Here is a 144,179-nt window from a genome sequence, read left to right as displayed (position 1 = left end):
ACAGTAATTTGACTCTATAGTGAGAAAATTGCTCACCAAAATGGGGTGAATTATCTCTTCCCCAAATACGAAGGCTCCAGTTCAATACTGTACTGGAAGTGATTATTTACCAAACGTCATTCTGATCCTTTGAAGTTAATCCAATTCACATGGTTAAAATGTGTATATCTAGTGACTATTTACATTGGTTAATACCACTTTTTTCATGTTTAAACTTATATTTAAAATATTTGTGTCAGTGGGTTTGTGTAGCTGCTGTTTTACAACCACTGGACATATGCGTATTAAAAAATTTTAAATGTCAATAATTAGGTAGGTTTTTTTTCCTGATACTTTTGAAATGAAGTCATGCACGAGACAGTAAAAGTTAACAATTGCTAAATTGACAGAAATTTAAAAAAAAACAACATAGAAAATGAGAAAAGGTCTTCCATAGAAAATGTCTGCTTACTAGTTCCTCTATAAAATTTGCTAGTTTCAAGTGTCAATTGTATTAATGGAGAGAGCAATTTGAAGTTGTAATCAGGATTAAGCCCCCTTAAAACTCTTCATTTTTCTTTTCCATTTGATGACAATTTTCTGTAATTAATATCAGTCCTTTTTCACATCACAACTGCCTTGATATTACAAGTAGAACATTGTGCTATGGCTTTAGGTAAGGGGTAAATTAAGAACAGATGAATTCTTAATAGCAGTCTTCTCTCACAAAATGTTCAAGATTATAAAACAATGTAAGGAAATAATTATTGAGGATGTGAAACTGTATAAGAGAAAATTCCTCTTAAAAATGTTTGGTGAATTTTCTTAAATTCCATTATCTTTAGTTCATCCACACCTATGTATTTACATGGGCATACCAAATGATCTAGAAAATGAAATATATAGGAATTATGTACCTGTCAATTTACACATGAATATATATTTATTTTAATATTAGAAATAAGATTAAAAGGGACAGTGCATATCAACTGAATTTTAATCTTTTAGATAAGGTTATGAGTCATGAACATGTAAAATTACCTCTAGTTTGTATAAGTACAATGAACTCAGAAAATTTTAAGTTTTTTTGTTTTTGTGCTTATAGAAAATAAAAGGATGAAAACTTATACATTAAATTATTGCTAAACTAAGATCATGGCATCCAGTCCCATCACTTCATGGAAATTAGATGGGGAAGAAGTGGAAACAGTGTCAGATTTTATTTTCTTGGGCTTCAAAATCACTGCAGATGGTGATTGCAGCCATGAAATTAAAATACGTTTACTCCTTGGAAGGAAAGTTATGACCAACCTAGATAGCATGTTCAAAAGCAGAGACATTACTTTGCCAACAAAGGTCCGTCTAGTCAAGGCCATGGTTTTTCCAGTGGTCATGCATGGATGTGAGAGTTGGACTGTGAAGAAAGCTGAGCTCTGAAGAATTGATGCTTTTGCACTGTGGTGTTGGAGAAGACTCTTGAGAGTCCCTTGGACTGCAAGGAGATCCAACCAGTCCATTCTGAAGGAGATCAGTCCTGGGTGTTCTTTGGAAGGACTGATGCTAAAGCTGAAAGTCCAGTACTTTGGCCACCTCATGCGAAGAGTTGACTCATTGGAAAAGACTCTGATGCTGGGAGGGACTGGGGGCAGAAGTAGAAGGGGACGACAGAGGATGAGATGGCTGGATGGCATCACTGACTCGATGGACGTGAGTCTGAGTAAACTCCGGGAGTTGGTGATGGACAGGGAGGCCTACTGCTGCTGCTGCTAAGTCGCTTCAGTCGTGTCCGACTCTGTGCGACCCCATAGACGACAGCCCACCAGGCTCTCCCGTCCCCTGGGATTCTTCAGGCAAGAATACTGGAGTGAGTTGCCATTTCCTTCTCCATTGCATGAAAGTGAAAAGTGAAAGTGAAGCTGCTCAGTCGCGACCCCATGTACTGCAGCCTACCAGGCTCCTCCGTCCATGGGATTTTCCAGGCAAGATTACTGGAGTGGGTTGCCATTGCCTTCTCCACAGGGAGGCCTGGTGTGCTGCAATTCATGGGGTCGCAAAGAGTCAGACACGACTGAACAGCTGAACTGAAATGAATGGTTATGTCCCATCAGACTATAGGGTAAAAAACCATGTTCATGCATATTGATTTTTTTCCTTTTACTCATTAACAGCTTATTTTTTATTTCTGTATAATACACATATTTCTCTATTGTTTTTAACGTAATAGATACATTCAAAATAGACTGGTGTGACAATTCATATGTGGGTAACAGCTTTGACCACTTTCAGAGACACAAAAGAATAAATATATGAATTTTAAATTAGACAATTCTTTTTACTCCTTTATCTAAAATCAAATAGCTATTTATTCTAAAGGTTTTGAATGGATCTAAAAAGGTCTTCATTCTGGGAATTGTAAATCTTGCCTTTAATGCATAAATGAAATTAAAGTATTTATAAATCAACTATAACTAAAATAAAAAAGAATGATACAAAGTGATCGAAGGTGTGGTGATGCAAATAATTAAAAAAAATTAATTCTAATTAGCCAGAGTATGAATATCCTGTCTCTCAGTTTTCTTTCAGCAAAATGGGGATATTAACCCTTATCACTGACCCAGTCAATATCAGACACATTTACAGAATAATTAAAACTTAGGGTAATAATGTTGCATTTCAAAAAGTACCTCCTGGAACAGAGTAACGAAATACATAATGGAATGATGCTCTTTCTGGAAAATTCAGTTTTTCTTATTGTGTTAATACAAAATAAAGGTATTTTTAAAGAAAGAAAGAAAAAAAAAACTTAAAAGCCTTTCTATAAAAATAAACTCTCGCCCCTCATACAGACAGTAACTTCCCAGCTCTCACACTTAAAATTTAATAATCCCTAAAATATGACTTCTCATTATATTCATTAAATAAGAATAATCAACATAAGGACCAAGGTATGACTTAGTTATTTCATCATAGTTCCCAAATAAATTTTTCCTTGCATGGTAACAAATTTTTAGAAAATTAGCATTCACATGAGCAGAGTAAATCTTTTACTAACTGAAGTTATATAACCCTTTTGGAAGTGACAGTGCTGAATCGTTATCTAAAACTGTGCTTTTTTTTTTTAATTGTTTTTTGTTGTCATCTGATCTTGAGCAAAACTTGCAAGACTATATTTTAAATTTTTGTCTTACCAACATTATGAAAATCCTGCCAAGCTTTTTGTTTAAAGTATAAAATGATTCTAAGTTTTGGGTTTTGAGAATTCCTGAGTGGCCGCGAGAGGAAAAAAATTCTGAAAGTTTTAGGCTTGTAAAAAGTTGAAAGTTATGTGGTACTTATATTTAGAGCAGACTCAGTTGAACAGTTTCGGGTTACTGAATGAGCTTAGTAGAATAACAAAATATTGCTACTACAGAAATAAGTTACTCTGTCACTAGGGATTGCCAGAAGAATCTACTTACATTTGAAAAAAATATCAAAGAAATGAAACTCAGAATTGAAGCAAAAACTGGCCAAAAAAAAAAAAAATTGCTCCATGAAAAAGGTGAGAGGAAATAATTTAACTTTGCTTTATTTTTTTAGTTATAAATACATATATAAAGTATTTATATAAAGTTTATAAAAGATCTTTTTCAGTTCAAATGAAGCCTATTTTAGGCAGTGAGAACCATCGTGTGGAGTGAGCTAAATATTGGAACTGAATTCCAACGGATTTTTTTCTACTTAAGTGGTATTTAGTAAGATTTTTTTAAAGCATCAAGCATACTATTATTATATGCAAAGCTTCATTGAATAAATGTTAAATCTTCTGTATAAATCAAGTATGAATAAAATGCTTGTACATTCAGTTATACATTGTGTGTGTGTGTTCAGTCATGTCTGACTCTTTGCGGGTTACTCTTTGTAACCTGCCAGGCTCCTCTGTCCATAGAATTTCCCAGGCAGGAATACTGGAATGGGTTGCCATTGCCTTTCCCAGGGGATTTTCCCAACCCAAGGATCGAAGCAGTGTCTCCTGCATTGGCAGGTGGATTCTTTACCACTAGAGTCACCTGGGAAACCCGTTATACATTACCTTTTAAAAATAATTTCAAAGACCAAAATTTAAATTTTAAGTCTTTACATTTAGGGTTCTGATATAGAGTCAAAAATCATAAAGGTCACATGTCCAACTTATCAATTTCTCAATATTTTTGACTCTAAGTGCATTTCCAGTGACCATAAGCTTTATTACCGAGTAAGTGCTGTTAAAGCTGTTACAGTTTTGTATACTGATATACTCATGTTTTATGAAAGAAATATTTACATGTCTATGTTTACCTACTTACAGAGAAAGATTTCTGAGTTGGGAGCAAGCGATTTCAAGGAGATTGGAGTTGATAAAGGCGACTGATCTATCATTCACATCCATACGTGCATATTTTGTCTTATGTTTCTTTCAAGATACCATTTTGATATTTGCACTGCTTTGTGACCATATTCACAATAATCATTTAGAGATTATTTCCACATTTAACGGTTTTAGTATTCATAATTAGTGCTTTTGTATGACAGATTTCCCTTATGAGCTCTTTACATTTCTTGCTATCTTAATTGAGTAAATGTATTAGTTTGTCAGGACTCCTAGAGCAAAGTAACACATACTGGGTATTTTAAACAACAGAAATATATTGCCTTACATTTCTGGAGGCTAGGAGTTTGAGATCAAATGTTGACAGGGTTGGTTCCTTTTGAGATTGATGAAGGATGTGTTGTATGTTTCTCTCCCACCTGGCAATCTAGTGTTCCTGGGTTCCTGCTGCATTACTCCAATCCCTGCCCTCATCTTCACATGATATTCTTCCCTTGAGTGTGTATATGTTTGTATATCCAAATTCCCCTTTTTATAAAGACACCAGTCATATTGGACTAGGGCCTGCATCACTCCAGTATGACTTCATCTTAATTAACTACATCAGTAATGGTCACATTACCAAATGAGGTCACATTCGGAGACACTGCATTTAGGACTTCAACACATGAGTTTTGAAGGTGACACAAACCATGTTCACATAACAGTTAGTATATCGTTAATAAAAAAATACTATTGGTGGAGTAACATGAGTAATATGTTTTCTAGTCTTTTTGTAACTGAGAATGTTTTTTAGTCCCTTTTGTGTACAAACAATATTTTTGCTAACTATAAAATTTTTTAATCATTCTTTGGACAAAAGAAATTGGAGAATATACCCCAAGATCAGGTTTTGAAACAAGATTGATTGTATTTTCTTTGTGAACAATTTTTATTCTTGACCACCATATATTTCAAGGCATTTTTTTTTTATCACAGATATTGCAAATTTACTTGCCATACAGTAAACCAATTTAATTTTCAAAATCTGATAGTATTAGTTAAGATGTGGGTTTTGCCATTGAAAAATATGACAATAGTTCACAAGAGCTTGACTCATAACAATTTATTTCTTGTTTAATTCTCTTTCTTTAAAAGATCCTCTATGTTCAAGACTTTCCTCCATGAAGTCATCAGGGCCCCATGTTTGCTCTACCTTGATGCTAGTCACCCTCAATATCTAGCTTTCATCTTCTGGTCTGAAATGCTTATTCCAATTGCTGCCAACTTATGCCCACTCCAACTACAGAAGGAAGAAATGCAAAGACATGGTTACTTGTGTTAAGGGCACTGACTAGAAGTTGTACACATAGCTTTGGCTCCTATGCTATGGAACAGAAATTAGACACATAGCCACACTCAACTTCAGGCAAACTGGAGAAATGTAGTATTTCTATGGGGAGCCGAGTGCTCAACTAAAAATTCTATTAATGTAGAAGAAAACAATATATAAAGGGACAGATAGTAGGCACTGCTATAGTTTACACTTTCCTTCTCCTAAATATCCATTTGTAAATGTCTTTTCATGCACTTGAATATACTTGCCTTTTTTTTTTTCCGGAGAATAACCCTCAGTATTTCATCCACCCCAGTGTTCCATCCAGTTAGTGTGTCCTACTCAAATTCTAGGATCTCTGGAAAATGTGTAGTCCTAATTGTTAGATCTGAATCTGCCTTATCATAGCCCAGCATCTTCTAAATTACAAGACATGTTATCTATCTCTTTCTAGTCACCCCGCATAACCCGTATGGAATATAATAAGAACATATCAACAACAGATCTTACAATGACTGTAGCAAAGGGATGTTGGCTACTCCAGGTCACCCAGGGATGCTGCCCCATTGCAAAGGGTGATGGTTTCCATGCTAAGGAAGCAGACGTGCATGTTGGTTTTTCAGTCTACCACCAGCCAGAGCTTCAAGGAGTTGTTAACTGTGATCCCCTCCAACACCTTATCAGGCTCTGTCTGCCACATGCACATTCTGGCTCATCTGGAGATTCTGGCTGATACATCATGGCCTCCTCTACATTGGAGTGAGTAGAATATTTCTCAATGTGATGGTTTCTGGAGAGAAGCTTCTCAATCACATTTTGATAGTCTTCCAGTGTTGTTCCCTGAGTCATACACATGGAAAATAAATAAATTTTAGGTGTTTTTTGTGTGTGTGTGTGTGTGTGTGTGTGTGTACCTGCTCCTCCACTACTCTGGTGTCCATGGGTTGGAAGTAAGACATAATGATCAGGAAGTCCTCAACATTGACCTCCTGGGCCAGGTCACTGACCCCCTTGCACACTCTCATGTGATCAAAGAAGTCAGATGGCTATTTGGATCATATTTTGTCAAGCTCCAATTCTGGGACTTTGTTGAAGTTCTCTTTAGGAATGGTTAAACCATCCCTAAGTTTCTTAAGTTCAGCTTCTTAAACTCAGCTTCTTAAAGCTCCATTGGAACTGTTGAGAAGCCTGTCTAGTCCATTAGCTCCTGCACCTTTTTGGGTTGGAGGTGGATGGAGCCCATGGTGTTATTGGCAGGGGCTGTGGGTAATGAATTTCTTGCAGGGTGAGAACTGGCATTGACTCTGCAACACCTGGTTAGGCCTTGGATCTAAGCGTGAGGATGCCAGGGATGGGTATGAGCCACAGATCAAGCATCTTAGGCAAAGAAAAAATAGTCATACAAAGAGGAAATAAAGAAGTAAAACTGTCACTATTTGCAGATGTTATAATATTTCTATTGAAAATCCTAAATATTCCACCAAAAATCTGTTAGAACTAACAAACAAATTAAGTAAAGTTGTAGAATACAAAGTCAATATAAAAAGCTCTTGTGTTTCTACATAATAACAAGACTATCAGAAGGAAATTAATAAAAACAATCTCACAACTGCACCCTCAAAAATAAAATACCTAGAAATATATTTATCCAAGGAAATGAAAGACCTGCACAATGATAAATATAAGATATTGATGAAAGAAATTGATGAATTATCATTGTGGAAATAACCATATGACTCAAAGCACAAAAGACCCCAAAAGTCAAAGCAATCTTGAGAAAGAACAAAGCTAGAAGTATCACATTTCCTGATTTTAAACTCTATTACAAAGCTATAGTAAACAAAACAGCATGGTATTAGCATAAAAACAGACACACAGGTTGATGGAAAAAAAAAGAGAGCTTAGAAATAAATCCACTCATATATGTTCAAATTATTTATCACAAATAAGAGATTAATATGCAAAGTACATGAAGAACTCATACAACTTCATGAATGGCACAATAATAAAGAATCCACTTGCCAGTGCAGATTGATGCAAGAGATACGGGTTCAATCCCTGAGTTGAGAAGATCCTCTGGAGTAGAAATGGCCTGCTCCAATATTCTCGTCTGGAAAATGCCATGGGCAGAGGAGCTTGGAGGACTACAATCCACAGGGTCAAAAAGAGTTAGACGCAACTGAGCACACACAAATACACACATCCAAGATACATAAAGAACTCATAAAAATTGATATCAAAACAAAAACAAATATCAAAAGAAAAAAATCTGAAACACCAAAAAGCAATCTGATTAAAAAATGGACAGAGGATCTGAATAAACATTTTTCTAAAGGAGAACTACAGATATATGGCCAATGGTACACAAGAATGTGCTGAATATCACTAATTATTAAGGAAATGCAAATCAAAATCACATTGAGATACACCTCACATCTGCTAAGATGGCTGTTATCAAAAAGACAGAAATAACAAGTATTGGTGAGAATATGGAGAAAAGGAAACCATTATGCACTATTTGAGAGAATGTAAATTGGTGCAGCCAGTAAGGAAAACAGTATCAGTTCAGTTCAGTCGCTCAGTCGTGTCCGACTCTTTGCAACCCCATGAATCACAGCACGCCAGGCCTCCCTGTCTGTCACCATCTCCCAGAGTTCACTCAAACTCACGTCCATCGAGTTGGTGATGCCATCCAGGCATCTCATCCTCTGTCGTCCCCTTCTCCTCCTGCCCCCAATCCCTCCCAGCATCAGAGTCTTTTCCAATGAGTCAACTCTTCACATGACATGGCAAAATTACTGGAGTTTCAGCTTTAGCATCATTCCTTCCAAAGAACACCCAGGGCTGATCTCCTTTAGAATGGACTGGTTGGATCTCCTTGTAGTCCAAGGGATTCTCAAGAGTCTTCTCCAACACCACAGTTCAAAATAGAGGTTCTTAAAAAAATTTAAATAGAAATATCCTATAATCTAGCAACTTTACTTCTGGTATTTATGTGAAGGAAAAAAAACACTAATTCAGAAAGATATATGCACACCAGTATACATTGTAGTATTATTCACAATAGCCGAGAATGAATAAAGATATTGTAGTATACACACACACACACACTCACACATATGTAATTCAGTCATTAAAAAGAGAAGGAAATCTTGCCTTTTGTGACAACAAGGATAAACTTTAAGGGTATTATTATAAGTAAATTTAGTCAGAGAAAGACAAATAGCATATGACCTCACTTACAAATGAAATCTGAAACAGATAAACAAACCAAAATAAAAAACAAAACTGAATTCACAGAGAATATATTGGTGGTTAACGGAGGTGGGGTGTGGGGAGTAAATAAAATGGGTGAAGGTTGTCAAATGTACAAACTTCCAGTTATAAAATCAATAAGTACTGTGCATGTAATGTACAGCATAGTGACTGTAGTTAATAACATTCTATTATGTATTTGAAAGTTACTAAGAGAGTTGTTCTCATCACAAGAAAAATATCTGTAAAGTGATGGATTTTAACTATATTTATTGTGATGATCATTTCTCAACATGTGCAAATATCAAATTGGTATATTATACACTTGAAACTAATATAATATTATTCATTTTATTTTATCTGGTAAAATATTATTCTCTTTTACTTGGGAAGTGAAGCCCAAGGTCATACAGTTGAAAAACAGATTACACTTTTTCAAACATTTCAACCATCAAATATCTGTGGTTACTTTAAGCCAGGAAGAGCTAGGTAAATATTTCCTGTCCCACAGTAGGGAAGAAAATGGCAGAGGTGTAGGAGGTGACATTGTAGTACCTTACAGTTTTTTTCTGATACAAACCAGTTTCTCCAAAAAGCTGTCCAGCTGGATAATTTTGAACTTTCCTCAGGGAATCTCCTAGGGGTGCTCTCCAAATGTGGCTGTTTGTGTATGGCCCTGGACTTTCTTGTACACCGGATATTCAGGAAAGCTGAAAAAGTCAAGATATAACAGGGATTCCCTGAGGGTACTGATGATGAGAGAACCATTTCTAGAAGAGACGACTGTTATTCTTGACAGCAGCCTTACAGGGAGCAGCAGAAGGCCTCTAGGAGTCAACACCAGTGAGACTTGAGGCCAGAAATACAACTGCCATGTATATAAGTGAGAGTACTATGGCTCTCATGGTGAGAAGTGCAGACTTCATTTCGTCAGTCTTCTCTGTTTCCAAATGTTGTAGGAAGGGGTGTGGTATTAGATGCTCAGAAGATAGCTTTAATAAATTAGTGTGTTCACATTTAAGTGATTTTTTCACTCCATGATGGGGTATGCTGGGAGAGGGAACTGGATGAATAGAAAAATGAAAGTGGCAAAAGAAAACTGGAAAATCAGTTTTTCATTTTTTTATTTTTAATTTTATTATTATTATTATTTTGGTGGTTTTTGCCATACATTCACATGAATCAGCCATGGGTATACATGTGTTCCCCATCCTGACCCTCCCTCTCACCTCCCGCCCCATCCCAACCTTCAGGGTCATCCCAGTGCATCATCCCCTTGAGCACCCTGCCTCATGCATTGAACCTGGATTGGAGAAAAACAGTTTTTTAAAAGAAGCATTTGTTTATTTTTGGCTGCGAGTCTAAGTTGCAGCATGCAGGGTCTTCACTGTGTCACTCAGAGTCTTTAACTGTGGAGCACAAACTCTTCAGCTGTGGCACGTGGACTACACTTCGGGGTGCGTGGGCTTAGTTGCTCCATGGCATGTAGGGTCTTTCCCAACCAGACATCAAACCCAGGTTTCCTGCATTTGAAGGTGGCTTCTTAACCACTGGACCACCAAGAATGTCCCTGTTTTTTTTTTTGTAATTGTTTTACCCCAAAGTGAGGACAGCCTACCTACTATATCTCCTCCTTTGAAATCAATATATGGCGTTGCGCTTCACAACGTTATAGTATATCAGTGCAAGTTATGAAAAGATGATAGAATGCCTTCTTTTTTAGGCAAGTCATGTCATTTTATTTACTCATTTTATACGACATTCTTCATGTTTTACCTTATTGAAAAGTGAAAGTGAAGTCGCTTAGTCGTGTCCAACTCTTTGCCTCCCCATGGACTGTAGCCTACCAGGCTCCTCCATACATGGGATTTTCAAAGCAAAAGTACTGGAGTGGGTTGCCATTTCCTTCTCCAGGAGATCTTCCCAACCCAGGGATCCAACCCAAGTCTCCCGCATTGTAAGCAGACACTTTTACTGTCTGAGCCACCAGGGAGGCAATGAAATAACACTACCTTCCATGGAAACTCAACTTAATATGTTGCGAAGAATACTGGATATGAATTGGGAGATTAGTCATAGTCATTTGAATCTTAAAGGAGTGTAAAATATTTTTAAATTTTATTCATTTATTCATAAACCAGACATTTATTGAGAAGTTAGTCTGTATCAGTCATTTAGGCAGATAATGACCTAAGAAAAAATGTTTATGCCTTCAAAGAGCATATAGTTTATTAGAAAAGAATGTTTAAACAGTTTCAGAATAATAAAACCAACATTAAAATAAAAATACTGTACTGTACTAAACAGGTACCTCAATGAGAGAACATTCAATTCTTTCCTGGAGTGGAAGGACTCAGAAAAATTGTATAGGGATGACACATTACAACAAACAACTTAGAATGCCAATTAAAAAAAATAGTTTAAGTAAGTGGGATTGTTCTTTAAAATATGAGAAATATAAATAAAATAGGTCTATAAACTATTTATGATTTAAAATATCCAACGTTTCTTCTAAATATTTAGAGAATGTCTAAATAATGGTAGAAGTGAATTAGTCTCTCAGTCATGTCTGACTCTTTGCAACCCCATGAACTGTATGTAGCCCACCACACTCCTCCGTCCATAGAATTCTTCAAGCAAGAATACTGGAATGGGTAGCCATTCCCTTCTCCAGCAAATCTTCCTGACCCAGGGATCAAAACTGAGTCTCTTGTATTGCAGGTAGATTCTTTACCATCTGAGCCACCAGGGAAGCCTAAATCATGGTACTAAATTAAACTGAATAAGAAAATGTGTTCAATTTGAAGGGCTAAAGTGTGCAAGTTCATAAGGTTTAAAAAATTTTAGGCATAAGGGAAAGCTGTTTCATAATGAAGGCAGATGAGCAAATGTTTACTGATGTTATTCCATTGACTTCTGATATTCCATCAATTTTGTTAACATATTAGCATTTAGTCCTATGTTGGCTCATTTAATCTTTTCTTTTAGTTGTTTAAATTTTTTTTCTTTTTTTTATTTATATAATTTTGAGTATGTTAAGTATTATTTTCTATATTTATCCTGTTTTAATTTTATAAATATTTTTTTTTGGCTATGTAGACTAACATCATAAGCAGGTTTCAGAATTATATTTTCTTAGATGACTTGGAGGCTTCCCTAATGGCTCAGACAATAAAGAATCTGCCCACAGTGTGGGAGAACCCTGCAATATGCGAGACACAAGTTCAACCCCTGGGTCGGGAAGATCTGGAGGAGGAAATGTCAACCCACTTCAGTATTCTTGCCTGGAGAATCCCATGGACAGAGGACAGTCCATGGGGTCACAGAAAGTTGGACAGGACTAAGCAACTAACACCTGGGGGGGCTTCCCAGGTGGCACCAGCACCTGCCTGTGCAGGAGACATAAGTGATGTGGCTTCCACCCCTGTGTCTGGAAGATCCCCTAGACGAAGACATGGCAACCCACTGCAGTATTCTCTGCGAAATTGCATGGGCATAGGAGATAGAAAGGCTACAATCCACGGAGTCTCAAAGAGTCCGATGCAATTGAAACAACTTAGCATGCACAGGTAACTTGGATTGTGTTCAGTAACATGGACAGTATCTCTGCATTCTGTTTTCTTTATTTCAGTAGTCAGAAGTTTTATTTAATATCAAAACTTACATTGGAAATTGATGAATAAATTTTAAATTCCTTTATTTATTTATTTATTTTCTGTTTTATATTGTTGATACTGAAACGGGATACCCTGGTGGCTCAGACAGTAAAAAATATTCCTGCAATACAGAAGACCTGGGTTTGATCCCTGTGCTGGGAATATACCTGAAGAAGGAAATAGAAACCCACTCCAGTATTCTTGCCCTGAGAATTCCATGTACAGAGAAGCCTGGCAGGCTGTGGTCCATGGGGTCGCAGAGTATACATGATTAAGGGACTTACACTTTTATTTCAATAGACAAAACATTCTTATTAAATTTTAGTGTTATCTGGAAGTGTAATATTCTAAAGTACTACCTTATTTATTAAATTAGGAAGTTTAATAGTGTATATTAATGATATTCAATAGATTTTAAGTAATAACTTGAATAGATATGTCCCATTTACTTTTAGGATTTCTTTTTTCACATTTGGATATATATGTATTGCATATGTATTTCCCTGGTTGCTCAGTGGTAAAGAATCTATCTGCAGTGGTGGAGTTTCAGGAAACTTAAATTCGATCCGTGGGTGGGAAGATCCCCTGGAGGAGGAGAAGGCAATCCAACCAGTATTCTTGCCTTGAAAATACCATGGACAGAGGAGCTGGTGGGCTACAGTCCATGGGGTTGCAAAGAATCAAACAGGACTGAGCACAATACACATGAGACATGTAGAAATACAGAAATAAATATATAGAGAGACATAGTGTTGATGGAAAATGGGATCTCTGGAAAAACTTTTTACTTTTTTTTCTCTTAGTGAGGACAATTTGACTCATACACCACTGTTTGATTCAACCAAAAATTTTTCCAGAATTTTATCATATGCATTTATTTCAACAGGTCTCTAATTTGAAAAGTATACTGGGAAAAACAGAGTAAAAAATAAAATTTAGATATCCTTGATTTAAAACAGAATGTAAAATTTTGTAGTTCAATTCCCATTCTAATTCCATATGATGGTAGTAAAACCTAATTAAGTTTAAAATCATATTCTACACCTCCATTTACCACATTTGGGTAACAGTTGCACTGTTTACTCACACTGCCCCCAAACTTCAGGAAATTCCCCCCAGAAAGTCATTCAGAACTGACATGGTGCCAACTTAAAAAAAAAAACAACACTATTAAACATTAATTTTTGTGCCTCATTAATTTTTAGATGCTACAGAAAAACATGTCACTTTTCCCACCAAAAAGAACTTGCAATGTGATTAGGGAAATAAGACTGAGAAGATCAATAAAGTCAAAAGGATTAGGTCGTAATCATTTTCAAAGTTTTACTTGTACTTCTATATAGCAAGAGCAAAATACTAATACCAAGTCATATACTACAAGTATTAAATACGCCTGTGAAGAGGTTGTGGAATTTACACTTCGGCCTTGCATTTCCAAAGACAGGGCGGTAATGTTCATCAGTGCATAGTTGGGAATCCTGTGTTTCTCAGAACGTCATCTGTCCTACAGACAAAACATATGAGACACCAACTGTCTGAGATCATTTTCAAACTTGGATAAGTCATAGATCCAGTGACCATAAAACCCAGTGCAAGAATTACATACCTTGAGGACCAGTCAGTTGAGAAACCACTCACACAACCAAAAATCAGGAAGAACTTGATACGTCTTCATCACAGTGAAGGAGGATTGGAAGTCAGAGCCAAAGGGAAAGATTTATACATTTGGTTTGTGGAAAAGTTTTCTAAATTTCATCACAAACTGTCCAATTTATCTTCTGGTATTTATGCTAAAAGTAAATAAAGTAAAGGAAGGCTTTGTTATAGTTTTTCATAAAAAAGACAGTGAAGAATTTTATAATCTCTGATTTTGTAGAAATGCTATAAACCGTAAAAATGAGACGGGAAAGGGACAGAGAGTGGAAGATACAATAAATGGTACAGTTTTCTCTTATGTTATAATAAGCAATCATTTTATAATCAAGAATCACAAAGAAATGTTAAAAGTATTAATTCAAGATATACATTTATATTTATATATATATTTAAGGACATTAAATAATCTTATTAAATAAAGTAATATAGTTGAAGTCATGTAGGGGTATTATAAGCATATACTCGTATCTGGCTCACTTCTCCTTCTTGGTATGTACAAGGAGTACTGACTGCTTCCTAAGACTTGTTTTATGGTCAAAGGGATATCAGCAGAAGTAACTGCTGTCACTTCTGGCTGACATGCTGAATTCCTGTTCCTCTGTACTCCCCTCTCCTGCAGATGGACATGAAGCATTGTGATGAGAAGTAGGGGACACAAGATCAAAGCAGCCTAGGATCCTGAGCTGCCATTTGAAGAATAGCTGCTCTGGAGGGAACTTTATGCATTTGGAGAATAACTGCACCAGAGGGTACCCAGGCTGTACGGTACTTTTTGCAAGAAATAAACTTTGTTGTGATAAGTCACTGAAATGTTGTGTTCTTTTTACTCAGTATAATCTAGTCTTATCTGATTGACCCAAAATAAGTGGTTGGGACAGAGTAAAAGAAGAAAGTATAGATTTAGGTAACAAATATACTGTCTAAAGATTTAAATAACTAAGTATACTGCTAAAAGTAATACCTATGAAGAAAACCTCTGAAAAATGTATAAATTTTCAAAATGGTGAGGAAAAAGCCCCACAAACATGCATAAAAGAAAACAAACACTATTTATATAGTGACACATTTTTAAAAAGTAGTGGGAAAAAATAAATTATATTTTAACCAAACATGTAAATCATTTAAATAAATATAAATGGGCTTAAATTAGCCATTTAAAGGAAAAAGTTTTATTAGAACCAAAGATAAAACCTAGTAATACACTGAATACAAAAATACAAAAATTACAAAATAACCCAGAAAAGCCAAATATAGAAAATATGGATGTAGCCTGGAGAAGGAAATGGCAACCAACTCCTGTATTCTTGCCCGAAAAATCCCACGGACAGAGAAGCCTGGAGGGCTACAGTCCATGGGGTCACAAAGTCGGACACGACTGAGCGACTACACACATGGATCTAGCCAGCCCAAGAAAATGCAAAAAAAAAAAAAAAAAAAAAAATGGGATTAGCAATATTGAATCAGAAACAGAAACACGTTTTAATTGAAAACTCTTATTTTTTACAATTAACTGAAACTAATAAAAATTTAAGACAATTAAATATGCTGACTATAAAATACTATTAATATACACATCATTTTTAAGTTCTGTACACTAATAATAGAAAATATTCTTTTAAAAATTGCTACGAACTTCCAAATTTGCTCGTACTTAGTGTCACAAAACACTTCAATAAACTTTGAAAACTCAAATTATTGTATACTATACCCTCTGATTTAAGAGAGCACAAAACTATAAAAAGTACACTCTTGCATTTAAAAACAGTATGCATGTGTGTATATATACACATTTAAGGGCTTCCCAGGTGGCTCAATGGGTAAAAGAATCTGCCTGCAATGCAGGAAACACAAGACTTGGGTTTGATCCCGGGGTTTGGAAGATCCCCTGGAGGAAGGGCATGGCAACTTACTCCAGTATTCTTGCCTGCAGAATTCCCGTGGACAGAGGAGCCTGGAGGGCTACAGTCCATGGGGTCACGAGGCGTAGGACACAACTGTTGCAACTTAACACACATACACATATAAACATATATTTAACTTTATTAAGATGTATTTTAAAGAGCAAAAAATCAAACCATTTCAAGCTTACAATTCAATTTTTTTATTGGCAGTTTCAGTGATCACTGTAAGTCAGTTTTAGTGTTTTTGCTGCTGCTGCTGCTAAGTCGTGTCCGACTCTGTGCGACCCCATAGACGGCGACCCACCAGGCTCCCCCGTCCCTGGGATTCTCCAGGCAAGAACACTGGAGTGGGTTGCCATTTCCTTCTCCAATGCATGAAAGGTAAAAGTGAAAGTGAATTTGCTCTGTCATGTCCGACTCTTCGCGACCCCATGGTCTGCAGCCTACCAGGCTCCTCCGTCCATGGGATTTTCCAGGCAAGAGTACTGGAGTGGGGTGCCACTGCCTTCTCCATTAGTGTTTTTACATGTCCCCAAAAGATTCCTCATGCTCATGTAAATTGCAACCCCTTTCCCACCCCTATTCCCACCTCTAGTCCCCGACATCCACTAATCTACTTTCTGTTTGTGTAAAGTTGCTTTTGTTGGATATTGTATATAACTGGAACCATATAACGTGTTGTGTCTCTTATGTCTAGATTCTCATAGTTAGAATGAGGTATCCTGATATTAATCCATGAGACAGCGTGGCCCAGAGTTTCTTCCTTTTTACTGCTGAGTACTATGCCTCTTGAGAAATTTGTATGCAGGACAGGAAGCAACAGTTAGAACTGGACATGGAACAACAGACTGGTTCCAAATAGGAAAAGGAGTACGTCAAGGCTGTATATTGTCACCCTGTTTATTTAACTTATATGCAGAGTACATCATGAGAAACATTGGGCTGGAAGAAGCACAAGCTGGAATCAAGATTGCCAGGAGAAATATCAATAACCTCAGATATGCAGATGACACCACCCTTATGGCAGAAAGTCAAGAGAAACTAAGAAGCCTCTTGATGAAAGTGAAAGTGGAGAGTGAAAAAGTTGGCTTAAAGCTCAACATTCATAAAATGAAAATCATGGCTTCTTGTCCCATCACTTCATGGGAAATAGATGGGGAAACAGTGGAAACAGTGTCAGACTTTATTTTTCTGGGCTCCAAAATCACTGCAGATGGTGACTGCAGCCATGAAATTAAAAGACACTTACTCCTTGGAAGGAAAGTTATGACCAACCTAGATAGCATATTGAAAAGCAGAGACACTACTTTGCAACAAAGATTCGTCTAGTCAAGGCTATGGTTTTTCCTGTGGTCATGTATGGATGTGAGAGTTGGACTGTGAAGAAGGCTGAGCGCCAAAGAATTGATGCTTTTGAACTGTGATGTTGGAGAAGACTCTTGAGAGTCCCTTGGACTGCAAGGAGATCCAACCAGTCCATTCTGAAGGAGATCAGTCCTGGGATTTCTTTGGAAGGAATGATGCTAAAGCTGAAACTCCAGTACTTTGGCCACCTCATGCGAAGAGTTGACTCATTGGAAAAGACTCTGATGCTGGGAGCGATTGAGGGCAGGAGGAGAAGGGGATGACAGAGGATGAGATGGCTGGATGGCATCACTGACTCGATGGACGTGAGTCTGAGTGAACTCCGGGAGTTGGTGATGGACAGGGAGGCCTGGCATGCTGCAATTCATGGGGTCGGAAAGAGTCGGACATGACTGAGCGACTGAACTGAACTGATTCTATTGTATGGATATTCCACACTTTATTTATTTATTTATCAATTGATGGACATTTAGGTTATTTCCATTTTTTAGTTATTGTGAATAATGCTGCTGTGAATATTCATGTGCAAGTCTTTGTGTGGACATGTTTTTTTATATAACCTGGTTATAGACTTAAGTGTGTTAGACTCTACAGTAATTTATAAGAAACTTTCAAACTGCTTTCCAAAGTAGCTGTACCATCTCATTTTCTCCCATAAATTGTATGAAATTTCTCCACATTGTCACCACTGTTAGTTATTGTTAGTCTTATTTTGTATAGCTGATCTAGTGGATATAAAATATTTCATGTGGTTTTAATTTATATTTCTCTAATTATGAACTTGTACTTATGAATTCTGATGTGTTTTTTTCAAGGCCACCAAGCAATTAGCTTAATCCTGACACCATCTATCTGGAGATAGCATGAGATTGCACAGGTAAAGGGTTAAGTAATATAAGACTGCCCCCTACCCCACTCAAATGCACAAATTTCAGAGACCAAACGCACGCTGGATTGCTCCTTGTGCTTCTGACCAAACAGCTATAGATAAGAGGGTCCCATAACTTTCTTCTTGTGATTTGTCATTCAGTTGTATCACCCTCTTTATGACCCTTTGGACTGTAGCCCACCAGGCTCCTCTGTCCATGGAATTTTTAAGGCAAGAATACTGGAGTGGTTGCCATTTCCTTCTCCAGGGGAACTTCCTAACCCAGAGATCGAATGCGTACCTCCTGTGTCTCCTGATTTGCATGTAGGCATATTCTTTATTCACTCAGCCTTGGGTTCTGTTAAAATGTTACAGTAGTTCACAGGATTTAGAGAAACATTTTACATATGATTATTTTATAAAAGTATATAGCTTAGGACTTTGTGGGAGGAGTTTCATTGAAAGCTCTCAAAATCCTGTCCTTTTCAGGTGTCTAAGATGGCTTCATTATATTGGTATGGTTGATTAGCAAGACCTTCTAGAACTAACATCTAATTAAGATGTCTTTTTCATCAGAGGAGACTGGAATGCAAAAGTAGGATATCAAGACATACCTGGAGTAACAGGCAAGTTTGGATTTGGAGTACAAAATGAAGCAGTGCAAAGACTAACAGAGCTTTGCCAAGAGAAAACACTGGTCATAGCAAACACCCTCTTCCAATAACACAAGAGATGACTCTACACATGGACATCACCAGATGTTCAATACTGAAATCAGATTGATTATATTCTTTGCAGCTAATATATGGTCAGCAAAAATACTGACTGTGGCTCAGATCATGAACTTCTTATTGCCAAATTTAGACTGAAACTGAAAAAAAGTAGGGAAAACCACTAGACCATTCAGGTGTGATTTAAATCAAATCCCTTATGATTATACAGTGGAAGTGACAAAGAGATTCAAGGGATTAGATCTGATAGTGTATGTGATGAACTATGGACTGAGGTTCATAACATTGTACAGGAGGCAGTGATCGAAACCATCCCCAAGAAATGCAAAAAGCAAAATGGTTATCTGAGGACGTCTTACAAATAGCTGAGAAATGAAGAGAAGTGAAAGGCAAAAGAGAAAAGGAAAGATATGACCATCTGAATGTAGAGTTCCAAAGAAGGGCAAGGAGAGATAAGAAAGTCTTCCTAAATAATCATTGCAAAGAAATAGAGAAAAACAATAGAATGAGAAAGGATAGAGATCTCTTCTAGAAAATTAGAGATACCAAGGGAATATTTCATGAAAAGATGGGCACAATAAAGGACAGAAACAGTATAGACCTAACAGAAGCAGAAGATATTAAGAAGAGGTGGCAAGAATACACAGAAGAACCATACAAAACAGATCTTCAATTCAGTTCAGTCGTTCAGTCGTGTCCGACTTTTTGCAACCCCATGAATTGCAGCACACCAGGCCTCCCTGTCCATCACCAACTCCTGGAGTTCACTCAGACTCATGTCCATCGAGTCAGTGATGCCATCCAGCCATCTCATCCTCTGTCGTCCCCTTCTCCTCCTGCCCTCAATCCCTCCCAGCATCAGAGTCTTTTCCAATGAGTCAACTCTTCACATGAGGTGGCCAAAGTACTGGAGTTTCAGCTTTAGCATCATTCCTTCCAAAGAAATCCCAGGACTGATCTCCTTCAGAATGGACTGGTTGGATCTCCTTGCAGTCCAAGGGACTCTCAAGAGTCTTCTCCAACACCACAGTTCAAAAGCATCAATTCTTCGGCGCTCAGCCGTCTTTACAGTCCAATTCTCACATCCATACATGACCATGGGAAAAACCATAGCCTTGACTAGACGAACCTTTGTTGCAAAGTAATGTCTCTGCTTTTCAATATGCTATCTAGGTTGGTCATAACTTTCCTTCCAAGGAGTAAGCGTATTTTAATTTCATGGCTGCAGTCACCATCTGCAGTGATTTTGGAGCCCCCAAAAATAAAGTCTGACACTGTTTCCACTGTTTCCCTATCTATTTCCCATGAAGTGATGGGACCGGATGCCATGATCTTCGTTTTATGAATGTTGAGCTTTAAGCCAACTTTTTCACTCTCCTCTTTCACTTTCATCAAGAGGCTTTTTAGTTCCTCTTGACTTTCTGCCATAAGGGTGGTGTCATCTGCATATCTGAGGTTATTGATATTTCTCCTGGCAATCTTGATTCCAGCTTGTGCTTCTTCCAGCCCAATGTTTCTCATGATGTACACTGCATATGAGTTAAATAAGTAGGGTGACAATATACAGCCTTGACGTACTCCTTTTCCTATTTGGAACCAGTCTGTTGTTCCATGTCCAGTTCTAACTGTTGCTTCCTGACCTGCATATAGGTTTTTCAAGAGGCAGATCAAGTGGTCTGGTATTCCCATCTCTTTCAGAATTTTCCACAGTTTATTGTGATCCACACAGTCAAAGGCTTTTAAAAAAAAGATCTCAATTAAGATCATTAAAAAAGATATTAATGACCCATTAATCATGATGGTGTGAACAGTCACCTAATGCCAGACTACCTGGAATATGAAGTCAAGTGAGCCTTAGGAAGCATCACTACAAACAAAGGTACTATAGATGAGGGAATGCAGCTGAGTTATTTCAAATCCTAAAAGATGATGCTGTGAAAATTCTGCACTCAATACAACAGCAAATTTGGAAAACTCAACAGTGGCCACAGGACTGGAAAAGGTCAATTTTCATTCCAATCACAAAAATAATGCCAAAGAATTCAAATTACTGCACAATTGCACTCATCTCATACACCAGCAAAATAATGCTCAAAATTTTCCAAGCTAGGCTTCAACAGTACATGAACTGAGAACTCTAGATGTTCAAGCTGCATTTAAAAAGGCAGAGGACCCATATTTTAAATTCCCATCATCTGTTGGATCATAGAAAAAGCAAGAGAGTTCCAGAAAAACATCCACTTCTGCTTCATTGACTATGCTAAAGCCTTTGAGTGTGTGAATATCAAGAAACTGTGGAAAATTCTTCAAGAGATGGGCATACCATACCACCTTACCTGCCTTCTAAGAAAACTGTATGCAGGTCAAGAAGCAACAGTTAGAACTGGACATGGAACAAAAGACAGGTTCCAAATTGGGAAAGGAGTATGTCAAGGCTGTATATTGTCACCCTGCTTATTTAACTTACATGCAGAGTACACTATGTGAAATGCTGGGCTGGATGAAGTACAAGTTGGAATCAAGATTGCCAGCAGAAATATCAATAACCTCAGATATTTAGATGACACCACCCTTATTGCAGAAAGTGAAGAGGAACTAAAGAACTTCTTGATGAAAGTGAAAGAGGAGAGTGAAAATCTGGCTTAAAACTCAAGATTCAAAAAATGAAAATCATGGCTTCTTGTCCCATCACTTCATGGCAAATAGATGGGGAAACAATGGAAACAGTGACAGACTTTCTTTTTTTTTGAGCTCCGAAATCACTGCAGATGGTGACTTCAGCCATGAAATTAAAAGATGCTTGCTTCTTGGAAGAAAAGTTAGGAGCATCTAGACAGCATATTAAAAAGCAGAGACATTACTTTGCTGACAAAGGTCCGTCTAGTCAAAGCTATGATTTTTCTAGTAGTCATTTATGAATGTGAGAGTTGGACCATAAGGAAAGCTGAGCACTAAAGAATTGATGCTTTTGAACTGTGGTGTTGGAGAAGACTCTTGAGAGTCCCTTGGACAACAAGGAGTTCCAACCAGTCCATCCTAAAGGAAATCAGTCCTAAATATTTGTTGGAAGCACTGATTCTCAAACTGAAGCTCCAATACTTTGACCACCTGATGCAAAAAGCTGACTCATTGGAAAAGACCCTTTTGCTGGGAAAGATTGAAGGCAGGAGAAGGGGACAACAGAGGATGAGATGGTTGGATGGCATTACTGACTAGATAGACATGAGTTTGAGCAAGGTCCAGGAGTTGGTGATAGACAGGGAGCCCTGGTGTGCTGCAGTCCATGGGGTCACAAAGAGTCAGACATGACTGTATGACTAAACTGAAATGACTGATGGTTGATTAAGTCATTGCCCTTGGTGACGGAACTCGATTTCCACCCTTTTCCCTTCCCCAGAGGTGAGGGGCTGGTGGGATGGGACTGAAAGACCAACCAACTAAACACAGAATGGTCTCCCTTGGCAACCAGATCTCACCCTCTGTTACCTAGGGGCTCTCCAAAGTCACCTCACTAACATAACAAAAGAAGCCCTTAATGTTTTCCTTGCTTAGGGAATTCTAAAAGTTTTAGAAGCTCTGGGCCAGGAACTGGAGAAAGACCAAATCTGTATTTCTTATTATAAACCACAGGACTACATTATTTGGGTTTCCAGGTGGTGCTAGTGGTAAAGAACCCACCTGCCAATGCAAAATGCTCAAAAAATGCAAGATGGATCCCTGGGTCAGGAAGATCCCCTGGAGGAGGGCTTAGCAAGCCACTCCAGCATTCTGGCCTGGAGAATCTCATGGACAGACAAGCCAGGCAAGCTATGATCCATAGCGTCTCAAAGAGTGGGACACGACTGTTGTGACTTAGCATGCATGAATACTGTCCATTTCTACATCTTTGGTAAAATGTCTATTAAAATCTTTTGCTCATTTTATATACATATATATATATATATATATAGTCTTGAATATTATATAGTATAAAAGATAAAGTATTATGTATACATTACATACAATGTTACATATAGGTATATATTATGTTTAACAATTATATGTAAATAATGCATAGAAAATAATTAAAATCTTTTTATCAATTAATGAAATAAAACTAAAGCTTTTGGGAAGAAAACTGATGACCTAACATATTTAGTTAATGGAAAACAAAAAGTGAAAAACAGGTGAGTTAATCATTCAACTCAACAAATTTGAAATTACAAAAATTCACATAAGAAAAACTGAAAATAAACTATAAATATACAGAAATAAATGAATTATGATAAATAAATTAATAAACAAATGACCTATCTTGGGGGAAAATTAAGAAAATATATGTCATATTCTAAATCAAACAAGGAAGATCGACATCACACACATATATGACATACAGACTAATAACAGAATAATCACAGATATAGGGGATGTTAACTAAATCACAAGAGACTAATTTTCTCCATTCTATGCCTATGCATTTACAAACTTAAATTATATGTACATATATATGTGTGTGTGTATGTGTGTGTATGCATCTTTTTAAAAATTTTTTTTTAGGAAAGTGTAAAATGCCACCACCAATCACAGAACAGACAGATAGTCTGAACTGAGTAATGTGAACTACAAAACAGATTTGCCAAAGCGATATACTAAAAAAAAAAACAAAAAACCAGACTGTTTCCCAGAGCAGTTCATTAAAAAACAGTTAATTCTAAGCTATTTAAAATCCTTTGAAGCACAAAAAGAGCTTCCAAATCTTTTTTACCAAGGTGGAAAGTATTAACACAGAACAGTAATAAAAATATATATATATAATCTATCTTCTACATAGCCCCTACACTTTCAAAAAGATGAAGAAAAATAAAGGGAACTCCAAACTAATCTCACCCATGACACCCATTTACAGAAATATTAAATAAAACCTACCAAATATTACCCAGAAGCATGGGTAATATTACCCAGTCTTAATTACCCATTAAGACTGAGACTTATTCCATGTATGTACCTATTCTGTTATCTCCTTGAACTTGACTGCTTTAGCACCAACATCTGCAACATTAAAGCATCTAAACAATATTTGGTAACATTCGATGCTTTTTTATTTGTGCTCACAGAGTGCCTAATGTCCAGGTAACTCTTAGGTGACTTGAATCATTGTTATTCTTTATAAATGACTTCATAGTGGATGACTCATTCTCCATTTCTTCTTTAAAAACTCAGAAATGTCCAAGTGTCCTATTTTCCTTTGCATTCTATTCTATATTTCATCTCAGATTTGTTTTGTATTTGTGTGAAGGGGCAGAGGTTTCCCTGGAGCATAATTAATTGTTAGGGCTTTCATTTGTACACTATTTACTTTAGTATGCAACTTCAGTATTTAACTAATTAGATATATAGCAGTAGTTTTGCATTAAATGCAATGTATACATTGATAGTTTTGCATTCAAAATAAACAAAACACCAATATAATATTTAAATGCAACATTTTCAAATTTTAAGAATAAGCAAACCAAAAAGGCCAATTATTAAACTAGTACACCTAGAGTAGTGATTAACAACTTTCTGCATCTCTCTTTGTTCCCCCCTCTCTTATATCAGTCTCTTATGTTTATCCATCTCTCTTTCTATAAAGCTATTATCTAACCATTTCCTTGAAATTCCTTAAAGTTCTACTCTCACAGAAGTCCTAAAAAGGCTTTTAGGATAAGCTGTACATTCAGATTCTTTTCTGAGGGCAATAGACATCATCTGATTATCTTACTAATGGAGGTAAATGTCTATCTTGATTGGGAGAAAAATACCACAGCCTTGTATCAAAGTGTATCATGGTATAATAAGAAATGAGTATAATGCATGGCTTTTATCTGCATTTTCTCTTCTTATTGAAAGAAGGAATGAGACTAGAATAGGTGCTGCAGAAGGCCATTAAAAATAAGGTTGTTCGCTCTGGGTCTTGCCTGGACTGGCATAAAGACACTGGGATAAGATGGGAACCAAGGTGTTGGGAAAGCACCTCATTAAAGATAGGCTGCCCAGAGAGAGCAGAAGGAATACTACGGCTTGAGAGCAGGGCAGTAGCAAGTCCAGACATACAGGGATTCATACACCTGAAGTCTGGAACAGTCAAACCAGCTTGAGGCCATCTATCGCCATAGTGGTTAGCAGCTGCAGGGGCTGTTTGAACCCTAGATTCCTGGAGAGAGTACAATACCAGAGTGACTACATCACAGAGCTTCTGACCCTGAGATCCAGTAAGTAAATGTTCATAAAGCAAGGATCAAGAGGTTTGGTTCTCCCTGGGCACTTGGCTCTGAGGGTGAACAGGCATTCATTAGAGAGATAAGACTCAAGTTTGAGAGATAGGTCTTAAGCATTAGCAAGAGCATATCTGAGGCTTCCTAAAGTAAAACAGCAGGCCACCCACCAGAGTGGAGAGGGCTCAGAGAAGGCACAGCTGTGGCTGTCATAGAACGATTGGACCAAGGAAAATTTTATTATAAATGAGGCTGTCTCTAAGAAAAGCAAAATTTACTGGGTGTGATAGTGTTAAACACTCATCCTTCCTATTCAATGTACAATGCAGCTTGCTTTTGACTAAAGACTTGAGTAACATTCTGTTCCTAGTATATCTAAAGAACAAGTATGCAAATTTTAAATTTTATGTTTTAAAAAATTAAAAAAAAAACTTGAGAGCTAGGAAGGATTGTCAAGATAATATATTCTATCACATACCCACAAAATCCATTTCCAAATGAGAAATGTGACACTCAGGGAGATTCTATAACTTGCCTAGAGTCATGAGTGGTAGTGAAATAATTAATAATCATATTGCTGATTCCTAGCACAAACTTAGCTTCATTATGCAATATGGAATGCTGCTAATAGAAAATAAACTTGCTAAATAAAATTTCTACTTTATTCCACTTTTCAAAACATCAACAAAAACAACTAATGGTTTGCTACTTACAGGAACACAGGTTTTTTTGTGTTTTTAATAAAAATCCTTATAGATATAACTCATAGGTACTGGCACATTCTATATAGGTGTATAAAAATATATAATGTCACTATACATACACTGCATATATAGAGATATACTATCTAAATATATATCTATCCATCCAGATATATATAGACAGATATATATATAGCTTTATATATAAACAAATATATGGATATATATATGTATATGTACAGTTTTCATTGAAGATGTAATTTCAAGTTGTGAAACAGACTTCCCTGGTGTCTCAGAAGGTAAAGCATCTTGCTTACAATGCGGGAGACCTGGGTTCTATCCCTGGGTTGGGAAGATCCTCTGGAGAAGGAAATGGCAACCCACTCTAGTACTCTTGCCTGGAAAATCCCACGGACAGAGTAGCATGGTGGGCTATCAACTGAAGAGTAGAATCTGTGTGTGTTTAGTCACTTCAGTGGGTCTGACTTTTTGTGATCCTATGGACTGTAGCCTGACAGGCTCCTCTCTCCATGGGATTCTCCAGGCAAGAATACTGGAGTGGGTTGCTGTTCCCTTGTCCAGGGGATGTTCCCAACCCAGGGATCAAACCTGGATGTCCTATATTGCAGGCAGATTCTTTATTATCTCAGTCACCAGGGAAGCCCTTTTGTTTGCATGTTTTATCACTAAGTTATGTCCGACTCTTTTGTGACCTCATGGACTGTAGCCCACCAGGCTTCTCTGTCCATGAGGATTATCCAGGCAAGAATACTGGAGTGGGTTTCCTTGCCCTCCTACAGGGGATCTTCCGGATCCAGAGGTCAAACCAACATTGCTTTATATTTCCTGCATTGGCAAGCAAGTTCTTTACCACCAGCACCACCCGGGAAAGGAAGATAGAAAACACTGCCTCAGAAGGTGCCGTATTGGCATGTGGATTGTTTTGAGTGACAGGCAATCAAGATAGAGCAGATTTAAAAAAAAACTTTTTTGCCTTCACCTTAACTACCTAAAATAATTTAAATAAAGGGTCTGTTCTAGGAAGAAACTATCACCAGAGATAACTATGACGAGTATGGGTTACATGTGATAAGCTGGGGGTGCTCAGCAGGGTCTGTTCAAACTCCTCTCTGTCCCATTGTCTCTGCTTGGCATGGAAAACACTTGTTTGCCAAACATTTGCTCTTTCCATCTTGCTGTGATTTGTCATCATTTGAGGACCTAGACCCCTACCTTCTTCTCCTTAGTTAAGGATGACATACTTGCCTGTGTGCTCAATATAAGTCTCAATTGCCTGAGTGCCTGAGAACCTCTTATGTCTATGGGAGGTTCCTGTACACATGAACTTAATTTTGTTTTTCTCCTGTTAATCTGTCTTATGTCAATCTAATTATTAGATGAGTTAAAAAACTATGAAAGTAGAAAAAAAATTTTCCTTCCTGACGCAACTTAAAAACTTGAACATAATACAACAAGCAAACATAGGAAGATTCTGACTGATTGTAAAGAAAATGTGGAGCTGACTAAGGACAATGAGATTTGATGAATGAAAATACAGTGAGCTTCCTGGCTGTCATTTTCAACTTTTATATAGCCAGGATGAGGCACAGGGGCCTGCAACCTGAAACTATCAAAAGAGGTAGACAAAACCCCTAAGAGAAGCCTGCTCTACTTAGCCAAAGAAGAAGGAAAATGGTAGCTTAACAGAGTGGTAAAATTGTTGACGATACCCACTGTATTTTATCTAAATACCAGTGGAAAATTTTTCCTCTCCCCTTTCTTGGTGTCAGGGCAGCTGAGCACTGGGCCAAAGTTCCACACATTCTCCCCTCATCCATACCAACAATAGATAGCAACATATGGTGCTCTGATTATCACACCAGATTGTTCTTGTTTGAGCTAAGCAAAGAGCCAAACTTTGACCCTATTAGGCAGCAAAACTGTGGAATAAAGCAGTGCTCGTTGGTGTTATCCAGCACCCTGGCATCTGCGCCAGTATCCGGGAAGCTCAGTGGAGTGATGAACCTCCACCCTCACTGTTCTCCGCCTTGCTGTCAGCACTGAGGAAGCACAAAATGGTGTGAGGCAGCACTGAGTGACATTCTGCTTTTGCTCATAGGATAGTATTGGTGGAGATCATAAAGGGCTGAGTTTCTACCCCTGTCCACCAGTAGCAAGGTAGTAGAATGCCATGCTCTGCCCTTTCAAGGGCAGTGTCAGTAGAGCCCAGTGAGCATCTGAACCTCCACTTCCACCCTATCTCTACCATCACTAAACAGGGTGACTCTTCACTAAAACAGATTAAATTGTGAATCCAGAATCTCACAACATATCCTAGAAGTCCAAAATACAATCCAAAGTCACACACCAATCCAAGAACCAGAATAATCACAACTTGAATGATGAAAGATAATCTATAGATGCTAACACTGAGATAATTCAACTATTAGAATTATCTGACTAGTATTTGAAAAAAGTAATCATCTACTTGCTGCAGTCCATAGGGCTGCAAAAGTTGGATATGACTTAGCAACTGAACAACAGTAATAAATCATCTACTTCTTTCATGAACAATTATGAACTCTTTTAATAAGTGAAAAAATAGAAAAAGTCCAGGTTGAGATGCATCATGATCAAACTTCTGAAAACTAAAGACAGAAAAAAGCCTAAATACAGCAAAATAGAAATGATCCATTTCCTATACAGGAACAATGGTTTGAGTGACAGGATATTTCTGATCTGAAGCTATGGCTTCAGAAGGAAGTGCAATTTGTTTTTCAAGAAAAGAAATATCAACCTCAGATTCTATATATAGCAAAAATATTCTTAGAAATAAATGCACTCTCAGAAGAAAGAAAACTAAGAGAATTTGTCATCAGCCTACTTACCTTTAAAGAATGGTTATAAGAAGTTCTCCAAAGAGAAAGGAAAATAATAACTGTAAACTTTCATTTGTATGCCATAGTTGAATCACATATGGATTTAGCAGCCTAACACAGTTCCATTCCAATGGTAGTTTTTTCAGTGGGATTAATTTTGTTTATGTATGTAAGTACTCAGTTTGTTAGTTGTTCACATAATAGATACTAGGCAAATGATTGCAAGCCTTTGCCAAGTACTAAGCTAGGTAGTGGGAACACAGTGCATGTTAAAATTGCCCATGTTAGACTTTTATACATGCAGAGAACATAAAATTTCATGGGAGAAAATGGCATTGGACACATAATGAGACATTTTTTAAATTTTACAATTATTTAAGATCCTAATGAAAATATATAAGATCAAGGAGATGGTATGTCAGAGGAGCCTTACTTCATCTAGTGGATCGGGTAGGCAGGGTTTTCTGAGAAGCTGTGATTTAAGATATTTAAAAATGAGGGAGATAACAGGCTTACTGTTGATAGGAGCAGGGAAGGGTGAAGGAAGAGCGTTCAAAATAAAGGGACACCATGCACCAGGGCCTGATGTGGAAAGAAAGGAATTTGGGGACATTCTAAGAACTAAAAGAAAACCAGCACAACTGAGATTTTAGTGTGTAATATGGGAAAATGACATTTTTGAGATAAATGGAGCCTGAGTCACACAGTTCATTTTAAATTTTAAACTATATGTATGATCAACATGGAGCTGCAGTGTTTTGTTGTTACTATTTGTTTGTTTTTAATTGGGGTATAGTTGCTTTATGATGTTGTGTTAGTTTCTGTTGTACAAAGAAGTGAATTAGCTACGTACATACATATATACCCTCCCTCTTGGACCTCCCTGCCCCCTACATCCCATCCAGGTCATCAATGAGCACCATGCGAATCTCTCTGTTCTATACAGTAGGTGCCTACTAGCTATCGGTTTGACATCCGGTCCCATCACTTCCTGGTGGCTCAGACAGTAAAGCATCTGCGTACAATGCGGGAGACCTGGATTCAATCCCTGGGTGAGGAAGATCCCCTGGAGAAGGAAATGGCAACCCACTCCAGTATTCCTACCTGGAAAATCCCATGGACAGAAGAGCCTGGTAGGCTGCAGTCCATGGGGTCACAAAGAGTTGGACATGACTGAGTGACTTCACTTTCCCATCACTTCATGGCAAATACATGGGGAAACAGTGGAAACAGTGAAAGACTTTATTTTGGGGGCTCCAAAATCACTGCAGATGGTGACTGCAGCCATGAAATTAAAAGACGCTTGCTCCTTGGAAGAAAAGCTATGACCAACCTGCTGCTGCTGCTGCTAAGTCGTTTCAGTCGTGTCTGACTCTGTGTGACCCCATAGATGGCAGCCCACCAGGCTCCCCCGTCCCTGGGATTCTCCAGGCAAGAACACTGGAATGGGTTTCCATTTCCTTCTCCAATGCATCAAAGTGAAAAGGGAAAGTGAAGTTGCTCAGTTGTGTCCGACTCTTCACGACCCCATGGACTGCAGCCCACCAGTCTCCTTCGTCCATGGGATTTTCCAGGCAAGAGTACTGGAGTGGGGTGCCATTGCCTTCTCTGATGACCAACCTAGACAGCATATTAAAAGCAGAGACATTACTCCTCCAGCAAAGATCCATGTAGTCAAGGCTATGTTTTTTGGAGTAGTCATGCATGGGTGTGAGAGTCATACTATAAAGAAACCTGAGTGCAGAAGAATCGATGTTTTTGAACTGTGGTGTTGGAGAAGGCTCTTGAGAGTCCCTTGGACTGCAAGGAGATCCAACCTGTCCATCCTAAAGGAGATCGGTCTTGGGTGTTCATTGTAAGGACTGATGTTGAAGTTGAAACTTCAGTGCTTTGGCCACCTGATGTGAAGAGTTGACTCTTTGGAAAAGACCCTGATGCTGGAAAGATTGAGGGCAGGAGGAGAAGAGGACAACAGAGTATGAGATGGTTGGATGGCATCATGACTCAATGGACATGAGTTTGGGTAAATTCCGGGAGTTGGTGACAGACAGGGAGGCCTGGCATGCTACAGTTCATGGTGTCGGACATGACTGAGAGACTGAACTGAACTGAACTGATGGGGCCAGATGGCATGATCTTAGTTTTCTGAATGTTGAGTTTTAAGACAACTTTTTCACTCTCCTCTTTCACTTTCATTAAGAGGCTTTTTAGGTCTTCTTTGCTTTCTGCCATTAGGGTGGTGTCTTCTGCATATCTGAGGTTTTGATATTTCTCCCAGCAATTTTGATTCCAGCTTGTGCTTCATCCAGTCCAGCCTTTCTCATGATGTACTCTGCATATAAGTTAAATAAGCAGGGTGACAATATACAGCCTTGACATACTCCTTTCCTGATTTGGAACCAGTCCATTGTTCCATGTCCAGTTCTAACAGTTGCTTCTTGACCTACATACAGATTTCTCAGGAGGCAGGTCAGGTTTCTGGCATTCCCATCTCTTTAAGAATTTTCCACATAAACCCCAGTTTACACAAGTATTCATGAGCCTTTTACTGATAGGTGAGGAGAAGTAGCATCAGGAGATATACATAAAAATAAACTTTAGGAATATTAAATAAATTAACACAATACTAGAGAAATTTCCATTGCAACCACTTGAAAAGGTTAGAATACATAACAATCAATTTGAACTTGGAAAGCAAATACATTTCTGCTCTTACTCTCCAGACAGGGCTATCTGTGGGCATACAGCTGATGGAAACATGACTACAATCAGTAAGTAGTGTTATTCAAGCTTGCTTCCCTAGGACATCACAGGTGAACTTTAAAAAAAGTTGCATGCATGCATGCTAAGTCCCTTCAGTCACGTCCGACTCTTTGTGATCCTATAGACTGTAGCTTGCCAGGCTGCTCTGTCCATGGAGATTCTCCAGGCAAGAATACTAGAGAGGATTACCATGCCCTCCTACAGGGGATCTTTCCAACCCAGAGATTGAACCCTGTGTCTCTTAGGTCTCCTGCATTGGCAGGCAGGCTCTTTACCCCTGCCACCATCTGGGAAGCCCAAACCATAGGTACTACCTTAAATGAATGCATTTCCTTGCAGTTATGTGTCAAGGATTATTCTAAGTATAATTTTATTGATTTCATTTAACTAAGAAAATTAGAAGCATACTGGAAAAAGTCCTGTAGATAAGGTGTTGAAAAAGTAATGATTGATTGCAATGTTCTCCAGAAAATGGGCAATAAATTGATAAGGAAGATAGAAGTCACTTGGAATATTTGTTGTCAGTAGCTGCCCCTGTAACAGAGGAAACTGATGATAACTGCTATCCTTGGGAATCACTAAGAACTAAGAATCACCCTGTCATCCAACTGTGTTTCCTGAAAGAAAGAAGAGGCTTTGAAAAGCACTAACAGGAACCAATGGTTTGATCATAATGCTTTTGCATTCAAAACACTGCTGCATAATATATGATATTTATTTTTCTCTTCCTGACTTATTCACTCTGTATGACAGACTCTAGTGGAAATCTAGAAAAATGGTACTGATGAATCTATTTTCAGGGCAGGAATAGAGATACAGACGTAGAGAATGGGCATGTAGATGCAGGGTGCGGGGGGGTTGAATTGAGAGATTGGGACTGATTTATGTGCACTGCCATGAAGAATTGATGGTTTTGAGCTGTGGTGTTGGAGAAGACTCTTGAGAGTCCCTTGGACTGCAAGGAGATCCAACCAGTCCATCCTAAAAGAGATCAGTCCTGAATATTCATTGGATGGACTGATGTTGAAGCTGAAACTTGAATACTTTGGCCACCTGATATGAATAACTGACTCATTTGAAAATACCCTGATGCTGGGAAAGATTGAGGGCAGGAGGAGAAGGGGACGACAGAGGATGAGATGGTTGGATGGCATCACCAGCTCAATGGACATTCAGTTCAGTTCTGTTCAGTCACTCAGTCGTGTCCAACTCTTTGTGACCCCATGAATCGCAGCACTCCAGGCCTCCCCTGTCCCTCACCAACTCCCGGAGTTCACTCAGACTCGCATTCATCGAGTCAGTGATGCCATGCAGCCATCTCATCCTCTGTCGTCCCCTTCTCCTCCTGCCCCCAATCCCTCCCAGTATCAGAGTCTTTTCCAATGAGTCAACTCTTCACATGAGGTGGCCAAAGTACTGGAGTTTCAGCTTTAATATCATTCCTTCTAAAGAAATCCCAGGGCTGATCTCCTTTAGAATGGACTGGTTGGATCTCCTTGCAGTCCAAGGGACTCTCAAGAGTCTTCTCCAACACCACAGTTCAAAAGCATCAATTCTTTGGCACTCAGCTTTCTTCACAGTCCAACTCTCACATCCATACACGACCACTGGAAAAACCATAGCCTTGACCAGACGGACCTTTATTGGCAAAGTAATGTCTCTTCTTTTCAATATGCTATCTAGGTTGGTTATAACTTTCCTTCCAAAGAGCAATGAACGTGAGTTTGAGTAAACTCTGGGAGTTGGTGATGGACAGGGAGGCCTGGCATGCTGCCATCCATGGGGTTGCAAAGAGTCGGACATGACTGAGCGACTAAATTGAACTGAACTGTACTGAATGAAGACTTCTGCGTATATCCCAGAGTTGTACATGGCAGAGAGGCAAACTCAACTTAATAGAAACAACCAAAAAAGTTCATGAACCAATCTGTGAAACAACAAGATGTTTATTTTTGCTTGGTTGTAAATAATATTAGTTTATCCAAGAATTCTTTATCGAGAGAGTAGGGTAGGCAGATCACTGAAATGTCGCCTACTGGCCACAGTTAAAAGAGAAGCTAGCTGCTGGCACCTATTCCTTTGTGGATATTCTGCCCTTTTCACATCTTAATCTCATTCTCACTGACACAAATTATTTTCCTTTCAGGATCCCATCACAGTTGTACTCATATACTTGCATAGAATCTTTCCCCCTCTCTTCTAGCCAATATCATAGCCTCTATGTTTTTATATCTGACTTGAAAACCAAATTCTGACCTGATGGTTTTATTTGTCTGTACCAACTGTGGTATAAGAGTGGTATAAAAATCTGCTTGCCAGTGAAAAAGATGCGAGAGATGGGAGTTCAGTTCTTTGGTTTGGAAGATCCCCTGGAGGAGAAAATGGCCACCCACTCCAGTACCCTTGTCTGGGAAATTCCATGGACAGAGGAGCCTGGCAGGCTGCAGCCCATGGATTAGCAAAGAGTTGGACATGACTTAACGACTGAGCAAACACACATATATTCCTTAATATTTGCCCTCTAGATTAAATCATGTAGGGTTAACATTTACTAACCAGAGTTATACTGCCAACTCTGAGAAAAAGCGCCAGACTCTTCCATTTGAAAATAAGCAAAAAATAATAATGGTGCATTGTTCTGTTAAAGGTAATTTTTTTTTATTGAATTATGACTTATTTCTTAACCTAACATCACATTGTTTTTAAAAATTCCATAGACTTCCTTTGATATATTTATTTTATATTATAAAAACATATCAAGGAGATACTTAAACACATTATCATGGGGAAATCTTTCGAAAGATACTGATATAAGAAGCTAAGGAGAAAGTCACTTTTCAAAAATGAGATTAAAAAATAGAGTAATTTTTATACATGGCGGCTCTATAATAATTTTTAAACTCTTTAGTTGAAATGAACTTTTAATGTAAAAGATCACTCTATGATAATATTAACAGACTTTTATTATGTGCCTACAGTGTCAGAAATGTACCAGATATATTACTATTTTTCTTTTTTTATCTTAGCATCTCTATGATATAAATATTATAGCTTCGCTTTAAGGTGAGCAAGTTGGGATTCAGGGAGGCTTAATGGCTTAATTAAGCTTACATGTTAATAAGTAGTGAAGCTTTGATGGAAACAAGTCTGATTGGAAACTCTGTTCTGGATTCCAGTTCAATAGCATGATATATTGATTTTGGCTACTTTTAAATTACAATTAAAATAAAAAAAACAACACTGAGACAGAAATTTCAGTGAGAATCAGTATAGCTCTGACAGTCACATACCCTGTATTTAAATAACAAAGACCATTTTTTGAAAACACATGAAGACTATCACTTTTGTATCTCTAAACAAGACTGGCTATGAGGGTTTTTTTTGTTTTTTTCCCCTAAATTTTGCTTTTAAAAGACTTATATGTTCTTTGTGATAAATATAATCTTCATGGTTATTCCTCAGAATTAGACATTTATTTTCACAAATTCATTGTATGCTTATGAGAGAATATTATAGGTTATAAGTCTAACTACAATTACTCACTACCTGTTCATTTTCCAGATTTTGGAAACTATGACTTATTTATTGCATAATTTTTATTACATAAAATTCCAAATTAGTGAATTTATCAGTTATATAATACTGTCTCTTTGTGGATATTATCCTGCCTACATAGTGATTGGGTGTACATTTACCAGGTCACTATCACATTTATTCTTGCTGCTGAAGACTTCAGTTCACTCCAACATGTCTTTGAGCAATTTCCATGTGCCAAAACCAAAGCAAGGGCTGATGAATGAAAAACAACACAGTTCCTACCCTCAGTAAAGGCCTAATTCTAGTACACTGGCTCAGATGGTAAAGAATTTGCCTGCATTGCAGGAGACCTGGGTTCTGTCCATGGGTTGGGAAGATCCCCTGGAGGAGGGCATGCAACCCACTCCAGTATTTTTGCCTGGAGAATCCCCATGGGCAGAGGAGCCTGGAATGGGTTACAGTCCATGGGGGTCACGAAGAGTCAGACATGACTGAGTGACTCAGCACAGCATAGTACACTGTCAGATCAGATCAGATCAGTCGCTCAGTCGTGTCCAACTCTTTGTGACCCCATGAATCACAGCACACCAAGCTTGCCTGTCCATCACCAACTCCCGGAGTTCACTCAGACTCACGTCCATCGAGTCAGTGATGCCATCCAGCCATCTCATCCTCTGTCGTCCCCTTCTCCTCTTGCCCCCAATCCCTCCCAGCATCAGAGTCTTTTCCAATGAGTCAACTCTTCGCATGAGGTGGCCAACTACTGGAGTTTCAGCTTTAGCATCATTCCTTCCAAAGAAATCCCAGGGCTGATCTCCTTTAGAATGGACTGGTTGGATCTCCTTGCAGTCCAAGGGACTCTCAGGAGTCTTCTCCAACATCACAGTTCAAAAGCATCAATTCTTCAGTGCTCAGCCTTCTTCACAGTCCAACTCTCACATCCATACATGACCACAGGAAAAACCATAGCCTTGACTAGATGAACATTTTTTGGCAAAGTAATGTCTCTGCTTTTGAATATGCTATCTAGGTTGGTCATAACTTTCCTTCCAAGGAGTAAGTGTCTTTTAATTTCATGGCTGCAGTCACCATCTGCAGTGATTTTGGAGACCAGAAAATAAAGTCTGACACTATTTCCCCATCTATTTCCCATGAAGTGATGGGACCAGATGCCATGATCTTTGTTTTCTGAATGTTGAGCTTTAAGCCAACTGTTTCACTCTCCACTTTCACCTTCATCAAGAGGTTTTTTTTTTTTTTTAGTTTTTTTTTAAAATTTTATTTTATTTTTAAACTTTACATGATTGTATTAGTTTTGCCAAATATCAAAATGAATCCGTCACAGGTATACATGTGTTCCCCATCCTGAACCCTCCTCCCTCCTCCCTCCCCATACCATCCCTCTGGGTCGTCCCAGTGCACTAGCCCCAAGCATCCAGTATCGTGCATTGAACCTGGACTGGCATCTCGTTTCATACATGATATTTTACATGTTTCAATGGCATTCTCCCAAATCTTCCCAACCTCTCCCTCTCCCACAGAGTCCATAAGACTGTCTCTTTTGCTGTCTCATATACAGGGTTATTGTTATCAACTTTCTAAATTCCATATATATGAGTTAGTATACTGTATTGGTGTTTTTCCTTCTGGCTTACTTCACTCTGTATAATAGGCTCCAGTTTCATCCACCTCATTAGAACTGAAGTTCCTCTTCACTTTCTGCCATAACGGTGGTGTCATCGGCATATCTGAGGTTATTGATATTTCTCCCGGCAATCTTGATTCCAGCTTGTGTTTCTTCCAGTCTAGTGTTTTTCATGATGTACTCTGCATATAGGTTAAATAAACAGGGTGACAATATACAGCCTTGACATACTCCTTTACCTATTTGGAACCAGTCTGTTGTTCTATGTCCAGTTCTAACTGTTGCTTCCTGACCTGCATACAAATTTCTCAAGAGGCAGGTCAGGTGGTCTGGTATTCCCCTCTCTTTCAGAATTTTCCACAGTTGATTGTGATCCACACAGTCAAAGGCTTTGGCATAGTCAATAAAGCAGAAATAGATGTTTTTCTGGCACTCTCTTGCTTTTTCCATGATCCAGCGGATGTTGGCAATTTGGTCTCTGGTTCCTCCGCCTTTTCTAAAACCAGCTTGAACACCAGGAAGTTCACAGTTCACATATTGCTGAAGCCTGGCTTGGAGAATTTTGAGCATTACTTTACTAGCGTGTGAGATGAGTGCAATTGTGCAGTAGTTTGAGCATTCTTTGGCATTGCCTTTCTTTGGGATTGGAATGAAAATTGACCTTTTCAAGTCCTGTGGCCACTGCTGAGTTTTCCAAATTTGCTGGCATGTTGAGTGCAACACTTTCAAAGCATCATCTTTCAAGATTTGGAATAGCTCAACTGGAATTCCATCACCTCCACTAGCTTTGTTCATAGTGATGCTTTCTAAGGTCCACTTGACTTCACATTTCAGGATGTCTGGCTCTAGGTCAGTGATCACACCATTGTGATTATCTGGGTCGTGAAGATCTTTTTTGTACAGTTCTTCTGTGTATTCTTGCCATCTCTTCTTAATATCTTCTGCTTCTGTTAGGTCCATACCATTTCTGTCCTTTATTGAGCCCATCTTTGCATGGAATGTTCCTTTGGTATCTCTGATTTTCTTGAAGAGGTCGCTAGTCTTTCCCATTCTGTTGTTTTCCTCTATTTCTTTGCATTGATTGCTGAAGAAGGCTTTCTTATCTCTTCTTGCTATTCTTTGGAACTCTGCATTCAGATGTTTATATCTTTCCTTTTCTCCTTTGCTTTTCACTTCTCTTCTTTTCACAGCTATTTGTAAGCCTTCCACAGAAAGCCATTTTGCTTTTTTGCATTTCTTTTCCATAGCGATGGTCTTGATCCCTGTCTCCTGTACAATGTCACGAACCTCATTCCATAGCTCATCAGGCACTCTATCTAAGATTTAGGCCCTTAAATCTATTTCTCACTTCCACTGTATAATCATAAGGGATTTGATTTAGGTCATGCTGAATGGTCTAGTAATGATAGGACACTGAAAGAGAAACTCCCCAGGTCAGTAGGTACCCAATATGCTACTGGAGATCAGTGGAGAAATAACTCCAGAAAGAATGAAGGCATGGAACCAAAGCAAAAACAATACCCAGCTGTGGATGTGACTGGTGATAGAAGCAAGGTCCAATGCTGTAAAGAGCAATATTGCATAGGAACCTGGAATGTCAGGTCCATGAATCAAGGCAAATTGGAAGTGGTCAAACAAGAGATGGCAAGAGTGAATGTCAACATTCTAGGAATCAGCGAACTGAAATGGACTGGAATGGGTGAATTTAACTCAGATGACCATTATATCTACTACTGCAGGCAAGAATCCCTCAGAAGAAATGGAGTAGCCATCATGGTCAACAAAAGAGTCCTAAATGCAGTACTTGGATGCAATCTCAAAAACAACAGAATGATCTCTGTTTGTTTCCAAGGCAAACCATTCAATATCACAGTAATCCAAGTCTATGCCCCAAGCAGTAATGCTGAAGAAGCTGAAGTTGAATGGTTCTATAAAGACCTACAAGACCTTTTAGGACTAACACCCAAAAAAGATGTCCTTTTCATTATAGGGGACTGGAATGCAAAAGTAGGAAGTCAAGAAACACCTGTAGTGACAGGCAAATTTGGCCTTGGAATATGGAATGAAGCAGGGCAAAGACTGATAGAGTTTTGCCAAGAAAATGCACTGGTCATAACAAACACCCTCTTCCAACAACACAAGAGAAGACTCTATACATGGACATCACCAGATGGTCAACATCGAAATTAGATTGATTATATTCTTTGTAGCCAAAGATGGAGAAGCTCTATACAGTCAGCAAAAACAAGACCAGGAGTTGACTGTGGCTCAGACCATGATTTCTTTATTGCCAAATTTAGACTTAAATTTAGTACACTGTATAGAGTAGCAATTACAGAAGTTCATTTTTGAATTTCAAAAGCGATTAGTTAAGCTCCTAATAATGTAACTGGCTAGAATTAGAATTTTCAGATTTTATTACACATTAAGCACAGCAATTTTCAGTTAGGGCCCTTTGTAAAATGAGATTTAGAGGAAATACTGACTCTGCTCTGTACTTACCTCACTGGGTGCTCTCTGCTTACAGCCTAATATCTATTGATTTTAACTTATAATCTTCGATGTCTTGCAGTCTATTATTCCACCACAGGATTTTTTACTAACTGCCTATAGACTACTTTTTCTGATTCTACTTTGTGAAACACAGTGCCAACTGCTGTCAGGGTCATATCCCCAGTTCTTCAGGACTTTGAATTATTCTGTTATTCTTAAGCATGTTTCTATCTTTACTTATCTTCTGACCAACATCCCAGTTACAATATGGTCAAACTAAATATTTGTAGCTAATGGTGTTATCTAGCTTTTGATAAGGATTGTATTTCTGGTTTCAAGGAAATCCTCCACCATGCAAATAGTAAAAATATAGCCCCATTAAAAAACAAGAAACAGAGAGATTTATTTTCTATTGCTAAGTGGAGATTATAGTTACTATTTAAAATAAGTACATGGTAGAGCTCAAATCACAATGCCAAAATTTTCGAGAGGACTCCTTTAGATACATGATTGATAATGGATTTGTGATGTATGTTGGGGCCAATGTTATCATTCTCAATGTTATATTATGATTATTAAAATATATAAACATATTTTAATTAAAAATCATTTTGTTAATCGATTAGTGAGTATCATGAAACTGATCTCTCAAGAAAAATAATAGCATGGTATAGTAGAAAGTGAAAGTGGAGAGTGAAAAAGTTGGCTTAAAGCTCAACATTCATAAAATGAAGATCATGGCATCCGGTCCCACCACTTCATGGGAAATAGATGGGGAAACAGTGGAAACAGTGTCAGACTTTATTTTTCTGGGCTCCAAAATCACTGCAGATAGTGACTGCAGCCATGAAATTAAAAGACGCTTACTCCTTGGAAGGAAAGTTATGACCAACCTAGATAGCATATGCAAAAGCAGAGACGTTACTTTGCCAACAAAGGTTTGTCTAGTCAAGGCTATGGTTTTTCCAGTGATCATGTATGGATGTGAGAGTTGGAGTGTGAAGAAGGCTGAGCACGGAAGAATTGATGCTTTTTAACTGTGATGTTGGAGAAGACTCTTGAGAGTCCCTTGGACTGCAAGGAGATCCAACCAGTCCATTCTAAAGGAGATCAGCCCTGGGATTTCTTTGGAAGGAATGATGCTAAAGCTGAAACTCCAGTACTTTGGCCACCTCATGCGAAGAGTTGACTCATTGGAGAAGACTCTGATGCTGGGAGGGATTGGGGACAGGAGGAGAAGGGGATGACAGAGGATGAGATGGCTGGATGGCATCACTGACCCGATGGACGTGAGTCTGAGTGAACTCCGGGAATTGGTGAGGGACAGGGGAGGCCTGGAGCGCTGGGATTCATGGGGTCGCAAAGAGTCGGACACGACTGAGTGATTGATCTGATCTGATCTGATCTGATAGTAGAAAGACGAAGGGACTTGAAGTTTAGTTTCTAAAATGGAGTGATAATACTTTACAAATTTATAAGAAGGACAAAATAAGAAAGTCATATGAAACACTTTTATAAAATTCTATCGTAGTTTTAACTCAGATAACTATCTGGTAATTAATTGTAAAAATAGGACATCAAATTGACTAAACATATTGGAATGATTCTTATGAAAGGAGAAATATCTCAATTACACAAAACAAGTGTGTAGAAGTCCTACTTATAGATAGCTCCTTGATTCCCTAAGATGTCTAAACAGTAGATATGAAACTATCTGAGATAATTGGTTTCGCTTTTATATTGCTCAGTTTCTACATTTACATTAGCTGTACTAACAAAGAGGCAGGCTTGTTTATTTTTTTCAAAGTAGACCTATAATAATGTTTAGAGAATACAATGGACAGAATATATCTCATATCATGCACATTAATTTCTCATTTTAACCACAATTTTTAAATGCAATAAAAACAACTATGTTTAAGAATGTGAGTCGATCACAGAGGAAGAGAAAACTGAAAGGGCTAATATACTTGACCAATATACTTGTATCTGGGGTCACGTGTGGGGGAGAAAGTGGTTCTTACCATTGAAAAGCTACAAAAGACCTTGCAGTCACTGCATTTGGATGTAATAGCTAACCAACAGAAACACAAAGTGGAACTTGCTCAGCTAGAACAGCAGATAACACAGCTTGAAAGCGACTTTACAGCTGCCAGGAAACTTTGTAGTTAGAAAGATCAGCTACACCCTTGAGATTGTGAGACATGGGGAAGCAGATATCTGTTAAAAAAATCACATTGCTATTGATAAGGAGAGGGAACTGGAAACATACTACTTTGTTCATTTTTTCTGAATTATTGAGAAGTATCTATTTTGCCATAAATTTTGTGAATCCATCTTTCTCTTGTTGTTTGTCTCTAAATTCAATATATACCGCAAGTGCTGGTAATAGAAATGCCATCAGGTTTCATTTAGATAGAGATTAAAATGAAATAAAAATGCAGTATTTATTAACTTATGCCTGAAGATGGCTTGAAGATAAATCTGCCAAAACTGTAAGTGTAAATCCTTCCCTATTCTCTTTGTATTTCAGAGGCAAAGCAAACGACACACTTTTCCTGGTGGGGAAAATGACATGTGTCTGACAGGTGAAATTAACACCATCTATCCAATTCAATTGACTAAGCGCTTACTGTATAGAGAGCTAAATATAGGACTCTGGGCTAGATGCTGGCAACACACAGATAGGCAAATAGGACAAAGTCCTGATCTACATGGAGCTTATTTCCTGATGGGAGTTCATTGAGTGGACTACTATGTGGTACACAGGCTGCTATTATGTTCATTAAAAAGTATGCAAGTTCACTTTACTAAGTATGCAATTTTTATCATTCATTAAGAGTAGGTTTCCTTTTTTAAAAATTAGCACGAAAATCAATTATCTGAAATCTAATCAACAAATACGTAATCTCTACATTTCAGAATTTTTCAATTTCTAAATTTTAAGCACACATGCATAAAACATGGATAAATGAGTTCTACTTCCTAGTTCTTTTAAAGCTGGTGTTACTATATAACTTTTATAATGCAGTGTTTTGGGGTTTTTGTTTTTTTTAATCTGGATATTTGCACAGCCTGCTCAGAATAAGGATATGGAAGAAATGGCCACTGAGAGATCTAGGACTTTGAAATTTCCCATAGAAAACAAACAAAACAATATAATTCTTAGATTTGTAACAACTGTTGAAGTACTTCATTATGTTGAATTATTTAAAGACTATTAGCTATAGTAATACCAAATCATTCTTGCATTGAACTTACAATTTAACAGTTGGTTAGGGAAAAGCCATGTAGAATCGAATAGACCGAACCCACACCTTTTATTAATAATAACGGAAGTAATAGAACAATGAAATACATATCCATACGAAGATATCATATGCCATTTACTAAGTTTTGTACACCTGAGAAAATGTTAATATAAATAATTGTTATGTTAAAAATATAGCCAAAAGTGTGTAGGTTTTAAGCTGTCTAGTGTAATTCTACATTCTCAGTGAATAATGTTTAACATTTGAACCAAAAACAGTTTGGCACGAATAATTAAAGGCTTAAGTTAAATACATAGACAGTCATTTAAATTTAGATCTGCAATAACATTTACTATTATTCTCCAAGGCTTTGACTGTTTGACAGAAACAAAGTACTCTGGGATTAATTTCAAGAAATGGTGCCAACTGTGCCGCAATTTGCTGTAATTAAGACATGAAAGAACACTAAATATTCAGATTAAAAGAAGCATGATGGAGCATGATAGAAAGTCAAGGTGTGGCGGAGAGCCAAAAAAAAAAAAAAAAAAGAGAGACACAGCCAGGAATACCATATTGATGGATATGAAAACAGCACAAGTAAAGGTTGGTGAATTTTCTTTTAAGGAAGCACATCATTTTCATCTTAGATTACTTTTTATGCCTTTCTTCACTCAAATTTAAAGCTGAGACCTGGTGTGTTAGAAAGATAATAAAATTGAAAAAGAAAGTGACAAACATTGTGTTCTTCTACAGCTAATTAGTTTAAGTGATGTGGAGAAGTCATTAGGAGGGTATCATAATTATTTTATGGTGAAGGAATTTCCCTGTGTGTTACATTAGTGTAGTTTGCTTTAGAGCTAAATGAAAAAGCCATATAGGTGTTAACTACAAGAAATTAAATACACTTTCTGTGTTCATTAAATTCTTCTTTATAGTTTAAAGAGAAAGAATTCATTTTGATCTAACAAGTCTCCTTTTTAATTCCCTAAGAATCGTGGGAAATATTATTCTTTAGTCTTGGAATGTTTATGTATTAACACTTCATTTAGGATAATGATGGGTGAATCTTCTCCCCAATTGACTTTTTACATTTTTTTTCCTTTTATTTTCCTTGTTTGGAAGTCCCTTTAAGGTTTTGATCCTAGAAAAGAAGTAGATACTTGACCCAGTTGCTAATGAGGGGTTGAATAATCTCTAGTATCCTATAGCTCAAAATAGCAGGATGGCAGTGTAAAAAGTCCATCATAAAAGGCAATACGTAAAAAAAAAAAAATAAGACTTTGTAAGAAAGTCAGAAGCTGGTCTCCGCAAGCTCACGAAGCCATCAAAGTCAAAGTGGGTGATGGGGAGGCGCCTGGACAGTGTGGTCAAGAAACTGAAAGAAAATCCAGAATCTACAAGGAGGGAAGTCTTAGCAAGATCAATCTTCCTCATCAGAGCAGGTCTGCAGCAGCCACGTGGGGACATGCAGAGTCTGCAGAGAGCAGGGCTTTGTGAGAGAAACCAATGTACCCCAAATTGTGAGCTTCACCAGAATGGAAATTTGTTCAGCCTGACAAAAGAGAATTTCCTGTTCCAGGTATATGATTAAGGCTCGAAATAGAAAATGTGGATCTTTTCAGGCTTTGAAGAAGATGCTGCGAAGAGTCAGCATCTTCCGGAGAACCATAAAAATAAAACTGAGTTGTTTCCATACACAGAAATCTTTGCAGAAAATGTATAATGTCTTTTGAATACAGACTTTTTATCTTAGCTTTTCCCCTTGATGTTGCAAAAATCTTCATTTGGGAATACAAAACTTGAAATAAAGGTTTTATTATATAGTACTCTGAAGCATTTCAAATTGATATTCTGTCTAGAATCTTACTATTCTAACAACAAAAAAAAGTAGTTGAAGAGACATCAAAGAATTTCATAGGCACTAGAATTTACATAACTTAGATAAGATAGAAATAAGATAATTTATTTTGTAGCAAAAATAAATCATTGGTATTACTTGTAATCTATGACACATAATATTCACACAACATTGAATCTCTATAGTTAAAAGTCTATATGTTTGCTAGGTGTTTTTGTTTCCATATAAGTAAATAGTATGAAGCTATGAGAATTATTATTATTACCTGTGAGCTGTTGTTTGACTAAAGTTTGTGGTGTAATACTTTTATGAACTAGAATATGAATGAAGTCATCGGGTACCTAATAGACAGTCATCATCAACCCCTTAATTTTTCCTTCTACTATTCACAACGTTTCCAAATACATGTTTCTGGATAAAACCCCCTAGAGGTCTCCTGCAAATTCTTTTTCAATACAACCAGATCATTGCAGATAATTGTATTACACAGTGTATCGATCCAAAATCGTTGTGCACCGGAAACATCTGAAAAAACATGATTATAGCTTTCTGTTTATTGTTCGTACATCATATAAGCAGGCTTTTGTGTGAATCACCTGTAAAAAAGGCAAGGTGGAAACATCAGAGAAATTACCTCTTTACAAGAATCTATTGATCACTTTAAATCAAAGAAGTATGTTTGACATAAGATTACCTGCCAGTTTGAACATTAGGTACACTATGTTATAGCCTGAGGCAGTTGTAAGTCTGACAAAGGGATTGTAAATAAAGCATGCAGCTGCGAGTGCCTCTGGCTTGGGATCAACTCCAGCTCAAGTCCAAGGCATAGGTAAACTTAAAATAATTTACCCCTTTTTAACCAGCATATAATGAATTAGAATAGACTCTTAGGAGAACCGTGAAGCATAAATCTCTTAGTCATTTTGAAATGGCAAACTTCATAGGAAATTCACAACATACATAGTTGATAAAAGGTCTTTTTTGCACATATGCCACAAGTTGACTCTAGTAGTCTAGAAGTCAATCTATTGGTACAAGTAGGTTCTTCAAACAAGAAACTTCCTGAAACAATGTTATATCTACAATATTTTGTACATAGCTTGATTGCTCAAAATCATGGCCATCAACCTCTCAATTTCAATATCAGAAAATTCTCCTTAAAATTATCTAAAAAGTTTTGGTGCAGTTTTTTTTTTTTTTTGATAAGAGATATGTATATTGTAAAAGGTGAAAAAGCGTATAAAATGAAATATCATACTTTATTTATGGAACTACATGTACAATGTTAAAAATCTATCACTATAAAAATACTGATGATTTTCACTTGATAACTTGTTTATAGTTTTTTATTGGTCAAGATCAAGGAAAGCTAAAGTATATTTATATATATTTTAAGCTTGATGGATTTTTTAAAATTTTGAAATCAAGCTTGTAAGTTCTTTATTGGATTTTTTTCCCCATGCTTTAACATATGTTGAAATTATTAAACATTTAGCTCATTTGTTCAGAGAGATTTCAAGGTATTTGAAATTTAATAAAGATGAGCTCTGGGTGATGCATTCTTCCTTGTTAAATATTTAGCTGTTTGTGTTAGCTCTGTGGTTTCCTGAGGCACAAATTTAAACTGTTAATATAGAGCAGGTTTAAGCTATAAAAATAGTAGATGCCATAATTTCTTCTGTGGTAAACTGGTCATTTTGAATATTTGCAAGAAAACAAAGCAAATGTGTGTATATATTTATTAAAATATAAGCACACAGTGGTTTATATATAATCTAGAATCTTAAAAAAATCTATAAATGAGAAACCAAGAATCAGATATTCTTAGATCTAATTTATAAAGGAGACATCATTCAACTTCAAAGATGAGTGATAAATGCAGAATATTTATATGAGTTTCTTCTTTATGAGGTTGACTGTAAAAGATACCTCTGATGTAAGACTGTAATACCGTGGTTTCCAACTTTATTGAAGCTTAAAATAAACACCATTTTTGGACATAACATGAGAATCATTAAAAGGGAAGATGCTCTTTTTATAAAAATCTGATCTTTTCTATTTCCATTTCTATTTTTATTGATTTGGAGATACTAAAAAGCATTTCTTTTTTCTTCTTCAGTTGGACTGCAAGACTGAAATTACTAATTTTCATAAAATATCATGATCTTTAATGCAATGGATTATAAATCCAGTTATATTTAAGAATACTTCTAAAAAGATACTTTTAAAATAAAGCAAATAAATAAATCTAAACATATGATTAAAAATAAAATTTAAAACCTGGTAACATTTGCAATTGATGATATGTATTTAAGCCAGTTGAAAAGAAAAAAAAACAGATAAACATTTTTATAAAGGGGGGATAGTCAAATAAAATATGCAGATATATATCTCTAAGAATACAGTCAACAAAGAACAAAGGAAAAATGTCTTTGTCTTAAATCACTTATTTTTTGAGAGCTTGAAGCATACCGCCTGTCTGCTTTGGTCTAATGAAAGAGTGCCATCTATTGGATGACCTTGAAAAAGTGTTTAAATTTCATAAATATTATACATGAAAATAAATCAGTGGAGAGTCATCATTTTGGCAAAATTTATAATGTGTCCGTCTTTGTCTATGTGAATATATATACATATACCCAAGGCCTATGCTAAAGAAAGAACAAGAGTACTATACATTAATGTTATTTTATAATACACTTACATTGTAGCAAAGGTCTTACAAATTATCTTGGGGAGCTGTCTGATGAAGACATTTAAGTTTTTCATTCAAATGTTTTATAAATTCAAGATTACTGACAAGCATCTTGTATTTCTTCATACATACCTTTGTTTACTTGTGCTTTAAATAAAGGAATCTGAAAATGTGAATACACGAATTTGTATTTGGACAAGAAGGATCTGTTTAAATCTTTCTCAAAGTTGCATTGCATAAAATTTAAACCAAAAACAAAAGAAAAAAAAAAACAGATTAGCTTGGTTTTTTAAAAGGCAATGTTCTTGTTTTATCTTTCAGCCCAAGAACTTGCCAGTCAAGATGAAAAACTTCTAATGGAATCCAGCTTTAAGGCTACTCAAGAGCAGCTAACTGAGCAAATAGCAGAAACAGTTCGCCAAGAACAGAACAGTAGAAAACCCCAGGCAGAGCCGAAGACAGTGACAGAAGGGATTATTGCTTCTGAAGAAGAAAAAAATGATTACAAGTGAGTTGTTTTTCAGTTTTTCAGAAAGTTTTACTTTAGAAAGTGAAATCAAGTCAGTCCTTTTGACTTCAGTTGCTAAATGTTTAATTCTCTCTGCTTGCAAAAGGTTATGTGTAAATATTCTAGCTTGTTCAATATATTGTTCTTTCCAAAATAGATAAACTTTCAGTCTGCAACATTTCTTAACTGAAATGGCACATGTTGAAAACGGTAACTGTCTTATTCCAGATTCTGAATAATGATGTGGCAGTCAACTTTCTTGTTAACTATCAAGAAATGTTGAAGGTAGGATTCAAGGGAAAGAGTACACTGTGTTTCTGTAACACCTATCTGCCAATGGCATTCTCATCTTTCTCCTTTCAGAGTCCAAAGGTTACATATGGCTCTTGTTGCTTTTCTTTTTTGTTAAAGTAGCAGCTCTAAGCAAGACACTATTAAATTGGGAGACATTGAGAGTGGAAAATTTTTGATCAGACCATTGAGGCATGGAAGAAACTCTGAAAAGTAATAAAGACTTATGTTGTTCTGAAACATTCATGAAAACTGTCCTTAGTGAAGCCTCTAGTATTTAATTTCTGTTTTTATTATCTAAATCTTAATGCAATTACTTTATATCTCTGCAATGTTTTCAGATTTTATCATTGGCAATTCAAATAAATATTAGTTTCTTTTTTGTTTTGGTGTTCTGATAATTAAGTATTCTATCATCTTTGTGTTTTTTTTTTCCTGTATTCATTCTCTTAGTCTGTTTTCAAAAAACAAATTGAAAGTAGCATAGCTCAGATGAACTTCTCTGTCTCTCTTTCTGTTTGTAAAGAATTGAACTTTACTCGCTGAACTTGCTTGAATCGAGTAATTGCAGTTAGATGAAGCATTCACACCTGAAGTTTTTTCCCCTGTCACTCATACCTTTGAACAAAGTCCTACAGCCAGAAGTAAATTTGGCCTATTTTATTTGATCTTAACTGCTCTTTGGAAGTCAAATTCTAAACTTATACTCCTTAATGCATATCTTGATATACCTATCAAAAGGATTTCAAAATAATATATATAGTAAACATTTCTTTCTTGATTTGTAGTGTATAGTGCACATAAAATATAAAAACACATTTTTTGAAATTTATTCATGAGCAATTTATTTATGTTTTAATTCAATGATTTAATATTACAAGGCACCAAAACAATTATAAAATCTAGGATAACATTTTGTGTGCTTCCAAATAAAATCAAATCCTATAATAAACCCTGTTTGCCATTCATGTACCTTTAATCAGATGCCAGGACACACACAACAACAAAAAAAGACACATTTAACAAATATTAAAAGGTAGAAATTGGTACCAAGAATTAAAAGCATATAGGGCAGAGTTTGTTTGGGAATGCATATATTGTTATATGTTATTAACTATTGTTAATAGTTATGTACTATTGTTATAAATATCATGGTGTCTTAAAAAAGCAAAATTATATTAGGGGATAATATGCCTAAGATATGTTTATAAAATAAGAAATATATAAAAATGGTTGTGAACTCATATAAAACTAATGATAGTATTTGATGTTAGCATATTGCTATTAAAATAATGCCAACATTTTTTCTACAGTTAAATAGTACCATAAAGGCACATTATTTAGAATGCCCACAAAAACATAATTTTTGATCTGAAAACTGACATGCAGTAATCTGCTTTCAATCTTGAATTTTATAAGTAAATAGACTATACAGTGATTCATCTAGTTAAAATATAATGAAAAATCAAACTTAAGTTCTATATGTTTGATCTATATTTATCTACTTTAATTTCTAACATAGATTCATCATGAAATTAAGTATGATATTCTCTCTTAATGTGAAACTGCTGGCAAGGTATACAGATATCATCTAAGAGAGTATTTAAAATTGTAACTGCATGATTTCAAATCTAACTATTTGAAATGGTTTTTAGCAATTAAATATCTTAAAAATCATAAAATTAGAAATATTATTAAGACATAAGAAAATGTTATTAAAGTTTAAAGGGATTGATAAATGATCATAATCAAAACAGTGATTTCTTAGGAGGAACACATTTATCTTTCTTTTCAAATAGAGCTTCAACATAGATTGTCACAGGATATGAGTACATGTTAGATATATGTGTCTATATGTTTTCCAATGTACATGGAAAAATACACTATTGTTTAAATGTCAAATAAAAATCAAAACCTTTTTGGCTTAGCAAACAAAATATTCTGTTTATTAGTTTTGATTTTTTTTTTCCCACTCAATCGACAGGTGGCATGAATTGATCAAATTTACCAATTGATTTGGTTTGGGGCAGTGCCAGACACCATAGGTTTCGCCAGTCAGAAGAAAGAAAGACCATGTTAGGTGTCATAAGGCATGAAAGTATTATAGTTAGTTCCCTTAACCTGTCATCCCTTTATCTGGAAAACTCTTTGAATTTTGACTAGCAGATACAGGAACAAAATGTGTGGAGGGTAAATTTAAGGTCTTGAGTAGCTTCTAGAGTTTATAATCAATGTAGAATCTTTCTGCAGAGAGCAGATAATCTCACTTAGAACAAAACATTCTGGGATTTTTATTTAGAAAAACAGCAACTCATTTTTGAAATTATAATTTTTTATTTTAGAAAAAATTGAATACCTCAAACATGATTTTTTAAAATGTGTTGGGATAAGTCATAAAAACAACTAGAATGTGTATTTTAAGGGATCTGCTACAATTTGAAACATTTGTCAGTCAGGGTCCTATATGTATCTCTCTAACAGTGATAATGTATTCAAGTGACTGTATGATAAGTTATCCTAAAGGTATTTCTTTCATTCATTTATTTTGGGAAACATTCAGAGTTAACCAGGTTGCTATATCACCTACATCTATTATTAGAGTAAGTCATTTCTTAACTAAATGTAAAACAGTTAAAAAAGAAATGTGCACAGAACTTGGCAATCAAAAGGAAGATGTTTTTAACATTAAAAGGTAACTCGTAAGTTATTTTCCATAGAGCTGAAGTTTTAAAGAACACATAGGATTTAGATTTTATTTTTCCCCTTCTCTTTTTGAAATAAATGTAGAGAACACACACCATATACTCAGTATAAGACTGTTACACTTGAAAGATTTGTTCTGAATGTCCAGTGGGAACCTGGAAATCGTAATAATTTGTAGTATCGATTGAGTGAAGCTATGCAGCTGGGGCCTCCAGTGAATAGACAGGAATAGACATTTTATTGATTAACTTTTACAGTCATATTTTCAAGACTCCACTGCAACATAATTTTCACTTCCCAGCTTTGTGTTGCTGCATCATGAAACTTGGATTCTTCTCTCTTAACATTTACCCACTTGAGGAAAAAAGTATGAAAGTATGGACATGTCTTGCCAGGGCTGTGATCTACAGAGATGCAAAACTTTCTGGAAAAATGATTTATCTCAAGTGCTATTCCACTACAAACAGTAGAAAGGAAGTAACTGGTTGTAACAGTTTTTAGAAATACCATGATGACAACTACTTAGAATTAAAATTCTTATTTTCCTCATTTTTTTCGTATTCGGGAATCTTAATTTTCCTAGCCTAACTCCATACATGTAACTATTAAAATGAAATATCTTGTGATGGCTTTGCTTTCATTCACATGTACTTTACGTCTCATTTAATGTAAGCCACAGAAAAAAAATTATTGTAATAATAGGCTAGAATTTAGTCTAAAATGAAAGCTGTTACATACTAAATCATTTTGGCCAATAATTCCAAAGTATGAATATGTGAGTATAGGCCTATTGGACATATGTGCTATTTCTCTAGTCCTATGAGAGTTTTTAAAATTATTTGAACAGTAAAAGATTGTATTTGCACGGGTGAAAATATTGCAATATTTTCTTCTGTATATAGTCATATATTTATTTACCTCAGGTTCTTTTCTGCTTGCATATTTGGCCTCTGAAATTGCAGATTTTATACTCTCATTTACATACATGGAAATATTTCACTGCAATTTTATGTAAGAGTTGATGACAGAGATTTAGACATTAGATTGGATTTTAAAATGAGATTAAGAAAGATGACATCAATTTCTTTTTTTAACTCATATCTGCATTTCTTTTATTTATGACTTTGAAAAATCTAATGTAAGTATAAATTGATCCAAAGACAAAATTCAGGAGCTTCATGTGACCACCCAGAGTCATGAAATATAACTAAATTAGACCAAAAATTTAGCACAAGCTTTAATAGTTATGCAAGATAATTCGTATTCCTTAATGTTTGTGTCTCACATAGTTAATTTTAGGAATTTTATCTTTATTAAAATTCATGAATTATTAATATGGGATTTTGGTTATGAAATTCATAATTTGAGTTGAGAGGCATTTTAAGGTTCTAATTTACTTCTATTTCAATCCAAAGAAATGAGTAAAATCTCCTATCTTAATAGTGAGAGTGTGAAACAAAATTTTTTCTCATACTGAATATTCCTTTTTTTTGATATTCAGCAAGCTTATGGCTTTTTTCCTATTGAATTTCAGAAATACAAATATTGAGAATTTGCTTTGATTTTTCTTACAGGGAGTATTAATTTATCCTGTTAAAAGTCTTATAAACACTTTTATGTGCAATATATATATATATATGTATATATATATAGACTGTGCTGGTTGAAGCTTCACAGTTATCACAATTAATATAGCACATTAATGTGTGTCTAGATTTTTCAGTTACTCATATATATATACAAAGCTGTGTTTTTTCTTCTAATAGAATAGATCTTCATTTATAATGCAACGATATTTGAATAAAATATCTATGGCTAATTCTTTCCTACTTCACATTGAAAGAATGGACAGAATAACATATAAAGAATACAAGTTATTTTATAATATACATGGATCTTGAAAGACTCTTACCTCTGTAATCAACTAGGTGTTTTAAAATTATTTACCAAAATAAGGAATGCAATTAAGATGGATCTAGTAATAAACATAAAATACGAAAAGTCTGAATTGAGATTGATTTCAGCATAATCCTGTAGAGGAATCCCCACTTATTGATCAATTTTAAAGCCCATGCATAGCACTTAGAAAGATAAAGTAAGCAAGGTCAGATAATCAAAGCATTTAAATAGTAAAAACAGCAACTGCCACTGTAGACTGCTAAAATAAATCCATAATACAAATTGCTTTAGCAAAAAGTGGATGAGCAGCTGATCTTCCTATTGAACTCTGATACTGTTCAGTGACCACACTGGGAAAAGGATTGGGAGAAATGCCTTAAAGATCAATATTGAGTGAGATGTAGCAGGGATTCATTTTGAACATGAAAGCATTACAGGTGTGAGAGTATAGTCATCTTCAGGAGAGATGCCATCAAGAGGAGATTGTTTAATACAGTTAAAAAATGCCATCTATGCCTGATGTTCCCAAACCACACTCACAGAAATGCTCTCTTAACTGTTTCAAGAAATTGAATGAAGTTTAAAACAGCTCTCAACTTGAAAGTGGAGTAGGTTGACTTTATACTAAAATAGTGGTACAACTACTTACCAAAGACCGTTAATATATCTCTATAAATAAAGTCTATGTAAACTTGTGTCACTAATACATATTTGAGATATCAAATAATTATATGATAGTGGTCTCCAGTCTTGTACAAAAGTATATAAATTAATCATAGAATAAGGGAAGGAAGAAATATTTTTTGGAATTTTGTGAAAATGTACTATTGTTGTGAGTTTCTTTTAAAACTTGCTGCAATTTGGGCAGTCTTATTTTTCATGAGTATTTAAATTCTATTGGCTAATTATATTCTTGACTGTAGAGAACAATTGGAATTTCCAGTATATAGATCTATGAGTGACAGAATTAAGTTTAACAAACTTAACTACTCTTCTTATTGGAGAAGGAAATGGCAACCCACTCCAGTGTTCTTGCCTGGAGAATCCCAGGGATGGGGGAGCCTGGTGGGCTGCCGTCTATGGGGTGGCACAGAGTCAGACACGACTGAAGCGACTTAGCAGCAGCAGCAACTACTCTTCTCATACAACTTGAATTTAACTTCTACACTTAATGAGACATTGTCATGGTTATAATGAAGTTTCATGGGAAACTAAATGCACTAGCATAAATACACACAGTGTTACTGCATTTTGGAATAAAGTGGTTCTTCAATAATGCAATTGAATTGCTTCTTACCTTTTCTTCAGGTTCCCATAGGTGTCATTCTTATGTCATTATCTGTTTTTATAGCTTCTGAATTCATCCACATGCTCATTACATGAATGGTATGTGTCTTGATCCGTTAAGTACACCAATAGGGTTTTCTGTACAGATATGTCTGTGGAATATCATCACAGTCTCCTAGTAGTCTGACTATAGTATTTAGAGCCTTATAATATTATTGACTGGTGATTTTACTTCATTTGCAAAAACATTTCAATACTGAACTTCTCAAGTAAATAATATAAAACATTGAATTATTTTAATGTCTTTTCATCTGGAATAGAGAAGAAAGAATCTAAATGATGAGTGGTTACAGACAGAATTTCAACATCAAAATGATTAGCATTTACACACTACTGAATATAAAATAATCAAGAATGACCTACTGTATAGCACAGAGAACTCTATTCAATATTCTATAATAACCTATATGGGGAAAAAATCTGAAAAAGAAAGGACATAAGTATATGTATAACTGAATCACATTGTTGTACACCTGAAACTAATAGAACATTTTAAGTCAACTATACTCCAATATAAAGTAAAAATTAAATTAAAAAACTAAAAATAAATTCTAATGTAAGTCAGAAGTATAAATAAATACTGTGATCAAATGTGGGAAAAAATAAGAAAAATGAAATATAAAAATCAGGCTGAGGCTTAAAAGTTGCATAACTTAGGCTTAGTTTTTCCCATTCCTTTCTTGCCATAATGAATGATTATTTACAACTATTGTAGTCTCCATGTTTGCTGTATGAATTGCTGATAGCAGCAATTTTAATGGTAAAACTATGGAACAATATTCATAGTTGTCAGAAAAAGGTCATTCTATTTGCATTCATTAGGAACCTGGAGGACTGTAGTGTGTGTTTCCTTTGGGATGTTGCAACTATTGATTTATATATAGCTGTAGGAAAAATTAATTAGGATTATATTTCACTTATTACTGCAGGCTGTGTAATAAGAAAGAAAACCATTTTTTTGGTTAGAAAGTTGAACTGAAAATCCTAACTGGAATCATTGTTTCTTAAATCACAACTACTTTATCATAAGATTTTTCTTTTATAATCTGGTTAAAGGCTGAGTGCATTTATGGAAATTTAATTAGCACATTGAAAAATGAGTGTTTTAGTATATATCCTATAACAATAATTATAATTCAAATTAAGCCAAAGAGACATTTTTTCCTTGTTAATTGAAACTTTCCTTTCTTTAAGCAAAATCCATGTATACTTGTCTGAGTTTGCAAGCACTGAGACGTTATTGACAAAAGAAGTAAATCAAAAACCAGAGACCAAGATCAGGTGAATTCTCAAGGTTAAGAAACAGATTCCCAAATCTAAAGCTTTAGAAGTATAACAAATGAGAAAGAAGTCTTAATTTTTACATTTTCAGTCTAAACCTGCTTATAATTAAGTTCTCCTGTGGATTTAATGCATCAAATAAACATGATGTATTTATATTTGAGAATATGTTACATTGATAATATCCCGTTAGTGTGATAATATCAGATTTCAGATTATTTGGAAAATATATGTGTCTCCTTTCTGTGAACACCCTGCATACTCCAAGTGAAAAAAAAATTGAATTCAGTTTTCCACATTGTTTATACGTGACACATGTTTGAGATTAATCAAATTGTAGTCACTTCTAATTAACAGCAGAGAATAATTTCAAAATGGGACAAAACCAGATGACAAAAAATAGTTTGTGTGTGTTTAAGACATACTTTATGAATGGAAACACATGCTCGTTGTGATGTTTCTAACTTGAAATTTTTATTAACTCAGCTATCATCTTTTAGGTGCATCGCATTTTCAGAGAAACCCACTGCCTGGCCTCTGGTGGACACTTAGGCATAGAATCAGCATTTAGGGAAAAGCCAAATCAAAGAGAGGTAACTCGATGCCCCTATAAAAGCTAAAACTAAAGCACAGTATCAAAATCCTTTTATATTATTGGAAGTTCTGGGTTTTACAAAAGGGGCAGAGGTCAAAAGCAAAACAGTACAAATACAGGCTTATTCTCTCTATTGTACAGATTAGACGTTGTTTAAAATTAATGACTAGGATTGAAAACACACTACTTCCCTCTCCAAAACTTTTAACATAGTTTTTCTTAGCTATGATCATACGGATCTGCTCCTTAATTCCTTAATGTACCTAGTAGAATGTAAATTGGTAAACATTTTGTGCCTCACTTCTTCATTTCAAATATTTGGGACCCCTTTGAGAGAAAGTACTTATCTTGAGTAATATAGAACTTTGTTTTTCCAGAGTAATAAGTAATATTTTCCACCATGACACATTTTGTATTCTGTTACAAAAATTATATGAGGTAATTATACCGAGATTCATTGCAGGTCTTTGGCTTTTGTAGTGAATCTAACATTTCCAGTTTGTTTTCAAGCTAATGCTATGTTGGACTAATAATGAGGTAACTAACTAAGAATTTTATAAAATCACGGAGGTCTAGGGCAAAACTTTTGAATTACTTTTTTAACTAAAACAAAATGATCAGAACTGTATTTCTTAGGAAAATTTATTGATCGAACTATATATTGGCTCACAGTTTATTGAAAAGCTAATGTTTTAAAGGCACTGTTTCTTTGGGTTGTGAGGAACACAAAAAACAGCTAAGGTAGGGTTTTTTACCCTGAAGGGGTGGGCTGCAGTCCATGGGTCTCAAAGAGTTGAACACTACTGACTGAATAACACACACACACATTCATAAGCTAATGAGGAGAAGACTCTTAAGAGTCCTTTGGACTGCAAGGAGATCTAACCAGTCCATTCTGAAGGAGATCAGCCCTGGGATTTCTTTGGAAGGAATGATGCTAAAGCTGAAACTCCAGTCCTTTGGCCATCTCACGTGAAGAGTTGACTCATTGGAAAAGACTCTGGTGCTGGGAGGGATTGGGGGCAAGAGGAGAAGGGGACAACAGAGGATGAGATGGCTGGATGGCATCACTGACTTGATGGACGTGAGTCTGAGTGAACTCCGGGAGTTGGTGATGGACAGGGAGGCCTGGCATGCTGTGATTCATGGGGTCACAATGAGTCGGACACAACTGAACGACTGAACTGAACTGACATGATAAAAAACATTCACAAACCTAGGTAATGCGTGATTTGTCCTTTATATTGAAAAGAAAATTATCATAGTATTGAAATAATTGTCTCAGAAGGGGTAATTAATTAAAGAGGCAATAATTGGCAACTATCTTTTCAAATTGTGTAAATATTTGATGGGATGTTTTGTTGTTGTTGTTTAGTCACTCAGTCATGTCCAATTCTTTGAGACTCCATGGACTGCAGCCCACCAGGCTCCTCTGTCCATGAGATATCTCAACCAAGAATACTGGAATGGGTCGCCATTTCCTTCTCCAGGGGATCTTCCTGACCTGGGGATTGAATCTGTGTCTCTTGCACTGGCAGGTGAATTCTTTACCGCTGAGCTGGATGAGATGTTTACATGGACAAAAAGATTGAGAAGCAAAAACACAATGAGAAAGTGTATTTTTGGCCTAGAAAATGGTAAGTGATTTTATTTTATAGAGAATAGTTGGATGTATAGAAAGGCAGATTGAAACCACATTGTAGATAGTCTCCATGACCCTTCTGGGAATTTATAATTTGCTTAGAAGTAATGGGGAGATTTTCAAGAGTTATAATAGTCAAGGGCATATAATCGCACTAATGTTAGAGAAGCAATGGGCTGAATCTCTCACCATTTTCTCTTAATATTTCAACTAGCTAATTCCTATTCATCCTTAAATATTGGTATCTAGGTCACCTCCTCCCTATGACTGCCTCTTCACTCATTCCAAACTGAATTATGTTAAATATTTCACATTCTCTATGGGACCTAATGCATACACTACTATAGTAAGCATATCCCTTATTTTACCTATTATTGTAATGGTAAGGCCCATTTACCCCAATGGCTAGCTCTGTGTTCATTGCTACCTTCCTGGACCATGATAGGCACTGCACTCTTTTAACTAATTATTAGTAAACTAGTACTTAATGAAAGGAATGAACTTAGCTATGTGCCTGGTTCAATATATCATCCATCTCCTAGTAAAACATTCAGAATTGCTGTCCTGACTTCTAGCATGTATTGCAAATATCAAAAGAAGACTTGATTTTTTATCTAAGGGTAGTAACAATATTAGCCCTTGGCTGAGATATGGTCAAACGATTTATTCAAGTTTGAGAGAAATGGAATTGAAAAATGGAAGCTTTATTGACATAGATGAGAGTTGGTAAATTGCAACAAATTGACACAGAAATGTATAGTAAGCCAGAGGTACCTGCATTATTGCTTTAAATATTTGGTGATGCTGTGGGCTCTATGTGTGTGTTCCCTCAAATTCTCAAGTTTAAATACTAATCCAAAGAGTGGTGGTATTAATAAGTGAGGTCTTTGGGTGATTATGTTATAGGGGTACAACCTTCATGAATAGAATTAGTGTTCTTATAAAAGAGCCCTGAGAAAGGTCCCTGCCCCTTCTATCCTGTGAAGACATAAGAAAAAGGCAGTCATGTGTGAAGCGAGAAGCAGGCTTTCACAAAGCATGAAATCTGCCAGTGACTCCATCTCTGATTTCCTAGCCTCTAGAACTCTGAGAAATAAATTTCTGCCCTTTATAATCCATTGAGTTTATGGTGTTTGTTATAATAGCTCAAAGTCACTAAGACAGGTGGGGAGAAAGAAAAGAAAAGAGAGAAAAAGTAGAGTAGCTGATTAAAAGGAGTGAGGAAGGACTAAGTCCTCATGCAACATCGACTTGAATTTGACGATAGATGAAAGATAAAGAAAACATGGACAAGGAAGATACAAGACTGAAAGTGAGTCATTGATGGGGCAAGTATTCAGAACATAGAGTAGACATTTACGAAGTGTAAAGATAGACACTTACAAGGATATCTGTTACATCTGAGAGAAGATATGAGTGAATGATGGGTACAGATGGCAGGAAAATGAGAGTAGCTTTTGAAATAAAGTCATCTGACAGAATGAATATAGCAGGGGTTTAGAGGACTGTAAACAGGACTGTCAAAAATGACTCAAACCATTGAGAATTGAGTGGAAAATGAGAAGGCAGCATATACTAATGTGTATGTGCTGAAGGTAAATTAGACTCATAAGATATTGAGGGGCAAGGATTAACTGAGCTAAAGTGAATTTGAAAATACCAAATTAGCTTGTTCAACAATTATTTCCTTAGATCCAGCTTTGCCTGTAACACTGATCTTATGTTTAAACGGTGAACACAATAACAATCCTTGCCCTCAAAAAGGTTACATTCTAGAAGGGAGTCAGATAACAAAAAAAGAAAAAAAAAGTTCAATAAAATTATATAATGGGGACTGTATCTTTTTTGGGTTTTATAAATATCTCTTTTTTGATCTTTTTAAACTCTTATTGAAATACAGTTGTGTTAGTTTCTGGTGCACAGCAAAATGATTCAGTTATATATATATATTTTATAAATAAATATGTGTATATATACACTTTTTAAGATTCTTTTCCATATAGGTTATTACATAGTGTTGAGTATAGTTCCCTGCGCTATACAATAGGTCCTTATGTATAATTTTCTTTGTTATATTAAAAAGACTTTGTTATTAGGGATGTGAAAGTGCTTGAATGGCATAGCATCCTCCAGTTCTGGGAATATTTTTTCCTCAGAAATCCATGTCTTTGGATTTTATGATTTGCATTCTTTCTGAAGACTAGAAAAGTGAATATTTTAATATTTCTTTATAATAAAAACCATGAAAACTTTATGACAATGATTGACATACCATTACAATACATACTCAAATCACATTTTCACTTTTATTTGGAAACATCTTGTATTTTTTTATTTTGATGCAACTCTAAAATCTAAATTTTTCTTCTTTTCGCCATCCTCTTTACTGTTGATCTCATGGATTCACTTACAGAGATGAATCTAAAGTGTAAGAACCTGTGGACTATAGCACAGAAGTATTAAGGATTCTCTCTCCCCTGTGCTTCTTCTGCTCCCAGTAAAGTTATTTTAATTTTCATGTTGGAATTATTCTATTTTTATCATTTTTGGCATTGAATCTCTACTCTCCTGGAAGCCTGAGCTGTCTTCTCCATCAGTTCAGTTCAGTCACTCAGTCACGTCCGACTCTTTGCGACCCCACGAATCGCAGCACGCCAGGCCTCCCTGTCCATCACCAACTCCTGGAGTTCACTCAGACTCACGTCCATTGAGTCAGTGATGCCATCCAGCCATCTCATCCTCTGTCGTCCCCTTCTCCTCCTGCCCCCAATTCCTCCCACCATCAGAGTCTTTTCCAATGAGTCAACTCTTCGCATGAGGTGGCCAAAGTACTGGAGTTTCAGCTTTAGCATCATTCCTTCCAAAGAACACCCAGGACTGATCTCTTTTAGAATGGACTGGTTGGATCTCCGGGCAGTCTTACTTTGCCAACAAAGGTCCATCTAGTCAAGGCTATGGTTTTTCCAGTGGTCACGTATGGATGTTGGAGTTGGACTGTGAAGAAAGCTGAGTGCCAAAGAATTGATGCTTTTGAACTGTGGTGTTGGAGAAGACTCTTGAGAGTCCCTTGGACCGCGAGGAGATCCAACCAGTCTTCTCCATAGTCCATATATAAAACACTTGATCAAAGATGGATTCAAACTAGTGGTGACTGCTCTTTGTCTGGATTATTCTTGATTTGGATTAAGACAACAGATAAACCAAGGCTGACTAAATATCTCAAGAGAGCACAGAGAATCTATTCATTAACCAATTAATTTAATATCAAATAATTTAATGTCAAAGAATGACAAATGATAAATATGGAACTTAGAAAGGGTTTAGACTTTACTGTCACAGTCAACAGCAAATGTTTCTATGACATTGTTCCTAACCTATCTAATTGAGCCGTGCTTTCAGTTGCCAATGTACCTATTGCTTGTGCTTCCTATGTAGCTCAATGGTAAAGAATCTGCCTGTTAATGCAGGAGACTCTGGAGATGCAACTTCAATCCCTGAGTCAGAAAATCCCCTGGCATAGGAAATGGCAACTCACTCTAGTATTCTTGCCTAGACAATCCCATGAACAGAGGAGCCTGGTGGGTTGCAGTCTATGGGGTCACAAAGAGTCAGACACAACTGAATGACTAACACCCTGGAAATGGAGTTCCATGTATATTTGGTAGACATTTAACAGAGCTAAGACTCTAGGATACTTTGAGAAAAATTCTGAATATTCACCCTCCAGTGAATTTTAAATTTCTTAAGGTGTAAAATGACGTTCACAAATATATTATCAAAATATAAAATATATATTGATGCATTTGTTTATTAAGCCCAAGAAAAGATTTGGAAAGATGAAATTAAAGCTCTTTTTTTTTTTCCAATCAAAATAAATGACAAACAACACAACAAAAAGAACAAAGTGTAAAGATTGTAGGAAGTGTCTAGCTATGAAAATCACTACATTTGTGCATCTGACTTCAATAAATTAATACTTGGCCTAAAATCCAGTATGTCTGATGCTGCAGCTTTACTTGAGACAAGACACCTGGGGCAAACTTAAAATATTGAAATGGGAAGGAAAAAATAAGGGAGATTCACCCTGTCCCACTATGCTGAAAAAACCTGACACATTTGAGGTTGCAATGGGACCACAAACTGTTTGTGGAAAGGATTGTAACTCCACTGGCAAAATGGACCAAAGGTGAATTTTAAAGGCCAAAAAAAATGCTGTCAAATCATCAGCTGTTGGTATTTTTGAGAAACAAGTAGGCAGGGCTTTATTTTTTTTTTTTTTTTTGAAGTCCAGGTAGTGCTGTGCTGTCATTATGACTTAACAAGGCTGAGTTTGTTTGCTTGTGTAAAAGACTTTTCAGGAAAATTTGCTCTTATTTTCAAGTTACGCACTTGAATAAATATACATTGCTTTGCCTAGATTTACTTTCCTCCTAACAAATTAGTCAGGCTTTCTGGTCTATTGTCTTATTGTAAACAACATTTTTTTTTTTCTTTTCAACAAAAAGGAATTTGTGAAACCTTGCCCCTGCCTTCATAGGAATGAACTGATTATTAGGACCCCTCCCCTGCTCTCTCACCTTCAAGATGCTTTGTGCTCAGTGAGCACAGAAGTTAGCTTCTGTAACAAGTGAAGATACTTTAGGAGCGTACTACTTTCTATGGAATAGCTTTCATTTTTTTCCCCTGATGAATCTGGAAGTCTCACTCTACTTTAATAAAAATTATTAATTTGTTTATGACTGATCTGGGTCTTATTGCTGCCTGTGGGCTTTTCCTAGTTGTGGTAAGCAGGGCTTACTCTTCCTTGTCATGCACAGGCTTCTCATTGTGCTGGCTTCTCTGTTTGTGGAGCAGGGCTCTAGAGCGACGGCTCAGTAGTTGCGGCACACACATTTTGTTGCTCCGCATCATGTGGGATCTTCCCGGATGAGGGATCAAATCTGCTTTGGCAAGGGGATTCTTAACCACTGTACCACTAGAGAAGTCCTCTTCCCCACTTTTAAAAATTTTGTGGAAGTATAGTTGATTTGCAATGCTATGTTAGTTTCGGGTGCGCAGCAAAGTGAATCATATACAAAGTTATACATATACATATATTGACTCTATTTTAGATTCTTAGGAGTATTATGCAGAGTTGCCTATAACTCTACTTTTAAATTCAGCTGTGTGCTTAGACAAGCAAAGGTACCACAGTGCCATGCCTGTGGTTAAAGAGAACTTATACTAGCATTTAGGAAATATATAGGCACAAAAAGAAGAAAAGAACAAGATTGAAAAAATAAAAGAAACATGTCAACTTGAACTTTCAGTGTATTTTAGCCTCATCTATATGCTAGAATTTTAATTTATATTATCTCAGTAGAAAATTAATACATATATTAAGCATGGAGGTTTGCAGGATAGTCCATCCCATTTTTTTTTTTAATTATGGAGAAATAACAAAGAGAACTAGAGAAGGAAATGGCAACCTACTCCAGTAATCTTGTCTGAAAAATTCTGTGGACAGAAGGATCCTGGTGGGCTACAGTTCGTGGGCCTGCAAAGAATCGGACATGACTGAGAGACTGAACACACACGCAAAGGCATAGACAAAGTCTGTGAGCTACTCCCTGTCTTGTGCAGGATCTGAGACCAGAACACTGATTTTCTGACAAGTGTCAATAATCTTCTAATTTGGAGCTCCATTAAATGAAATCTGACCATTATAAAAATGTCTTTACCAAAGGACTCTATCTCCTCCTCATATGGCTTAGACTGAGTCTGAGAGTTGAAATTCAGTAGATAAGCAGTAAGAATGTGAAGTACAAAATAATTCTTAGCCTTAGGTGAGTATTTCAAATATGATATTCTGCACTTGAGGTTAAAGTAAATTTTTGCTTATGCAAGAAATAAATTTCACTTAGGTAAAATGTAGTGTATTATTTTTCTTCTTATAATTAATAAATGACCTTGAGGAATCAAAATCACCCAGTAGTATAAAAACACTTATTAATGGCGATACATTTATCCAAAGACATATTTGTTTTTTTCTGAAATGAAACTTCTTCAGGTAAGTTGTGTCACATAGTCAATCTCCATCCCCTTCCCCACCTTTAAAAATAATAAGTCATTAAAATTACACAGTAATGCTCAAAGCTGAACCTGACTGGGCTAAAGAGAAATGTTGCTTGACACTAGAGAAAGTTTGAGATGTATTGCCTCAAATGTTTTTAGCTGGATTTGACTGTTGCAGATAAAGGAACAGAGTCCTCAATTGCTCACAGAGGAAGTTGATATAAGGTGAACAAATACATTCATTTCAATAGTAATACAGGAGTGATTCTTCAAAGATTTTTACTGGAAATAATTGTAAGCAACATGTATGGTTAATGTCACACAAAATTCAGCTTGGTTTATAAAAAATATTTCACAGAAATAAAACCAACATTGTAAAGTAATTATCCTTCAATTAAAAATAAATTTTATAAAATTAAAAAATATTTTAATGTGTTGAATGAATTATTTTTTTCTTTAAAAATAATAGAATGAGACCTCCAAGACTAGAGCAGCATCTCATAATGGATAATAGAGTTCAGATACACCTGAATTCGAATCCTTTTAAGCTATAACCAGTTTGAACCAATTACTTTATTTATTTATTTATTTTGGCCATGTCCCACAACACATCTGGGATCTTAGTTTTCCAACTGAAACTGCATCCCCTGCAGTGGAAACTCAGAGTCTTAACCATTGCACCACCAGGGATGTTCCTCAATTACTTTACTTTTAGGATTCAGTATTTTCAGCTTTAACTTGGAGATAATATTTTCCTCATAGGGATGTTACAGGAAAATAGACAATTTTATAGGGGGCATGCACTGTGCTTGACATAGTCATGATTCTCAATTACTGGTAGACATTATCAAACTAGAAATAAAGGTTCTTTTTCATAAGATACAACATGTTATACATTTTCTAACAGCAAAACTCCACCATTAACCTCTGCATGGAGCCATGATGGATACAAGATTAAACAGATTAATGTATTTAAAGGATATTGCCCTTACTTAAACGGATATAAAGTAGCCTTTGGCAACCCCTAAATAAGGGTTTTTTGGTTATTGACTAGTATCAGCTCTCAAGAAAACAAAGGTTTTTCCTCCACAACTCAGCAGCATCATATTTGCAATATTATTAACCTCATTAGAAAAAAGAAAAATCTGGTTCTCTTAGAATTGTCTAGAACTATTCTCTTTAAACTTGCAGTCTCCTAAATTTAGTATTTTGTTAACTATTTTAGATATAGTTTTAACATAGCCCCTGTAAAGAAGAAAGAGATTGATTAATTTGCTGCTGACAAGAGTTCACATTCTTTTTGTTTTTCTCAGAGAATGCATCTGCTTCCTATTCGGAACATGGTTCCACTTTTACAACCTAATTGCGCTACCCTACACTGCTGTACTATTTTCTGAGTCTGAGCCTACATTTTAGGCCAATCATCTCAGAGTCCAGGAAGTGTAGACTTGGAAATTGAAGGTTTCACAGATACATAGTACTGGATATATATGCATATATATATACAGATACATAGCACTGGATATATACATATGGCAGCATAGCTGCTTCATATTGTATAAGCATGTGGTTATATGTTTTAGACTTGTCCTCACAATTTCCTGAGATAGGTCAAGATTATTGTCTCCATATGATGTGTGATATTTGTTATCTAATAATAAGTGGTTGAATGATTTAAGCACTTACTTTGGCTTTAAACTTAATTTGCTCCTTTCACTGGATCTTGGGCTAAATAGTTAGAATATTTTGTCCAGATGTATAAACAGAGATTTTGAACAATTTAGGCTTCAACTTACTGCTCTATTAAGTTTAACTACTAAAATATCACTATGAGTAGTAATTAAATTAACATCCATGAAACACTATAGTCAATGAGATACAAGTTAGCGCAAATTTTTCAGATGCAGAAGCTAAATACAAAGTAATATCCCCTTTTCTCCAGGTTAAAATTATGAATTAAAGTTTTGTTGCAATGTCATTTTATTCTGTAGAAAATCATCACAGTGATACCAACTTTAGCAATGTTGTTGTTGTTTAGTCATTAAGTCATGTCCAGGCTCCTCTGTCCATGGAATTTCTCAGGCAAGAACACTGAAGTGGGTTGCCATTTCCTTCTCCAGGGGATCTTCCTGACCCACGAATTGAACCCATATCTCCTGCATTGACAGGTGGATTCTTTACCACTGAGCCACTAAGGAAGCCCAATTTAACAATACTCCCATCATGTATTGGAATTAGGAGGTTTTGAGAGATTAAACTTTTGGAAGAATCTGTATATTTGAGCTTGGTGCACATGGTTGAAGTTTTGATCTTCTGTTTCTTCTCTCTAGACACCAAATCTTTAATTAGCAACTTGCCTAATTACTTCTTCTGCTTAGCACAAGAAAACCTTTCTGCAACATTTAGTAGGATAGACAAATCTTCCTTCCCAACCAAATCATCAACCAAAAGATTACAGAAAGCAAAACTGTTCAAGCTCATCTTGTCAAGTTCTCTCTTGTGAAATTTGATCTAATTTATTATAATTCTAGATTCATTGATAATATACTAAACATGCAAGCACTAAACATTTATTAAAATAAGTTGCTAACATGTTCTACCAGAATGTTACTGGAAACTTTCATACATCAGAAATACAGTCTCAATGTGATTATTTTACAAGTGAGCAGAAGAATTCAGAGATATGTTTTAACTCTGTTGAGGTCACTTAACTGATAAGCTGCAGGTTAGAATTTTAAATCTAGGACCTCTAATGTCAAGGCCAACATTTTATTCAGTTATACTATACTTGACTCATAACACTATAAGATTTAATAGGATTTTGGAAAAAATGTATTTTCTTCATTAGTCTTGGTTTTCTCCCTGTTCAGTGGTTGAAAACAATGATCCAATTATTAGTAAGCTCGTCGAAGGGCAGGGAGCAGGTCTTCTGCCCCTCTGCATATTCTCAGCATCTAGCACAGTGTTCTGCATGAGTGGACATCCAATAAGTGTTGACTCAGACAGACAGAAATCATTCCTTAAACCAAATATATGCCATACCTCAGATTGTTGTCCCCACAGAACACGTCTAAGTTTCCCAGAAATAGAAATACTCATTCAATCTATTGCAAGGTTTCCTGCTTCTGTCTTATTTTAATGTGTTAGGTTTCTTTTTTTCTTTTTCACTATTACACCAGGAAATTTTTTGGCAAAATATATTGGGTTTCCTCTAAGAAAAAATAAGATTAACCATAAAAATATTCCTATGATCATGATACAATATCATACTTCTTTCTTTATATTTGGAGATTAAGACAATATTAATAAAGCTACAGTAAAACTTGTTGCTGCTGCTGCTGCTAAGTCACTTCAGTCGTGTCCAACTCTGTGTGACCCCATAGACGGCAGCCCATCAGGCTCCTCCATCCCTGGGATTCTCCAGGCAAGAACACTGGAATGGGTTGCCATTTCCTTCTCTAATGCATGAAAGTGAAAAGTGAAAGTGAAGTTGCTCAGTCGTGTCCAACTCTTAGCAACCCCATGGACTGTAGCCTACCAGGCTCCTCTGTCCATGGGATTTTCCAGGCAAGAGTACTGGAGTAGGGTGCCATTGCCGTGATAATAAAACGTGTTTGTTCTTTGTACTGTACTATTCTATATAGTGTGGTTTTCTGTGTATTGCAGTATACAAAATGGAAAATTAGAAAACTAAAATTCACAATAACTTTTACAAAGAAAACTCTCAGGCAATAATTGACAAGATAATCTTTACTTTGAATCCTCTATAATATTATTTTCAGTTCAGTTCCATTCAGGTCAGTCCCTCAGTTGTGTCCGACTCTTTGTGATCCCATGGACTGCAGCACACCAGGCTTCCCGTCCATCACCAACTCCTGGACCCTACTCAAACTCATGTCCATCACGTCAGTGATGCCATCCAACCTTTCATCTTCTGTCGTCTGCTTCTCCTCCTACCTTCAATCTTTCCCAGCATCAGCGTCTTTTCCAGTGAATCAGTTCTTCACATCAGGTGGCCAAAGTATTGGAGTTTCATGTTCAACATCAATCCTTCCAATGAATATTCAGGACTGATCTCCTTTAGGATGGACTGGTTGGATCTCCTTGCTGTCCAAGGGACTCTCAAGAGTCTTCTCCAACACCACAGTTCAAAACCATCAATTCTTTGGTGCTCAGCTTTCTTTATAGTCCAACTGCTAGGTGCAGATGAATTCCATGTTTTTGAACAACAGTGAAAAATCTTACTGGTGGTGTGTGGAGACTGATTTTTTTCCTGTAAATTCAGAGAAATCATATATATTCTTAAAAGCAGCTCAATCACAAAATTTTCCTCTCACAGATGTTACTGATATAAGTACTGTTGTATCTGTTTATCTGCATATATATATATATATATATATATATATATATATACACAGTGAAGTCGCTCAGTTGTGTCCGACTCTTTGCGACCCTGTGGACTGTAGCCTACCAGGCTTCTCCGTCCTGGGATTCTCCAGGCAAGAATACTGGAGTGGGTTGCCATTTCCTTCTCAGGGGATCTTCCCGACCCAGGGATTGAACCCAGATCTCCCGCATTGGAGGCAGGCGCTTTAACCTCTGAGCCACCAGAGCTAATTCTATATATATACACACACACACATACAATACATGTATATATATATATATGTATATATACATGCATTCATATATATGTATATGCAGTGTTGATGACATCCATGAAAGAAACTATAATACACTATTCAAATAAAGAACAAAAACATATACATGAGTAACAGATAGGCTCTTAAAATAGCATTCTTCATGGTTATGTAGGGTGTTTTGTTTATATTATGTTTCCTTATATAAATAGTGCACTCTATTTTTAAGAAACCAGACATAATAGTCACCATTCACTTAGAACCACAAATATTTCTGAATCTGTTACTTTCCTCATAGGTCTCTTTTCATTCATACTATGGTTTTGGACTGTAATTTTCAAATACATATATTTATATTTATGTGGTATCAAAATAAATTATTATATGTTTAATATTCCATTATTCGTTCACTCATTTTGTTACTGACAAATATCTATTGATATGGCAGTGTGCCAGGTACCTTTTAAAATCCTTGAGAATTATGACAGGAAATCAAGCAGACAAAACAATTCCTTTCCTGATGGGTATGTGTGAAAGTCACTCAGTCGTGTCCAACTCTTTGTGATCCCATGGACTGTAGCCTGCTAGCCTCTTCTGTTCAAAGAATTCTCCAGGCAGAAATATACTGGAGTGGGTTTCCATTCCATTCTCCAGGGGATCTTCCTGACCCAGTGATCGAACCCAGGTCTCTTGCATTGCAGGCAGATTCTTTACCATCTGAGCCTCCAGGGAAGCCTATATCAAACAGAAGAGACAGACACAAAAGAAAATGACCAATTTTCACTTGTGGTTTGTTTTGCAAAGGAAAAACACATTTGTGATAAAAGCATATATAAAAATAATTTAAATCTTCACCATAGAGTCTTTTTAAATTAAAAGAAAAATAAATAATGGTTTGGTTTGCAAGCCAAGAATTGTGTAACTTTCAGTAGTATTTTGTGCACTGCTAGAGCACACATTTCTTTTGTGTGGGGTTTGTTCGAGATTTTTTGTTTCACATCCTGACAAAATTTTAGATATTAAAAAATAAACTGCATAATATCACAGTTTAGAAATTACAAAAATGACTTTTCAATCCTTCCCTTTCTTTCCATAGAAAAGGAAAGGTGAACCTTTTGATTCATATCTGCTTTTTGATAGGGTGAGCAAATTCATTAAAAAAAATCAAAACAACCATATAAATACTTAAAATGATCAATTTTACCATATATTAAATTAGAAAAACTTCAGAATTCTGAATTTTAAATTATTGTTAATGTCATTAATTAAATGTAAACACACCCTGTGGAAGTTCTACTGGAGAATATTTCTGTGTTCCCATATTTTATATACATGGAATGTAATGGGAGCTTTGTGATATATTTACAATTAGTATGTAAACAAGAAAAAAAAGTCTGTGTAAAAATTGTGCTGTTTATTGAACATTGAAAAATGTTAATAAATTTTAAATATCACAATAATTATAATTGGCCAACTGCAACATACCTGACTTTACAATGAGACTTTACATGATAGGGTTAATAGATATTTGCCAATATTTTCTTTTATAATATTTGCCTATAAATGATAGAGTTCATGATATTTAATTCATCTGTGTTTTTTAAACATCCATCTCCTGCTCTGACTGTAATTTATGTGAATACAAAATTCATGTCTGTTGTCCACCCAGTGCACAGCACTTGGGAGTTGGTATACAATCAGTTACTATCTGGTGAATAAATAAATGAGCAGATACATGAATAAAACGAAATGTGGGCTAACAGAGTAATAATGACCATCTTTTATCAGTGAATTTCAAAATCAGGTACCATTTATTGAATAATTATTATACTCCAGGTTTTGAGCTTAGCTTGAAATGATCATGTATATGCCATTGAAAGTATACAAATTTAAATTTTTGATCTCTTCATGGAGAATTATAAATCATTATGAAATGTCCTTTTTTATCTATATTCTGCCTTTTTCTAAGTTTTCTTTTTCTGAAATGACTCTAAATGTTCTGTTTACTAGTGTTTGATGTTTTTTTCCATCTTGTCACTCACTCAATTTGTACCTTTATAATTAACATGTCTTTTATAAGCATTAAATTGTTGGGTTTTACTTTATCTATTATGACAATGTTTGTCTTTTATTTGGAGCATTTAATCCATTTACCAATGATCATTTATATCAGTCATTCTACTATTTGTTTTGTTTTTCCCATCTACTTTACTCTATTTCTTATCTTGTTCCTTGCCTTCATTTGTGTAACACAAGATAATATAACATTTTTGCTTTCCTCTACTAACAAGTTCATTACCTAATTCTTTATTATTACCTTAATGTTTATCCTAAATATTAAAACATGCATTTGCAACTCATGGAGCTTTCAAAATATCGTTTTTATTGCTTTGCCAAAAATTCTTTAACTTTGCTAACTTCCATTTTGTGTTTTGCATTACTGAGAACACAGTTCTTTGTTTGTTTGGTTTTGCTTTTTGTTTTCTCATATATTTGAAATTCTAGGAGGTAGTATGATTATTGTTTTGTATAGTTAATGTTTATGATGCCTCACAGAGTGTAGTATTTTCCTTAGAGAACATTGTTGTTTGGCCCAAAGACTTTCTTTTGCTATTTCTTTTAAAAAAGAACTACTGGTAATTTCTCTTAGCTGTGATTTATCTGAACACTTTATTTTGCCCTAATTTTAAAACTACTTTCTCTGGATATATAATACTATATTGGTAGTTGTTTGATTCAATACTTTAAATAGATCTTTTTTTTTTTTTTTTCCAAGCTTCCATCATTTTTGGTGAGAGGTCAAATCTCTGTCTTATTATTTCTCATTTTTCTTTGACCTTTTTTCTTATTTTGTCTTTATTTTTCATAATTTGACTTTGGTAGATATGATGTTCTTTGTATTTATCTTGCTTATCTATGACTATATACCTTTTCTCAGTATTGAAAAATCTTAGATCAACTTTTCAAATACTGATTTTGTTCATTCTCCTTCCTCACTTTCTGAGACATCATCAACATGCAAGCTAGAATAATTGACTGAACCATTTATAGGTATTATGTTCCCATCTGTACTTTTTATTTTTTCTCTTTATTTTCAGTTTGCATATTTTTATTGACCCATCTTCAAATCTATCAATCCTGACTTCTGTTTTACTCTAATTGCTCTTAAACAGATATACTGAGGTTTCAAATTTCTTAGTCTGATTTTAAGTTTTAGGGTTATTTTATAGATTCCTCTAATTTGATGAAAATTTCCATTAAAACATTTTTTTTCTGTCTCATTACAGCTATTTTTGAATATATGAATTATTATTTTAAAATCCTTTCAGATAACCCCAATAACTTCATCTCTTATTATGTCCTTTAGTCTTTGGTCATTTGGTCTCATCTTTTTTTTTGTCATTTGTATTGAATGATAAGACTTGCAAATGACTTGCAATTTTCACTTAATGGCATATATTTTATGTATTTATTTATTTTTAAGAGTGTGCTGCTGCTGCTGCTAAGTCGCTTCAGTCGTGTCCGACTCTGTGCTACCGCATAGACGGCAGCCCACCAGGCTCCCCATCCCTGGGATTCTCCAGTCAAGAACACTGGAGTGAGTTGCCATTTCCTTCTCCAATGCATGAAAGGGAAAAGTGAAAGTGAAGTCACTCAGTCGTGTCCGACTCTTCGCGACCCCATGGTCTGCAGCCCACCAGGCTCCTCCGTCCATGGGATTTTCCAGGCAAGAGTACTGGAGTGGGGTGCCATTGCCTTCTCCATTAAAGAGTGTAGCTCCCAGTAATATTAACTTTCTCCTGAGAGAAGACATCTTTTCCTCTAGAAGGCAGATACACGTGGGAGCTATCAGCTTAATCAAATCCAAGATTGCCTTGATTCAAAACTGGACCATGCTGTAGGTATGGTACCTTTTGTTTGCCTTATTTTTGAGGCATAAATCTCCAGGGAATTCAGTTGAATGCCTATTGTTTTCACCAAAGCCCCTCTACCAGTGTGACTTGAACTTTAAAGCTCCATTCTCAGCATTTTGAGAATGTTACAAAACCTGCTCTGCTTTTCAAGGGTTTTTGGCTTAGACTTTAACCTACCATTCCCCACAGGTTCAGCATTTGGACAACTGTTTTAATGGTAAATCAAACTATTAACTTTAAACTCTTCAGGCACTGAGGCATTTTTTTTTTTTAATTCTAAAAATGCCAAAAGCTTTGCTATTTTCTCTATCTCCACCCACAGCACTCAACTTGGGTTCTTGCTTCCTTGCCTACAGAGAAAATTACTGCTGTTTCAACTGCTAGTTAACTAACCTTTCCACAATTTATTCCAAAAACAAAACGAAACAACAACAAAAAATGGATAAAGGTAGCAGCCTTATGAGTTGATGAGTTGATTTCTATGTCTTTGCAATTTCAAAATTTGTAACAGTAAATACTAACATGTTTCAGGATATTGCAATTCAGATTAGTGTCTCCTCTAAAGAGTCATTAATAAAAGATGAAAAGATGTTGATGGAAAAATATAGCTCTTATTAAGCTGCATAATATAAATATAAATATCAGAAACTATTAATTAAATTTATTTCTTGGATTTTATTGTCATTGAATAGATGAGGTGACAAACTTTTAAATGTTCATGAAAATGTAAGTGCAAAAATTGAAATTGTTTTTAATAAGGCATTTTATCAGGCTTATGATGGCATATCTTACATGATTTGAACAGTATTGGTTTATCACTGTTTATATTTAGGAAGTATGTAAAAAATATTTTTACATACAAATTATCATTTACAGTTTTATTTTTAATAGTGAGGAATTTAAATGAAGAATAAAAACTCTTATCAATAGAATAATTTCTTTATAGCCTTCTTGATGATTTTTTTTTTAATTACAGAAAAATTAAAAAATATTTGTAAGCCACATTATGGACATAATTTAGAAAAAGTGAAAGTCACTCAATTGTGTCCAGTTCTTTGAGACCCCATGGACTGTAGCCCCACCAGGCTCCTCTAGGCATGGAATTCTCCAGGCAAGAGTACTGGAGTGGGTTGTCATTTCTTTCTCCAGGGGATCTTCCCAACCCAAGGAATGAACCCAGGTCTCCCATGGGAATGCATTTGAGTCAGTTCTAATGAGGTGGATGAACCTAGAACCTATTATACAGAGTGTAGTGAATCAGAAAGAGAAAGATAAATACTGTATTCTAACACATATATATGGAATCTAGAAAAATGGTACTGAAACATTTATTTACAGGGCAGCAATGAAGAAACAGACATAGAGAATAGACTTATGGACATGTGGAGAGGGGAGGAGAGGGTGAGATGGAAGGGACTAGGGAGGAGAGGGTTAGATGGACTTTTAGGAGGTCATGTGCTAATGCTGTGATTGAAGAGTATATGAAGATTATGGAAACACAAAGTTATGCCAATATCTTTCTTTAATTTAAGTGAATAGAGAATTATATAACATTGGTTTCTATTTATTTTCTTTTGGTTGTAATCACTACATAAGTGTAAACTATACCAGCAGTGAATTTAAAGTACTTTAAGGTAAAACTAATGGCTTTTTCTTAATTTAAAAATATAGGTGCAGTGATCAGTATTCCAAGATTATTTAGGAGAAAACATGGGAATTAAAGTAAATATCTCATGCTTTTATTTTTTAATTAATTTATTTTTTATGGAAGGATAATTGCCTTACAGAATTTTGTTGTTTTCTGTCAAATGTCAACATGAATCAGCCATAGGTATATATATGTCACCTCCCTTTTGAACCTCCCTATCATCTCCCTCCCCATCCCACCCCTCTAGGTTTATACAGAGGCCCTGTTTGAATTTCTGGAGCCATATAGCAAATTCCCATTGGCTATCCATTTTACATATGGTAAAATATGTAAAGGTAAGTTTCCATGTTACTCTTCCCATACATCTCACCCTCTCCTCCCCTCTCCACATGTCCGTAAGTCTATTCTTTATGTCTGTTTCTCAATTGCTGCCGTGTAAATAAATGTTTCAGTACCATTTTTCTAGATTCCATATATATGTGTTAGAATACAGTATTTATCTTTCTCTTTCTGATTCACTTCACTCTGTATAATAGGTTCTAGGTTCATCCACCTCATTAGAACTGACTCAAATGCATTCCTTTTAATGGCTGAGTAATATTTCATTGTGTATGTATATCACAGCTTCTTTATCCATTCATCTGTCAATGGACATCTAGGTTGCTTCTATGTACTAACTATTGTAAACAGTGCTGCAATGAACAATGGGATACATGTGTCTCTTTCAATTTTGGTTTCCTCAGGGTATATGCCTAGGAGTGGGATTGCTGGATCATATGGTGGTTTTATCCCTAGTTTTTTAAGGAATCTCCATACTGTCTTCCATAGTGTCTGTATCAATTTACATTCCCATCAACAGTGCAAGAGTGTTCCTTTTTCTTCACACCCTTTCCAGCATTTATTGTTTGTAGATTTTTTGATGACAGCCATTCTGACTGGGTATGAGATGATATCTCGTTGTAGTTTTGATTTGCATTTCTCTAATAATGAGCAATGTTGAGCATATTTTCATGTGTTTGTTAGCCATCTGTATGTCTTCTTTGGAGAAATGTCTGTTTAGGTTTTTTTCCCACTTTCTGTTTGGGTTTTTATTTTTCTGGCTTTGAGTTGTATGAGCTGCTTGTATATTTTGGAAATCAATTCTTTGTCGGTTGTTTCATTTGCTATTATTTTCTCCCACTCTGAGGGTTGTCTTTTCATGTTGCTTAGAGCTTCCTTTGTTGTGCAAAAGCTTTTAACTTTAATCATGTCCCACTTGTTTACATTCGTTTTTATTTCCGTAACTCTAGGAGGTGGGTCATAGAGGCTCTTGCTTTGATTTATGTTATCGAGTGTTCTGCCTATGTTTTCCTCTAAGAGTTTTACTGTTTCTGGTCTTATATTTAGGTCTTTAATTCGTTTTGAGTTTATCTTTGTGTATAGTGTGAGGAAGTGTCCTAATTTCATTCTTTTACATGTAGCTGTCCAGTTTTCCCAGCACCATTTACTATACAGGCTGTCTTTGCCCCATTGTATATTCTTGATTCCTTTGTCAAAGATAAGGTACCCATAAATTCATGGGTTTAGTTCTGGGCTTTCTATCTTGTTCCATTGGTCTATATTTCTGTTTTTGTGCCAGTACCATACTGCCTTAATGACTGTAACTTTGTAGCATAACCTGAAGTCAGGAAGCTTGATTCCTCCAGCTCCATTCTTCTTTTTCAAGACTGCTTTGGCTATTCCGGGTTTTTTGTGTTTCCATATGAATTGTGAAATTTTTTGTTCTAGTTCTGTCAAGAATGCCATTGGTAATTTGATAGGGATGGCATTGAATCTGTCTATTGCATTTGGTAGCATAGTCATTTTCACAATATTGATTCTTCCTACCCAGGAACATGGAGTAGCTTTCCATCTGTTTATGACATCTTTGATTTCTTTCATTAGTGTCTTATAATTTTCTGTGTAGAGTTCTTTCTTCTCCTTAGGTAAGTTTATTCCTAGATATTCAATTCTTTTTGTTGCAATGGTGAATGGGATTGATTCCTTAATTTCTCTTTCTGATTTTTCATTGTTAGTATATAGAAATGCAAATGATTTCTGTGTATTGATTTTATATCCTGCAACTTTGCTAAATTCACTGATTAGCTCTAGTAATTTTCTGTTTCTATCTTTAGGGTATTCTATGAACAGTATCCTGTCATCTGCAAACAGTGAGAACTTTACTTCTTCTTTACCAATCTGATTCCTTTTCTTTCTTTTTCTTCTCTGATTGCTTTAGCTAAAACTTCCAGAACTATGTTAAATAATAGTGGTGAAAGTGGATACCCTTGTCTTGTTCCTGATCTTAGGGGGGGAATGCTTTCAGTTTTTCAATATTGAAATAATGTTTGCTGAAGGCTTATCATACATGGCATTTACTGTGTTGAGGTAGGTTCCTTCTATGCCCATTTTCTGGAGTTTTAATCATAAATAGGTGCTGAATTTTGTCAAAGCTTTTTTCTGCATCAAGATGATCATATGGTTTTTATCTTTCAATTTCTTAATATGGTGTATCACATTGATTGATTTCGATATATGTGAAAGAATTCCTGCATCCCTAGAATAAACCCAACTTGATCATCTTGTATGAGCTTTTTGATGTGTTACTGAATTCTGTTATCTAAAATTTTGTTGAGGATTTTTGCATCTATATTCATCTGTAATATTGGACTGTAGTTTTCTTTTTGTGTGTTGTCTTTGTCTGGTTTTGGTATCATGGTGATGGTGGCCTTGTAGAATGAATTTGGAAGTGTTTCTTCCTCTGTAATTTTTTTTTTTTCCTCTGTAATTTTTTGAAAGAGTTTTAAAAGGATACGCATTAGCTCTTCTCTAAATGTTTAATAGAATTCTCCTGTGAAGCCATCTGGTCCTGGGCTTTTGTTTTTTGGGACATTTATGATCACAGCTTCAATTTCAGTGCTTGTAATTGGGTTGTTCATAATTTCTACTTCTTCCTGGTTCAGTCTTGGAAGAGTGAACTTTTCTAAGAATCTGTCCATTTCTTCCAGGTTATCTATTCTATTACCGTAAGTTGTTCATAATAGCCTCTTATAACCCTTTGTATTTCTGCATTGTCTGCTGTAACCTCTCCTTTTTCATTTCTAATTTTGTTGTTTTGATTCTTCTCTCTTTTTTTTTCACTTGATTAGTCTGGCTAAAGGTTTGTCAACTTTGTTTATCTTCTCAAAGAAACAGCTTTTAGTTTTATTAATCTTTACTGTTATTTCTTTCATTTCTTTTTCATTTACTTACGCTCGGATCTTTATGATTTCTTTCTTTCTACTAATTGTGGGTTTTTTACTTGCTGTTTTCCCAGTTGCTTTAGCTGTAATGTTAGGTTGTCTATTCAATGTTTTTCTGTTTCTTGAAATAGGATTGTATTGCTATAAACTTTCCTCTTAGAACTGCTTTTGCTGCATACCATAGGTTTAGACTTGTCGTGTGTTCATTGTCATTCATTTCTAGAAATTTTTTGATCTCCCTTTTGATGCCTTCAGTAACCTGTTGGCTATTTAGAAATGTGCTGTTTAATCTCTATGTGTTTGTGTTTCTTACAGTTTTTTTCTTGTAATTCATATCTAGTTTCATGGCATTGTGGTCAGAGAAGATGCTTTATATGATTTCAATTTTCTTAAATTTACTGAGGTTTGATTTAAGACTCAAGATGTGGTCTATCCTGGAGAATGTTCCATGTGCACTTGAAAAGAAGGTGTATACTTTTGCATTTGGATGGAAAGTCCTGAAGATATCAATGGAATTCATCTCATCTAATATATCATTTAAGATGTGTTTCCTTTCTAACTTTCTGTTTTTATGGCCTGTCCATTGGTGTGAGTGGGGTGTTAAAGTCTCCTACTATTAGTGTGTTACTGTCAATTTCTCCCTTTATGTCTGTTAGTGTCTGTGTTATGTATTGCGATGCTCCTATGTTGGGTGCGTAGATATTTACAATTGTTATTTCTTCCTCTTGGATTGATCCCTTGATCATTATGTAGTATCCTTCCTTATCCCTTATAATCTTCTTCATTTCAAGGTCTGTTTTGTCTGATATGAAGGCTGCTGCTCCAACCTTTTTTAACTTCCCATGTGCGTGGAATATATTTTTCTATCCTCTCACTTTCAGTCAATATGTGTCTTGAGGTCTGAAGTGGGTTTCTTGTTCAGTTCAGTTCAGTTTAGTTGCTCTTTGTGTCTGACTCTTTGTGACTCCATGTACTGCAGCATGCCAGGCCTCCCTTTCCATCACCATCTCCCAAAGTTTACCAAAACTCATATGCATTGAGTCAGTGATGCCATCCAAGCAATTCGTGCTCTGTTGTCACCTTCTCCTCCTGCCTTCAATCTTTCCCAGCATCAGGGTCTTTTCCCAAGAGTCAGTTCTTCGCATAAGGTGGCCAAAGTATTGGAGTTTCAGCTTCAGCATCAGTCCTACCAAAGAATATTCACAATTGATCTCCTTTAGAATGGACCGGTTGGATCTTCTTGCAGTCCAAGGGACTCTCAAGAGTCTTCTCCAACACCACAGTTCAAAAGCATAAATTTTTTGATGCTTAGCTTTCGTTATAGTCCAGCTCTTACATCCATACATGACTACTAGAAAAACCATATCCTTGACTAGATGAAACTTTGTTGGCAAAGAAATGTCTCTGCTTTTTAATATGCTGTCTAGGTTGTTCATAGCTTTTCTTCCAAGAAGTAAGCATCTTTTAATTTCATGGCTGCAGTCTGCTTCTGCAGTAATTTTGAAGTCCCAAATAATAAAGTCTCTCATTGTTTCCACTGTTTGCCCAACTTTTTCACTCTCCTTTTTTACTTTCGTCAAGAGGCTCTTTAGTTGTTCTTCACTTTCTGCCATAAGGGTGGTGTCATCAGAATATCTCAGGTTATTGATATTTCTCCTGGCAATCTTGATTCCAGCTTGTGCTTCTTCCAGCCCAGTGTTTCTCATGATGTACTCTGCATATAGGTTAAATAAACAAGGTAACGATATACAGCCTTGACATACTCCTTTCCCTATTTGGAACCAGTCTGTTTTTCCATGTCCAGTTCTAACTTTTGCTTCCTGACCTGCACACAGATTTTTCAAGAGGCAGGTCAGATGGTCTGGTATTCCCATCTCTTGAAGAATTTTCCACAGTTTGTTGTGATCCATATAGTCAAAGGTTTTGGCATATTCAATAAACCAGAAATAGATGTTTTTCTGGAGCTCTCTTGCTTTTTTGATGATCCAGCGGATGTTGGCAATTTGATCTCTGATTCCTCTGCCTTTTCTAAAACCAGCTTGAACGTCTGGAAGTTCACATCACATGTACTGTTGAAGCCTGGCTTTCAGAATTTTGAGCAATACTTTATTAGTATGTGAAACGATTGCAATTGAGCAGTAGTTTGAGCATTCTTTGGCATTGCCTTTCTTTGGGATTGGTTTTAAAACTGACCTTTTCCAGTCCTGTGGCCACTGCTGAGTTTTCCAAATTTTCTGGCATATTGAGTGCAGCACTTTCACAGCATCATCTTTCAGGATTTGAAATAGCTCAACTGGAATTCCATCACCTCCACTAGCTTTGTTTGTAGTGATGCTTTCTAATGCCCACTTGACTTCACATTCCAGGATGTCTGGCTCTAGGTCAGTGATCACACCATCATGATTATCTGTGTCATGAAGATCTTGTTTGTATAGTTCTTCTGTGTATTCTTGCCACCCCTTCTTAATATCCTCTGCTTTTGTTACATCCATAGCATTTCCCTCCTTTATTGAGCCTATGTTTGCATGAAATCTTCCTTTGGTATCTTTAATTTTCTCTAAGAGATCTCTACTCTTTCCCATTCTGTTGTTTTCCTCTATTTCTTTGCACTGATCACTGAGGAAGACTTTCTTATCTCTCCTTGCTATTCTTTGGAACTCTGCATTCAGATGGGTATATCTTTCCCTTTCTCCTTTGCTTTTTGCTTCTCTTCTTTTCACAGCTATTTGTAAGGCCTCCTCAGACAGCCATTTTGCCTTTTTACATTTCTTTTTCTTGGGGATGGTTTTGCTCCTTGTCTCCTGTACAATGTCACGAACCTCCATCCATAGTTCATCAGGCACTCTTTCAGATCTAATTCCTTGAATTTCTTGTAGACAGCATATATATGGGCCTCATTTTTGTATTGGAGGAGGCAATGGCACCCCACTCCAGTACTCTTGCCTGGAAAATCCCATGGACGGAGGAGCCTGGTAAGCTGCAGTACATGGGGTCACGACTGAGCGACTTTACTTTCACTTTTCACTTTCATGCATTGGAGAAGGAAATGGCAACCCACTCCAGTGTTCTTGCCTGGAGAATTCCAGGGACAGGGGAGCCTGGTGGGCTGCCAACTATGGGGTCACACAGAGTTGGACACAACTGAAGTGACTTAGCAGCAGCAGCAGTAGCATTTTTGTATACATTCAGCTAGTCTGTGTCTTTTTGTTGGAGCATTTAATCCATTTAAATTGAAAGTAATTATTGATATTTATGTTCTTTTGCAATTTTCTAATTATTTGGGGTTCATTTTGTATATCTCTTTTCTTCTGTTTTATTTCTTAACTATATAAGTCCCTTTAACATTTGTTGCAAGGCTGGTTTGCTGGTACTGAATTCTCTTGACTTTTGCCCTTTTGAAAAGCTTTTTATTTCTCCATCAATTTTGAATGAGATCCTTGCTGGGAGAGTAATCTTGGTTGTAGATTTTTCCCTTTCAGTACTTTAATTATATCCTGCCATTCCCTTCTGGCCTGCAGAGTTTCTGCTGAAAGATCAGCTGTAAAGCTCATGGGGTTTCCCTTGCATGTTATTTATTTCTTCTCCCTTGCTGCTTTTAATATTCTTTCATTGTATTTAGTCTTTGTTAATTTGATTAATATGTTTCTTGACATGTTTCTCCTTGGGTTTATCCTGTATGGGACTCTTTGTGCCTCTTGGATTTGATTGGCTATTTCCTTTTCCATGTTGGGGAAATTTTCACCTATAAGCTCTTTAAAAATTTTCTCATACCTTTCTTTTTCTCTTCTTCTTCTAGGACCCCTATAATTTCAATGCAAGTGCATTTGATATTGTCCCAGTGGTCTCTGATACTCTCCTCAGCTCTTTTCATTCTTTTCACTTTTTCTGTTCTTCAGAAGTTATTTCCACCATTTTATCTTCCACCTCACCAATTCATTCTTCTGCTTCAGATATTCTGCTACTGATTCCATCTAGAGTATTTTTAACTTCAGTAATTGTGCTATTTGTTTTGTAGGCTTTGGCTTTAATTCTTCTAGGTCTTTGTTAATTGATTCTTGTGTTTTCTCCATTTTGTCTTCAAGGTTTCTGATCATCTTTAATATTGCTACTCTGAATTCTTTTTAAGTTAATTTTCCTATTTCCTCTTCATTTATTTGAACTTCTGTGTTTCTAGTTTGTTCATTCATTTGTGCAATATTTCTCTGCTTTTTCATTTTTTTAAAATTTATTGTGTTTGTATCCTTTTCCCAAGCTTCAAGTAAAGTTGAATTCTTTCCTTGAAGGGTTTCTGCCCTCCTAAGTTTGGTCCAGTGGTTTATGTGAGTTTCGTATAGGGTGAGCTTTGTGCTGAGTTTTTGTTTGTTAGTTTTTCCTCTGATGGGCAAGGCTGAGTGAGGTGGTACTCCTGTCTGCTGATGACTGGGTTTATATTTTTGCTTTGTTTGTTGCTTAGATGAGGTGTTCTGCACAGGGTGCTACTGGTGGTTGGGTGATTCTGGGTCTTGTATTCAAGTGATTTCCTTTGTGTGAGTTCTCACTATTTGATAACTCCTTAGTTTAGTTCTCTGGTAGTCTAGAATGTTGGAGTCAGTACTCCCACTGCAAAGGCTCAGGGTTTGATCTCTGGTCAGGAGTGAAGATTCCACAAGTGGTTTGTTGTGGCATTAAGGGAGAGTAAAACAGATATCCGAAAATGAGAAACCAAAGATGAACCTCAGACAAATGGCAGCTGCAAAATCAGGCAAATAATAATTAAAACAATGGGATATACACATATACATATACACCCATGAGCAAAGTGAAAATAGTCCAACAAAAATAAAGTATAGTAGATTGATTAGGCGAGCAAAGGAAATAAAAAATTATATTTGCCAGTTATAAACAAAACTAATTTAAGCACAAACTGGAAAACAAAAATAAAGCAAGGGGCCAAGTGTCAAATAAAGCAATGAAAACAAAACTAACAAATATGTTGAGAGGAAAGGAAAGAAAGAAAAGAAAGTATAGATATGAAAGTTAAATAGAGGTAGATAAAGAAGATTTATATACATTAAAGATTAACTGCAAAGGGAAAAAACAGTAAGAAAGACAAATGAAGGAACCAATGTAGAAAAAAATATAATAGGTTTAACAAAATTAAAAATTCAAATTATAAAAAAAGAGCAAAGAGAAAATAAAAAACAGAAGAAGAAAGAAAAAGGGGAAAAAAAGAAAATTCTACAGAACTGCAAAAGCCCAATGTAAAGGCAGAGGTTGATAACAACAATAGAAACTGTGATTGAATATACACATTTATATATACACACACAAGCAAAATCAAAACAGTTCAACAGAGCCTAGATACAATAGATTGACCTGGTGAACAAAGGAAACCAGAAATTGTATCTACCAGAACAAAACTAGCTAAAGCACAAACTGGAAAACAAAACTAAAGCAAGGTGCCAATTGGGGAATAAAGCAATGAAAATAAAAGTAACAAATTTGTTGAGAGGAAAGGAGAGAAAGAAAAAAAAGAATAGATATGCAAAGTTAAATAGAGGTAGACAAAGAATATTTATATACATTAAAGATTAACTGCAAGAGGAAAAGAACAGTATGAGAAGCAAACAAAGGAACAAATGTAGAAAAAATAGTAATAGATTTAAAAAATTAAAATTAAAGAAGAGATAAAAGAAAAAAAAAAAGAAAAACACAGACCTGCAGAAGCCCAAATATAGAGGCAGAGGTTTGTGACAGCAATAAAAAATGTGACTGAGGTAAAAGAAAAAAAGAATAAAACAACCTCAGAAGCTTAATTGAAATTCTTAGTATCAATAAAATCGACAATTACAACAGAGGGGGGAAAAGAAAAAAAATCTGAAAGAATCTACAGCAAGTCAAAAAATAAGAATAATAAATGTTTTTCTTGAGTCACTGCTGTCAGAGTCCTTTCCCACAATGGGAATCACAGTCCACCTTACCTCCCTGGGATGCCCTCCAACACTGTACTGATCTCTGGACCTGCCATGGGGGCAGGTCAGATTCTAATCTGGTTCTACTCCTGTGTGTTCTTGCCTCCAATGTCCACAGCTATCAGAGCTAGTGTGTTTTCTTTTGTGGGAGCTCTTAATGGCTTTTTATGTATTCCATAGGCACAGAGTCTGTTTAGTTGATTGGGTGGATTTAATCTGCAGCTTGTACAGCTATTGGGAAAGTTTTGGGTCTTTTTGCTTAACCACACTGTCCCTGGGTTTCCATTGTGATTTTATTTCCACCTCTATGCGTGGGTCGTCCACTGGGGCTTAGCTCCTGAGGCTGCCCTGGAGGGCTTGGGTTTGCCCCTGTGAGGGCCAGGTGTGGAAGTGGCACAGCTGCTTGGGTCGCAGGGGTTCTGGGAGCATCAGCTATTCAGGGGGGTTGGTGGCTAGGGCAGGAGGAAATATAGTGCTCTAGAAGGGATGGCAACCAGTATTAGCCAATATGTGCCAGTATTCTTGCCTGGAGAACCCCCTCTCTGACAGAGAAACCTGGCAGGCCACCACCTACAAGGTTGCAGACCAAAGTGACCCTGCACACATAAACACAAGACTTTTTTTTTTTTTTTTCGCCTGTGACAGCTCTGCCCCAGTGAGAGTTGAGCATAAAAGTAGTGCAGTTGCTTGGCACGCAGGGACCCTGGTGGTGCCAAGTGTTCAGGGACACAGACGCCTCTGTGGCAGGACTTATGGCCCTATCAGAGCCTTTTTTCAAGCCTCTTGTAGCTGGCAGTCAGAGGTCTCTTTGGCCAGACTTTCTCCTTAGCTCTGCCTATTCAAGCACTTAGAGGAATCCCTTGCCTGGGGCCCTTCTCTATTGTTCAGCATGTCAGGCACATAGAGAGGCCCCTTTGGCTGGGGTCCTACTCTGTAGATCAGTGCATCAGTCACTGAAAGGAGTACCCTGGGAGAGGTCCTACTCTGCAGTTTAGTGCCTCAAGCAGTCAGGCATTTGATGGGCCAGCCTGTCTATTGTTCAGCTGTGATGCTGCCGTTTGGGGAGAGAGAGGCTTGGTGATGGCTCCACCCTCTACACATGACTCAGCAGTATTGCCTTGCTTTATGGCTGCCTGGCTTTCCTCCACAGGCATTTCCCATCACAATCTCCTCCCTCACATCCCCTCGATCCCTCTGTCTACAATCAACAGCAGCCCTCACAGTGGGTTTGCTCCACAATCCCTGAACTTCAGTTCCCAGCTGCTGCCCCTTCCAGGATACCCACGTTCCTACCAGGCATATGTATGGCTTTGACAAGGACTGTCTGATTCTCATTCCACTTAGGCTGCCACAGATCAGCTGTTTCACTCTCAGCCTTAAATGTTTCTCCTCTGACTCAGATAATTGCCCCACTATGGGGATCTGACCACGCTTCAGTTCCCCCACCCACTGAAGGTAGGTCCACTCCTACTCCTGTTTTTCCCCCTAGTTCCTTCATCCTACTGAGTTTTGCGTGGTTCTATATATTCTTTTCCACTGGTCAGGTAGCCCTGTTTGCTCTCAGCTGGTGTTCTGCATGCATTCTGTGTCTGATGGTGCATTCCTGATGTATCCGTGAAGAGAGATGTACTCCACGTCCACCTACTCTTCCGCCATCTTGTCCTCCAGTCTAAATATATCATGCTTTAACTTAAAAAAAGAATTTCAATTAAATCAAGAAATATTCTGAGAAAAATAGATTATTCATCTTTAGTTAGTGCATATTTTGACCACATTAGAAGAATAAAATATAATACTTATTATCAACAATAACAAAATAAATAGTCCAGCAAATTCCTGTTCCAGAAGACAGCTTTTACTCAATACTTTTCCTTATTTTATGTTGGAACTCTGCTCAAATATGTCACACAGCGACCCAGGCTTAAAAATTAACCACTATCTGTATGATTCTTCAACAGGTTACAAACTTCTCTACATCTTATGCCTCATTTATGAAATAAAATGATGTAACATAATTTCTAATCATTTTTTCTCTGAGATACTATGGAGCTCTATGTCCTTAAGGTAAGGTTTTCGTATGGTAATTACATATACTCACATTTATTTGTTATTCTTTATCTACTAGAAAATTGACTCAGCATTATGAATCCAAACACCAAATCTCATTTTGTAATGACACAGTGTCTGTGCATGCATATGTGTGTTTTTAGGCCAAAACACAAAATTATCTAAATGTTCAGTCTGAATGATCAAGTGAGATAGAAATGAATTTTATCCTTTGAAAATTTCCAATTCATAATCCGTATTTTCTCTTTTTCACATCTACTTTGAACAACAACATCTAGGAAGGTTAAATAGACCTAATGTATTAATTATTAATCTCTAACTCTGCTTTACCCTCATGGCAGTGACAACAATAATAATGGTCATTCCATCCCCATGAGAACTCATTCATTCCTTCATTAAAATAAGACATTCCTGGGCATAATGAGGGTCACTGGGGTGTTATCCATACAACTGGACATATTGGAATGCCATAGAAATAACCAGGAGAAGTGTGAATGTTGTTTTGGGAGATAACAGGGACGATTTCTCAGAGGAGATTACACAATGGAACGACAGTTTCTAAACTTTGAATAAAGACTTTTTGTGTGTGTAAAAATAATATTCATAAAAAGGAAACCATTTTTCTTTTCAATGAACTCACACTTTCATCTGTCATTTCCCCTTCTTTCTTATGGGAAGACAGATACATTCTATTCTAAACCCAGCTGGTCCCTTGTTGCAGCTTTTACTTCCCCCAAGGTCTTATATCATTAATTATCACTTCCTTATTGAAGTTAATTCTCTCATTGTCCACTAACTCTGTGTCCTTCCAACTACAGCTATGTTCTATGATTTCCATGCATTAAAACAACAACAACAACAACAGCAACTGTCTTCCAACCTTCCCTTTACTTTAGCCACTTCTCTTTTGTACTCATAAGAAAACTTCTTGACCTATAAGCTTGCTCAAGCTTCTACTGAAATACATTCTATACATCAGTAGAGATTCCTTAATGCTAAATCCAACAACTTCTCTATCTAAAGCCTACTTGAATACTTAATATTGTACAATATTTGACTTTGAGGAACAGTCCTCCTGGAAAAAAAATAACTTTTCCTTTAGCTTCATCTATAATATTCTCTTTTGTTATTGTTTTTTAGTCACAAAGTAGTCTCCAACTCATTTTTTACACCATAGACTATAGTCTGCCAGGCTTATCTGTCTATGGAATTATCCAGACAAAAATACTGGACTGGGTTGCCATTTCCTTATTCAGATGATCTTCCCGACCCAGGGTTCAAACCCACATCTCCTGCATTGGTCGGTGGGTTTTATACCACTGATCCACCAGGAAAACCCAATATTCTCTTTTTACTATTTATTTAAATTGATCATATAGGCTATTCTTTCTAAATTCTTTTCTTAAAAGCGTGTGTTACCTTATGTCTCTCTCACATTCTCCACATATAACGATTTGTGTGTTGAGTTCAAAGAGTTGCAGTGAAGATCAAGTAATATAGTGTATGCAAAATTATTGACACATGCCAAGTCTACTCCAGTATTCTTGCCTGGAGAATTACAAGAGGACAGAGGAGCCTGCTGGGTTACAGTCCATGGGGTTGCGAAGAGTAGAACATGATTGAGCTGATGAGCACACAAAAGCTTTAATTAATAAATGGGAAATATTATTATAATCATTAGTGTTCATAGTGATATATTCTAATCTAACATAATGATGACTGCTGGATCCAAGCTCTTTGAGCACTATAGATCCAAGAATTATTCAATACACTTTTCTGCTATGATGAAAATGTACAATTCTGGCATTCAATATGGCAGCCATTATCCACATGTAACTTGCAAAATGTTTGCAATGTGGCTACTGTGAAAGAGGAGCTGAAATTTTTAATTTTCCTTAATTTTAATTAATATAAATTTAAATAACCACATGTGACCAGGGACTACTGTACAGTATTAGATAGCACAGATCTAGGCCTATTTTTAACTTACATTCAGTTTGAAAAATTAAAATGTGTCCAACAATCAGATTCTCCTTCTGTGTATTATAGAACAAGCTACTTTTTTGAATTCCTTGTTTCAATTAATAGGATCACCATTTGCCAAGGCAACAATGTTCAAATGCTATGTGATGAATTAGGATTCATTTTGAAATGAAAAGAGCATGACCTTTGAATCAAACACACCTGGCTTCAAATAGGACATCTCCATTTCCTTGCCATTTGACCTTGGGCAAATTAAATAACCTGCAAGAGAATCTTTTTTTTTTTTGTAAAATAGAAATAAATATGTGTATCACACAAGGCTATTATCAGGATTAAAAGTCACAGCTTATGTAAAACACCTGGCTTAATGGCTGGGCATATAAAGCACATATATTTCATAAATATACATTACCTCTTTTCTTGCCTCCCATTTCAAATGGATTAACAGATTCTATTGATCTCCTGTTGAAATATTTTATGTCTTTCCTCTTTTTCCATTCCCATTGAATATGTTCTTATTAATCTCCTTCTCATCAGCTTTTTCCAGTGGAATAGCCTCTTAATCAATATCTCTTCCCCAGTTATCTTTTGGTAATATCTCTTATCCAGCCATACTCTAAATTTCTACAAAATAGCTTTTCCAAAATGTTGATCTGATCTCATCACTATTTATTGCTTTATAATTTTGCTATATGAGTATGTAATTGTGTATTGCATGGTTCTAATTTTTATAAAGTAAGTGGTACCACAAGTGTATAACAGTACAAGTATTCTTCTACAACCCTCACTCTTGCATCTTTGGAGTCCATAATTATAATTTTCATTATGCATAACTCTAATTTCTTTATTTTTGTGTTCATGGCACATGTAAAAATGTGACAATTTAGTTATTTTTCTGTTGATAAATATTTAAGGCTGCTTTGAACATTCTAGTATACTTTTCTTAATGAACACATGCAAAATTTTTCTAGTATATGTGCCTGTTATATCGAACAAAGTGAACAAATGCTAAGAGTACAGCTCATTTAAAGTGTATACAGTTCATTAACCACCATCCAAATCAAGACACATAATGGTTCCAATCTCAGAAGGCCGTTATTACCTACCATCCCTAGGAACACAGTTCCGAGTTCTATTATTCTATATTCATGTTCTATAATTTCATGTATATCAATATGTCCTTTTGATGTCTAGCCTTTTTTCCTAAAAATTATAAGATTCATGATTGTCCTGCATGCAGCTTCAGCTCTTCCTCCCCACCCCATTGCTCTTAAATATCTATTATATGAATACTCCATTACTTATTTATCCATCGTACGTCTCAAGTGTATTTGAATTATTTCTGGTTTTTTGTTATTATTTCCATAGAATGAACACATGCACTTATTTCTGTTCAGGCTATTCCTAAGAGTGAAATTACTAGGTCACAGGGTAATACATTTTTAGCTACAGTAGATACCCTCCACACCACTTTCCAATGTGGATTTCTTACTAGAAATTTCTGAGGGTTTCAATTGCTCCACATCCTCCATGATATTTGAAATCCTGTTGCAATTCTCATAGGATGGTCATGATAATACATTGTGGTTGTGCTTCTATTTCCTTGATAACTAATATTTTAAACAACTTTTCATGTGATTATTACCATTTGTATATCTTTTGTAAAGTGCACATTAGTGACATTTGCCACATTTTGTTCTTTTTTATACTTTTAGTTTTGATTTGTAAGACCTATTATATAATCTGGAATGAATCATTAGTTGAATATATGTATTGCAAATATCTTTACTAACTCTGTGACTTGACTTTCCCCTCTTATTGTGTATTTGATGAAAATAAGTTCTAAATATTCATGAAGCACATTAAAAAAATTTTGTTGTTAGTGATATTATACTGTTTAATAACTCTAAGTTCATGAAAATTTCCTCCTATGTTTTCTTTTTAAGCTTTATTGTTTTAGATTTTGCATTTATTTCTATGATACATCTGGAATTAATTTTTGTGTATGGTTTGTATAGGGTCAGGGTCCATTTTTTTCCATATGGATATTCAATTGACCCACCTCCATTTATTGAAAAGACAATCGTTTCCCCCACTGAATTGTGGAGGTGGCTTTGTCATAAATCAGGTTACTATATACATGTGGGTCTGTTTCTGGAATCTGTAATTCCCTGCCATTGAAATATTTATCTTCATACAAACACCATACTGTATAAATCGCTGCAGTTTGGAAATAAATTTTATGGTGAACAAATCCTCTACTTTTGTTCTTTTGAAGACTTCCTTTCCTACTCTAAATTCTAGGTATTTTGCCTTTCCATGTACATTTTGGAGTTTGTTTGCCAGTATCTAGAAAAATCTGGACTATTTCCTAGCATATGAATATTTCTAGTATACAAATATTTCCTTATAAAAACTGCCTTTTGTATTTTTGACATGACATACCTTCATTACTGTGCTTCTTTGGTGGCTCAGTGGTAAAGAACCCACCCACAATGCAGGAGACACAGGGGATGTGGGTTTGATCCTTGTGTCGGGAAGATCCACTGGGGGCAGAACATGGTAACCCTCTCCAGGATTCTTCCCTAGAGAATCCCCTGGACAGAAGAGCCTGGTGGTCTTCAATCCATAGGGTCACAAAGAGACATGACTGGAGCGACTTAGCACACACACATATGCATCTTCATTACCATTCACTTCAAGTAATGTCTAAAGTAGTATGTTTTAAATTTCTAAATTTTTGGAATTTTTAATCTCTGTTTTTAATTTCTAATTTGACTTTTTATGGTCAGGTAGTCTATACATTTTCAGTCTATTGAAATATGAAGAGATATGTTTGATAAGACAGATTTTGATCACTTTTGGTAAATACAGAGCATGAACTATATGTGGTGGTGCTTCTCTCTTCAGGAGACCAGTGATATGTGTGCTTTCTGTGACAGGCTGTGTTTTTCAAAGATAGCCACACAATATCCCCCATCCTACATGATCATTTGCAATGTGACCGTCATGTTTTTTTCAGTGAAAAGTGGAGTCTGTGTCTCTTCTCTTGAACATGGTGGACTTGTGATTTCCTTATAACCAAAGCAATGTTGTGGAAACACTATATAACTTACAAAGTTAAGGCAGAAAGTGTATGCATTTCTGCCCTGTTTACTGGAACACTTCATTTTGGAGTGCCCGGTCAACACCTAAGAAGTCTAGTTAATTATCTTGAAGTCACTATGTTGTCAGAAAGTAAGACCACATAGAGAGGCCATTGCAGGTGCTCTGATCAGCAATTCTTTTTTTTTTTTTTTTAATTGGAGGAACATTGTTTTAGAATGCTGTGTTGATTTCTCCCATACAACAATGCAAATCAGCCATAATTATACATATATCACCTTCCTCTTGAGACTCCCTCCCCTCCCCCTATCTCACCTCTCTAAATCATCACAGAGCACCAGGCTGGACTCCCTGTGCTATATATGGTCAGCAATTCTAATCTGTCTTCCCCACCAAGGCACTAGACATACAAGTGAATCAACCTTCACGTGATTCTAGTTCCAAGATACCAATCACGCATAGTCTTTCAAAACTAAAACTGATAAAACTAAGAGAGTTTACCAGCTATTCAATTTATTTTCAAACTACAGCAATGTATACCATATGATGTTTGTCATGTAAGAAACTGGACTATTCTGTGGTAATACTGCTGTGTAAAGATTAAGAAGGTGAAGATACCACATGTACTCTTATTGGCAATCCTAGTCTTTAATCCTTCTCAGCTTATAAAGGGAGACATGAAGGTTAGACAAAACTTCAAATGAGTTTATTCATCAGTCTTTGTGTCATAATATTTTGAATTTGTGGATTTAAGTTATTTGATGTGTTTTGATCTGTGTAATTAATATCTTTTTTTAACATTCACAAACATTTTATTTAGTATTTATCTGAAAATAATATTTTGTAATGGGTACATGAAAATACACATGCATATTTTAAAATATTATATTTCCTCTGCAGGAAATATGCATCCAATGTCTTACATGAACTACTGTGATTAAAATCTGTACTTCAGTGATGGCACTGGGCAAATATTATATATAACATTCACACACATGATATATTAATAAGATTTTTTACCTTAAGTAAAATGCTCATATATTAACACAACTCATTTTGAATTTTGAAGCCCCTTCTATTACAAAAATACATAGAGGTATTAGTGAAGTAACTGATAGTCAAGTAACCATAATAACTTATGCAAACCTAAGGCATCTTTTGTTGTTGATAATCAGATCAGATCAGATCAGTTGTTGATAATAGAAAACTATATTTTGGGGAATAAAACACGAGAGAGGAGTAGAAAGATCACAAAAATCCATCATATTTGTGCTTCCTAGTTATAATTAAAGATACATTAAAATTCTGTGTTTTCCTGGAGACTCAGATGGAGAAGGAAATGGTAATCCACTCCAGTATTCTTGCCTGGAAAATTCTATGGACAGAGAAGCCTGGCGGGCTAGAGTCCATGGGGTTTCAAAGAGTTGGTCACTCCAGAGCAACTTTTTTTTTTTTTCATTTTTCTATTAAAATATTAACCTTTAACAATGAATAAATCAATATTTTCATTTACTTGAGAATATATCTATATTATTTTTGAAGCAAAATTTTCCATAGTGATTTGTTACAGAATTCAGTATGCTCTCATCAACTAAAATTATCATTTATCATTTTTTAGTCTAGAAATATGAAATAAGTAGTTACTTGACTATATTCATATTATAATACTTTTTATTAAACTCGGAAATGTCTAGGAATACTCTGGTGCCCTGCCTATGTGTCAATAACATCACTACCTTAATATCTTTTTTGAAGTTCATTGGCTTCTCTCTCTTCATAGGTGGATTCATTGTGAAATGATTATAGTAGTAATTTCTTTCTTTCTCTTTGGTATAACAAGATGTTATACTCTCAGAATGGTTAATACCTAAAATCAGATGTTTCCCCAAAGAACTCTGTTTTTGTATGTGATTGTGTGAACAATAGTATTTTATTTTTTATTTTTTTTGACTTATTTTTTTATTTTATTTTTAAACTTTACAATATTGTATTAGTTTTGCCAAATATCGAAATGAATCCGCCACAGGTATACCTGTGTTCCCCATCCTGAACCCTCCTCCCTCCTCCCTCCCCATACCCTCCCTCTGGGTCGTCCCAGTGTACCAGCCCCAAGCATCCAGTATTGTGCATCGAACCTGGACTGGCGACTCATTTCATACATGATATTATATATGTTTCAATGCCATTCTCCCAAATCTCCCCACCCTCTCCCTCTCCCACAGAGTCCATAAGACTGATCTATACATCAGTGTCTCTTTTGCTGTCTCGTACACTGGGTTATTGTTACCATCTTTCTAAATTCCATATTAAATGCGTTAGTATACTGTATTGGTGTTTTTCTTTCTGGCTTACTTCACTCGGTATAATAGGTTCCAGTTTCATCCATCTCATTAGAACTGATTCAAATGTATTCTTTTTAATGGCTGAGTGATACTCCATTGTGTATATGTACCACTGCTTTCTTATCCATTCATCTGCTGATGGACATCTAGGTTGCTTCCATGTCTTGGCTATTATAAACAGTGCTGCGATGAACATTGGGGTACACGTGTCTCTTTCCCTTCTGGTTTCCTCAGTGTGTATGCCCAGCAGTGGGATTGCTGGATCGTAAGGCAGTTCTATTTCCAGTTTTTTAAGGAATCTCCACACTGTTCTCCATAGTGGCTGTACTAGTTTGCATTCCCACCAACAGTGTAAGAGAGTTCCCTTTTCTCCACACCCTCTCCAGCATTTATTGCTTGTAGACTTTTGGATCGCAGCCATTCTGACTGGCGTGAAATGGTACCTCATAGTGGTTTTGATTTGCATTTCTCTGATAATGAGTGATGTTGAGCATCTTTTCATGTGTTTGTTAGCCATCTGTATGTCTTCTTTGGAGAAATGTCTATTTAGTTCTTTGGCCCATTTTTTGATTGGGTCATTTATTTTTCTGGAGTTGAGCTGTAGGAGTTGCTTGTATATTTTTGAGATTAGTTGCTTGTCAGTTGCTTCATTTGCAATTATTTTCTCCCATTCTGAAGGCTGCCTTTTCACCTTGCTAATAGTTTCCTTTGTTGTGCAGAAGCTTTCAAGTTTAATTAGGTCCCATTTGTTTATTTTTGCTTTTATTTTGCAATCCCTATCAAGCTACCAACGGTATTCTTCACAGAGCTAGAACAAATAATTTCACAATTTGTATGGAAATACAAAAAACCTCGAATAGCCAAAGCTATCTTGAGAAAGAAGAATGGAACTGGAGGAATCAACCTACCTGACTTCAGGCTCTATTACAAAGCCACAGTTATCAAGACAGTATGGTACTGGCACACAGACAGAAATATTGATCAATGGAACAAAATAGAAAGCCCAGAGATAAATCCACGCACATATGGACACCTTATCTTTGACAAAGGACGCAAGAATATACAATGGATTAAAGACAATCTCTTTAACAAGTGGTGCTGGGAAAACCGGTCAACCACTTGTAAAAGAATGAAACTAGAACACTTTCTAACACCATTCACAAAAATAAACTCAAAATGGATTAAAGATCTCAACGTAAGGCCAGAAACTATAAAACTCCTAGAGGAGAACATAGGCAAAACACTCTCTGACATACATCACAGCAGGATCCTCTATGACCCACCTCCCAGAATATTGGAAATAAGAACAATAGTATTTTAAAAGGAAACTCCAGGTACCAAGAATGATCATAACTTCTCAGTTGCCTAATGTTTCCAGATGGAGTGACTATACATATGAAGTGAAGTCGCTCAGTCGTGTCCGACTCTTTGTGACCCCATGGGCTGCAGCCTCCCAGGCTCCTCCATCCATGGGATTTTCAAGGCAAGAGTACTGGAGTGGGTTGCCATTTCCTTCTCCGGGGATCTTCCCGACTCAGGGATTGAACCTGGGTCTCCCGTACTGTGGGCAGACGCTTTACCCTCTAAGCCACCAAGGAAGCCCGACTATACATATATATATATATATATATATATATATATATAATTATACTTAGAAATAAATAATATTTAGATATAAAATATATTACATTATATATATATACATAAATATATGTATGTGTATATAATCATCATGGATTTATATAGATATTTCCTGTTCAACACTAAAAAGATTATATAACATCTCTTATACTATAACAATGTCATCTTCCTTTCACACTGTGAATCTTGGTAATATAGATAGAGAGGAGAGTAGCATTAGGGCATTCTATTATTAGCTGTTTTACACAGGCATCAGTCTAAGACTAATAATATTATACTACCACAAATACAATTACTATACTTATTATTTTCATGTGCTGTCCACTTTCTCCTATGTTTTTATAGATGCACTATATCTATGTTGTCAGGGCATATAACTATTATATATAATATTCTCATCTTTAGCCTTGATTTGGTCTTAATCATACAATTAATTATATATTTATCACACAGTTTATATTTAGTTTCATATCTTTAGCAATTTTGAATGCTTGAAGTTTATCCTCTAGTGGATTAATCATCAAGAGAGACTTATATAAAGAGTATTTCTTACATTGTTGTTTGCTGATAAGTCTATTTTTTTAATATATTTGAAAGTCTACTTGTTTAGAAATAGTCTTTAGTTCACATTTTAAATCCTTGTATGTCTTAAATATATCTTTTTCTGACTTAGGATGTCAAAATTACTGACGCTAATCAATTTCTTGTCTTATGAAACATTTGCTATTTGTTAATAAACATCAAAAGAATATTTGATTTTTCTCTACATTATAGTAATTTCGTACAAGATTTTGGTGTTGGTCTCTGTGGATCACTTTTTTAGTGATATAATGCATTAAATCAATTAGTGCTTATTTCTGCATGTTAGAATACTTTTCATGAAATACAATTTTATTATTTGCTCCCTTCCCTTGCTTTGATTTTCTTAAGAAATTCTGTTATCTGTTGTTGGATCATCTTTGTTTATCTTCAGTATTAGTCAGTTTCCCTCAAACACTTCATCTTTTTCTGCATTTCTCATAAATTTTAGAATCTTCTTTTTCATTTTTAATGAATTTTAAAGTGTTATCAGTTATGCTTATTTACTCTTGGTTTCTTTTAGTTTAGTCTTCATTGCTGATACTATTTTTCCCCTCTAATATGCAATCATTTCCTAAGTCCTCATATCTTATTTCTGAATTTTTCTAATTCTGATTTTTGCTATCAAATAGTTTGATTCAAACCATTTAATTCAAATGGTTTTTGTATTTTTCTTGGAAAACATAGTTAACAGTTTTTTTAATCTGTTTCTAAGTCATTTTCTGGTAGTACGGTTTTATTGTCTAACAGTCCTTTTTATCTTCTATCCTTTCTTCTCCTCAAAGCCACACAAAAAAGTATATACTACAGTATTTTGAAAAGAAGAAGTCTATAATTTTGGTGAAGTCTAGTGTATTTTTTTTCTTCTACCCATTATGCTTTTGGTGTCACATCTGAAACATCTTTGCCAAAACTAAGGATATAACAATATTTCTCATACATTTTCATTTAGAAATTTTATAGTTTTAGATTTTACTTTTCAACCTACTATATATTTTAATCAATTTTTGACATGACAATTTGTTTTTATTTTTGTTTCCTAATGAATCAACTCCAGTATTCTTGCCTGGAGAATCCCATGGACAGAGGAGCCTGGCGGGCTACAGTCCGTAGGGTCACAGAGTCGGACATGACTGGAGTGACTTACACACACAGTGAAGAAGCACTCGTTCTAGCACTGTGTTTTGGTAAAGACGATCCTTTCTTCACCCAGTTGCCTTTGTAGCCTTGTCAAACATTTGACTGCGTGTGTGTTTTGCTTAGTCTATTAATATGTCTTTATGCCAGTATCACAAAGTCTTGATTTTGGAGGTTTTATAATAATTCTTGACATAGGATACTTTTGGCACTTTGACTTTATTCTTTTTTTAAATTGTTTTAAATATCTTAAATTCTTTGAGTCCCCTATATATTTTATATATTTTAGAAACAACTTGTTAATGTCAACCAAAAAGTTCTTCATAAATTTTATTGACTTGTGTTTAAACTTAATCAGATTTATTTCTAAGTATATAAGTATTTAATATTTTAAAAATCTCAATTTTGATTTTCACTAATATATAAAAGTACACTGCTGCTGCTGCTGCTAAAGTCGCTTCAGTCGTGTCTGACTCTGTGCGACCCCATAGACGGCAGCCCACCAGGCTCTGCCATCCCTGGGATTCTCCCGGCAAGAACACTGGAGTGGGTTGCCATTTCCTTACACTAGATTTTATAAATATTTGCTTGTATACTTGATATACTTTCTTATACATTCTAGAAAGGTGTGTGTGTGTGTGTGTGTGTGTTTTGTCCTTGAATTGCATTTGGATACATGACCATATTGTTATTAAATTGTTTTGCTTTTTTCCTTTTAAACTTTATTGACTTTAAAAATAATACAGTCAATTATTTTACCAGCAAAAAATGGAATTTATTCAGGAATAGCAGAGGAATGGCAATTCAGGACAAGCAAGCTATAGCAAAAGTCATAGGCAAGTCAAACAAACACTGGAGAAAAACATTAATTTATAAAGAAGAGGAGGTTAGAATGGGCTGTTTTGAACAAAAGTCCACCAGAGGAAAGTAAGGGTTCAGGATGATGACAGTTTTTCATTGGTTGAGTTACTAGAGTAACTTGTAATTTCTTGTAGAAGATGCAAAGTACATATTGTCTTGTTGGGGCCTATAATTGATGATTTTTTCCCCCTATTGATAGTTCTTCTGTTAGGGTCTATAATTGATAATTCGTACTATAATTGACACTGAGTGGCACTTCATGAGAGTTCCTGCTTCAATCCATTTTAGTGAAATTTCTCTTTGTTAATTTTCACAACTTTGAATACATCCTTTTCCCTGCATATTATACTCTCAAAGACCTTTAGTGCAATGTTGAAGACAAATGGTGAGAATAGATGTCTTAGACTTTTTCCTAAAATTGTAAAAGCATTCTATCTTTTACTATTAAATATGAAGTTAGCTATATGTTTTTAGATGACTTTACCTAAGGATACCTATTTCAATTCCTACTTCACTGTTTCTAGAAGAAATGGATGTTAACTTTTGTTAACTTATTTTTTTCTGTATAAGATGTTCATTAGCTTTATATTTTTAAGCTGGTTAATGCAATGGATTATATAAATTTATTTTAAATGTTAAACTAAATTAGTATCCCTATAATAAAACCTCCTTTGCATTGAAATACGATAATTTAAAACATTTATTTTGCCAAAATTTTAAGAATATTTGCAGCAGTGTTCATGGAGGTTAGCTGTCTGTAGTTTTTGTTATTTGTGCAGTGTTCATGGAGGACAGCTGTCTGTAGTCTGTGTTACTTGTGATATTTTTAGCTTTGGAATAAGAATGATGCTAGACTCATAAAATAGGAAACATTTCCTTCTCTTCAAGAAGAAATTTGTAATTATTTCATTTTTTGATTTTTAAGTGAGTTTCATGAGGAAAATTGCATGGACCTGAAGTTATTTGGGACTGATTCTTAACAAATGTTTTAACAAATAATTCAATTTAATACACATAAAGCTACACAGGTGCCTTTCAGCAAATTTTCCCTTTCATCTAAGTTCTAAGCTTTTGACATAATAAAGCTTTTTTTAATGACAGTTATTTATTTTTCTTTTAACATCCATCTATCTGTAGAGATACAACTTTTGTCATTAATAATATTGGTAATTTGCATCTTGTCTCTTTTTGTTTTCTTGGTCTAGCCAGAGGTTTATCAACTATATTAGTCTCATAAAGCTATATTTTGGTTTTGATTTTTCTCTTGTTCAGTTCAGTCACTTAGTCATGTCTGACTTTTTGCAACCCCATGTACTGTAGCACGTTAGGCCTCCCTGCCCATCACCAGCTCCCAGAACTTGCTCAAACTCATGTCCATTGAGTTAGTAAGGCCATCCAATCATCTCATCCTCTGTTGCCCCCTTCTCCTTTTGCCTTCAATCTCTCCCAGCATCAGTGTCTTTTCCAATAAGTCGGCTCTTTGCATCAGGTGGCTAAAGTATTGGTACTTCAGCTTCAGCCTCAGTCCTTTCAATGAACATTCAGGACTGATGTTCTTTAGGATGGACTGGTTGGGTCTCCTTTGCAGTCCTAGGGACTCTCAAGAGTCTTCTCCAACACCATAGTTCAAAAGCATCAATTCTTCGGCACTCTCTCTTATTAGACTTTCTAAATATTTAATCAATATAATTTATCATTTATATTCATCCTATTTCTGATTACTTACAGTTACATTTGATCTTCTTTTTTTAGTTTCACTTCAAGAGTTAAAGCTGAGATATTGATAAATGATTTAATATTAGTATTTAGTGTATTTATTGAAATAGTGATTTAAAACAAAGATTTAGTATATTTTTCGCCTCAGACACTCCAGTTGTCTTTTCTAGAGTCTTGATTTAATTTTTTTAACACTGTATCTGTCTCTACTTAACTTTTTGATCATGGGGGACATGGTAATAACTTTTAATGTCCTTGTCTGCAAAGTCTAGTATCTATGTCAGTTCTGATTTATGTATTGATTTGTCTCATCATAAGTTTTATTCTTCTGCTTTTTTGAATTATTTGATATCAAAAGTTGAGCTCACCTTTCTGTGGTTTTCTTCTCTCTTGAAACTTAGTTCCTCAAATCTTTGCTTTCTCTGTAGATCTCCAATAACTTCACACATAGTTTTTACTTTTTAATCTAAGCTTTCTAGTTGTTTTTATTAGATGGTTGGTACAAGAGAATCAAGCCTAACATTGCTGGTAGTGGGATTCATCAATTATTTCATTTTGATTAGAAAATAAAACAACAGTTTAGAGAAGACAGTCATTGCTAGCTGCAAACAAGTTGCTTGATAGCAAATGATCCTTAATAGGAACAGAACTGATAAAAATTTCCCTTTTGACTTTTGGAATGCTGGAGCTGTCTCCTAGTTCTTGATTCCATAGAGGCTAAATAATGCATTCATGCCATAGCAAGACTTCATTTGCAAAATTTTGACCAAAAACTTGTCAACTCTTGGATGGCAGAGACTTAGTCATCTTTAATTCCTACTGCACCTAGTCTAGCATCTTGAACTTTATATTTAAAATAAAGTAAGGGTTTCAGTTTAATAGATTATTTTGGAGAACAATATTTAAAACATTTTAAAAGCATTTAGAGTGTTCTGATCATTGTGTGAAATGATTTAATCATAAAATCTTGTTAACTCTGCACAGCAACATTATAGTGTATATTTGGGGGAAAAAAAAAAGTGAAACTTTTAGTCACTCATTAGTGTCTTTGCTGTGTCCAACTCTTTATGACCTCTGTCTATAGACTTCTCCAGGCAAGTGTATGTTTAAGGTAGGGTAAATTCAAATCTTTCACCCAAAGATTGTCTTATACTCTCTTCCCCAAAGAGAACGTATCTTTTTTTTTTTTTATTTATTTGAAATATCACAAATTACATAGTTATTTTTTATATCCTTACAGTTATATCAGAAAATCAGATGAGTGAATTTCTGAAAATTTTATTTTCACTTGCCATCGTGCAGTGAAAGTATTTTATTTTTTAATTAGTTAATTTTTTAAACTGAAGGATAATTGCTTTACAGAATTTTGTTGTTTTCTGTCAAACATCAACAGCAATCAGCCATCAGTGTATATTTTAGAGTTAAAGGTTGATTTCAGCTTCACCAGTGGTCCTGGCTATACTATTATACTTCCTATTCTCTTCCCAGTAGCAGCAAATAGTGGCTTGGATCCTGTTATTATTCACCGATCCCTTATGTCAGCTGAATATTTCCTTGGCTTAGAGTGTGCACCTCCACTCTTCTACCATCCTCTACGTCAAGTTCCTTCTCTGTGTTCTGTCTCCTGGATCTGACAACCCAGCTGTCAAATCTCACTGCCCACTACTTACCTCCACAAGGAGTTCCGTTATGACTTGACATAGAGCTTTGTCTGCCATGACTTCCTAAAAAAAATAACACTGATTTCTTCCCCAAAGGAGCAAATCTAGCCCTAAATTCTGTCACCACCACTCTCCCTGATGTGAAGATAAGGCTAGAATTTTACAGCTCCTTAAGTGCAGACCAAACACTGTAACTCAGAAGAGACAAGAGGTCTGCTAGGTTAGGTCACTCATTCAGACAGAATTGGAGCTCATATCTCTTGGCTATACTTGATTATAAAATAATAAATCATAAAATTCATTGTGCACACCAGAAAAGATAGTCTATCTACTTATGCAAATCCACTGCATTATATCCAAGGACTTTCTAAAAAGAAGAGGCCCAAGTAGACATATAAAGATGTACAACATTCCCACAATTCAAAGATGAATGTTTTTCAAGATTTTAATATTTTTGAACCTTACTATTGTTAATATATATCAATTGCAGCACTTTTGCTTATTTGTTTTTCTTGAATAAATTTTTTAGATAACCTTATGTCTTAGAATACAGGACACTAGTGTTTATCAATTTGTCTCCAGATATTCATCTCAGTGTTTATTTCATAGACTTCAGAGTCACCCAATCTTGCTCTTAGTATGTGATTAAACCATTTTATATTGACAGGCTTTGGTCATAGCAAAGCACAAACAAGTTTAGGAAAATTTAGAAAAAAATTTTTTCCCTTCAGACTATAAATATCTTTGTCTTTAAGCATATATTTATAGTAGTACTATATTATATGATATTTGTTAATATTTTTCTACTTTAGTCATAATAACCACATTATGATTAAAATAAGTAATATGTCTGATTGAAATCATTCAAAGAATTTTTATGGATTTATATTTTCTTGCGCAAAGTACTTATGATCTTTTCATCCATTTAGACTATTGAAAGAAAGATGAAACAGGTTTAAAATGGGTATAAATTATTCATAGTATTTTTATTCAATTTTCCTTTAAAGAAAAGAAATCAAATGTGTTTTTCTTCAGCCTTTAAAATGGAGATTTTGACTCTTGTGCTTACCAGATCGGTCACATGATGTCACCAGAATTTGACTTATATCACCTTGGTTTTCATACAGAGGCCCTTGTCTCAGGCCTTTGCCACTTTCACAGGAAGAATTCTTACACAAACTATGAAAATCACACCTAGTCTTAATTTTGCAATTGTATAAACCCAACCTGCTATGGTAGGCACTAAATTAGGGGTTCTTAAGTTTGGTTTCATGTGATTTTCTTTGCTTTGTTTTCAGTACCTGGTATGAAATTGGCCATAGAGCATGAATTATTATGCACTTACGGTGTCTCTTCTGTGTGCTAGTATTCTGCTGGTATTAGAAGAAACTTAGCCTCATAAATTGAAAGTAAAAAAGTATATCTCTGGTTAAATTGTTCAAGAGTTACACTTTGTATTCCTCTAACAGCAAAAATAGAAACTTCATATACTGAAATACTGTCATACAACAAGGACTGTAAATTTATAATTTCTCCATCAAGAGAGCCAGAAAGTCAACATATGTAAACACTATAGTTTGAAAATCTATTTCAAAATTATCATGAAAGATGTGTTAGTAAGTGCACTATATGTTTGTATAATCTGTCTTCAAATTCAAGATTGCCAGAATTCAGGAAGTTTTAAAATTAAAGTTGTGGGGTTTTCCACATTGCTAATTTTAAAACATCTAGTATGCCAAATCAAAACAGCGTTGTTGCATATCCTGATGTGATGTTACATACCGACTCACATAACTTTAGTTATTTTGTCCATGGCTTTTTGTGTAGGTAATATCCTGAACAATGATTACTCTTTTAAATTTTCTCATGCTAGATCATGGGAACAAAATTTGCTTTGTTGCATAGAAAACTTCATTCACGTAACTTTTAACTAAGACTATTCGGTGGAATGTGACTTCCCTGGTAGCTCAGCTGGTAAAGAATCCATCTGCAATGCAGGAGACCCTGGTTCATATATATATTTAGGGTTAAATTTTATTTATTCATTTATATTTAAAAAATTATTAAAGTATAGTTGATTTACAATATTGTGTTAGTTTCAGGTGTACAGCAAAATGATTCAGTTACACATGTCTTTACATTTTTTTCAGATTCTTTTCCAATATAGTTATTACAGAAGATTGAGTAGAGTTCCCTGTGCTATACAGAAGGTCCTTGCTAGTTATCTCTCTTATATTTGTTTATATTAATCCCAAGCTCCTTATTTATCCCTCCCCTACCCTTACTTCCCCTTTGCTAATCATAATTTTTTTCAAATCTGTGAGTCTGTTTATTTTTTGTAAATAAACAGCCCCAGTTTGATTCCTGGGTCTGGAAGAACCCCTGGAGAAAGCATAGGCTACCCACTCCAGTATTCATGGGCTTCCCTGGTGGCTCAGATGGTAAAGAATCTGCCTGCAATGTGGGAGATCAGGGTTTGATCCCTGGGTTGGGAAGATCTCCTGGAGGAGGGCATGGCCACCCACTCCAGTATTCTTACCTCAAGAATCCGCATGGACAGAGGAGCCTGGTGGGGCTACAGTCCATGGGATCACAGAGTCAGACACGACTGAGTGACTAAGCATAGCACAGCCATTAGGTGCAACCCCAAATACAAACAGTAGGGGAAAAAAAAAAAAAAGCTTGTATGAGAGGGTTCTTATTTTTACATAATACTATTAATAGTGATAATATAGTCCAGATGTTAAAAATACAGTTCCAAGGCTTTTAAATTGTAGACTGTGATAAGAATATGTTAGTGTCCATAATATTGTCTAATAAAATGCCTAATAAAGATTCAACATATATTATTCAATAGATGTGCTTTAGCAAAATCAATTTGTTTGCTTAGCCTATAGGTATAGATTTTGTCATCATGTCTCCAACATGCTAATTTATTTACTTAAAACCTATTGAATACTATTATATTCATTATGAAACATGTACAAAAAGAAGAATGGAAAAAGTGAAGTAAAACTGAACATCAATAGAACTAGTTTCTCTTCAAGCTTAGCTCTGGAGACCACTTATACTAGATTACTGAAACTGGCTAATTCTATCTATAGAAGTGTTACTCAAATCTCTGGCTTCTCTGATGGCTCAGACAGTAAAGAATCTGCCTGCAATGTAGAAGACCTGGCTTCAATCCCTGGAGCAGGAAGATCCCTGGAAAAGGAAATGGTGATCCACTTCGGTATTCTTGCCTGGAGAATTCCATGGACTGAGGAGCCTGGCAAGGCTACTGTCCATGGGGTTGCAAAGAGTTGGACAAGACTGAGCAACTCACACACACACACATTTAGCCTACTGAGAGACTTTTAAAAAAGTGTAAATAAATGCAACCCTCCGCCCCACTTTACTCTTCAAGAGCTACTCATTCTAGTCTAATCTTTCATTCATACTTACTTTAATTCATATTTCTGAGCATCTTATGACTCTTCCTATTTTCTTGAAACTTACAATATATGATTTTCTAGCAACTGACCAGGCTTCTCTAAATATTGGCACAATTATCCTACAAAAAGACTCTTATAATTAAGAAGTTATATAATTTTAGGTCCAAACAAATTTAATAATTATTAAATTGACTAAGGTAACACATAAACAGCACTGTCCTGTGAAATTACTGGCCTATATTTATCTAGCCAATAATGGTTATTATGAAGCATAAGTAAAATAACTATTCTTCTACTATATCTCACCATTGTTTGTGTGAAATTACGTATATATAATTGCTTAAATTTCTAACTAATTAGCCTACATTGTCTTTTAGCTCCCTCTGAGTTTGTTAGTAAAAAAGCTTGGTGTTTGACACTTTATGACTGTTTTGTTCCTTCTGAACTTTTAAAATCTTTCACATAAAAACTGTTTTTAAAAATTGAATAAAATAGGCTGTTATGGATTTTTTTTTCCTCTTCTTTCAGACAGTGGTGAGACAAAATGTATATAGAGAGGAAAATAACAGACAAAAAGTGAGTGTGTGTGTGTGTGTAACATAAAGGGAAAAGCCTAGACCCAATATATTCTTTGTTGACTATATTGTGATAAACTTGCTGTAGGGGCCAATTTGGACTTCCCAGGTGGCTCAGTGGTAGAGAATCCCCATTTTACAGGCCAATGCAGGAAACGCAGGAGGCACAGTTTCAATCCCTGGGTTGAGAAGATCCCCTGGAGAAGGGAGTGGCAATCCACTCCAGTATTCTTGCCTGGAACATCTCATGGTCAGAGAAGCCTGGTGGGCTAGTTTACAGGATCACAAACAGTTGGACAAGACTGAGCAACAGAGCATGAATGTGAGGGACCAGTTTAGTGAATACTTGGAGTAAAAACAATTTTCAGTTTTGGAGAAAGTAGAAACATTTTTCTGTATGTCCATTTAATGACCACTTTAGAAAGAAAAGAACTACTTTGTTTTTTTCACTTTTATTCATGCTTGAGTCATAACAACACTACATATAATTTTATTAGATCAAGTTAATGGTATCTGACATGTTTTAGTGCAGAATCCTTGTCCTTTGTCATGCTAACTGCATAATTGTTATGGGTGAGAGGTGCATGGAGTCAGAAGACACGATTTGGCTGGATTGAACCAGCCAAACTGAAATTAATAAGTTTTGATCTATCAGATTTTAGAATATATTTTCATTTAATTAATTTAAGTTTAAATTGAGTTCATTTCTCAGAAAAATTCTTAGAAGCACAGTTAATTAGCTATGGTCCAAATTTGCCATCCGATTTTAATTTGATGAGGGATTTCTACTGGGCTCTTAATTGCTATATTTGCCTTTTTAAAATCACAAAACCAAAGTCCAAGATAAAGCTGCTAGCCAATTGTATTAATGCATTATAGAAAAAGCGTATATTAACAAGAAACATTATTGGAACTTTGTGCATTATTTTGAAAAATGAAAATTAATATGTGTGATAACATAACTGTAATTATGTTTTTCAGATATCACTGGAAGTTCAGTATGAAAAACTCATTGTTTATTGAAAAAATAATGTATTCTACTTAATAAAAATGTTACAAAACAGTGAACATAATGCTTTTTAAGGCTGGTAAATTTAAAGAACTTTTTTTCATTTTACTTAAAAAAATCAACTACTATCAAAAATATTTTGCCTATGTAAATGTTCCTTCTGAAAGACACATGACAGAAAGTCATTTTAAGCAGTCCATTTTCATCCTCACTGTTTATTAAGTATTAATTTACAAATTAAAGTAGTATATCTGTTTCAATGTATTGCCTTAATGATCATTTTAAGACTAGAAACTTTCAGAATTTTTTTATAGAAAGCAATATGATCCTACATATTTACACTGAGTCAGAAATTCTGCTTATAGTTCTATGGGGAAATTTTGAAAAAAAAAAAAAAAAAACAATGTTTTTATTGAAAAATTTTAGGTTAACTATAGTGAAGCTGTTTATTACAAGCAATGTCTCAAGAAAATAAATCTTAAAATTAGATAGTGACTATGTCTACACAGGCTTCCCTGGTAGCTCAGCTGGTAAAGAATCCACCTGCAATGCAGGAGACCCCAGTTCATATATATATATTTAGAGTTAAATTTTATTTATCTTTAAAAATTTATTAAATTATAGTTGATTTACAGTGTTGTGTTAGTTTCAGGTGTACAGCAAAGTGATTCAGTTATACATGTCTTTACATTTTTTTCAGGTTCTTTTCCCATATAGTTATTACAGAAGATTGAGTAGAGTTCCCTGTGCTATACAGAAGGTCCTTGCTAGTTATCTATCTTACATATAAAAGTTTGTTTATGTTAATCCCAAGCTCCTTATTTATTCCTCCCCCACTCTTACTTCCCCTTTGCTAATCATAATTTTTTTTCAAATCTGTGAGTCTGTTTATTTTTTGTAAATAAGTTCATTGATATTACTTTTTAAAATTGGATTCCAGTATGAGTGATATCATATGATACTTGTCTTTCTCTGTGTGATTTACTTCACTTAGTATGATAGTCTCTAGGTCTATCCATGTTCCTTCAAATGGTTATTTTGTTCTTTTTTATGGCTGAATAATATTCCATTGCACATAAGCATATTTTCATTATTCCTTTGGTCGATGGAGTAATGTTGATGTTGCTTCATGTCTTGGCTACTGCAAAGAGTTCTGCAATGAATATTGGGGTGCATGTATGTATCCAGAGAAAACCATAATTAGATATATTTTTATTATGAGGCTATAGTGATGGAAACTGATACCTAAGGAATCTAAATTATTAACAATTTGAAAATTTGTAGTTGTTGTTCAAGGGCTTTCCCAGTATCTCAGTAGTAAAGAATCTTCCTGCAAATGTAGGAGATGTAGGTTCAATCCTTGGGTTGGGAAGATCCCTGTAAATGGCAATCCACTCCAGTATTCTTGCCTGGGAAATCTCATCGACAGAGGAGCCTAGCCAGCTACAGTTCATGGGGTTACAAAGAACTGGACACGACTTACTGACTAAACAACAACAACAATAATTGTTGTTCAACTGTATTGAGATTTCATGGATATTTTGGTTCAGAGTTCAGTCAATGATTTTGTGTTTAAATAATATTATTGTACTTGTAAACACTTTCAAGACCATATATATATATATATATATATTAGAATCTACTGTCCAGAAGACACAATTTAGAGTGAGTCAAGTCTGTGAGTCATCCCTCAGAAGAAAGGCTTTCAGAAGAAGTGTCTATCCAGGGACATATACACTGGATTTTACTAGTGAGAAATAGACTTTATTATGTTAAACACTGAGATTTTGAAGTTGTTTGTTACAAAATTCAACTTGTTGTGACTAATACACTCTCCAAATAGATAATATTTACTCTGTGTCGTAGAGAATGAAATTAAGTTAATTATGGAAAGGTGATAAAAATTACTTCTATGGAAGCTGAACATCTAGTTTAAAGTAGAGGAAATAACAAGTGCAAAGGACAAGAGAAGGGAGAGAGAATCAAGTGGGGCGAGTGGGGTTAGGTAAGTCTAGAGGAAATTTTTTCCATAATCTATAAGATAGCTGAAGATAGTATTAATTAACAAAGTATGAGTGAGGATGCAAATAAAATCATTGAACTTAAAGATGTTTTGAATATAAATTGAATGAATAAAACAGTATAAGAATAAAGTATAATGGAGAAACACCCAAGTTTATTCTTGGCCACTTAGAAGCTGTGGGACTTTGGTTAAATGGTTTAACTTTTCTTAGGGGTCAATCTTCTCAGCTTAAAAAATATGTTTTCTTTAGCGGTTTTCAAATCTTTATGTCAGCAATAAATAAATGAATACAATAGTCTGCCATGAAGTCTCTTTGATTTAGAGAGTGAGGCTCCAAAGTCTCAAAGTCACCAACTCTTCCCATATTGCCTTTCTTTTTTTTCAAAATTAATTTATTTTAATTGGATGCTAATTACTTTACAATATTGCTGTGGTTTTTGCCATACATTGATGTGAATCAGCCACATGTACATGTGTCCCCCATCCCGAAGCCCCCTCCCACCTCTCTCCCCATCCCATCCCTCTGGATCATCCCAGTGTACCAGCTTTGAGTGCCATGTTTCATGCATCGAACCTGGACTGGTCATTCTCTCAAATCTCCCCACCCTCACCTTCTCGCACAGAGTCCAAAAGTCTGTTCTTTATGTCTGTGACTCTTTTGCTGTCTCACATATAGGGTCGCCATTACCATCTTTCTAAATTCCATATATATGCGTTAATATATTGTATTGGTGTTTTTCTTTCTGACTTACCTCAAGCTGTATAATAGGCTGCAATTTAAAGGAAATCTTGTTGCCTTTCTTGTAACTCACATTGATCCCTAAAAATAAACTCAAATGGATTAAAGATCTAAATGTAAGACCAGAAACTATAAAACTCCTAGAGGAGAACATAGGCAAAACACTCTCCGACATACATCACAGCAGGATCCTCTATGACCCACCTCCCAGAATATTGGAAATAAAAGCAAAAATAAACAAATGGGACCTAATTAACCTTAAAAGCTTCTGCACATCAAAGGAAACTATTAGCAAGGTGAAAAGACAGCCTTCAGAATGGGAGAAAATAATAGCAAATGAAGCAACTGACAAACAACTAATCTCAAAAATATACAAGCAACTCCTACAGCTCAACTCCAGAAAAATAAACGACCCAATCAAAAAATGGGCCAAAGAACTAAATAGACATTTCTCCAAAGAAGACATACAGATGGCTAACAAACACATGAAAAGATGCTCAACATCACCCATTATCAGAGAAATGCAAATCAAAACCACTATGAGGTACCATTTCACACCAGTCAGAATGGCTGCGATCCAAAAGTCTACAAATAATAAATGCTGGAGAGGGTGTGGAGAAAAGGGAACCCTCTTACACTGTTGGTGGGAATGCAAACTAGTACAGTCACTATGGAGAACAGTGTGGAGATTCCTTAAAAACTGGAAATAGAACTGCCTTATGATCCAGCAACCCCACTGCTGGGCATACACACTGAGGAAACCAGAAGGAAAAGAGACACGTGTACCCCAATGTTCATCGCAGCACTGTTTATAATAGCCAAGACATGGAAGCAACCTAGATGTCCATCAGCAGATGAATGGATAAGAAAGCAGTGGTACATATACACAATGGAGTATTACTCAGCCATTAAAAAGAATACATTTGAATCAGTTCTAATGAGGTGGATGAAACTGGAGCCTATTATACAGAGTGAAGTAAGCCAGAAGGAAAAACATAAATACAGTATACTAACGCATATATATGGAATTTAGAAAGATGGTAACAATAACCCGATTATGCGAGACAGCAAAAGAGACACTGATGTATAGATCAGTCTTATGGACTCTGTGGGAGAGGGAGAGGGTGGGAAGACTTGGGAGAATGACATTGAAACATGTAAAATATCATGTAAGAAACGAGTTGCCAGTCCAGGTTTGATGCACGATACTGGATGCTTGGGGCTGGTGCACTGGGACGACCCAGAGGGATGGTATGGGGAGGGAGGAGGGAGGAGGGTTCAGGATGGGGAACACATGTATACCTGTGGCGGATTCATTTTGATATTTGGCAAAACTAATACAATTATGTAAAGTTTAAAAATAAAATAAAATTAAAAAATAAAAAAAAAAGGGAATACTTGGGATCTGAGGAGCCAATGCGGGGGGGGGGGGTGCGGGGGGGAGGGTGGGGAGAGGGGTGGAAGTTAATCTCCTGGACCTTTATATTTGGTGTTATAGATACATCCCAAATTAAACTCATAATCATATTTCAAATCTATTTTTCCACATATTGCCTATTCCTCAGACTATATGTTCTCTGAGAGTTATCTTATCCATTCTCCATTCTTTCTTTTCCTTTGCAACTATCTACTAATTACTCTCAAATCTATTATCTCCCTCCCATATATTTCTTATGAGGTCTAGTTAACAGCATCAAAATGACCTACTAGCCCATCATACTTACCAAATTAAACTGAATGCATAAACTCCATTTGCACACCTTCTTCTAATCTTGTATTTTCTCATTAGAATAAATTCCTTTAACCTGTATTGAGCTGTTCATTCAAACAACTTAGGTAAGTCTTAGAATCCTCTCCCTATCTCCTTTTTATCTCTTTTTCTCTTTTGTTTAAATGTCAATGGTTAAGACCTCAACTTCAATTCCATGAAAAATATCTAGAGAGATACTATAGTGATTCAGTTCATCAATTAAATAATTATTGAAACCATGGAAAGTGATTAAATTAATCATGCAATGATGTATAATGAATGAGAAGACACTGGCCTGGGGAAATCTCTTATAAAGTTCATTTTAAAGACTAGAAAAAGAACAACAAGGAAAAAATCAATGAAAAAATAAGCAAACAAATACATAAGTGTGGGAAAAGGAAACTGAAGGTAAGAGGAGACCCATTTGAGTGTTAAACTACAATAACCTGGAAAGAGAGAGGTCAAAATTGTGAAATACTGTAGACAATAAAGCAGACAGGGAAATTTAGTAATAAAGAGAGGGTAGAAGTTCTTAATGAAGTCCCTTGCTGATGATGTTCCAAGAACCCACAGGGACCTGGGCACTTCCCTCTGGAATGGGCTGAATTCCTAGAACCATCATGAGCCTTACTTCAACTGTTGGAGACCAAAAGACACAAACTCAACCAAAAAGAATAAACAAACTAGGCCATGTGGCCCCTGTCCAGCAGGAAGGTGTTTCAGAAGAAACCTTCGGCCGCTTCACCCTACAGAATAAGGATGCAGAGTCTCTTAGAGAGGAATGAGGCAGTCTGGGACCTGGGACCATTTGTTGCAGAGCTGCAGTGCTTGTATCTGGACTTCTCCTGAGCAACAAAATACAAAGAATCTGTATGAAACTAAAAATAACTGCATGCATGTGCAGCTAAGGCAAATTCTGGACAAAGACACAAAGAGACCAAAAAACCCAAAACTGCCAGTTTTGAAGAGCCAGAAGCAAAAATAGAGGGTGGAGAAGCAAAAGCAGGATGCTGCACACAACACTACCTATGGGTGGGCAAACTACCTAAGCCACCCTTCAGTCTGACTCCTGGACACATCCCTACCCTCCCTTCATATAAGGAACAAGCTTGCCTCCCCTCAGGTGACAAGCAGTGGAGCCTGCTTTTGTTCTTGCTCCCTCCCTACTGCAGCAGAGGCCACAATAAGACCTTGACTGGAAAAAAAAAAAAGTCTATGCAAGAATTGGTGGCATTCCACACATGGCATTCATGTTTTATTGTGTTGAAAGGTGCACGGGGTATGAGGAAGGATTGGCACAGGCACCTACCAAGAGTGCTGGCCAGGAAAGAGATGATAGCAATCACAGCCTTTCTGAGCCTCTGTTTTCTCTTCTGTTCAATTATTACTGTTTGTTAAAAATGATTAAGGAAGCCAATTTAGATGTTATAAATACACTTAATTTAACACTTCATAAAACAGAAAGGAAGCTAAAAGGAAGAAGAGGAAGCTTTAAAAGATAAAGAATGAGGAAGAGAAGAATAGAAAATATCAATGATTGGGGCCACATTGTTAACTTTATTTAGGGTCAGAAGGCAATTGGCCATCCAGATAAATTGTGCTTCTGATTATGAGGAGCATTTACAGTAAAACAAAAGTTATCGAAATTTAGAATTACTAATGAAGGATCCCGGTAGGAGTAACTCCCTCTTGGGTCTACAAAGCTAATTCAACCTGTGATACATATTTGGTCTTCCTTACAGATTTTATGGGTAAGAATGAATTTATGGATGGTTCTAGAAACTTTTCAAATCATTTTTAAATTCCTGAAATATGTACCTCTTCTTTGTGCAGAAACAAATCTCACAAAAGTTAGCACGTTTTATTTATTTTTTTTTCTAATTTTATTTTATTTTTAAACTTTAAATAATTGTGTTAGTTTTGCCAAATATCAAAATGAATCCGCCACAGGTATACATGTGTTCCCCATCCTGAACCCTCCTCCCTCCTCCCTCCCCATACCATCCCTCTGGGTCGTCCCAGTGCACCAGCCCCAAGCATCCAGCATCGTGCATCGAACCTGGACTGGCGACTCGTTTCCTACATGATATTTTACATGTTTCATTGCCATTCTCCCAAATCTTCCCACCCTCTCCCTGTCCCACAGAGTCCATAAGACTGTTCTATACATCAGTGTCTCTTTTGCTGTCTCGTACACCGGGTTATTGTTACCATCTTTCTAAATTCCATATATATGCGTTAGTATACTGTATTTATGTTTTTCCTTCTGGCTTACTTCACTCTGTATAATAGGCTCCAGTTTCATCCACCTCATTAGAACTGATTCAAATGTATTCTTTTTAATGGCTGAGTAATACTCCATTGTGTATATGTACCACTGCTTTCTTATCCATTCATCTGCTGATGGACATCTAGGTTGCTTCCATGTCTTGGCTATATATAAACAGTGCTGCGATGAACATTGGGGTACACGTGTCTCTTTCCCTTCTGGTTTCCTCAGTGTGTATGCCCAGCAGTGGGGTTGCTGGATCATAAGGCAGTTCTATTTCCAGTTTTTTAAGGAATCTCCACACTGTTCTCCATAGTGACTGTACTAGTTTGCATTCCCACCAACAGTGTAAGAGGGTTCCCTTTTCTCCACACCCTCTCCAGCATTTATTATTTGTAGACTTTTGGATCGCAGCCATTCTGACTGGTGTGAAATGGTACCTCATAGTGGTTTTGATTTGCATTTCTCTGATAATGGGTGATGTTGAGCATCTTTTCATGTGTTTGTTAGCCATCTGTATGTCTTCTTTGGAGAAATGTCTATTTAGTTCTTTGGCCCATTTTTTGATTGGGTCGTTTATTTTTCTGGAGTTGAGCTGTAGGAGTTGCTTGTATATTTTTGAGATTAGTTGTTTGTCAGTTGCTTCATTTGCTATTATTTTCTCCCATTCTGAAGGCTGTCTTTTCACCTTGCTAATAGTTTCCTTTGATGTGCAGAAGCTTTTAAGGTTAATTAGGTCCCATTTGTTTATTTTTGCTTTTATTTCCAATATTCTGGGAGGTGGGTCATAGAGGATCCTGCTGTGATGTATGTCGGAGAGTGTTTTGCCTATGTTCTCCTCTAGGAGTTTTATAGTTTCTGGTCTTACATTTAGATCTTTAATCCATTTTGAGTTTATTTTTGTGTATGGTGTTAGAAAGTGATCCAGTTTCATTCTTTTACAAGTGGTTGACCAGCACATTTTATTAAAATTATCTAATTTTGAAGACTTTGACCTTTTTGAAGACAGGCAATGTCTTATTCATTTTTGTATCTTCAGACTTGAGCATGGTATTTATCAAGCTCAGTATTAAGAGCAAAATCAATGTCGATTGTGTTCCCCAAACTGAAGTTTGGTATGAAATTAAAATTCTATGAAAGTAAGTAATGGGTTAATATCTTTGTTTCCAGTCAAGATCCAAGAAACTGCTAAAAATAAAAGGCAGAAAGTTGGATGCCATTCAAAAATTTTATCCAGCACATCCTTCCTTTTCTCTTCTCCTGGAGATAGGACTGAGTAGTTTACTAAACCCAAAATTGGCTGCCATACTTCCAGTTTTCAGTTGTGAACATTTATTTTGGAAAAAGATGTCTATAGGAAGACACATAAGAGGCAGTTCCTCTCCTCTATCAACAAAGATAGCTTTCTATATCTAATGAACAAAAAACAGTTACAGTGTGTTTTAGTAATATTTTATAAAATTCCAGAATGATACTGTACTTGGTTTTTGCAGAATGGAATTAAGAACCTCAAAACAGCCTCCTTCTATACAGCAGCTCTAATATGATGTAGAAAGTTACCAAGTTTGGAACTTTTGCAAAACCCTTAGAGTTCCCTGCTCTCAGATGTTATAGTACTTTCCCACTGATAGTAATTAGAAATTAAATTTGGAATATGAGGAATCTTTAAATTTTCCTTTGCCTAACTTAATCTATTAGCTGTGTTGAGAAAATTTCCTTTGTGCTATATGGCACAGAATGGTATGGCCTAGGGAGGTATTGTTTTACCCATTAGAAATAGTCCATTAAACCAATGCAAATCCATGGCATTCCCTGGGAGAAAGAGTCAAATTTAAAGAACCTTTGTGGATTGCTTAGATTAAGAGAATCATAAGGGCCATGGTACATCAGAGTTCTTCAAAGCTCTGAATGATGGGTGAGATCATATACAATTTAGTATTACTTTCAGGTCCTGGCATTGCTCTAAGATTACCTCTTCAAGAGGCACCCCTGTCAGTGTCACACACGCTCCAGTTGTCCTTCAAACCAGCTGTGTGTTTACTATGTGTGTATACCAGTTATACTTCTGGTTCCTTTAGCGAACATGCCTGATCCAACTTGTTTTCTCCAATCAATCACATCCTGGGATCCAATGTATAAATCCCATATCATATATCTTTGCATAACTGTTCTAAAGAATCTTATTTTATGTACTATTTGTGTTAGAATAGTGAACATTGTCATGTAAGTAAAAAATTTTGCATATAATAATGTGGTAAACCATCCAAGTGTCATATCAACTAAAACACCAAATAAACCTAAAGAGAAAAAAAAAAAAAAGAAATAAAACCTCTTACACAAAACTTGATATAATTCTTCACTTTAAAGAGGACCGATGCGGGTAGAAAACTGGGATTTTAGGGCTACCAAATTTTCTCCAAACTTGTTCCTGTCTTATTTTTCCCCTCTATTTTCTCTTATTGTTTTGTTTAGTTGCTAAGTCATGTCTGACTCTTTATGTTACTGTATGGACTGTAGTCCAACACCATGGACAGTAGACTGCCAGGCTCTTCTGTCCGTGGAATTTCCCAGACAAGAACACTGGAGTGGGTTATCCTTTCCTTCTCTTCTCTTTTTCTTAGGATCCCTCAGATGTGTAACTAGCTTTTTCTTTTTCTTTCCTTTTCTTTTTGTAAACCATGATGATAACTTTGAAACCAAGAAAAAAAAAAAAGGTTAATTTGTGGATAACAGCCTTTGGGGATGTCATATTAAAATACTACTTAAATGTTTATAAAAAAGAATAGAAAATCAGAATGTTTCCTCCTCAAGAGAGGAAAAGACATTTTAAGAGATAAGATGATGGGATATATTTTAAAGGAAGTTTAGCAGAGCTTATGTGATTTGCTTTTCACCAACACAGTAACATCTCACTTCACATCTTTTAAAAAATGAGTCCAAAAATACTCTGTTTATAGACAATGATAGCTACTGATGCTGCTATGGCTCAAAAACCTTTTGCCATTTCTCTGCCCCATTTCCCTGGCCTTGGGTGTCTTTGCTCCCAACAGCCCACATGGACTATGCTTTATTAGAGAATTTCCCTCCTTCTACTGGAGTCACTTTCTATATGGATGCAGAGAGACCTGGAAGTGAGGGTCTGAGTTTACAGCACTCCACACTAACTTCCCTCAAGACAAACAACACTGAGGTATAATTTGCACTTCAGAGATCCTTTGCAAGATCAGACTGAAGCTAGCCTCTAAGAAAAAGACAACCTGAAATCACTTCCTTGCTTGTTTTCCCCATTCTCCCTGTCTTTATTCTGTTCCTCTCAGTTCCTTACTAGTTTATCCTGGGAACACTTCTTAATTTATCACTTGCATACAGATCCTTTTCTTAAGTCTATTTCTGGGGAATCCAATCCGAGGACAATCTTATGCAAAAATACTCTTGTACAATAATTTTCTTATTTTAGAATTATCCAGTGAATGATCTCTTTGTGAGAGAAAATGCATATAGTCAATGAATTCATTAAATGCATATTTATTGAGAAACTACTAAGTGTAAAGCACTGTAGTAAGAACTTTGCACATAGGCAAGAACAAGAGCTCTTCCTGCCTAAATTCTACTGACAGACAGATACAAGCATTAAATGAATGATATACTTAAGAAGATACATAATTATTTCTATGAAGGATCTATGAAAGCAAACATAGGAGAGGGGTAAAATAGCCTGGACTATCAGAGGAAGTTTCCTTAAAGAAGTAATATTGAAACTGAAACCTAAAAATGACTAGGAGAAAATCACATGAGTAGGATGGGGGGATTTCTCCAAAGTGGAAAACAAAGAGTAAGTCTTAGGAGCAGGACAGAAGGCCAGCATGGCCCTGGTAGAGTGAACATTGGTGTGATGTAAGGCAAGGCAGGTGGGCAGGTGCCAAATCATACATTTCCTCTGGCATATTAAGAATTTCTGTTTTATCCTAAAGGCAATGGGTAACCCTGAAGAATTTTAGGAAAAGTGCATGTGCTTAGTCACTCAGATGTGTCTGACTGTTTGCAACTCCAAGGACCATGGCCAGCCATGATTCTCTATCCATGGAAATTCTCCAGGCAAGATTATTGGTGTGGGTTGCCATGCCCTCCTCCAGGGAATCTTCCCAACCCAAGGATTGAACCCAGGTCTCCCACACTGCATGCGGATTCTTTACTATCTAAGCCACCAGGGAAGCCAAGGAAGAGAAGGGATATGATCAAAAGATTGCTTTGTTTAGAGGTCCTGGTTTAGTCTAAACTGAAACAAGAGCATAACGTCTTTGGGGGACATCTAGGTACAATCTTCCCTCATAGCTTAGTCAGTATCTGCCTGCAATTCAGGAGACCTGGTTTTGATTCCTGGGTTGGGAAGATCCCCTGGAGAAGGAAATGACAACCCACTCCAGCGTTCTTGCCTGAAGAATCCATGGACAGAGGGACAGAGGAACCTGTCTGGCTACAGTCCATGGGGTCGCAAGAGTCAGATACGACTTGGTGACTAAACTGCTACTACTAGGTACAATCTTTGGCTCTGATCTTGGCTTTGGCTGATGTTGCCAGAGGATATAGAGAAGTAAATGGTTGGATTCAAAAGACATTTTAACAGTAGCACTGAGTGGACAATTAGTTATAGACAGGAGAAGAGGAAAGTATCAAAAATCATAGTCCCATTTCTGTCACGAACACTTGGGTACATGTTCATGTTATCTAGGAGAATGTCAACCACAGGAAGAAAGCTGCTTTGAAGGCCATAACAGATGCTAAAGGTATTGATTATGTATTCCAATTATATCCAATATAAAAAAACACATATAAGTGAGAAACACCTTTAATCTCTGCATATAAATATAAACACATATGGGAATTTTTTTAGTTTTTGATGAAATATTTAACTTGGTTATGACTTCATTACATCTGTGCTCATTCAAAATATATTTCTATATTCTGCGTATAGTTAGCCACCTAGAAAATGAAAAGTATATGAAGCTTTTCTGAAAAACATTGTAGGAAGAAGAAGGAAGGGAAGGAAAAGTGGGGAGATTTGCAAAGGAAAAGAAGGGAAAACAAAGAAAGAGGAATTAATGGAAAAAAGAATAAAGAAAGAAATAGAAATTGGGAGGAATGGAAGGAAAGAAGAAAAGAAGAAAGGAAGGAGACAAGGATTTTTTTTCCCTATTAATTGTCACTGTCATATTTGACCTTCTACCAAGGTCATTCACCCACCTGTAATGAAGACAAATGTAATGTACTGGATTCTGCCTAGATGATGAAACAAATCCATTTTTTCATTTGACAGTTCAGACTTTTAATTTGCTGTTTCATCTTCAAAAAAGAAAGAAAGGTTGAATTGGGTTTGGTATGCTTGTAAATTTGGATTAAGTTTAGTCTGCTCTATTCTATAAGCAAAATAGCTTATTACTCTTGCAAACTTTAAGATGAGATCAAAGCAATACATTCTATTAACTAGACATTTTCCACTAAAGGTAAGTCATTTCTTGCTCCCAAGAGAATGCCTCAGAATAATTTAGAAAGAAAATTCTCCATGTTGCTCGGTATGAACGAGAAAAATCATACACATAGTGTAAGTACAATAGGAAATCTCTTCCATGTTTCTTGGTCCTGCAGTGTGGATTTTGTAGGGTGATACGTAGAACTCTCCACATGGCATTATAATTGAAACGTTGTATGTTACAAGATTCCGTTTTTCATCTCCCTTCCATAATAGTCACTCTTTAATCTTTTTTTTCCCCCCTTCTGTTGCCTCATTTTGCCTTCTCAGAGTATTACACATGCTGAATACCATTATTACTTTTGGTTATTAACTAGGGATGGATTTGGAAAAAGTAATTTTGTGCCAGCTTGATGCAGCAGAATAAGCTGTCAAACATCATAGCTGGTGACAGTGTGCTGTCCTTCTGTGAAGCTGCAGCACAGTGTGTGTTATAGCTGGGAGGTTATAGGTAATCAGAGAGGATTACTGAAGGCAGCTTTATTAAATATCTGTGGAGGTCTACTGTGGCTGCGACCAGATAATATGAGCTTCCAATATGAAAACAGGAAATTATTAATAAACTGGATTGGCTGTTCTGAATGCCCTTGCAAAAGTTTATCTAATTTTACTTTCCAGGGAGATGAATGTCAAGTATTAGATTTATTATTACTTAAGGTGTAGGCCTTTTATACTTTGAAGTGATTCTCTTTTAATTTGTTATATTTCCCTGGATGTTTGATGATATTAACATTGTTTAAACCAGGATGTTTCCATTCTCATTTTCTAGTAAGTAAATTTTGACAGTTCAGAGTAGAGCAGGTTTCATGTATTCTTTCTGATGGTATATGATAAAATATGGCTTACCAGGAGACTTAAATATATAAGTAGGCAAGATGTTTTTCCATGTTGGAATAAAGCATTTTATAAGCTTGTGTCCAATACAGTTCTTTAATCTTTTTTCGTGAAAATTTTCAAAAGCGAAAAAAAAAAAGTCAGTTTGTTCTGTCTTTTAAAGGATCCTTTCATTTATGGCAGAAGAAACTGTTGATTTATTTTTGTTTAATTGCAGCACAAAATAATAAGGCATAGCATTTGAAGAACTCCTACAACTGCTTTGATGCACCTTCGTCTATTCAGGAATGTGAGAAAGGCAGCACCTTATGTTTAACACTGTGAAGTTTGACAAGCATTGAAACAAAAAAGGAAGTGTAAATTTTACTAATCAAAACATCTGTACGGTGCAGCCATTTACATTTTCCTATTAAGACATGAGAGAAATGTTAATTTTAGACGACTCTTTTTATGACCTATAATTACTGTCATTAAGAAAGCTCTGGAGACTTACAGGGGGCCTTTGACTGAAATACAGTTTGACATGTTCTATAATTAATGCTGAATTAACGTGCTACATGAAGTGCCTTTGGAAAAAAAAAAAAGGCTTCTTTTTCTCAAAGAGAAGTCAAAGAAATTATATTACAGGCATGCCCACCAGCACAGCTGTATTTCAACATATATTTTCAAGCCTGTGAAAAGCTGACTTCTCAGGTACTTTAAAATGAGTATTAAGACTTTCTTTCGGTTTAGGTAGGATATGTATACAAAGGAAAATGTATTTGTTTCCAAGTTCTTTCTTTCATATTCTAGATGAAAAATTAATACATTAAAGTATTAAAAGATGTTTGCCCCTTGGAAGAAAAGATATGACCAACCTAGACAGCATATTAAAGAACAAAGATATTACTTTGCTGACGAAGGTCCGTCTAGTCAAAGCTATGGTTTTTCCAGTTGTCATGTATGGATGTAAGAGTTGGGCCATAAAGAAAGCTGAGCACTGAAGAATTGATGCTTTCAAACTGTGGTATTGGAGAAGACTCTTGAGAGTCCCTTGGATTGCAAGGAGATCAAATCAGTCAATCCTGAAGGAAATCAATCCTGAATATTCATTGGAAGGACTGATGCTGAAGCTGAAACTCTGATGCTTTGGCCACCTGATGCAAAGAACTGACTCATTGGAAAGGGCTCTGATGCTGGGAAAGACTGAAGGCAGTAGGAGAAGGGGATGACAGAGGATGAGATGGTTGGATGGCATCACCGACTCAATGGACATGAGTTTGAGCAAGCTCTGGGAGTGGGTGATGGACAGGGTAGCCTGGCGTGCTGCAGCTCGTGAGGTCACAAAGAGTCGGACATAACTGAGTGACTGAACTGAGCTGAACTGAAGTTTGGTCACTTTTGATATACTAAGAACACTGAGAAAACTGAAAAAAGAGAGAAAATTTGATCATAAAATGCACAATTAGTGCTCCTAGTGTAGTAATTCTAATGCTTTCTTACAAGAGTGTTACTGTAATCTTTTTCTAGAATATAAGATACATGAGGGCAGGTGATATTGTCTTTAAATCCTTTACAACTAGAATTTGCATATCTACTGGGTCCTTAAATTTGGTGAATGAACTAAAAGAGTAAGGAATATAATAATACTATTTCAAAAAAAATGCTATTTTGATATTTTTAAAGATCTTCTCTACACTACTGTAATATTCAATATGTTTTTGAAGTCCCTGACAAGAAATGTGATATAACATCTTCTGTAGGTGGGGTTTTGTGTTTGTGTGATATGAAAAAAGACAAATGATTTTTCAGAATAAACTTTTAAATGAAAACTGCTCAAATTAATTAAAAAGGAAAATCTAATTTTTGGGTAAAAGCACATTTTGTGGTAGTTCTAATAATTTTACATTAGCCATACTCAAAAAGAGTGAAACTGTAAAATATCCTTGAGGACATTTCCAGAGAGTATCTTAAACAATTTCATTACTAATAATATTTTAAATAAAGATAATTATCAAAATTCCTTGGAATCAAAACTCAACATTATTTTCCTTATAATTTTAATTACACTACTATTAAGATTTTTGTTTAATGTTTATTATATTACAAAGCTGATGTTCTGAGGAAGACTGGAAATAACGTGTCCTCTACCAGAATCCACTTCTAAGTTTACTACACAGAGTCAGCCTCAGGGGACAGTTAATACACAAAGCATTAAAATACTTCTAGGTCAAATTCCTAATATTGACTTTGCTATTGGTTTTCTTGGTGGCTCGGACAGTAAAGAATCTGCCTACAGTGTAGGAGAACTGGGTCAGGAAGATCCCATAGAGAAGGGAATGGCAATGCATGCTGGTATTCCTGCCTAGAGGATTTCCTGTACAGAGAAGCCTGCCTGTCTATAGTCCATGGGGTCACAAAGAATCAGCCATGACTGAGCGATTCACACTTTCACTTCCCTGGTGACTCAGTGGTAAAGAATCTGCCTGCTAATGTAGGAGACATGGGTTTGATCCCTGGGTTGCAAAGATCCCCTAAACAAGGGAATGGCAATCCACTCCAGTATTCCTGCTGGGGAAATCCCATGGACAGGGGAGCCTGGCAGGTTATAGTCCCTGGGGTTGCAAAAGAGTCAGATATGACTTAGCTCATAAACAACAACAACAATTTTTGGTTTGAAAAATTAGATGTCTCAGATTATTTCGTTGTTCGAAAATTTCCCAGAGTAGCTCAGCGCCTGAACTGATTCCTCCTTGCAATAGAAGCAGGACTGGACTAATCTGCTGTCAGTTAAAAAACAAAAAAAATGCATGGCACAAAATAAATAAAGAAAAACCAAAACAACAACAAGAACAACAACAAAAAAACCCAAACAAAAGGATATCCAAATAGCCTCAGTAAAGGCAAAAGGGACTCTGACATATTTTAAACCAAAAAAAAAATCTATGATAAACCCCCAAAGGAATCTCTTCTTCAACTCCTGCTTCTGTGTGAGCAAATGTTTGTTTTTATTAAAATTGGCTTAGAAAAAATGTCATAATAAATATGTGTAATCATATTGGACAGAGAGCTATTATTCTCAATCTGGAAAGCACACTCTCATGAGTTCTAAAATAATCTGCATTCAAATGAGATGTGTACATGAAAATACAAGGAAATAGCTTGCATATATACAAAATTAGAAAAGGAAATCAAGATTTGCAAAGTATAGGCAATCAAAATTAAGGAGCATGTAACAATGCTTTTAGATTTAAATTTTACTTATCACTGGGTATTAAAATTGTTCAAGCCTTTGAAGAAAATTTTCCATAAAAGTTTCAATTATTCTTCTTTTGATTGCTATTGTAGGTAAACTCTATATTGTTTGGGGCAAAGGAATATCTAATTTTTCATGTTGGGATATTAATAGGGACCTATAAGATATATTTGAAATGCCCTAATTTATTATTTCCTTCCTCATTTTTTGTCAGAAATTAAGCTCAAATTTTTTTCTTTTTGATCCATCCAGGAAAGAGAGAAGGAAAAATATCACTCCAGTCAGAATGAGCACAGTGAACTGAAGTTAAATACAGTATATTTTATTTTGGTAAGCAGCTTTTGCTACTTCCTTTTGGGAAATAAGAAAATGAAAATAAATAAATAAATAAATGATAGATCCAGTCCTTTCCTGGACCTCTTTTTTGTATTTCACAAACGTCTCTCATTTGCTTGTGAGCTTCTGGAGGATGAGGGTCATGTTCTGTTCCTTTAAGAATTCTAAATGTAACCTTGGTGTTGATACAGCCCCATCCCAAGTTCTAGGTGAATGCCATTGATACAGACATTAAGTCTGGGAACTAAGTTTCCTTCATATAAGAAATGAGGATACAGCTGGTCTTTGCAAAACTTTGATGTCTTCTCTGAAGAAAATAAACAGATGTAAAAAGTGCAACTGTGGAAAAAATAGAAATACATAATGTTTTCTTCAAAAGGTGAATGATGTATGAATGAATGCCTCTGTGTGTGTGTGTGTGTGTGTGTGTGTGTGTGTGTGTGATTGAAGCAACCACTGAATAAATGGTATGTTAAATACATTGCTTGTGGGCTATGATTAAAATAAAAAGTTTCTCTGAAATTGCTGCTACCTCAACAATAAAAATCCTAAAGTGTTTTCAAGTGCCAAATTAGAGTCTCTACTTAGCAATTAGAATATATCCAGTCCAATATATTCATCAACATTTTATTTTTAGTCAAGTTAAAAGCTTATTACCTCTTTAAACCATGATAAGGTTGTAACTGGGGGTGTCTTTCTAGAAGGAGCGTGTTCAATGATGTCAGCTCTCCCCATTCATTTCCTCCCTTTCCCATGGCAGCAATGAGGTAGGAGAAGGCTGGAGAGGTCGGGGATAGAACTGAAGTTTTTATTTTCTAGATGACTTCACACTTCCAGACCTTGAAGTTGATTAAGGTGACCTTTGTCCTTTTTGAGGGCATTTGTGGAAAATTCAGAGTCCATCACCAGAGGATACATTTGAAGCCCTCTTGACTCTAATCCAGTGTCACTCCTGAACGACTTTGCAGTCCCTGTGTGGCCCAGGCTCTCTTCTTAGGTGGGGCACAATGATGGTGTGCAGGTCTATTAATGCTGCCATTTCTGGCCTACTGCTTTCCCAAGGGTGAGTCAGGCACCATCCTTTCTCCCTGGCCCCACTTAGGTTTAGTGGGCCCAGAGCAGATTCTTTCCAGAGGCCTGTGAATGCCCTTTCACAAAACTTAAGGTAAAGGATGTGGAGCCTTCAGCCCTCTCTACTTTGGAGAAGGTGATGGCTTCATTTGTCAGTTTCTCTCCAAAGATGTGGCTTTACAACTCTCTCTCAAGTACTGTGGTGTGGTGGTTTAGTCACTAAGTTATGTCCGACTCTTTGCACCCCCATGACTGTAGCCTGCCAGGCTCCTCTGCCCGTGAGATTTCTCAGGCGAGAATACTGGCGGGAGTTGCCATTTCCTTCTCCAGGGGATCTTTCCAACCCAGGGATCGAATCCTTGTCTCTTATGTCTCCTGCATTGACAGGTGGGTTCCTAAGCGCTAGTGCCACCAGGGAAGCCCTCTTCCAACTATAATCCTTCCTTATTTCCCTGATATGACCCACGGTCCCACAGTTGCAAAACTCATCATTTGTCCCTATAGTAAATTGTGCATTTCAAACCGTCTACATTTTTTTGTTTTCTCTACAACGTCTCCCATTTTCTTATGTTACAACTTCATTGAAAGAGATGTGCATGCATGCTAAGTCCCTTCAGTCATGCCTGATTTTTTGTGACTCTGTGGACTGTAGTCGGCCAGGCTTTTCTGCCCACAGGATTCTCCAAGCCAGAATACTGGAGTAGGTTGCAAGAGAGGTGAGAGGAAGACAATTAAGTTGGTAAGTATTTGGAAGAGAGAATGAAATATTTGGCTATGTTTCTAAATAGTGAAACTATTTCATCAAATAAAATCTGACTTTTGTTCAAAAAAGGAAAGAAGAATTGTATTCATTGAAGTTGGAAAGCTTGATCGGTGAATCTCCTTCCTTCTCTCTCCAATTCTCTGCCCTTGAAACAACTCTTTCTACAGAAACCACTGGATATGAGAGTATATGTGGAAAGACCTCTCTCTCCTAAAGGCCATATATGATTCAGGACAAATAGAAGGTTTATTCTAAGGAAGACTAAAAATCAGATAAATGTTGAGGAGAGACTAAAGAGTATGAAAACAATTAGGAAACAATAAAGTGACCCCAGAAAAGGCAGAAAGAAAGTATATAAAGGGGCATTAATAGTGATTTAGTTAGCTTGTTAGGTAGGTAGCTGTTAGAAGAGCAAAATAACAAGCTTTTTCTTGTATTTCTTTTGTTTCTTCTTCTTGAGGAGTAGCAGCATGGTTTATGGCTATATCTTTGTAGCTCCAAAGGCATGTCTTACTCTTCTTCCCCCTTTGTCTCCATGGAGATGTTTACTTTCAATGTAATTCTATTAACACGTTACATGTTAGCAGAGAATTTAATGCAGATTTTGAGAAGTGATAGATTCATAATGGGATCCAGTTACTAAAATTTGACCACATCATCTCCTCTATCTTCAAACATGCTGCCAATTTTCATTCTTTTGCTTTTTAATGAAAAATAATTACTGAAGAATATCATTATTTCTTCTGTAAGAATGAGGCTTGGAAGATTATAGGGATTTTTCAAATAATAACAGCTCTTGGGCTCTGACTTTATTTCCATATCTCATAAATCTAAATGTACCATTTTTGTTAGCTATTTTTTTCTTTTTTAACAAAGGTATATATGTGAACTCAATATTTGGAATATGATTCCAAAATTTTATGTGTATTTCACATCAACTGCATCTTTTTTCCCTTTTATCTTTTGACCACTTCTCCCATTTCCACATCCCCCACCTTCTCCCTGAGGCAACCATCTTTATTTCTGTATATTAGGTTATTTTTTAGTTTCCCTTCTTTCTTTTAATTTTCTTTGTAAAAAAGATTCCATGTACAAGACAGTGCATATGGTTATTTGTCTTTCTCTGTCAGACTAACTTCACTTAGCATAATGCCCCCTGCCCTCAATTGTTGTCCACACGTCTGTTTCCTATGTCTGGATCTCTTTTCCTACAGTTTTCAATATCTGAGTCTATGACTTAGTCCTGTTGGTTTCAAAGCTGAAATGTCCATATACCAGAAAAACTACCATTCAACTACTAAGTATCCATATGTCTGAACTTGAATGCTTTTTCATTGTCTCAACACCCTGAGTACCAATCTCCACAAAAAAAGTAAAGGGATAAATAAACCTGCAAACATACTAAAGAAATCATCATTTTCTAGTGCTGTATTTCATTTGTCTTCAGATGACACTTCAGTTCACCCAGTGCTATTAGCAGGTAGCATGAGACTTATCTCTGACTACTTCCTCCCTCTAATTAAATGAGTACTTTTCCTGAATACTTCAGAGTGCCTACCAGTGCCTAACATTTGTCAGTGCCTTCATTTTTAGATAAAGTTTAAGATCCTCAGCATGCCAAACTGATCCTTCATGATCCAATCTTGGTTAACTCATGCAGCATCATCTTTCATCATTTTTTTCTACATTATAATTTATTTTCTAGTAGTAATGAACAAACTGTTAATTCCCCAGACTTATGCTAATAGTACCGGAATCTGTGTCTTGAGTGTCTTGGTTCCTTATCTGTCCAGAAACTATTGATTTTACTTTTAAAGCATGATCGAGCTTTAAAAAATTTTCTTTAATGACGCTTTATCCTAGTTCAATAGCTAACAAATCCCTAAAATTGCTACAAATGTAGGTAGAGGTCTGTTTACCTACAGATATTATTACATCTCAAGTAACATTTTCCCATTCTATTGTTTTCCATTTTTCTTTGCATTGCTCCCTGAGGAAGGCTTTCTTATCTCTCCTTGCTATTCTTTGGAACTCTGCATTCAAATGGGTATATCTTTCCTTTTCTCCTTTGCTTTTTGCTTCCTTTTTTTTCACAGCTATTTGTAAGGCCTCCTCAGACAGCCATTTTGCTTTTTTGCATTTCTTTTTCTTGGGGATGGTCTTGATTCCTGTCTCCTGTACAATATCATGAACCTTCGTCCATAGTTCATCAGGCACTCTGTCTATCAGATCTAGTCCCTTAACTATTTCTCACTTTGACTGTATAATCGTAAGGGATTTGATGTAGGTCATACCTGAATGGTCTAGTGGTTTTCCCTACTTTCTTCAATTTAAGTCTGAATTTGGCAATAAGGAGTTCATGATCTGAGCCAGTCAGCTTCTGATCTTGTTTTTGCTGACTATATAGAGCTTCTCCATCTTTGGCTGCAAATAATATAATCAATCTGATATCGGTGTTGACCATATGGTGATGTCCATGTGTAGAGTCTTCTCTTGTGTTGTTGGAAGAGGGTATTTGCTATGACCAGTGCGTTCTCTTGGCAGAACTCTGTTAGTCTTTGCCCTGCTTCATTCTGTAGTCTAAGTCCAAAATTGCCTGTTACTCCAGGTATTTCTTGACTTCCTACTTTTGCATTCCAGTCCCCTATAATGAAAAGGATATCTTTTTTGAATGTTAGTTCTAGAAGGTCTTGTAGGTCTTCACAGAACTGTTCAACTTCAGCTTCTTCAGCATTACTGGTTGGGGCATAGGCTTGATTACCATGATATTGAATGGTTTGCCTTGGAAATGAACAGAGATCATTCTGTCATTTTTGAGATTGCATCCAAGTACTGCATTTTGGGTGTTAGTTCTAAAAGGTCTTGTAGTTCTTCATAGAACCATTCAACTTCAGCTTCTTCAGCATTACTGGTTGGGGCATAGAATTGGATTACTGTGATATTGAATGGTTTGCCATGGAAACGAACAGAGACCATTCTGTCATCTTTGAGATTGTATCTAAGTACTGCATTTCGGACTCTTTTGTTGACCATGATGGCTACTCCATTTCTTCTAAGGGATTCCTGCCCACAGTAGTATATATAATGGTTATCTGAGTTCAATTCACCCATTCCAGTCCATTTTAGTTCTCTGATTCCTAGAATGTCGATGTTCACACTTGCCATCTCCTGTTTGACCACTTCCAATCTGCCTTGATTCATGGACCTAACATTTCAGGTTCCTATGCAATATTGCTCTTTACAGCATCGGACCTTGCTTCTATCACCAGTCACACCCACAACTGAGTATTGTTTTTGCTTTGGCTCCATCCCTTCATTCTTTCTGGAGTTATTTCTCCACTGATCTCCAGAAGCATATGGGGCATCTACCGACCTGGGGAGCTCTTCTTTCAGTATCCTATCATTTTGCCTTTTTCTAATGTTCATGGGGTTCTCAAGGCAAGAATACTGAAGTGTTTGCCATTCCCTTCTCCGGTGGACCACATTCTGTCAGACCTCTCCACCATGACCCACCTGTCTTGAGTTGCCCCACATGGCATGGCTTAGTTTAATTGAGTTAGACAAGGCTGTGGTCATGTGATCAGATTGACTAGTTTTCTGTGATTATGGTTTCAGTGTGTCTGCCCTCTGATGCCCTTTAGCAACACTTACCATCTTACTTGGGTTTCTCTTACGTTGGACATGAGGTATCTCTTCAGGGCTGTTCCAGCAAAGAACAGCTGCTGCTCCTTACCTTGAATGAGGGGTATCTCCTCATGGTGCTCCTCCTGACCTTGAAAGTGGAGTAGTTCCTCTTGGCCCTCTTGCACCCATGCAGCTGCTGCTCCTTGGACATGGGGTTGCTCCTATTGGCTGCTCCCTGACCTCTGGTGTGGGTTAGCTCCCCTCTGCCCCTGCCCCTATCAATAATCTCAGATATGCAGATGACACCACCCTTATGGCAGAAAGTGAAGAGGGACTAAAAAACCTCTTGACGAAAGTGGAAGAGGAGACTGAAAAAGTTAGCTTAAAGCTCAACATTCAGAAAACTAAGATTGTGGCATCTGGTCCCATCACTTCATGGCAAATAGATAGGGAAACAGTGGACACAGTGTCAGACTTTATTTTGGGGGGCTCCAAAATCACTGCAGATGGTGATTGCAGCTGTGAAATTTAAAGACTCTTACTCCTACCTTGCCAACAAAGGTCCGTCTAGTCAAGGCTATGGTTTTTCCTGTGGTCATGTATGGATGTGAGAGTTGGACTGTGAAGAAAGCTGAGCACTAAAGAATTGATTCTTTTGAGCTGTGGTGTTGGAGAAGACTCTTGAGAGTCCCTTGGACTGCAAGGAGATCCAACCAGTCCATTCTGAAAGAGATCAGCCCTGGGATTTCTTTGGAAGGAATGATGCTAAAGCTGAAATTCCAGTACTTTGGCCACCTCATGCGAAGAGTTGACTCATTGGAAAAGACTCTGATGCTGGGAGGGATTGGGGGCAGGAGAAGAAGGGGATGACAGAGGATGAGATGGCTGGATGCATCACTGACTCGATGGACGTGAGTCTGAGTGAACTCTGGGAGTTGGTGGTGGACAAGGAGGCCTGGCGTGCTGCGATTCATGGGGTCTCAAAGAGTCAGACACGACTGAGCAACTCAACTGAACTGAACTGCATTTTGGACTCTCTTGTTGACTATGATGGCTACTCCATTTCTTCTAAGGGATCCTGGCCCACAGTAGTAGATATAATGGTCATCTGAGTTAAGGTCACCCATTCCACTCCATCTTAGTTCACTGACTCCTAAAATGTCGATGTTCACTCTTGTCACCTCCTGTTTGACCATGTCTAATTTGCCTTAATTCATGTACCTAACATTCCAGGTTCCTATGCAATATTGCTCTTTACAGCATCGGACCTTGCTTCTATCACCAGTCACACCCACAGCTGGGTGTTGTTTTTGCTTTGGCTCCATCCCTTCATTCTTTCTGGAGTTATTTCTCCACTGATCTCCAGTAGCATATTGGGCACCTACTGACCTGGGGAGTTCCTCTTTCAGTGTCCTATGTTTTTGCCTTTTAATACTGTTCTCAAGGCAAGAATACTGAAGTGGTTTGCCATTCCCTTCTCCAGTGGACCACATTCTGTCAGCAATACGTGAACCATGAACGTCCACATATTAAGCTGGTTTTAGAAAAGGCAAAGGAAACAAAGATCAAATTGCCAACATCTGCTGGATCATCAAAAAAAATCAAAAGAGTTCCAGAAAAATATATATTTCTGCTTTATTGACTATGCCAAAACCTTTGACTGTGTGGATCACAATAAACTGTGGAAAAATCTGAAAGTGATGGGAATACCAGACCACCTGACCTGCCTCTTGAGAAACCTGTATGCAGGTTAGGAAGCAACAGTTAGAAATGGACATGGAACAACAGACTGGTTCCAAATAGGAAAAGGAGTATATCAAGGCTGTATATTGTCACCCTGCTTATTTAACTTATATGCAGAGTACATCATGAGAAACGCTGGGCTGGAGGAAGCACAAGCTGGAATCAGGATTACCAGGAGAAATATCAATAACCTCAGATATGCAGATGACACCACCCTTATGGCAGAAAGTGAAGAATAACTAAAGAGCCTCTTGGTGAAAGTGAAAGAGGAGAGTGAAAAAGTTGGCTTAAAGCTCAACATTCAGAAAACAAAGATCATGGCATCTGGTCCCATCACTTCATGGCAAATAGATGGGGAAACAGTGGAAACAGTGTCAGACTTTATTCTTTCGGGCTCCAAAACCACTGCAGATGGTGATTGCAGCCATGAAATTAAGAGACCCTTACTTCTTGGGAATAAAGTTATGACCAACCTGGACAGCATATTAAAAAGCAGAGACATTACTTTGTCAACAAAGGTCCTTCTAGTCAAGGCTATGGTTTTTCCAGTGGTCATGTATGGATGTGAGGTTTGGACTATAAAGAAAGCTGAGTGCTGAAGAATTGATGCTTTTGAACTGTGGTGTTGAAGAAGAATCTTGAGAGTCCCTTGGACTGCAAGGAAGTCCAAGCAGTCTATCCTAAAGGAGATCAGTCCTGAGTGTTCATTGGAAGGACTGATGTTGAAGCTGAAACTCCAATACTTTGGCCACCTCATGTGAAGAGCTGACTCATTTGAAAAGACCCTGATTCACGGAAAGATTGAGGGCTGTGGAGAAGGGGACTTCAGGGAATGAGATGGTTAGATGGCATCACTGATTCAATGAACATGGATTTGGGTAAACTCCGGGAGTTGGTGATGGACAGGGAAGCCTGGCATGCTTTGTTTCATGGGTTTGCAAGGAGTCGGACACGACTGAGCAACTGAACTGAAAGTAACATTTTAGTAATATAGAGAATTATAATGTGATCGACATGTGTAATTTTAAAATTTCTAGAATTTCTGTTAAGAAAAAGGGAAAAATAAAACAGATGAACTTAATTTTAGTAATATATGCAATCATATCAAAAGCTTATTATTTCAAAATAAAATTATTTTTTAAAAGTTATACTAAGTCTTTTTAAAATCTGGTGTATATTTTACACTTACAGTATATTTCCATTTGAGTTACTTAAACTTAACTGCTTGGCCTTCCTCAGTGTCTCAGTGGTAAAGAATCTGCCTGTAATGCAGGACATGCATGAGACACTGGTTCGATCACTGGGTTGGGAAGATCCCCTGGAGGAGGGCATGACAGCCCTTTTGTATTCTTTCCTGGAGAAACCCATGGACAGAGGAGCCTGGCAGGCTACAGTCCATAGGGTTACAAAGAGTTGGACATGACTGAAGCTACTGAGCACTCATACACAAGCAAACTTTAGTGCTTAGTAGGTATGTATGGCTAGTGACTCACTGGATGACTGACCAAGTTCATCCAATGAGCTAGGCTGTATTTTTACATTTAAATTGATGAAAATAATAATAAGATTAATAATATTTTTTGACATGATATGAAATGTCAATTTCAGTATTCTTAATAAAGATTCATTGGACTATAACAATGCTTATGCATTTATATTCTCTGTAGCAAATTCCATGCTAAAAATTGACAGTGAATTAGCTTTGAGAAACTATGTGGCCCCCCAAAGTTTAAGATACTTACTACCTGGCCCTTTGCAGAAAAAGTGTATTTCTCTGTTTTTTAGTGGTCCTTTTGGTTAGGGCCATGTATTACTTATTTTAGTTTGCACTCAACACATAGCTGACACACAAAGTAGACTCTATGTTTTCAAAATAGTATATATTTTATGCATTCGATTTACAAGCCCTTATTGAACAACCATAATCCTAAAACTCAATCTAACTAGAAACTGTATCTTGGAATTCTTCTAGCCCAGAACATGTGTCACCAGAATAATATTTCCCACTCTTTGAGACTCTTTCCAGCTCTTTGCCACCCCATGGACTATACAGTCTATGGAAATCTCTAGGCCAGAGTTGGTAGTCTTTCCCTTCTCCAGGGATCTTCCCAACCCAGGGATCAAACCCAGGTCTCCTGCATTGCAGGTAGAGTCTTTACCAGCTGAGCTATCAGGGAAGCCCAGAATAATAATAAAACATTGTCAAAAAAAGAATTCTCAATTCCGATATCTGCATCCAAACTTCAAGTCTTCCTCATCTGCCATCTGGAGCAATTTACTTACCTTCTGTAATTCTTCGTTTTAATATCTTTAAAATGGGTCAAAATAATGCTAACTCATAGGGCTGTGCAATGATTAAATGAGATGATGCATATAATAACAGTATAGTGAGTGAAATCTGGTAAGTATTCAATAAATATTAGATATTTTTAGTACATATATCTAAAGTTTCTTAACCTAAAAGTGTATTCCTTTCAGTAGCTTTTAGTGTCTGCTTTTCAATGAAATGATATTTTAATTAATGGAGTTCATAAAACTGTAAATATTTATCCATTTCATCAAATATTAGCATAACTATGTAGATAAGTTATAAGTAATTTGAACACTGAAACATATTACTGAAATATTATAATTAAACATCTTTTAAATGTATATAAATGGAAATGAAGAATAATTTCAAAGGAGAAATGGGATTAATCCATAAGAAACATGAAAGAAGTATTACTTAGAAAGTTTTAAGGATTTTAGAATGAGGAACATACATTTTAGTAATATACTATATAGCTCTACACTAGGCCCATAAAATATTTTTTAAATAAGAATTTAAAAGTTAATAAGCAATGTGTAAATGTTACAAATTATGATTTTTCATATTATAAAATTATTCAAATCAAATGGCTCCATTTATTTCCCTTGTTGACTTGTTAACATAGCTAAAAATAATTACTTGGACAGTTATGTTTAATTTAGGTTTTATGACTCCTTGGAGTGAAGAGAGGAAGAGTGTTGTAATATTCTGGACATGGAGAATCATTTGCTATGGTAAACTGGATAAATGTTTGTGCTGCCTCACGGGAGTGGAAGAGAAAAGAGTAGCTGCTTCTATTCTGCTGAGACACCAAAGTCTCCATATTCTTTCAAAATCAGTGGCCTTAGAGGGATTGTGAATTGCTGAGGTAGAACAATCCTTACTCTTCTTTATCTCTCATCTACTGCCTTTGAAATCAGCTAGAGCTGTGTATTTGGAAGCAGCACAAAGGGTACGACTAGAAATAAAAATATGGCCTAGGATTTGTGATGCTCAAGTGATTCAGACTCATTTCTCCAATAGCAGCAGTACTGAAATATGCTAGACTTATCACTGATATATGGCAGTTCATAGTGTTCTAATTCATTTCACAGAAGTAATCCTGCCCAGCCCTACCATTACTCTTTTAAATAGAACTTACACTTGGTTCCATTTGAAATAATTCATCATTAAGCTCAGAATACCTAAGTCCATCAAATTATGCAGATACAGAAAGTGTCCAGACCTTCTTTGTGGACAAAATCACAGTGGTTAAAAACTCCTCTGATATGTAATGCTCAACTGTGATATAAAATGAACTTCCAGCATGCCAAAGCTTTTTCTTCCTTCAAGTAGTTTCTAAAATTCTGCATATTTGTTTCCCAGTGACTAAAAATGGGAATAAGCAAGTCCCTTAGCTTCTGTATTCAGCATGCAACAAAATTCGCTTATTTTTTTCTTATGTGTAAGACTGACATTTTAACAATAGTCTCTTAACATCTTCTTTATTGTATGAATCCACTGCATAGGTTAGTATTGTGTACTTTAGAGACAACATGTCTGTGCTAATTAATTTTATTACATTAATATATATTAATTTTGATTTGTATTATTGGTTCTTCAGCATCAATTATGCAGATTTTATTTTACCATTTCACCAAAGAAAGAAATGAAATGTATCCCATGTGTTAGAAAAAATACTTATATGAGTAATCTAGAAAATAATTATCACTATGTAGTATTTCACGGTGCAATATTACAGATTATTACTGAAATCACTATGTTAACTTTGCTTTTTTTTTTCTTTTAATTTGTAACCCTATTGTCCACTTTGCTGGATTTATTTTATGGATCACAAATAGACCTAATTTCTTAAACATTTATTGCTGTAAAAGACCACTTAACAACAATAACAAAATAATTATACTGTCTTTAGATTCGTAGGATTTAGGGATTTTCTTCTTAAAAAAACCAATCAGATAGATTTAAATAAAAGAAGCCAACCATTTAAGAAGAGAAATAACATAAAGTGCCCAAACTTCAACTTCCTGTTACTTATAAATACATAATGTCTTATGTTTGTAAACAAGTTCAGATAAAAAATACTCTAGTTTTTTTTTCAAAGCTATCACACCATGGAACTAATATTTTATTAAAGTGTATAATTATTAATCAGTTTCAATTCAAAACATAGCAATTCTTTGGTTTCTGCACACTCTAGTTACACATTGAGTAGTCTCTTATTTTAAGTCAAACTCCTATCACTAATCATGGAGGAACAAAGATGTGTCCAAATTTTGAAGGAACATGGGTGTCCCAAAGCTCAGATAATGAATTTTAGCTCTCTCTGGAGAAAAGACTTTCCTGTATGTAGTCTGGCAATATTCCAAGATTTCTTTTTAAAAGTAACTCCATATGTGTACTGAAAATAAGCTAGTGATGTTTTAAATCAACTGGAAAGAGAGGCTGTTCTTTTCAATATTTTTTTCCTAAGCATAACTTTGAAGTGCAGCATTTGGGGATTATGAAGGTTTGGGTTACCTGCTGAATGAAGGCATGGAAAATTATTTGAAAGTACCTTCCTTTTTTTGAAACAGTCCTTTAAACTTATGAAATATCACCTGTGGTTAAGAAAAAAGTATGCAATTGAAAGCATTTTTTTCAACCTAAAGACAAAGAGTTAATTTTAAATTGTGATTATATTTTCCAAATTTTCTATGGCTGCAAGATCACAATCAAAAGTTTGTGGTTCACTTATTTTAGAGGTAGGAGATGATGGGGACAAGTGAATGTTATTAAATTAGAGAAAATATGGATAAATTTATAATGAGTTAGGTACTGTGAGCAAAACTGAAGCAAAGACCACAGCTTACTATGCTCTAATGATTGTCTCATAGCAGGATTTTAAGTGATTTCATTCTCAAATAAATTCAACTTGCATCTATTTCTCAGTAATGTGTTCTAAATTTATGTAAAGCATTTAAATATTTGAAATATATGTATATGTACATATAGTTCATTTTGTATTACTTCTGGCTAGCAAAAAGTTGGTACATTGCCAGATTTGTATATCATGTGTATATATGTATTTGAATAAGAATTCTTCAGAAAGTAAAGGAATTGTAATAATATATGTCTTATTTACATCGTAAAAGATATCCTTTGCCTAATGTGTCACAGACACAGTTGATGGAGTTGGATATTGTCTAACAGCCTTTTGAAAAGATATGAATGGTTCTGTAGTTAAATATTTATTTTAACACACAAAATTTGTTTTTCACTATATCCAAAAAGGAAGATGGTGGCATCTTTTTTATTTTACTAGCTATATAAATTGATAAAAAAGTAACCAAAAAAGCAACCTGATACTTCTTAAATGGAAACTGTGTTAAAAATCATGTTTTAGAGATACTGTAAAGCTATCTCTTCAGAAACTCATTTTTAAAGTATTTCAACATTTATAATTGGCAAATAATTTTTAATTTATATATTTAAACAATGTGACATAGTGCATAACTTATGTTAAAACTAACATTCACTAGATATATTTTTCATAAAATTAAGAAATACTGAATGTATCTTTCATGTAATTGGTGCTGTGCTAAGAGCTAAGGAATCAACCAAATATGTTGTTGCTGTGTTCAATTACTAAGTCATGTCTGACTCTTTGAAACCAATGAACTGCAACACATTGGTTATATTGCATATTATCTATTGATTAGTGTTAAGGAGAAAAAGATATTGCAGAAAAGGGAAGTAGAATATTCTGGGTGTGTTTCATGGAAAGATTATTGAAATTTTTGATAGAAAGGCTGAAAATCACCTCTGAAGTAGCTTTTGAATGAAGACCTAAGTTGAACTTCAAAGTAGATATTGTATATGTCTGGAAGAAGTGTACTACCTCAAGGTATACATAGGGGAAGTTTCTTGTATTTTACAAACAGAGAATATGGCAATATGGCTGTAGAAAGGCAGAGAAATATGTAGCAGAAGAAGTCTGAAAAGTAATAGAGTCATGATCAAATAGGATCTTGAATGTCATGCAAAGACTGGATTTTAACTAGGGTAGTTGGAGGATCCTAAGAACATGAATAACATAATGTGAATTATGTGTTAGTAGACCACAACAATTTTGAGAATAGACTATTAGCTGGCAAAGATGGAGGCAACAAGATAATTTAGAAATCCATCGCAACAATCAGGGGAGAGATGTTTTCCTTAGCAGTGGATTGTGACAGTGGTGAAGGTGAAGATAATAAAATGTGGTTGAATATTAAACCTATGGTATTTTGAAAATAGAGACAGCAGGGCTTGCTGATTAATTTCATGTGGGATACAAGAAAATAAGAAGAGTTAATAACAGCAAAGGCCGAGGTTGGAAGGTTGGGGTTCTCACTGACTGTGATGAAGAAGACTGTTGAAAGGAGTGGGTTTGGGGAGAACAAGTCTGATATTTGGATGATAAAGTCCAAGATGCTAGTAGACGTTCAGGTTGATAGTACAATAGTTTATTATTTATATAAGTCTGGAGCTTATTTGGAAGCCTAGAGTTGAGATATAAATTTAGGGTCATTAGCGGAGAAGGCAATGGCACCCCACTCCAGTACTTTTGCCTTGAAAATCCCATGGACGGAGAAGCCTGGTAGGCTGCAGTCCATGGGGTCGCTAGAGTCGGACACGACTGAGCAACTTCACTTTCACTTTTCACTTTCATGCATTGAAGGAAATGGCAACCCACTCCAGTGTTCTTGCCTAGAGAATCCCAGGGACGGGGAAGCCTGGTGGGCTGCCGTCTATGGGGTCGCAGAGTTGGACACGACTGAAGCGACTTAGCAGCAGTAGCAGCAGCAGCATGTTGTTGGCTTCCCTGGTGGCTCAGAGGGTAAAGCGTCTGCCCGCAATGGAGACCCGGGATTGATCCCTGAGTCAGGAAGATCCCCTGGAGAAGGAAATGGCAACCCACTCCAGTACTCATGCCTGGAAAATCCCATGGACAGAGGAGCCTGGTAGGCTACAGTCCATAGGGTCGCAAAGAGTCGGACTCAACTGAGTGACTTCACTTACTTAGCATGTTGTTGTTGTTGTTTAGCTGCTACGTAGTGTCTCTTTGAGACCCTATGGACTGTAGCCTGCCAGACTCCTCTGTCCATGGGATTTCCTGGGCAAGAATACTGGAGTAGGCAACCATCTAGGGTGTCTTCCCGACCCAGGGACCGAACCTGGGTCTCCTCATTGGCAAGCAGATTCTTTTACCTCTGAGCCACCAGGGAAGCCCAAATTCAAAGCATATTAGATTGTATTAAAACAGTTACCCTGGATGAGTATACCCAGTGTGTCTAGATAAAGATAAATATCCAATTTCTTATTACAAAGTTAAATATAATTCTTTATTACTTTTTATTTTTATATTTTTCAGACTCATCTATATAAAAAAGCTTAATAGAAAAAACTGGAAAATGCAATATCAAGAAAAAAACAACTAGATATTGACACATAAAAAGGAGAGCTGGCAGAATCACCACAACTACCCTGTAGAATGTTGTATTATTATGTATTGGTTTTGAAAATGTATATGCCTTATGATACAAAATTCACATTTACAGTGTATACTGGGGAAATATTATAAAGAATATTTATTATATGTGCCCTAAAGACATACAACTATTTTATTGCAATATTTCAAATCAACATCTATCAGAAGAGAAATGGGAGACTGACTGAGGAATGAAATATTACATAGCTGTCAAAAATAGATACTCCAGAACAATTTTTATATACATGAGTCCAACTTTGATTGGACTCACAGACCTAATACTGAGTAAACAAAACAAATGCAGAACACTTTATACTTTATAGTTATGAAATAATAGTATTTCAATTAAAAATCATAAATATTGTACATACGTAGATCTCTGCTATGATAATGTTTGTACTAAATATAAAAACATGAATAGCCTCAAATTTAATCATAATTATTGCTTATAGAGTAGGAGAAGGGGAACATGGATAATTATAATATTATCTGTAGTTGATGTACTATCAAACATATAATATTATCGGATACAACTATAACAAAAATGTTTTTCTTAGTTGTGTTATCCTATTTTTTCTACATATTTTTGTATCGTTTTAAACAGAAGATCTGATGGTTTTGTGTGTGTGTGAAAATTGTATTAGGAACACTTCCAGAAATTGAGTCATCATGCTATAGAGTTGGATTGCTGCTAGAACTATTAAATAAATTGAAAAATACTTGGCTCTTAGTAAAGAATTTTGCCAAACTCTATTATTAACTTCTCTCAATGTATGTATCTGCATTTTCCTTCCACTAGTTTCTAGTAGTCAAATATAAATTCATAGCATCACACAGCCCAAAATGAAAAGGGAGGAAAGAGTCTACATCTTAAAAGAAAAATCCCAGCCCTGACACAACTCAGTTTAAAAATTGAAATAGACATCATGGGGAGAAAATTCCCAAACAGCAGATGTTGTGGTTCACTTTTCAATTGTTGATATTAAACAAGAACACCTCTGAGATTTCACATCCTGTGTTTATAGATTGTAGTTAAAATGGTAAAGTGGTATATTCTGGTACTTTTAAATATTTTATGATATAAGGAATTTATGATGAAGAATCATTTTGCTCACAAAATGTTAGATTTCCTCTAACATTCTGTTTTAACTTGGAAGGAAACTATACCTATAATCTATACTGAATGGATTGGAAACAATGAACAGATAGTGATATAAAATGATTTTGTACAAAGTAAATGTTTTCATTTTCAGATAGGTAAATGTTCAACACAACATGGAATATGATTATCTTTTAATATTGTATCTACAAGGATTAGCTAAACATAAAGAATAATGAAATTGATAAATTAATATGTAAAATCATTCAATTTAGTAGTTTGAAATAAATATGAGAAAATACTCTCTATTACAAACATAGATCATTACTAATACTGATATAAAGTATTCTCTTTTTAAATTGATAAGGCAGAAGAAAGTAAAGCTTGCCAAGTTACACATTAATCTTCTATTAGATCTAATTAGGTTTACATTCTAGACGTTTTAAAAGTTACATGAAGAAAAACTGTTTTCTACAGTTTCTATTTTTAATTCTTTATAACCATTTTCACATCCCTGCTATTAATTACAAGGGCATGAGGAAATAAAGTTATCTTTTGGAATGAGTTTTCTTTGACTTGAAAAGAAAAAAAAAAAACACAATGAACCTGCCAAGCATATTCAGATCAGATCAGTGGCTCAGTGGTGTTTGACTCTTGTGACCCCATGAATCACAGCACGCCAGGCCTCCCTGTCCATCACCAACTCCCGGAGTTCACTCAGACTCACGTCCATCGAGTCAGTGATGCCATCCAGCCATCTCATCCTCTGGCGTCCCCTTCTCCTCCTGCCCCCAATGCCTCCCAGCATCAGAGTCTTTTCCAATGAGTCAAATCTTTGCATGAGGTGGCCAAAGTACTGGACTTTCAGCTTTAGCATCATTCCTTCCAAAGAAATCCCAGGGCTGATCTCCTTCAAAATGGACTGGTTGGATCTCCTTGCAGTCCAAGGGACTTTCAAGAGTCTTCTCCAACACCACAGTTCAAAAGCATCAATTCTTAGGCGCTCAGCCTTCTTCACAGTCCAACTCTCACATCCATACATGACCACAGGAAAAACCATAGCCTTGACTAGACGAACCTTTGCTGGCAAATTAATGTCTCTGCTTTTCAATATGCTATCTAGGTTGGTCATAACTTTCCTTCCAAGGAGTAAGCGTCTTTTAATTTCATGGCTGCAATCACCATCTGCAGTGATTTTGGAGCCCAGAAAAATAAAGTCTGACACTGTTTCCGCTGTTTCCCCATCTATTTTTCATGAAGTGATGAGACCGGATGCCATGATCTTCGTTTTCTGAATGTTGAGCTTTAAGCCAACTTTCTCATTCTCCACTTTCACTTTCATCAAGAGGCTTTTGAGTTCCTTTTCACTTTCTGCTATAAGGGTGGTGTCATCTGCATATCTGAGGTTATTGATATTTCTCCTGGCAATCTTGATTCCAGCTTGTGCTTCTTCCAGTCCAGTGTTTCTCATGATGTACTCTGCATAGAAGTTAAATAAGCAGGGTGACAATATACAGCCTTGACGTACTCCTTTTCCTATTTGCAACCAGTCTGTTGTTCCATGTCCAGTTCTAACTGTTGCTTCCTGACCTGAATACAGATTTCTCAAGAGGCAGGTCAGGTGGTCTGGTATTCCCATCTCTTTCAGAATTTCCCACAGTTGATTGTGATCCACACAGTCAAAGGCTTTGGCATAGTCAATAAAGCAGAAATAGATGTTTTTTCTGGAACTCTCTTGCTTTTTTCATGATCCAGCAGATGTTAGCAATTTGATCTCTGGTTCCTCTGCCTTTTCTAAAACCAGCTGAACATAAGGAAGTTCTCGGTTCGCGTACTGCTGAAGCCTGGCTTGGAGAATTTTGAGCATTACTTTACTAGCATGTGAGATGAGTGCAATTGTGCTGTAGTTTGAGCATTCTTTGGCATTGCCTTTCTTTGGGATTGGAATGAAAACTGACCTTTTCCATCTGGATGCAGATTGCCTAGATTTGAATTTTTTAATCTCAGTCATCTTTTTCACCTTTAAAGTGAGGCTTATCATTTTGTGAAGATTCAGCGGGATAATACATAAAGGTACCTAGTGTTTGGCACCTGAGAAGCACCCAGCTCTCATCTATCTACAGTATAATTAGTACTGATTTTGTTGTTGGAAAGGAACTAATTTTAAAAATAGTCTCTGGTCTTACAGCATCTTCTTTACACTCCCTTAACTCATTCTCTTTTAAGGATCATTTAGAAAATCACATGTGGTTAGGTTCTTTTCCCAGTTAAAATCATTAACAATTTTCATTTACTTTTAGGCCAAAGACCAAATATGTCTGTTTGGTCATAACATGTCTATTAGGGTCCTACACAATGTCACCTTTGCCTTCCTCAACAGCTTCATCGTTAACAACTTTTCCCACTGCTTTTGCCCCCCAGAAACACTTTGTTCTCTCAAAGTTACCAACTTCCTTCCTCCTATGGACAAACCTATACACATGCAGTCCTTCTAGCCAGTCAATCCCTGCTTACCCTTTAGATCTCTGTCCTAAGTTCAGCTTCTCTGAGTCTTCCTGGACAGTCTCTGAACCCTCCAGCCCTGGTCAATCTGTTCTACAACACATGTTTCTTAAAGTTTTGTGATTAGTTTTATGGTGGTGTGGTATTTTAATATATTGGAAAAGAGAGTTTTTCCACCCAGAAAATATATGTTAAGTTAAAAGAATAGTCACTGGATCCCCTGAAATTGCCCATGGCTATATAAAACTCTTCCCAACCAGAGAAAGGGAGAAGAGGAATCAGAGAGGGAATAAAAGAGCTTATACCTTTTTGGGTCCCAGAGTCAGGGTAGGTAGAGTAATGAAAATAAAAACAAGAACAAACAAATGGGATCTAATTAAATTTAAAAGTTTTTGCACAGCAAAGGAAACCATCAACAAAAGAAAAAGACAACCCTCAGAATGGGAGAAAATATTCACAAATGAAACAATATACAAGGGATTAATTTCCAAAATGCACAAACATCTCATGTAGACTCAATAAAATAAATAAATAATTGAATCAAAAATGGGCAGAATATCTAAATAGACATTTATCCAAAGAAGACATACAGATGGCTAAAAAGCACATGAAAAGATGCTCAACACCACAAACTATTAGAGAAACATAAATCAAAACTACTGTGAAATATCACCTCACACCTATCAGAATGGCCATCAGTTAAGAAAAAATTACAAATAATAAATGCTGAAGAGAGTGTGGAGAGAAAGGGAACCTTCTTACACAGTTTGTGGAAATGTAAATTGGTACAGCCACTAAAGACAACAGTTTGGAGGTTCCTTATAAAACTAAAACTAGAACTACCATATGACCTAGCACTCTCACTCTTAAGCACATACCTGGAGAAACCTATAATTTGAAAAGATACATGCACACAAATGTTCACTGCAACACTATGTACAATATCCATGACATGCAAGCAACTTAAATGTACATCAACAGAGGAATGGGCAAAGAAGATGTGGTACATATACTGTTGTTATTGTTCAGTCACCCAGCCATCACCAACTCTTTGCAACCCCATGGACTGCAGCACGCCAGGTCTCCCTGTCCCTCACCATCTCCTGAAGGCTTGCCCAAGTTCATGTCCATTGCATCAATGATGCCATCCAGCTATATCATCCTCTGACACCCTCTTCTCCTTCTACCCTCAATCTTTCCCAGCATCAGAGTCTTTTCTGATGAATCAGCTTCTCATCACATGACCAAACTACTGGAGCTTCAGCTTCACTATCAGTCCTTCCAATGAATATTTAGGGTTGATTTCCTTTAAGATTGACTGTTTTGATCTCCTTGCAGTCCAAGGGACACTCAGAAGTCTTCTCAAGCACCACAGTTTGAAAGCATCAATTCTTTGACACTCTGCCAGATTCTTTACAGTCCAGTTCTCACAACTGTACGTGACCACTGAGGGGACCATAGCCATGACTATACTAATCCTTGTCGGCAGAGTGATGTCTCTGCTATTCAACATACTGTCTAGGTTTGTCATAGCTTTCCTGCTGAGAAGCAACCGTCTTCTGATGTCATGGCTGCAGTCACCATCTGCAGTAATTTTAGAGCCCAAGAAGAAGAAATCTGTCACGACTTCCACCTTTTCCTCTTGTATTTGCCATGAAGTAGTACATGAAGAGGTATACACACACACACACATAAACACAATGGAATGTTATTCAACAGTGTATATGTATATATATATATATATACACACACACACATACACACAATGGAATGTTATTCAACTATATATATATATATACACATTTCAATATATATATATATTGTTGAATATATATATTGTTGAATAACATTCATATATATATATATATATATATACACACACACAATGGAGTGTTATTCAACCACACAAAGACCAAGTAATGCCATTGCAGCAATATGGATGGACCTAGGGATTGTCATGCTAAGTGAAGTAAGTCAGACATAGAAAGACAAATATCATTAATATGGGACATCTAAAAAAAAAGGTACAGATATACTTATTTACAAAACAGAAGTAGAGTCACAGATGTAGAAAAGAAACATATGGTTACCAGGGCATCAGGGTGGAAAGAAGGGATAAAATGGGAACTTGAGATTGATATATACATTCCACTACATATAAAATAGATAACTAATAAGAACCTACCATTTAACACAAGGAACCCTACTCAATACTCTGTAATGCCCTGTAAAGGGAAAAGAATCGTAAAAAATAGTGGATAAATGTATAGGTATAACTGATCCACTTTGTTGTATACCTAAAACTAACACAACATTGTAAATCAGCTATACTCTAATAAAAATAAATTTTAAAAAAATAAACTGGCCAAATCCTAAATTCCCTTACCCTTACATGATGCTGAGAAAGCAGGAAAAAAATCTTAATGCTGTTTCTAGGCATTTGACCCTAAAACAGCTCCAGATCTCCATTACGGTCCTAGAATTCTGCAGATAGGTAACCGCAGCATAGATGTTCCTTTGAGAGCTATTATAACTTGAAACAGGTAAGAATAAAATTTACTGGAAATACACAAATAGAGCTGGAAGGAAAATTACTGAGGATGTGGCAGGCATGAATGGATGCTTTATGAAAACCCTCTCTTCTCATCACCTCGACCACCACGTTGATGACATTGACTGTCATGTCTAGGCTGGTGCACCAAGCATTCTCCAGAATCTGAACAAATCCTCAGAGAAAATGATTCCACCAAATTGGAAACTTGATATAATTATAGGAAGATAATACAGTGAATTGGTTGCAGTATATGCTTACTAAATACGTTACTTCATTCTCTAAAATTACGTAACTTGATGCTAGATTGTAAGTTCTATAAAGATTTTCTGTCTTCACAAGCACAGTCTCAGGCACAAGTAAGTGAATACCCATTTTGTGCTTGGATAGAGAGTGGTGATGAATGAATGATAAGTATATGGTCTACTGGCTATGAACTGGAGGCTATGAAAACATGTATTTGAATTAAAATTTAAATATTATAAAAAGATTCCTTAACTTAAAGGCAAAGATGTTGCCACCCAACTTGGAACACTTGGCATATCTAGTCTCCAGTTCTGACATATGTAAATTTGAGATGATACAATATCTCAGTGTAGAGAAGGATTAAAAATAAATAATGTATGTAAACTGCATATAAGGTTTTTTAAGCTCTCCATTACTTTTCTTCTGAGTAATTTTTTCTAAGCAAGTATGACACCAGAAAACATTACTTTTTGACTCTATTCTTAAGAAATAAAACAATTCCTAGCCATGAAATTAAAAGGCGCTTACTCCTTGGAAGTAAAGTTATGACCAACCTAGATAGCATATTAGAAAGCAGAGACATTACTTTGCCAACAAAGGTTCGTCTAGTCAAGGCTATGGTTTTTCCTGTGGTCATGTATGGATATGAGAGTTGGACTGTGAAGAAGGCTGAGTGCGGAAGAATTGATGCTTTTGAACTGTGGTGTTGGAGAAGACTCTTAAGAGTCCCTTGGACTGCAAGGAGATCCAACCAGTCCATTCTGAAGGAGATCAGCCCTGGGATTTCTTTGGAAGGAATGATGCTAAAGGTGAAACTCCAGTACTTTGGCCACCTGATGCGAAGAGTTGACTCATTGGAAAAGACTCTGATGCTGGGAGGGATTGGGGGCAGGAGGAGAAGGGGCGCCAGAGGATGAGATGGCTGGATGGCATCACTGACTCGATGGACGTGAGTCTGAGTGAATTCGGGAGTTGGTGATGGACAGGGAGGCCTGGCGTGCTGCGATTCATGGGGTCACAAAGAGTTGGACATGACTGAGTGACTGATCTGATCTGATACTTTGGCCTAGTGACA

At 36.0% G+C, this 144,179-nt stretch overlaps 1 long non-coding RNA gene across 1 annotated transcript; it reads left to right on the top strand.

Annotated features, from left to right (window-relative positions):
• The first annotated feature begins 47,548 nt into the window (after positions 1-47,548).
• On the top strand, positions 47,549-121,728 carry LOC138990751 (uncharacterized). Its single transcript, XR_011466852.1, has 3 exons — positions 47,549-47,637; positions 57,292-57,390; positions 121,602-121,728. It is a non-coding gene; the product is annotated as an uncharacterized lncRNA (long non-coding RNA).
• The last annotated feature ends 22,451 nt before the right edge of the window (positions 121,729-144,179 follow it).

Source organism: Bos mutus, chromosome 14, assembly GCF_027580195.1.
Source record: "Bos mutus isolate GX-2022 chromosome 14, NWIPB_WYAK_1.1, whole genome shotgun sequence".
Taxonomy (NCBI): domain Eukaryota; kingdom Metazoa; phylum Chordata; class Mammalia; order Artiodactyla; family Bovidae; genus Bos; species Bos mutus.
Note: the sequence above shows the minus strand (reverse complement) of the source record. Positions and strands in the feature narration are given on the sequence as shown.